At 47.5% G+C, this 129,535-nt stretch overlaps 4 protein-coding genes across 8 annotated transcripts; 1 reads left to right on the forward strand and 3 right to left on the reverse strand.

Annotated features, from left to right (window-relative positions):
- Nucleotides 1-3,941: 3,941 nt before the first annotated feature.
- On the reverse strand, nucleotides 3,942-12,783 carry LOC309444130 (DNA-directed RNA polymerases I and III subunit RPAC2-like). Its single transcript, XM_082061710.1, has 5 exons — nucleotides 12,654-12,783; nucleotides 8,062-8,159; nucleotides 6,142-6,218; nucleotides 4,488-4,570; nucleotides 3,942-4,148 (listed from the first exon to the last, which is right to left on the reverse strand). Exons 1-5 carry the CDS (start codon nucleotides 12,690-12,692, stop codon nucleotides 4,101-4,103), a joined length of 345 nt encoding a protein of 114 aa, XP_081917836.1. The 5' UTR covers nucleotides 12,693-12,783; the 3' UTR covers nucleotides 3,942-4,100.
- A 123-nt stretch (nucleotides 12,784-12,906) lies between these two features.
- VAMP7 (vesicle associated membrane protein 7) lies at nucleotides 12,907-34,747 on the forward strand. 2 transcript variants are annotated; one of them, XM_082061708.1, is made up of 8 exons: nucleotides 12,907-13,006; nucleotides 19,573-19,731; nucleotides 22,767-22,824; nucleotides 23,402-23,539; nucleotides 27,434-27,524; nucleotides 29,121-29,188; nucleotides 31,648-31,740; nucleotides 32,859-34,747. In XM_082061708.1, exons 2-8 carry the CDS (start codon nucleotides 19,586-19,588, stop codon nucleotides 32,925-32,927), a joined length of 663 nt encoding a protein of 220 aa, XP_081917834.1. In that variant the 5' UTR covers nucleotides 12,907-13,006; nucleotides 19,573-19,585; the 3' UTR covers nucleotides 32,928-34,747. The 2 variants fall into 2 exon arrangements, with proteins under 2 accessions (XP_081917834.1, XP_081917835.1); XM_082061709.1 differs by lacking the exon at nucleotides 12,907-13,006 and adding an exon at nucleotides 13,787-13,936.
- A 2,096-nt stretch (nucleotides 34,748-36,843) lies between these two features.
- Nucleotides 36,844-67,193, reverse strand: LOC309444099 (SLAIN motif-containing protein-like). Of its 4 annotated transcripts, XM_082061654.1 has the most exons (10): nucleotides 67,054-67,167; nucleotides 66,349-66,477; nucleotides 63,824-64,545; nucleotides 52,485-52,621; nucleotides 49,222-49,371; nucleotides 45,852-45,992; nucleotides 40,440-40,757; nucleotides 40,110-40,247; nucleotides 39,673-39,991; nucleotides 36,844-37,921 (listed from the first exon to the last, which is right to left on the reverse strand). In XM_082061654.1, the coding sequence occupies exons 3-10, from the start codon at nucleotides 64,522-64,524 to the stop codon at nucleotides 37,852-37,854; spliced, it is 1,974 nt and encodes a 657-aa protein (XP_081917780.1). In that variant the 5' UTR covers nucleotides 64,525-64,545; nucleotides 66,349-66,477; nucleotides 67,054-67,167; the 3' UTR covers nucleotides 36,844-37,851. The 4 variants fall into 4 exon arrangements, with proteins under 4 accessions (XP_081917780.1, XP_081917781.1, XP_081917779.1 ...); XM_082061655.1 differs by lacking the exon at nucleotides 66,349-66,477 and having other exon boundaries at nucleotides 36,844-37,918; nucleotides 67,054-67,193; XM_082061653.1 differs by lacking the exon at nucleotides 66,349-66,477 and having other exon boundaries at nucleotides 67,054-67,193.
- A 2,038-nt stretch (nucleotides 67,194-69,231) lies between these two features.
- Nucleotides 69,232-106,196, reverse strand: ZNF185 (zinc finger protein 185 with LIM domain; the record flags this gene model as incomplete). Its single annotated transcript, XM_082061695.1, has 31 exons — nucleotides 69,232-70,907; nucleotides 71,692-71,790; nucleotides 72,378-72,480; nucleotides 72,840-72,920; nucleotides 75,568-75,636; nucleotides 77,061-77,162; nucleotides 78,335-78,424; nucleotides 78,688-78,801; nucleotides 80,077-80,238; nucleotides 81,208-81,309; nucleotides 81,520-81,600; nucleotides 82,520-82,633; nucleotides 83,283-83,381; nucleotides 85,222-85,320; nucleotides 85,815-85,898; nucleotides 86,750-86,836; nucleotides 87,227-87,271; nucleotides 89,650-89,733; nucleotides 91,610-91,678; nucleotides 92,127-92,207; nucleotides 92,856-92,930; nucleotides 94,469-94,552; nucleotides 95,336-95,374; nucleotides 96,344-96,427; nucleotides 97,904-97,984; nucleotides 98,599-98,673; nucleotides 99,455-99,529; nucleotides 100,980-101,018; nucleotides 102,861-102,920; nucleotides 103,496-103,634; nucleotides 106,172-106,196. The coding sequence occupies 30 exons, from the start codon at nucleotides 106,194-106,196 to the stop codon at nucleotides 71,692-71,694; spliced, it is 2,541 nt and encodes an 846-aa protein (XP_081917821.1). The 3' UTR covers nucleotides 69,232-70,907.
- Nucleotides 106,197-129,535: the final 23,339 nt, after the last annotated feature.

Genomic DNA, 129,535 nt, shown 5'->3' on the forward strand with positions numbered 1-129,535 from the left:
CCCTGGCTTGTGGGGACCCCACTGTGGGAGTCACACAGATGACAAACACTGTGTGAGCAGGGGACCTGCTTGCTGGGGACTGATTCGGTCAGTGCCCTTATAGCCTGGACAACCTGGTGAAGCTTCTTCACCCAGAGGTGCTGGACACTGAACAGGCTCCCCAGGGAGGTGTCACGGCCCCAACCTGACAGTGTTCAAGAAGAGACTGGACAACGTGCTCAGACACACGGGGTGACCTGTGGGGTGTCCTGTGCGGGGACAGGAGTTGGACTCCAAGATCCTTGTGGTCCCCTCCAATTCAGGACATTCTATGTTTCTGTGAATTCTGTAAGACTGACAACTCCAGCAAGCAGAGGATGCTGTGGGTCAGGTCTGGAGATCTGTCAGGTGAAGCTGGTAAGTCTGGGTCACAGTAGGTAATTCAAGGCCAATAGGTGCGCTGAGCAGGACCAGCTCCAGCCCCAAATCAGCACCAGAGACAGGCTGATGAGCACACACACGTGCAAGGAACGTGGCTTCCTCTGTCCTGCCCGTCTCTGCCTCCTGGCACACACGTTGTCCCTCTGCTAGCCCAGGTGCCAGTTTTCAGGCGGCTCGTTCCAACCTGACCCTGTCACATGGTTGCCCTTAATTAAAAAGAAATAATGACAAATGAACTGGAGGTGCCAGAAGACAGGATCTCTTGGGCAGAGAGGCAGGAGAAGCAGCTTTCTTTAAAAACAAGATCGTTCCAGACTCAGGAGAAGTGTGGACACCAGCTCATTGTACCAGGACATGGGGGAAGGAGATACCATTCTCCAGAGGACTGGATTACCTTGAGGACACAGGAGCAAGCTAAAATGCACTCAGTGCCTCAAAGAAGCACAAGGGAGCATCAAGCTCTGCATGTCCTCCTGGTAGAGAAGCCACAAGTGCCCAAAAGATGAAATAGCAAAGAAAAAAAGAGAAGCTTAGGAGTTTACAGCTAGAGACCTGTCCCTGGCTGCTGCCACCCTCCTTGCTGCAAAATAAAGTCAGTCTTATCATGTTAAAACATGAGCAAAACATGCAGTCATTCAGTTTAGTGCCTACCAGCAGCCAAGCAAGGGTTGTTCTGCCTTTTCCTTGCACGGTGCGTGGGAATGAGTATATTTAAATGCACAGCACCCATTCATCTCTGTGAAGACTGAAGCATCTTGACAATCAAAGTGACCTTTGGTAATGCCATAAGGAGCAGCATCTCAAGCACCAAAGAGCCACAATCCTCTCCTAAGGACAAGCAGAACAGCCAGGACCTGCTAATATTCACAAGAGAGATACCAATTACAGGGGAATCCCTTTACCTTACTTAACCTTCTGGGCCCTAAGTGGCTAACATCTCTTTTTATGCTCCAAGAGCAGATTTAATCATATCTACATTAGCAGCTACACTTAGATCAACAATTTAGCCTTAAATGGTTCAAAACCAACCAGGCTCAGATCTGCACATTATTAATATTGCAACAAACAGACTGCCATGAATTCATCCCATTGCTATCACTTGCTGCACGCCTGTTTAACAGTGACTACAGCCTCCTTTAGTATTGCTTTCCCCTTGTGTTTTCCTCCCAGATGTTTCCTGTTAAAACCAATGTCATAAAATTTGACCAAGTGTGAGAGGGGAGGGAGATGAGAGAGCTGAGATACCAGCTAGAAACTGCACCTTTTAAAATCTCTTACATTGTGTTGGCATCCAAATAGCACTTTTCCAGCCCTAAAAGGTCGCCCTTAGGCTACAACCAAGACCAGGACCAGCTCTTATTGACCATTCCTGGGGAAGAGCCGTATAGTTATGAGCTCCCTCTTTCTTTGCTTCCTCAGGCAGAGCACATCCAGGAACAGAGTAATCCTTGCAGCCCAGCTCAGGGAACATGGAGATGACCTGCACTGAATCCTGGGGGCAGTTTTGGGCCCCTCACAGCAAGAAAGCCCTTGAGGTGCTGGAGCGAGTTGAGAGAAGGGAACGGAGCTGGTGAGGGGCTGGAGCACAAGTGTGATGGGAGCGGCTGAGGGACCTGGGGGGTTCAGCTGGAGAACAGGAGCTGAGGGGAGACCTTCTGATCTCTGAACTGCCTGAAAGGAGCTTGGAGCCGGGGGGGTCGGGCTCTGCTCCCCAGGAACAAGCGCCAGGAGCAGAGGAAACGGCCTCAAGTTGCACCAGGGGAGGTTGAGGTTGGATCTTGGGAAAAATTTCTTCCTGGAAAGGGCTGTGGGGCATTGGAACAGGCTGCCCAGGGCAGTGCTGGAGTCACCATCCCTGGAGGGGTTTAAAAGGTGTTTAGATGAGGTTCTCAGGGACATGGTTTAGTGCTAGAGTTGGGTTATGGTTGGACTTGAAGATCCTGAGGGTCTCTTCCAAGCAAAATGATCCTACCGTACCTTGGGTGTTGAAGGCAGTGACCAGCAGGTCAATGACCAGTTGGGATTCAAGACCTGATAAATATTCTCCACGACAGCTGGGCTGACCCAGCTCCTGGCTTCAACAGCCCCTGACCAGGGAAACTGCTTCCGTCCTTTTTGATGTCTCCCTCTTGCTTAGGCTGGAGGATTTTCCAACCAGAAGGTCCCGAGGCCTATGCTTGCACCCACACAGAGGGGTGAAGCAGCCACCAGGCTCAGTCCCCGCTTCCCCACGTGCCCTGTGTAAAATTGTGCTTTAAGCACTCACGGGTTCCAGCACACGGCAACCAGGCCACAGAGGATTCACCAAAAGCAAAGCCACAGAGCTGCCCACTACAGATGTGGGACCACGGGCACGATGGATCCATTGCGGCAAACTGAGAGGCAAAGAAGCCTGATGATGAAATGTAGGGTTCAGCTGCCTTCTTGGCCTAATCCCTGTGAACACAAACCCACCGCCAGCCTGTCAGAGAGACCGGATCTGTCAATTCGTATTTGAAAGAATAAATTTTATAGAGAAAACCTGACATTTTACATCCTCTCTCTTATTCCGCTGTATGTTAATAAAACATGTCAGTGCCTGAAATGAAAAGCCCTGGGTGTTTCTTATTAAGCAGCAGGGGGGCTGCAAAATCCGCTAAATACTTAATTGGGTGTCAGCAGGTTCCTTTGGTAGCTGCAGACCTCCACCAAAGAGACCAGCGGCGTCCCCCCTGCGCAGAGCAAACCAGAAAGGTTCGCAATCTGCACGGAGCAGAAAAACTCCTGCAATTTCATGCCACATTACGCTCAACAAAAGGCTTTCGCTTGGCTTTCCGCCAGCGGATCCCAGCAAGGCCAGGGCTTCAGCGTTGGGGTCTGCACTTGCCTTTGTCTGCGTTCTTCAGAGGGTTAAAAAAGGCAAGCGGTTTTTTACTCATCTCGCCCCAAATGAGCAGAGTATCATTTTATAATGTTGAAGTCAACTGTGCTGGTGCCAGTGGCACAAAGATTAAAGTCAGGAGAGGGTGCTGTCTCTCTAAAAGCTTGAAGTCACACAGCACTGAACCCCTTTGCTCCGTGTGGACTCTGGGGCAGAGCAATTCTGTGCACCAGACCACCTGCAAAAGCTGTGATCTGAAAAACCCAGGCAGGAAACAGCAACAACACAGGGGAGGAGAAGGGAGGAGAAGGGAGGAGAAGGGAGGAGAAGGGAGGAGAAGGGAGGAGAAGGGAGGAGAAGGGAGGAGAAGGGAAGGAGGGAAGGAGAGAGGAAGGAAATAAAAGAGGGAGGGAGGGAGGAAGGGAGGGAAAAGGAGGAGGGGGAGGAGAAGGGGAAGGGGGAGGGAGGGAGGGAGGGAGGGAGGGAGGGAGGGAGGAAGGAAGGAAGGAAGGAAGGAAGGAAGGAAGGAAGGAAGGAAGGAAGGAAGGAAGGAAGGAAGGAAGGAAGGAAGGAAGGAAGGAAGGAAGGAAGGGCAAAAAAGCTGCCTCTTAGATACCACTTTGCAAACCCATGTTGAGCTGGACACAGTGTCACTCACCTCTGTGGCATCAAACTTAATAAACTTTATTATCACAGAAAATAGAGGTTTGCATCAAAGCAGTTATTAAAAAACAAACCAACAAACAAATAAAAACTCTCGACACAGGGAATCCAACACACAGACGTTACACACATCCACAGGGACTGTCATCCCCAAATGCTATTGCATCTCTTCTTCCCTCTGGGCCCTGAATTCTTTCATGCTCCTCTGCAAACAAGACCAAAGGACAAATGTTAACGGCATATATATCTGAGTGACTCACATACCACAGTGCAACCACCCTGGTCTGAGCTGTGACTTCTCTGTCCAGTGCCTGGAAAGGCTGAGGGACCTGAGAAGCTCCAGGTAGTTTCAGAAGTGACTGAGCTTGATGGTCGCTCCAAGGGAAAAGAAGCCAGGCCACGCCACAGGGCACCCAGAGAATGTCTGAAAATACTACCAGGTTTTTCACGTCAAAATACCCACAACACAGGTCTCAGGCCACTCCTCTCCCCTCTGAGACCAAAAGATACAAAAGGCCCCTGAGCTCTTCAGGAACAGTCTCACCTCAAAGGTGTTGAGGACGTGTTGGCAAACACCCATCAGGTCATTCAGCCCTTTCCGGAACGGCTCAACAGCAGGAAGGGTCCCTAGGGGAAAGATGTGTTAGTGAAATGGGTTGGTAGCTGTTACCACCACGCCCAAGGGCAGTCCCTGTGATGCAGAGAGGCTCTTACACCCAATATGTGCCCACACACTTCCCTCCTCCCAACCCATCACCAGCAGCCTGTGAGCTGAGTTCAGTGTGGTGAGCCAGGCTAGAGCAGACAGCTTGAGCACTAATTCTTTTTATGGAATTAAAGAGTCAGCAAGCCAGCACTGGGCCCTTGTGGCCAGGAAGGCCAATGGGACCTGGGGTGGGTTAGAAGGGGGGTGGTCAGTAGGTCAGAGAGGTTCTCCTGCCCCTCTACTCTGCCCTGGGGAGACCACACCTGGAATCTTGTGTCCAGTTGTGGCCCCTCAGTTCCAGCAGGACAGGGAACTGCTGGAGAGAGTCCAGCGCAGCCACCAAGATGCTGAAGGGAGTGGAGCATCTCCCGTGTGAGGAAAGGCTGAGGGAGCTGGGGCTCTGGAGCTGGACAAGAGGAGACTGAGGGGGGACTCATTCCTGGGGATCAATATGGAAAGGGGGAGTGTCAGGAGGATGGAGCCAGGCTCTTCTGGGTGACAACCAGTGACAGGACAAGGGGCAATGGGTGCAAACTGGAACACAGGAGGTTCCCCTTAAATTTGAGAAGAGACTTGTTCCCAGTGAGCCTGGCCCAGGCTGCCCAGGGGGGTTGTGGAGTCTCCTTCTGTGCAGACATTCCAACCCGCCTGGACACCTTCCTGTGTAACCTCATCTGGGTGTTCCTACTCCATGGGGGGATTGCACTGGATGAGCTTTCCAGGTCCCTTCCAACCCCTGACATTCTGGGATTCTGGGATTCTGTGATAAACTAGATCCCTGCTTCCAGAAAGCAGCTTCTACATATCTGATGCTCAAGTGAACAGCCCCAGCAGGAAGGAATGTAACAACACCATCCCCCTGGGCAGCAGACAAAGCTGTGGAGCCTGGACGGAGGGCAGGGCACTGAGCTCAAGGACGGTATGCTGGGGGCAGTGAGTGACTGCAAGAGGCTCAGAGTTGTCAGCGTCTAAGATCAGGGAACAAAGTCTTCTTTGGGAGGCAAGTCAAAAGACAGCACAGACTTATGAGGCTCTTCAAAAGAACTGCTGCTCATAGGCTGATGAGCAAAGCTGCAATACAGCTGAGAAGAAGCAGAAACAAATTCTCTCATTGTAGATACATATATATGTATGCCAGTGCACTTTGGCTTTGTTTTCCTATCCCTGTGGCTGACTTAGGGGCAGACGGAGCACCCATCACCTCTGACAGCTCCATCCCAGCACTGCAGTTCAGTGCTTGCTGCCAGTCAACCCAGGCACCCAGGACCAGAAGAGGTTGTGGTCTCTTCCAGCCTCCACTGGCTCAGCCCTACTGTTGGGAAACAGATCTGTAGCATAATGGCTCAGAGCAGCCTCTCCAGCCGAGCAACAGGGCCCAGCAGCTGCAGGTGGCCAGCAGAGAAGGGGGAGAAAAGCACTTTTCTTTATTTAAATGACTCATGGTGGAAATCTGACAGGAGCAGGGGGAATCACACAAAGGAAACGTACACACCTCTGGTCTGGATGCGGAAGTTGATCTTGCTTTCAGAGGGGTGCGTGATGCAGTAGCCACAGAACTCCACATCAGGGCTGCAGAAAGGGAGAGAGAAGAAGAGAGCAGTGAAACCCAGGCCAGTCCACAGCAAATCTCAGGAAAGTCAGAGGCTCAGGCCACCCCAGACCTGCTGGGGCTCAGGATGTTCCTAAAATGACTGAGGGCCTCATGGAAGGGATATGCTGAAGGGAAACTACCTGTGTAACCTTATTCACACACCCCTGTCTGTCTCTGAGCTGCAGCTGGAGCTTCCCAGGGGAAGGACGTGGCTGGCAGGACCACAGGCACCATCCTGGCACCTGCAGAGTCTGAACAGGGGATCCTGGCTGCTTGGAAACCTCCCTGCACACAAACCTGCTGCAGTTCTGCTGGGCGAAAGATGCTGATGGGTCCAGGGAGATGGTTTGCAGGCTGCACGGCATCTGCCTTCATAAGCTGAGGCAACTGGTAGAACCTTTGTGCACCCAGCAGAAAGAACAGCGGCAGGAAGGCTGCTGTTCTTCTTGTCATGGTGATTTCTCAGTGGAATTCACACAACATTTGCAACACAACTGTCATTTGAGATGATGCATTGAACTTCCTGCTGTAATTGTTCTGAGGCTTACCAGCAGATCTTCACAAGCCCTCAGCGCTGCCCGAGCAGCCCCTGGGGGCAGCAGGATAATTCTCAGCATCAATTCCTGCTTAATACAGGCTGTTCCTACCCTCTTTTCTGACTGTGCTTGTCCCAGAAGGAGACACATGTGTGCCTGATCACATGTATTTGAAAGGAGAGGCACATCATTTTACCCAGGGCCAAATAAGACGTTCAGAAGTCTTTCACATGTCAGACATTACATTTCCTTCATAACTAACCGTCAAGGAGCAGCGAGGGCTGGCTGTTCCCTAAGGGCTGGGGAGCCGGGAGCCATGGATAGTAAGACAGTGGAGATGGCTTGAGGCCGTTTCCTCTGGTCCTGGTGCTTGTTCCTGGGGAGCAGAGCCCGACCCCCCTGGCTCCAAGCTCCTTTCAGGCAGTTCAGAGATCAGAAGGTCTCCCCTCAGCTCCTGTTCTCCAGCTGAACCCCCCAGGTCCCTCAGCCGCTCCATCACACTTGTGCTCCAGCCCCTCACCAGCTCCGTTCTCTTCTCTCAACTCGCTCCAGCACCTCAAGGTCTGTCACGTCATGAGGGGCCTAAAACTGAGCCCAGGATTTGAGGTTTGGCCTCCCCAGTGCAGGGAACGGTCACTGCCTTGGTCCTGCTGGCCACACCAGTGCTCATACAAGCCAGGATGCTGGTGGCCTTTTGGCCACCAGGGCACACGCTGGATCATGTTCAGCCGCTGTTGACCCACACCCCCAGGGCCTTTTCTGCCAGGCAGCTTTCCAGACGCTCTTCCCTGAGCCTGTAGCATTGCCTGGGGTTGGATGACGAAGAACGGCTGAGATCAGGTCAGGAAGTCAGTCTGTGCATCAGCATCAGGTAAATGGAGTCTAAAGCCCAGTACAGGCTGAGCTAGAGATCCATACTCCCTGAACATAGCTCAGGAGGGACTGCAAGCCCTGAGCTGAGCTCAAATGGGGCTCTGGGACCCATGGGCAGGGTGTGGGTGGAGGCCCCAGGTGTGGCTGGTCAGGCCCATTAAGGGCTACCAGTGCTCTCAGGGCCCCTGACGCTAACAGCAGAAGGGAAAAGATAATCCTGTGAAGAGAGGTGGTAGGTAAGGAGTCTTTGGCACCATGTCTGGTATAAAGACCCTAACAGGTGCACAGAGGTAATTGCTGATTATTTGCCTTGTTCCAGCAACAACTAAGATGCAGATGAGTAAGGAGAAGGTTAAAGTAAGGAGACAGAGGTACCCTCAGCGATGCCAGGCACCACAGAGGCTCCACTTACTTCTTCATGACCATGTATCGCAGGGAGTTGCCGAGCGTGTGGTCCTCATCGTGCAACACAAATGTGACGCAGTTTCCGTCTGTCCCGTCTGCCTGGACCTGTCACAAATGGGGAAAGAAGAAATGCTGTAAGGCTCTCTGAGGTAAGGAACACCAGCCCCAGGGTGAATACAGTGTTGTGCTCAGCTTCACAAGAGCAATGGGGAGGCTGGTAGGTCTAGCTGGGCCACCTCTGTGTCTCACATCTCAGCTGCTGCAGTGTGAGCAAAAGCACCATTGCAACGGAGGGAAAGGTGCAAAAATTACAGACCTCAGGGAAACCTCTCCCCAGTTATCAAAGCGCCTGTGCACCCCTGCTCTTCACAGGAGAGGAGGCCAAAGCAAGCTGTGCCTTCTGCACCCATGGTAGAAAGAAGCTGGGAGTGACAGTTCAGGTTGGTGTCGCCCCATGTCCCACCACCAGCCTGTGGCTAGACAGGAATGAGAGGGAAGGACGGCCAAAAAATCCCCAGGGAGAAATTCTGCCTGTCAGCAGGGAAATCTTATCCCAGCTCAAAACCAAAAGGAGCTCTAAGCCCAAATTCACATGCTCACGATGAGCCCCACATGTACTGAACCCTGCAATGCTGGCAGCCAGCCCCTCATCCTCCTGCTGCTTTAGGCTCAGGCGCCTGAAAAGAGCTTTACCAGCTAACGCTTCCTGAGAAGACTGGTTTGGGATCCCCTCCAAAGCCAACAAGCCACTTAATCACTTAGCTGTCAGAGGGCTGCTGAGCCTCTGACCTCTCCCCAGGCTCAATGTAGCCACCATGGAGCCTGTCGTGCCCAGACACCCCCAAACCGCTTCCTCTGCTGGCAGCAGAGAGAGGTTTCGAGGTGAAGTGCGGAGCCAGGCTAAGATGAGCGCTGATCTCTTCGCATCCTGCCTGTGGCCAAATCCCCAACCACTCCAGGGGTTTTATAACCCCTCACATTTCCCCTGGGGTAGCAGTTGTCCCCTAGCAGTCCCGTCCCTCTTTCTGCAGGCACGGTCGCCACGGGGAATTGACTCAGCAGTTCAGAAGGGAGATGCAGACTGATTTCTGCGGAGATTGCCCGGACCCGCAGAACGATTCAAGGGCAGGTGTGACACAGCAACATCACATCAACATGGGGGATGCTGGACTGACAGGGTCTGACTCACCTCCCAGCATCTCACAATCCACAACCAAAGTGGTGGGTCTCGCTGGTGATTAAAATAAGACAAAAAAAAAGGAAAACAAAAACAAAACACCTTCCCTTGGCTTGGAATGAAAATGTGAGATTTGATACAGGTCACTCGGGCAACCAGCAGCACAGGTGAGACGCCTTGTCTGCTCTCCTGCCTGTTTGACCCAGCACCCTCCTCCACCTTCCCAGAAGCAGCTACGGGCCTCAGTTTCTCCCATTGTGAGGCCTTGCAAGGAAATATTTAATTTATTAGCACCAGTCATACCCAAGAGCTTGTTTTGTCCAAAGACTACAGGCTCAAACAAGAGCAGACTAACTCGGGAGGCACGCGTGTGCCAGCACAGGTCACCTGGGCCCACTTTGCTCCCTGCATCCAGGCACAGGGTTGGGAGGGTGCCCAGGTGCCACAACCCCCAGTGCCCCTCTCACCCCCATGAGACAGCTCTGTTCACTGGGACAGTGACACTCGTGCAATTTGGTCACGCTAGGGGAGTGAAACTGTAGCTCTGGTGTAGCTCTGCGCACCTGGAGGCAAAAAGATGCTTTTTCAAATATTTACAGCTAAGTTACAAATATTGCATAAGAACGATTTGGAAAATAGGATAACCAGGAGTTTAACGCACGGTGCTGAGAGTTGCACCGACTTCAAACTGCTTTGCAGAGCTGAAGGAACACGTGGGCGTGGGAAGGAAGGAAGGGACAGGATGCTTCTCTCATACGGCTGGGCCAGCTCGTGGGGCTGCAGCAAGTGCCTCAGAGCAGCAACCCGCTGCATTTAAGCTGCCTCTGTCTCCTTAGGGCAGCGCAAGTACTCAGCACATTGATCCGGCAGATGAAAGCCATAAGGAATACATTGTGTTGAACCTGTTGGCTTCACAGGGACTCAATGCCTCTTTCCTGTGGAGAGTCCTCAGATAAAATTCTGGATCTCAGCAGGACCATAAGCTTTGCTGCTTCTCAGCAAGCCCCCCTGGTCAGGTATCTCACCCCTGGAGCAGGTGCTGCCCGATGCTTCCAAGGAAACCCAACACATTCCCCTGAAGGACAGATTCCTCCCCAGTCCCTGTAGCAATCAGGTCTGTGCTCTGAAGCAGGCGGCTCTCAGGGTGTTTCTGAGTCTTAGATAAGAGGTGTCCAGGTATCAAACTGTTCCTCACAAGAAAACCTGTTTTCATGTGAGCCAAAAGCCCTGATGCCCTGGAAAGAAGGCCTTCTGCTTACCTGCTGTTTTTCTTCTTTGGGTACACAATGATTTGCTTTTTACCAAATTGTCTGTGTTCTTGCATTACGATAGAGGCAGAAGGAAAAGCTGCTGAGATCTCAAGGCTACGCAAGACTAAGAGCTGCAATCTCACATCACCAAGCTCTCCTGCTCGGAGGGGCTGTGATTTACATAGGTGAACTATTTAATGTTGTATTTGGTGCTGAGGCGGATAAATTAGCACAACACTGAGACAGATGGGATCAGCCGGACATGAAGTGGGTGGGGAACAGTTCTACAACTCCCTTGTTCCTACACTCACTGCGGTTTATGCATATCTTATATTTTATGTCAGAATATACAGCCCTTTGCTGGTCTTTGTGAGCCAGTGTTGCTTTCTACGTGTCCTCCTCTTTTGTCATGTACTGCATTCCTCGTCGGGGAATCTGCTGGTTTGTTGCCAGCTGCAGCTCTTCAAAGATCCATTTCATTCATCACATCAGACTTACAGGATTAGGATTGGGCTGCCTGCTGCAATCATGACTTTCAGCCTGTGTACTGCACAACTGTGGAGAAGAATAAGGCTCTACAGAGCCTGAAAAAAGTAACCAGCAGGAGCCAGACTATTGCTAAGAGACTCTAGGGTCTGTTGTGCTGTTAGAAAAAGTTTAGGGGCTATAGATTTAAAGACTATGGAAAACCATTGTATTAAGCCTTCCCTAAAGGCAACTTGTAAAACAAGGCAACTTACAGAGCCCACTTGTTTCTCCTGTACAGCTGTCCTGGTGCTCAGCTCCCCCCACCTCCCACTGACAGACAGACAGACCAGTGCACAGAGCACCCGATGATCCTGTGTCACAGAATCCCAGAGTGTCAGGGGTTGGAAGGGCCCTGGAAAGCTCATCCAGTGCAATCCCCCCATGGAGCAGGAACACCCAGATGAGGTTACACAGGAAGGTGTCCAGGCGGGTTGGAATGTCTGCACAGAAGGAGACTCCACAACCCCCCTGGGCAGCCTGGGCCAGGCTCTGCCACCCTCACCCCAAACAAGTTTCTTCTCCTCTTTCAGTGGAACCTCCTGTGTTCCAGTTTGCACCCATTGCCCCTTGTCCTGTCACTGGTTGTCACCCAGAAGAGCCTGGCTCCATCCTCCTGACACTCCCCCTTTCCATATTGATCCCCAGGAATGAGTCCCCCCTCAGTGTCCTCTTGTCCAGCTCCAGAGCCCCAGCTCCCTCAGCCTTTCCTCACACGGGAGATGCTCCACTCCCTGCAGCATCTTGGTGGCTGCGCTGGACTCTCTCCAGCAGTTCCCTGTCCTGCTGGAACTGAGGGGCCACAACTGGACACAATATTCCAGGTGTGGTCTCAACTCCAGATGCGGTGTCAGCTCTCCCTGTGCCGGGACACGGTGTGAGTGCTGGCTGGGAGCCCGCAGCCCTGTTAGCGTGAAGCGCAGTGCCATCTACTGCCTGCAGCCGCCTGCAGCGGGTGCTGGGCAGGGAGAGCGGGTGCAGGAACTCCTGCCAGAGCCCAGCAACGTGAAACGGGTGAAGGTGGAGCCAGGACACGCTGCTGGCTGCGGCGGATGGGTAAAGCCACCCAAGGCCCCTGGTTACACAGGGCTGAGTAATCAATCTTCAAAAGGCAAGGCTTGTTTTAGAAAGCGTTAGCCCTAACTGGCTTTAAAATCAGATAGTCCTGGCCTGTGGCTGCTTCTGCTCCCTCCAGGACAACCTCAAACACCTAAACCTCAAGAAATTCGACTGAAAGGTGCCTCCCCTCTGTTCCAGGACACCGCTCGTTTGCTGAGCTCCCTCCTCCCTCTGCTGTTCGCGGACACCGAGCAGAGCGGCTGCTCGGCCAGGGAAACCCGAACGGCTCCGCGGGGCGGAACGGGCCCGGTGGCTCTGAGGGCCCAGCCCGGGACCGGCCGCTCCCCGCCGGGCTCAGCGGGCTCTTCGCCGCTTCCCGCCGCCGGGACAGAGCTCCACCGCGGGGTGCGGCGGGGGACACCCGCTGCGGCAGCCTTCCCACGCATCTGTCCTCGATGTCACGATCTATCGCGACGCCAACTCCCCCCCCCCCAACATCGCACTCGGCGGGCCCCGCCCGGGAAGGCCCCGGCTGCCGCCGCCCGGGGGGAGCAGCGACTCGCCGGCCCCTCAGCCGCCCGCACCCACCGTCTCCAGCGCCGCCTTCCTCTCTCCGTCCTCCGCCATGGCCGCCCCGCAGCTCCCGGCGGCCCCGCGCGGCGGCACTACAGCTCCCGGCGGCACTACAGCTCCCAGCGGCACTACAGCTCCCAGCGGCACTACAGCTCCCGGCGGCACTACAGCTCCCAGCGGCACTACAGCTCCCGGCGGCACTACAGCTCCCAGCGGCACTACAGCTCCCGGCGGCACTACAGCTCCCGGCGGCACTACAGCTCCCAGCGGCCCCGCCGGAAGCGTGGCGGCGGCCGGTGCGGGGCGGTACCTGCGCGGTACCGAGCGCGGCTGCGCTCAGCGGGCGCTCCCTCCTGCCGCGGCGGCCGGTGAGCGGCGGCGGGGCCCTGCGGACCGGCCGGGCCCCTCGGGGAGCCGCTTGTTGCCCTCAAGCGAGTGGCGATGTCTCCGGTTCCCCGGGGCGGGCAGAGGGCCGGGCGGGCTGAGCGGGCCGGGGGGCGGTGGGGCCGGGCCCGCAAGGCCGCTGCGGTGCGGGGAGGCCTTGGCCGGTGTCCGTGCCGGTGTGGGGCTGGGAGCGGGTTACGGGGGAAAGGCCGTGGCTGCGGAGCTGCGGTGAACCCCGGGGGGTCGCGTTGCCGGTGTAACGCGGGGTGAGGGCTTGTGTGGATTTTGGTGATGAGTAATTCCAGTTGCGCCTGTTGAGGGGGATGCTGTGGTCGCGCTGTGGGGTGTGCGTGTTACCCCTAGACAGGTGCTTATTCAGTAACTGCCGTGTTCTGTTTCTTTACACCTCTCCTAAAACATATTACACCGTCCTCCAGAAAACTGTTGGGCCTGGCGGAGAAACTGGGTTAATTTTATCTGGTTGTTTGTTTCTGTAATGATGGAGCAGGGACACCTGAATTAAACTGTGCGGGCAGAGACGCAGCTGAACTTCTGCGAAGTTGGTGCACAAATATCCTTCTCCAGCTTAAAATGAACAAATAAACCACAGGGCTGAATGTTGGAATATCCTTTAAAGCAGTAATAACTTGCAGATGCCAAGGAGAGGAAAAGGGAAGTCTGGGCGACTTTCTGTTGAAGCTTAAACGATCTTCTTATTGCACTTGGGCAGTTTGCAACTTGCAGGGTTGCAACATCTGCACTAGTTTCTTATTTAAAGCCAGTAACAGTGTGATGTCCCTTGTTTTCTGTAAAGAGAATTGCTTTAAATATAAGCAGTATCTTCTTGCATTGCTCGTTGGTGCTGAGGCTGTGAATCTTCTGGAGAAGAAGGACCGACGAGCTGCCCTTGGCTGGTAAGGGCAGTGCTGCTGACAGGATGGGTGCAGCTTTCTGGCTTCACTTCTTGCTCCAGCTGTCCCAACTGCCATCTGGCAGTTTATTCCAGATCTTCAGTGAAGTCAGAGCAACAAACAAATTGTTTTGTGTCTCGCTGGAAAATAACACATCATCCTTTCTGAAGTTTTAGATATCGCATTGGAGTTTGAATCTGTGTCTCGGTCTCTCTTTAAGATGCTGCAGGTTTTCCTGTGCCCATCTGTCAGCACAAGGCCTTGCAGACAGCAGCAGAATGCATCTTGCAGCGTGACTTGCAATGAGTAAATAGTCATTGCGACGCAAATGCAATACTCGGCTCGCCTTTGTGCTTCATCTCCATTAGCTGCCAAATGCTGCTGGCACTGCTTGAGGAGCTCTTGGGATCCACGGTGTGTTTGGGGTGGCTGGGGGATGCAGCCTTCTCCCCCCGTCCCTCCTGATCTGGAGCCTTTCCAGGCAAGGCCTGCCTGATATCTCTATGTGAGTTTTTCTTTTAGAAAGGTTTGGTCGTTGCTACTTCCAGCCATTCAATTTTGTAAGCTTAGATAGAAAACTATTGTGGTCTCTCAGTTGTACAAAGAGGTTGATTTTAACGGGTTTAGCTCCTGATTCTCTCGTAACTTCTGAGGGGGGATGTTCTCTAGCAGTTTAATAGATTTGTATTACCAACAAAAATAATACATGGATTCTGCAGGACTGCATGAAACACTGCTTAGAGAGACAAATATGCTCCTTGTTAAGCTGTTTTACTTCATTTAATCCATTCAGCTGGAGGCAAGTGTGTGGCTGTTATCTCCTAAGTTAGAGGGCTGTGAATTCAGTGAGTTGATTTCCTCCTGTCACAGGACTGTGGGGCCCTATGGTGTCACCTTCCTTGGGGCGCTATTGAACTCTCACCTCACTGACGCGAGTTCTGCAAATACCCAATATTAAAAGAACTGAGACTTTGAGAAGTTGTCTAAACCACTTTATAATCCTCAGTTTGAACCTGGAGTTCACCTGCTCTGGGCATTAAGGCGTTTCTTTGCTTGTGTGGGCTTTGTAGTTCTGAGCTTAGTCGCTCGCTGCCTCGCAGGCTCTGGTCTTTGGCAGGGAGAGGGTTTGTGGGTGGTTTTTCTTTTACAACTGTTCCTTTATACTGGTCCTGTTCACTGAGTGACTGCAATGAGGAGAGATTGGTTTCTTGATGCTGACAGTCACCTGGTTGCTCAAGAGGCTTAATTGTGTTTATTGTTGACTGCGACCTGGTGTTGTACCGCGCACCGACACTGCAGACAACTGTATGTCGGTGGATCTGAGTGGATCTTGCTTTAGTTCCTATTGTTGCAGATCAGTGTGCTGTTGTAACTGTTCGCAAACTCCTTGACTTGTGCCGCTCAGCAGTTCCTCATTGTTAGGAAAACTAGGATTGGGAGCACCTGAGGAGACCGGGAGTGAGTAGAAAGCAGAATCAAGTGCAGTTTGTGTAGTTTGCATCTTCTTGCTAAACTAGTCAAAGCTTAGGTGTAGGACAGGGGGTAAGTCTAAGCTTGTAGAGAATCACTTGTGAAGGACTGGACAGTTCAATTTTTTAATTGAAAAAGAGCTGCTGGCTCTTTGATCAGGAGAAACTGGGAACAGTTGCACGCAGTTCAGTTAACGATTTATTTTTACAAGATCAGAATCAGCCGTGTGGCTGCCGTTGGCCGTGGTGTGATAAGCAGTTAAATTGAGTTATCCGAGGTTTAGCTTTGTTTCATCTTTGTCTATAAATATGTTGGGTCTGTGTTTTTTGCTTGGCTTCTCTTCTGCTTCAGCTCCTGCAGGTGAAGGTGGTGGCTCCTGCAGGAAGGTTCCAAGGAGTTACTCATTCCTTTATGTTTTAGCTCTGAGGAATCCCCATTTCTGCTCGATCTCATGTCCAGGTACTCCTATCTTAAGTGATGCTGTGAGCATCAGGCTAAACCTTTTGGTCTCTTCAGGTCTGTGGAGGGGAGACTTACTGATTAGTAACTTACTCAGGTTGTGTTTAACGAGAGGTAGGCAAGTCTCAACTTAGAGCACTAGAGTCCCACGTTGTAACCCTCAGACTCGCACATCTGTAGCGCTGTGCTTTGAAGAGCTGCGAGTGGCTTTTTGAGGCCAGAGGCAGCGAAATATCACTTGAATCTGTGGCTACTTTTCTGCTCTAAAGCAGGAAGACATCTGGTCGATGCAACAATTTAAGGCTGGCTTTAAAACAAAATAAATATATATAAAAGCAATCTCTGCTAGTTAGCAGGCTGACCAGCCTGTGGGCTCTTCTAGATGCAGCTTTCTGGAAGGAACTTTGGGTTTTCTGTAGTGGGAGGGCTCTAAAATGCCGCGATGTGATCTGGCAGGCCAGGTCGGCGATGCTGGAAAGGAAAAGGTTGTGGTCGGGCTTCTAAGAGGCTTTGCAAATGACTTGGCTCTGTGCTCGTCATGTGATGTTCTTGGTAGTTCAAGTGTTGAAAGAGAGGATGGAAGCGTGTTTTTAAACTGCTTCATGGTCTAAACTGGCCTTTGTGTAACTGTGAATTGTTCTGTAGAGAGGCACAGTGTGGTGGGCAAGAGCAGCTCTAAAGCTGAACCCATAACCTGGGCTGGACTGTGGATCTGACTTGGGCCACCTGCTCTGCTGCTTGAAGATAATACTTGTTCTTCATAGTATGTCTCCCTGGATAACAATACAATCCTGAAGTAAGTGGTTGTCAGTGTTGTGGCTGCACTGAGGCCCAAGGAGGGTCCAGCTCCGTGGTGGCTGCTGGGCTGCCTGGGGAAGAGTGCAGGAGCAGAAGCAGCCCATGATAAATTCTTAGGCTCCAGCGAGCGGCTGCTTAGTGATATTTGTTTAATAGTAATTATTTTCCTCTGTCAACTTGCCAATTACTTTCTGAACTCATGTGAACTCTTTTCCTCCACAATAACATGTGGGAATGAGCTTCAGAGGGCGCATTGTGTGAAGAACCTGTTCTGGAACTTTACATTCATTTTTATGGTACAGTGAGTGATCATGACTTTCTTCTCTGCTTTATGTTCTTTCTCCCCAGGTATCTTTGCGCTGAGGAATTTCCCTAGAAAGTGTGTTAGGTGAAAAACTGTTACCCTTGCTTCCCGTATTCTGTAACTTTCATGATGTTCTTCAGGTGGACATGGACACTACTTTATTGAGTGTAATAAGCACCACCTGTCCTTATGTTTAAAGATCATCTCCTCTTAGGTGTAAATTTTATGTTTGTTTCTGCAATGCTGACAGATTTGATGTTAGAGGACAGTTGTGAGCCTTCAAGCCAGCACACCCGTGTCTGTTGGAGGCGACAAACCCAAACTTCGCTGCCTGTTGTCTCTTTGCACTGATATGTATAAATAAACCAGAGCTGGCTTCAGTCTGGAAGGGAGGGGGACAAACCCCAGTTCCTTCACCAGTGAAGTCCATTGCCTTCTGTTCCCTTCAGCTCTGAATCCCTCAGTGCTCCTGGGCGGTTGTGTATTCTCTGAATAAATCCACTGTTTTATTCTTTTTCTTGCTCTGGTGTTGAGCCCTTAGACCTGTGGGAGGTTTGGGATATGACCTGAGTGTTGCTGGCCAAGCCTGTTGAGCTCTGACTGACCAAGTGTCAAGGTTCTGATTGTGGGGTGACAATAAAACTGTGGCAGATGTATTGTTAACCCTCTCTCCCCCCTTCCATTCCCCCCTCTCCCCGCTTCCCACTCAGCACAGGTGATTGGGAGGGAAAGAAGGACAGAGAGAAGAGTTGGAAAAATTAAAAATGTTTTACTAATGCTACTGATAAAATAGAGAAAATAATACAAATTATACAAAACCAATCTTGAAAGTCCCAGCAACTGCAGAGCCGGCACCCGAAGTCCTGGACTGGACTCTGCAGCCAACCGGAGCTGGATTCAGTCTGTCACTGGCCTCAGTTCGCAGGGACGACTCGCAAGGTCCTCTGATAATGTCGCCATAAAGAAAAGGGACAAGATCCTCGTGATCTCCCACTTTTATATGAAGTATCACGTGAATGGGATGTTATACACAGTTGGTCAGTTTCTTGGTCACCTGTTTCTCGTTGCCCCTCTGGGGAGATGTCCATCCATCCTTATCAATAACTTCTCACTCCATTGCTGTGTTTACCAAAACATGTATCTGGTTTTCCAGGAACGTGCAGCTGATATGAAGCTTTAGCTGACAGGCAAATTCACTAAAAGTAAAACCTGTTTTTTAACAAAACCAGGATACCAAGTGAGCCCTGACGCAATGGGGCAGCGATTGTATCAGCGTGTTAACAGCTCTGCCTCTTCTGCTGCTGCGTGACCGTTTGTGCATCAGTTCAAATGGAAACAGCAGCTCTTCAGGGCAAATCTGTCTGCGTGGTATCCAGCAGGACCAACCCATGATACAAAAGAGATCAATACGTCACTTCGGTCAGTGCCAGAGGGGTGGAAAGTCTGGCTGTTCATAGCTTATGTTTAGTCTTGAGATCCTGAAGCTAAACCACTGCTTCTCTGCTCTTGTACCTGTTTCTACAGAGATCTCCAATCTACTTGGTTGCATTGACGTAGGTGTGGGATATTTCCAGCTGGAATGCAGATGTTTCTAGACACGGGCAATATTAAGGGCAGTCAAGTGCAAAGTGAAAAATAAGATTTTTTTATTTTCATGAGGTCAAAAGTCTTCGTAAGTCTTTCCCAAGCAGAAAAGAGGCTTATGGATGTACTGGATCAGCTGAGCAGATGTCACAGCTGTGGTCTCACATGCTAAATCTTGGGTCTGTCAGTAGGTTAATGTGATGATACTTGAGCTGATTAAGTACGTCCCTTTATATGACAGCAGGCACATTTTTCCAGCTCTGGAGACTTCGCAGAAGTCTGGCCCTCAAACACTTGCACACTGTAACCTGTCCGATTTGATACATAGGCAAGAAGGTTGGTTTGTAGAAAGGGTGTGTAGCTAAGGATAATCGGTTTGCAAATGCACCGTCTTGCTTTGAGAAGCACAGATTATTTGCTTTTACAGAAGTCTGGGGACAACATATGCTCAGTAAGTGTCCCTGGACTATCAAAAGGGAACATGTGTGATGTGACTGTAACAAGGGGCAGTTTTTCTGCTTCGGTTCGAGAGCAATCAAAGCCAGGGCCTCACCCCTGAGCAATCATGTGTTGGGATGGTGGGCTTGGTCTGTATAATCAGCTGCTGTTAACGAAGCTGCAAGACAGTGACTTCTATTCTGAACTGGAGCTTGCTGCCCACAGGCTGTTCTTTCAATCACAAGCAAGAAAAACCTTAAGGGTCAGTTGAAGAGCAAAATAAAAGAGTACTAATAGCTAGAAATCTAGGTGGAAACAAGGCAGGCAAAACTCTTTATGGGGTGACTTGACTGTAGGAGACCACGCAGTTGCAATAAGAAAAGCCTTCTGGAGGTTATTGTAGTCGTGGTGATGAACAGAACCTAAAAGGGGAAATGAGAGCAGCTTTCTGATAAGAGTATCCTGTCGAAGCATCAAACGAGTTTATGCCTCCCGTGCTGTTGAGGGCTGAGAGAACACAGTTTAGATGATGATACTTTATGTGCCAGAGAACGCGAGGCTAATTCGGCGGTGTGTTTATTGGCAGGTAGCGCGGAGCCATGGCTATCCTGTTCGCTGTGGTGGCGAGGGGCACAACCATCCTCGCCAAGCACGCCTGGTGTGGGGGAAACTTCCTGGAGGTGACGGAGCAGATCCTGGCGAAAATACCGTCTGAAAACAACAAGCTGACCTATTCACATGGGAAGTGAGTAATGCTTCTCTTCTGGGTATGGGAGGAGAGAGCAGTGAACATGCGCGAGGATGGGAATAAATGGTGTGTAGCCAAACTCATACTTGGATGTGTTTGTGTGCTGCTGCATACGCAGTCAGCTCAATAGCTACTTTCTTTCCCCAGAACTTTGCAGCGTAACCACGATTTGAATGTAGCTTAAGCAATAAGTACCGAGGCAGCTGCTACGAAATGAAGTTTTCTATTTTCCTGCAACTCCAAAGTGAGCTGCAGGGTGCACAGCTGTGGATATCAAACTGTTGGAGTCTTTGGTGTTTGACTTGTGGAGCCTTTTGCTGGCTTTTCTCAGGCTTGAACGTGGCTTTAGGTAAAAGTGTCACCCTTCGCAGATCACTTGTGGATCCTGGTTGCTTTAAGAGAAGTTGTGCTGGCAGATTTTGTAGAGTCATCCTGAGCTACCACAAATCCAGTCTCAGACTTGTACAGGTCTCAGAACAGCCCTTGGTCAGTATAGACAAGATAGAGGGATTAGATGTTTTATCAGTTGGAACTATGCTGATTTATTGCACGAATAAAGTAGGGAGATCAATGTGCTAGTGTGCAAACTAAAGGAAGAACTGTGGACAAAGCGAATTTAGAAGTGTTGGACCCCATATCAGCTCTGTCTTTGGACTTGGCAGCGTGGCTGGATTCTCAATATTGCCCAAGCTGTTGTGTTAAAGCTGTTTTAGCTGCATGAGGATTCAAGAGAGAAGAATTGGGGTAGTCTTCCCGCATCCTTCCCTGGCTTGTGAGTAGAACCTGCCTGCACTGTGCTCTGAAGTGCTTTGGATCCTGAACATTCTTTTTATTATTATTTTTTTTACTACTGTAATTTTAAGGGTACAGTCCCGTTCTTTTGTTTTAACTTTGCTGTGAGTGCTGTTCAACCAAGTACAAAGTTGAGTTTTAGGAGTGCCGTGGTGCATTTTTATCAATGAACACTTGAATCGTGGTAGAGATGGGTTTGCTCTTTGCTGGGGAGCCCTGATAGGTGACCAGTGCATCTGCACTTGTGAAGCAAAGTGTCGTCTTTTGCTCATTACTCACTGTTTCCTTAACGAGGATTTAACAAACATGGCAGAAGATCACTGCAGTTTGTGCTTGTTTTGCTTTGCATTGTGCTGTTAAAACACACAGGTGCCATTTTGCAGCTCTGGGCGTCGTTGCTGAATTTCGTTCCTTCTGACAAGTCTTACATTGGCTTTTTTCTGTGATTTGGACAACCAGCTCTTCAGTCAGCATCTCCCAAACCTGCCGGCCCTCTGGGAGAGGGGAAGGAAGAGTTTCCAGCCCTCTGTTTGCGCGGGGATTCAATATTTTCACACACACATGTCTGGAGCTGGCAACTTCTTCCTCCTGTCAAAAAGCAAGGCTTTTGGATTGCGGTGATACAGAATAGCCTCTTTTTTTCCTAGGCCACAATAAACGGGCAGAACATTACAGCTGTGAAGCTGAAGGAGCCCCAGGAGTTATCGTCCTTCCTGGCTGTAGGGTTTTGGGGACCCTTCTGCCTGGCAAGGGAGAATTGCCCTGGTGTCTGTCTGTCTGGGATCATTTCTCCTCTTCTGAAACAGCAAAAAAATTGAGCTGCTTTTAACTTTGAACTTCTTAAACTCACTTAATGAATTCTTTCTGTTTTTAAGAACTTGTGTGTCTTTTACACAATCTCTAAGGAAAAACAGCCCTCTAGCATCAGGAGTTCTTGGGGTTATTCTGTCTCTGCTGTTAAGATACTAGAAGCCACTGGGGAGCTTCCAGGTTAGTACCAGACAAGCTTTATCTCACAATAGGTGTAGCTATGCAGGGATTATTATTTTTTTAATGAGAACAGACCTTCAGGACAGTGAACTATAGCTCTAGCCCACCACAAAAGCTTATTTCAGTGTCATCTTATTTATATAATACAAAACCTGAGTTTGAAAGCGACTGAGCTATGCCCTTAGAGCTGTACAAGAGCTCTGTGTGCATTAACTTGCTTTTATTCTGGAGTTTGTACAAGCTTAGTGGGGAAACCTTTGGAAATACAGATATCAAAGTGATATGGAGTTTTTAATTAGAAAAGAAGAAGTATTCATGTGGCCGTTTTGCAGCTCTGTTCCTATTTTCTCCTGCTATACTCATCAGAAGAAAACGACACCTAATGGAACATCAGTTGGTGGTGTGGGGGCAATGTAATATAAAAGCAACAGCTGAAGCCAATGAGTTGGGCTAGAACACTCTGATCAGTTCTGGTTTGGGTTTAGCTGTGCACAGGCTAAGGGGCTTTTTTTCTGGTGGGCCTAAAATAACAGCTTGGTTTAATTTCAATAGGAAAATATTGCTTTGAATTGGTTTGCACTGTTTTTCAGTATGTCAAGGGTTGTATTTAACTGACATCTGTGTTTTCTTAGCACCACCGAAGGCATCTTTTCATGAATAGTTAACCTCGCCACATGATTCAAGCCTGTTTAGCCTGATTATTGTTCTATCTAATTCATTTTCTGCTGCGGTTGCTTTTGTCTCAGCCTTCACGATGAAAACCAAAGGCAGCATGACCCAATGGTCATACAAATAAGGCTAAAGAAAAGAAGCAAGTCGCTGTGTCATCACATGTGAACTAGTGCATGGATGCTTGTATGCACATTAGACATAAATCTTCCCCCTGGGTATCCTGTCAAGGTTTTGTTTTTACAAGTAACTACTTGTAGAATGTGGAACTGAAGTTGTTTTGGAACTAAATGTCCCACAAAGTTCTTGCCAGGCATGGGAGTGCTGTGAAGTGTTTGAGGCCAGGGATTCTTTAACATGTAGACGGTTTCAAATTCAACGTAGCTCATAGGAATGGAGACACACGTACCTCGACAAAGGTGTCTGGGATATGTTGGAATCTGTGCGATTTCCTGCAGAGTAACTGGAATTTGTTCTTCTGCTTCTCCAGCCCTCGGAGGCCCTGCAGGCACTACCGTCTTCTAGAAGATTAGTCCGGTGGCAGCTCCAAAATTGACCTTTTTCCTTTTTCTTCTCTGCAGTTATCTGTTCCATTACATCTGCCAAGACAGGATCATATACCTCTGCATCACAGATGATGTAAGTATTTCGGTTACGGCTATTGCCAGACAGGCTTTTTGCAGGTTTTGTCTCATTTTTTGTATCTGTATGTCAGAAAACATCAATCTGAGATGCCTTTTTTTCCCATTGGAGCTACAGCTTGTGTTCTCATCCACATCAGTTACAGCCTGGAACTCTAATGCATTTGAATAGTTAGTTTTGAGGTTAAGTTCTTGGGTTTGCCCAGTTTCCCTCTGAGCATCCCCAGTGCAGTAGAATCTAGATGTAGAATGCAGCCTTTAATTGTCAGTGAAATACGCATCATAGTCCTCAATTCTGGAAGTATTGAAGCAAAAACTTCTCTCTCACTGGGAAAAGGTACCAGGTGTAGAATTAGAACTATGGATACCCCAGTCAAGTCTGCTGCCAACCAAGAAGCCGAGACTGAAATTCGGCTGCTATTCAAAGCCCAGGATAACCAGTCAAATCCCACTGTGTTACACGCAGCCTGTTAAGAACTCATAATTAGTTTCTCTGCCACCGGCTACGTGCACCATAGACTTCATTGTTCCCACCACGCCACAGGTCTGGACATGGTCTGCTCTCTTCCTTCCAGGACTTTGAACGATCCAGAGCCTTCAGCTTCCTGAACGAAATCAAGAAGAGGTTTCAGACCACGTATGGCTCAAGAGCGCAGACAGCCCTTCCCTATGCAATGAACAGCGAGTTCTCCAGTGTCCTAGCCGCGCAGCTGGTAAGATCTGTTGCTAAATGGGCTTTCCCTACCAAGCCAAACTTCTCCCCAGAAATTCTCCTTGTGTTTTCTCCCTGGGAGCTGGAGTGCCGTGCTGAGCCGGGGTGCGAAGCCAGCGGAGCTGGTTGTTCTTCCTGCGCTTGCTCTGCAGCTGGGTTGCTTCACTGAGTGGTAAAAAGTGGGATAATAGTGATGCTTTAATTGTTTGTACCACATAGCTGCGCTGGAGATTAGATCTTAATGGTAATATTTGAAATGGCAAACCCAGTGCAAGCTGACATCACTTCCACTGAAAGCAAGACAAACACGTTACTCTGTTTCTCTTAAACTAAACTTCAGAACTTGAGTATCTGGTAATCCCTGACTGCCTCTCACTTCCCTCGTCTTCATGGTGTGTTGGTGTCACAGTGCTGGAGCGAGATGGGGCATTCGCTTATGGATTACAGTCAAGTTTTATACATAGAATCTTGCACAGAGCTCCAATGACCTCATTCCCAACACAGACAGGAGGTTCAAGAGCAGGATAAATGACTTGTCAAAGGTCCCACGTTCTCTTCAGTTGAGATTTGCCTCGGGACCTTTCCAACCCCCAAATTAAAAGTGTCAGGGTGTTACAAAAGAGAGGGGGTTATCTATTTCACCCTCAACTTGCACTTCTCGGCGGAGGCTGTAGTGATGTTCAGGGCGATGCTGGATTCCAGGTCTAGGGACTGTTTGCACTGCAGTCCTTGCAAAAGCAGTTTCTCCAACACTAAAGCCACGTTCCAGCTGTTGTTAGGGAACATAGAGAACACTGTCGGTCTCCTTTTTTTGAGGAATTTCCAGGTTTCAGAAGCTACTCTGGCTCTGTTCTTGGACTCCTGAAGGGAAATGTTGGGCTGGAATCCGCTTCCCTCTTGGAGCGCAGCTGAGTTAGATGCTCGTTTTGCTCACCCCAGGAATCTGACACAGCCTTGATGCCACCGTCCCGTTTTACAGAAGTGCTTTGTATGTTGTATTTGAGATGTCGCAAAGCCCACAGCTGCCAGGAAGAGCTGAAGTAGTTGTATTGCTTTATCTGTTTGATCCACAGCAGTATGTGGATCTAATTTCTGCAGCGTTGAAGTGCACAGCATAATGTTTGTATTTCCCTTCAGCCATCTATGGAATGAGATGCATTTCACAGGGCACTTTTTCTTAACACGGTGCTGGCTTGATGCGATTTGCAAACAACACCCTGCTGTGCTTCAGGGGGTGGTTTATGGGGGAGATGAGGAGAAAAAGGTGGAGGATTGGGCTGCTCTTAAAAATATGAGCTGTTAATGTAGTGGGAATGTTGGAGTTCCACTCCTGCCTGGTGTTTGCTCTGCACGTCCAGCATGTGCGGAGAAAATGGGCCTGGGGAAGACGCAGCCCTGTGCTAGATGGAATATCACATTAAATGAACGAAGTCAGATGGAGAATAGAGAAGGAATAAACGACTGCCCTGTGACTCGTATGATCAATAGCCCTATTAGTGCACAAAACCCCAGGCTATATGTTCTCCTGCCAGGAAAGTGTTTTAAATCTTCTGTTGAAGACTCTTAAGAGTCCTTATTTGACTACAAACAAGTTCATAACCTGAGCAATGTTGTTTTGGGGTTGGTTTTTTTTTTTTTTGAGACCTCCATCGAATTAAAGATGAGATGTGCTTGGAATATTGGCTTTCAGAGCTTGTACACAGTCTGTATCTGGGGTGACTACAACTGGTGCTGTACACGTTCTCAATTTGCTGTGGCTGGTGAGCAGTAGTGCTGCTGCTGTTCTCTATGAAGGACTTGGATTTTTCTGGCTGATCTACTGAAAATGTCAGGATTGGTGGTGTTACGGTGCAGGAGGAGAAGTGCTTTGCTGGTGACCCAGGAGCACAGCTCTTGTCTGTATGTGTAGAAACTGGGCGAGCTTTATAATGCTCTCCAGCAGTCGTGGTGGCGTGTTGAGGTGCAGGGTGAAGGTGATAATTAAATGAATGAATGAAATTTAATGAAATATAACAAGGGCAAGTGTAGAGTCCTGCATCTGGGCAGGAACAACCCCAGGTTCCAGTATAAGTTGGGGAATGACCTGTTGGAGAGCAGCGTAGGGGAAAGGGACCTGGGGGTCCTGGGGACAGCAGGATGACCATGAGCCAGCACTGGGCCCTTGTGGCCAGGAAGCCAATGGGACCTGGGGTGGGTTAGAAGGGGGTGGTCAGTAGGTCAGAGAGGTTCTCCTGCCCCTCTGCTCTGCCCTGGGGAGACCACACCTGGAATCTTGTGTCCAGTTGTGGCCCCTCAGTTCCAGCAGGACAGGGAACTGCTGGAGAGAGTCCAGCGCAGCCACCAAGATGCTGAAGGGAGTGGAGCATCTCCCGTGTGAGGAAAGGCTGAGGGAGCTGGGGCTCTGGAGCTGGACAAGAGGAGACTGAGGGGTGACTCATTCCTGGGGATCAATATGGAAAAGGGGAGTGTCAGGAGGATGGAGCCAGGCTCTTCTGGGTGACAATCAGTGACAGGACAAGGGGCAATGGGTGCAAACTGGAACACAGGAGGTTCCACTTAAGTATGAGAAGAAACTTGTTCCCGGTGAGGGTGGCAGAGCCTGGCCCAGGCTGCCCAGGGAGGTTGTGGAGTCTCCTTCTGTGCAGACATTCCAACCCGCCTGGACACCTTCCTGTGTAACCTCATCTGGGTGTTCCTGCTCCATGGGGGATTGCACTGGATGAGCTTTCCAGGTCCCTTCAACCCCTGACATTCTGTGACTCTGTGATTTGCACTTGCACTCTTGCTGCCTGACGTTTGTGTAGGAGTTAAAGGAGCTGCTTGTGCCCTTGGTGACGGGCGGAGGTGATGTGGGGCATGGAGACTGGCACAAAGTTCATTGCAGAAACTGTTCCTTGGCTTATGCAGCAGATGGGAAGCAACGGGTAATAATGCCAGTGTGGCTTCAGAAGTTCCCAGTGCGTTGTGCGTAATAAATTAGATTGACTTCCTAGACGTGGTGACACTGAGTTTTTCCTTCGGAGAATGGAACTGTATCAAGTGATGACTCGTCAAATTGTAAGCTGTTCATGGCTGGAATAAGCTTAATGAGTCGCCTTATCGGAAGAGCCAGGCTGTCTTCAGATATTCCTCTCCAAATCCCAGCCTTTCCATTTCTCTGAAGCGTGAGAGGAGCTGCCTACTGATAGAAACCCAGGCACCAACTAACAGCAGCTCGGTGTGGACGGAAAGCTCTTCCCTCACGTGGCTCTAAAACCGGCTGAGCTGAGCGCCCCATGGATCAAACCCTCCCCGTGGTGCGAGGGCAGGACTGTGCTGACCCTTCTTCTAGAACACTAAACCCTGAAAGGATGCAAAGGAGCTGTCGCATTCGGTGCTATAGCCATTAATTATCACCTGAGCGTGTGGATGCTGTTAGTGGTGGAGACTCTTGCTTCTCATGTTGTCAGAAATGGATGCAAATCGAACACTCATTCAGAAGAAAATTGGGGTTTAAGTAGCCTCATGAGTGGTCATGAAGCAGAGCAATCGTGGTCGAGTCCTGGCCTCTGCTGTCAGTCTCCTTAGATGGGCTCTATCTAAAATAGAGATTTTTTTGTGAAGGTCTCTAGATGTGAGTGAAATGGCTACAAGTTGAGAGGAAAGCAACAGTTTATCTGTGATTTTTGCTATAGAGACCTGTGTCCCTGGACAGAGGTGACTTACAGGGAGTGGGACAAGAGCCGTGGCTGACAGTTTGATTGCAGAGGACCTGTGATGAGAGCAGGGACTTCAGACTGATACAGAAACAGCAGAACTGTGCTGTCCAATGCTGACTTCACCTCAGTTTCCCTCCTTTGGTTCTGCAAGCACTGTGGGACTCCTTTAATCTGCTTTTACTATTCCTTTGTTACAGAAATACCACTCGGAGAGCAAGGGCACTGACCAGGTGGCAGAGACGCAAGCTCAAATCGACGAACTTAAAGGAATCATGGTTCGAAACATAGGTACGTACCTTCCCACGGGGCCTCGTGTGCACAGTCCCCCCGGTGGTTCTGCAGGAGCCACCGAGAGCGAAGCTGATGGTGGGGTGGCCATTTGTGACAGGACGAGCTTGATGAACAAGGGGCTGGGGAAGCGCGGAGTTTGCAGCTTGTGTTGAGCGTGGCTGAGGTGGCCCATGGGCATGAGGAGCGCTGTTGGAGATGAACTTGCCATGGGGTGAAGCTCAGGGTTTGGCCTGTTTGTCACTGTGGTATTCCTGCAGCTGCCGTGATGAAAATCCTCCTCAGTAGCTTGTATTTTGTGTGTGTGTATGTGTGTGTGTCAGACTCTGGTTTGGGTTTGGACAAGTCTGACTACTTAAAAGTAGAGGGTTAGATCTGGAATTGACCATAATTGAGCCGGGTCAGTCTGAAAACGTAGCCTGTGTGATGTGAGACTGTTTGTCATGGAGGCACCCTGAGGTTAGTTAGGGGACAACGGGGTCCAAAACAAACCTTTATTTGGTAAAAAAAAGGTACAGCAGATTGACTGGTGGAAGATGGGGTTTTAGCTCTCCAAAGTGACTTGAATACAGGTTCGGATATCAGTTGAGAAAAACTATTAAGGGGCAGCAACTAATACAACCAGAGGTCCACAGAGTGCATGCACGTGGCTTCACCAAAACAATGCCGGAGCCGTCTCTGAGTCCGGGAGGAGTCCACACTTGCCTGAACACGGTGTGGGGTTATTTTATAGGGATACACGTACTCGTATTGAGCACGGGAAGTGTACACTCGCGATTCTGCGAGGGGAAATTTATAATACACTCGCAATCCTGCGAGGAGAAATACATGTGCAAATGTGCACAGAATATTACACGTGCTTATGTGGAAGCACGGGAGGAAAATACAGTCGCGATTACGCGAGGATTAATTTATACACGTGCTCATATTGAGCACGGAAAGTATAAATACACGTGCAAATGTGCATGGAAAGTGGATACACTCGCAATCCTGTGAGGGTTAATTTACTCACACATGTGGTGGCAAGGCAAGCGGAGTCTCCATCCTGGGGAGGTGGGGGTGATGTAGCTCCTGGTGGCAGCGGCTCAGCTCATAACTCCAGGAGGATTGCACAAGGGACCGAGCCTCGACAAGAACCCCGTTTTTATAGCCTGATCAGATCTGACTGTGGGCATTCCAGAAGCTTCTCTGCACCCCCACTCTGGCTCTGGGTGCCCCTGAAGCCTCCAAACATCCCCCACACTGGCCGTGGGCGCCCAGCGGCTCCTGGCGCCTCGGCGCTCCCTTCTCCTCTCTTAACGGCCCTGGCCAGGGGCTCCAGGGCCAAACAAAAGAAGCCGTTGGCCTCAAGCAGCAGAGAGAGAGGGAGATGTGTCTGCGCCTTCCGTATCGAAGGAGGGAGGGGAGACGGGAGTTTGCATTCTGCCACACTGTTCCTTGAGTCCCATTGCATGGCAATCTCTGAAAGGCTGAGAAATACTTGATGGCTGAGAAGCCACTGCCAAGAGCTCCTGGCTTGCAGTTGGACTTGGGGATTGGAAGCAGCTTTTTGCACTGAGATTCCACCTACAGATTTGGATTTGTTTCGTTCTCCAGACCTTGTGGCACAAAGAGGAGAGAAGCTGGAGTTGCTGATCGATAAAACAGAGAATCTTGTGGATTCGGTAAGTCTGGGGAAGAACTTAGACATGGGGAAATGGTGTTACTGCATCCGGTGTGCTTGTTGGGGAGCAATGGAGGTGATGACCAGCATCTAGAGCCACTTCTAAACAGACACTGAAGCATCTAGATTTGCAGGTAGTCCTTCCCTGTGCCAGACACAAGTCCTGTCTTAGCACCCCCTTTCCCTGTAGCTGTTTCACAAGCTGCACCCCAGCCTCGCTGCTCTGTTTAAGAGAATGAATGTATCCTGTGCACCTCGGTTCTGTATCCCGCCCATACTGGTGGGGTTTGGGGGTGACTGCTAAATACCAGGTTGCACTGATGGCCAAGGGCCGCCCCATCCTGGTAAAGAACCGTCGTCAACTTGCTCCTGTTTGCCACAACCAACACTCAGGCTGACGCGCTGCCAGCACAAGCGCTGGTGTTTCTTGTCTTCATCTCTTGTGCCCAAGGCGCGGAAAACCCATTCTTTGTGTCGAGCAATAGGAAGGTTAAAGATCGTAATTAAAATTCTCTTGCAGCCGGGTCTGAAGTCAGCTTGATGCAGGTAAACTGGCAACGTGTTAATCACAGAATCCCAGAGTGTCAGGGGTTGGAAGGGCCCTGGAAAGCTCATCCAGTGCAATCCCCCCATGGAGCAGGAACACCCAGATGAGGTTACACAGGAAGGTGTCCAGGCGGGTTGGAATGTCTGCAGAGAAGGAGACTCCACAACCCCCCTGGGCAGCCTGGGCCAGGCTCTGACACCCTCACCCCCAACAAGTTTCTCCTCAAATTTAAGTGGAACCTCCCGTGTTCCAGTTTGCACCCATTGCCCCTTGTCCTGTCACTGGTTGTCACCAGAAGAGCCTGGCTCCATCCTCCTGACACTCCCCCTTTCCATATTGATCCCCAGGAATGAGTCCCCCCCTTAGTCTCCTCCAAGCTCCAGAGCCCCAGCTCCCTCAGCCTCCTTCAGCTCAGGAAGCTTTTTTGTCTTTCCTCTGGGAATCCCTAGACCTGGCTCAGCATCTCCCTCAACCCAGAGGAGCGCCAGGAGCTCCTGTACGGGGCTTGTGGAGATCCAAATGTCTCTAAAGTGACAAAAAGTATTCACGCTTTAGTGAGGTAGTGAAGATGCCTGGAGCTTACCCAGTCAGGAGTTCCGTCCTCCAGCTTAAACCTTCCTCAGGTGGTGGTGAGACGTGGCCTGACCTCAGGTAATGGTTTAGACAAACGGGCTGGGATTCCTTCAGCAGTTAGGCCAAATTCAGGTACAAGCCCTCCCAGGGAATGCTGGTTCTTTGAAACCAGGCAGAAAATGAAAGAGTGGGATACGCCTCTGGTGTGGTGAATGTTGCAGGAGATCCAGGGCTGAAGTCCTGCACCTTCAGTAATGGTCTGTGTTTTACCACTCCTGTAGGAGCCTTCACCACCAGAATATTGTAGATAAACCCGACGTGTTAGAACCCTCCTATGGGTTCTAGGGCCCTGTTTTGGGAGAGAGTCTGAGGAAGCTGGTGGTCAGTGTAGTCCTGTCCTCCAGAGAACGTGTCTGGGCTGAGGTGTGTTGGTACCCAGCAGTTCGCATCCACCCGTAGAGACTGCACAGCCCAGCAAGAGAAACACTCGCAAAGCTGAGCGTGGAAATCCACTCAGAGTCAAATGACACTTATCTGAAAAGCTTTGGGGGTGGTTTGTCAGGAAAACAACAGTAACCAGCAGAGTGTGCTGGTGAATGGGCTTGTTCTGGCTGTTCAGCCTTTGTCCGGGGAGGCGGCTCCTTGCATGAGCCGTTCAGGGAGAGCGTGAAAATAGTTGTGCTGAAACAGCTCGGTGGGTGTTCGAGGTCATGTGGTGTGTTTAGAATGGGTGGAATTGGGGTTCAGAGCGGAGACTTGGAACAGAACAACCTGGAACAGAGCTTTCCATAAAATGCAGGAAGCCCGAATACTGGAGGAACGTTCTGGCACTAAAGGCACCTGTGGAACTGCAGTCAGTAGCAGCGATGTGGCTTGTCTCGTGTTGGCAGGTGTAAGAAAGTTGCGTGTAATATGTTGGTGATGAGAACAGTAGTTCCATAAATGCTTTGGAGCATTTCAGTTCCCAAAAGGTGAGAAGTCAAGCAAGAACCCAACCAGCAGTACTCTTAGGTGAACTAATCCTTGTGGGCAGCCTAAGGCCCTAGTGATGCTCTGTGTTTAATTGCCCAAGCTGAGCCTGGGTAGGCACAACCCCGAGCTGGTACTAGACTTAACCTCGCACTTTATCTCGTCCCTGAAATAATCTGGGAGAGTTTTGCCTTCATGCCTGTTCAGTTCTGTATTGAAGTGCAGGAGTTAAATGGCTCTGGAAGAGATAACTGCAGTGGTTTGGGTTATTGGGGATGCAGCAGCTGGAAAAAGCCTCTTCATTTGGCTTCTTGGGATGCAGCGTCTTTTTGCAGCAGGGAATTAATTAGTTGTTTTAATTTCTCTTGTAGTCAGTCACATTCAAAACTACCAGCAGGAACCTTGCTAGAGCCATGTGTATGAAGAACCTCAAGCTGACCATTGTCCTCATCATTGTATCAATTGTAAGTATGGAGCACAATAACCTTTAAGTCAAGCCTAATTACTGGAAAATACCAATAGCGTGTTATTGTCTTTAGACCCACGTGTACCCAGCTCTGTGCCTGGAAGGGTCCTGGCTGCAGAACAAGTGCTCTGATGGTGGTGTGGGAGGAGAGGAGCATCGTGCCAGGCAGTTTTCTTGGCAAGGCAATAGGAAAAGCTTTCCAGGCTGTTCTGTCATTGACAGCTGCCTCGCTGCTCTGTTAGAAGCTGAGCTGTTGAGTGTACAGCTGCTCTAGGGGCTTTTTAGGCCTCAGTCCTGTTGTTATCCCGTTATTTAACTTCTACGTAGCTTTTTTCGATATGCTCATGTGACTCCAGCTGGTGGTAACTGCAGCCAGTGCTAACGTGAGGACGCTGAGGTGTAACTGCAGGGTTTGTGTTGTGCAAGAAGACAGTTCTGATCCCCATGTTGCCGCAAGGTTGTGGAGGAAGAGGCACCAACACCAAGTCCTGGAGGGCATTTGACAAGTTATTTCATAGATCACAAAATGTCCTGAGCTGGAAGGACCCACAAGGATCATGGAGTCCAGCTCCTGTCCCTGCACAGGACACCCCACAGGTCACCCCGTGTGTCTGAGCACGGTGTCCAGTCTCTTCTTGAACACTGTCAGGCTGGGGCCGTGACACCTCCCTGAGGAGCCTGTTCGGTGTCCAGCACCTCTGGGTGAAGAACCTTTTCCTCATGTCCCACTGACCCTCCCTGGCACATCTTCTGCCATTCCCTCTCCAGAAAGGGTACAGCAAAAATTGTTATCATCATTATTTGTGTTATATACCTATAGCAAGAAGATTTAATTGTCACTTCAAAAGGAAAGCTGAGAGCACTCTTGACCACAAAATTGCCATGGGTGTATGATTGTGCACAGGTGAAAGGAAGACCCAGAAGTAAGAGTGACCGGATTTCTTTCAGTCTGATATATTTGTCACCGCTCCTCCAACCTGGAGTCAGCTATGCCCAGCCCTTGGTTGACTATACATAACCACAGTCAAAGGGTTTTGTTACCCGGGGTGCCCAGGCTCGTGTTTCGGTTGCCAGGCCGAAGGCCGGCAGTACTGAAGGGCTGTTTTCTTTCCCCAGGTGATCATGTACATCGTCCTGTCGGCCGCCTGCGGTGGGCTGGCGTGGCCGAGCTGCGTGCAGAAGTAACTGGAGGCGGCTGGTGCCGGTCACTTGGAGATGAGAATCACAGGAGTCTGAAGAAGCAACCTACCGAATAACTCTTAATCTTTCACTACTGACACCTTCTCATTCTTCCATCCCTCCAGGACTTCAGACTTGTTTGCCTTACCACCCCAACCAGGCCCAGCTGGTCACTGTGCAGCTGGAACCTCAAGAACGGGCTGGTTTAAATTACTTGAAGGGATTATTTGTTTGTTTGTTCCTTCTTCTGTCCCAACTACACCCTTCTCAGCTGGGTGGGCACTGTGTCCTGCTCCGGAGGGTTCCGTGCATGCTGGCCTTGTGTCCGTGTAGCTTTGCACTTGGGTGTGAGCGTGCGAGGGCAGAGCAGCGCTGCTGGAAACTGTCCTGGCGGGGGGAGGACGAGATGGCTGTACGTGAATTTCCACTTTTTACAGCTCCCTACACCTCCAGCCTCTTGTGGTTTCAACACGTCCGGGTTGTCGGTCTAACACTGGTGGTAACAAAAAGAACGGCTTTTGAGCCGGGGCTTTACACGCTGTGAGGTGCGAGCGCTGCTTCTGTATGAAACCCCCCTGTTTCCTGGAGGGTTTTCTGCAGGTGGCAGTAAGGGTGTTGGGTCACCTCAGCATTTTGAAACGGCTGCCTCTTCATCCTCACTTCTTCCTCATCTCCTCCCCCTTAATTTGTGGCTTAAACAGTAAAGGAGATGGTTGCATATAGTTAAGGTTGCAGTAATGTATCTGCTTTCTCACGTTATTTCTCCTGTTCTTCTTTTGAGGGTGGACTAAAAGGAATTACTAATGTTATCACTTGTTAAAGTGAAACTGGGGGCCAGTGAGGTGTCAGGTGTCTGCTGCTTGTGCTTCCACTCTGAAGGTGTGTGCTAAAATCCGGACGGAGGACGGACAGAAGGTTGGAGCTGGTGGCCGGGCTGTATGGCTGGAAGAAGAAAGGCCCTTTCAGAGGATGCAGTAACAGGCAAAGAAAACAAAACCAAACCCAAGGCTAATAACCAAATGTAGGGGCAGGTTTGCTGAGGCTGTGCAGCTCAGGAGCTGCGTGTCCATCTGTCCCAGCTGGACATCCAAGCTGGCAGGCCAGGCCTGGCTTATGGAGCTAAGCTGTTGTTGCCTAGGGTGAGGGGTGGAGGGACTTTTCTTGGATCTTACAGGCTTGTTTCTAAGAGAAAAAAACAGAAACAACAGAAATTGCATAAAAGCATCAGATGATCTATAAAGATGCATCTTTTTGGCCCAGGGAAGTGGCTTCTACTGGTGGCTGGAAGCTCTTGAGGTAGAGGAAGGGGAGGCTTAACCTGGGACTAAACTCGAGCGCTTGCTTGGTGCCGTGGGCTCCCTGCAACACCGGCTGGACGTGGAACTGCTGCTCCTCCACCTGCTTCTCTTGGTGTATGTTAACTGACCACAGAGCTTTCCAGCAGATAAGAGTTCTATAAACTGTGTGCTTATTTGGATTTTCAGCTGCAATTTAACTAAGGGTAATCAGATCTGGATATCCAGGTGTCAGCGGTTCTGCTCAGCACTGCGGTCACTGGCATCTCTTTCCATTTGTGTGACTCGAATGTAAAACTGAAAGATTCCCTTCCTCTGACCTCCTGCTCTTGCAGCCGCCCACAGTTCCGTGTACAACTGTGCATGTTTTAGGGATTGTTGATGTTACTGTGTTAATTTCTATGATTTGTTGTCTTATGTACAAATACTTTTTAAAGAAAGTTACTTCCTTGCCTTTTAAAGGATGCACTGAGGCATTAGTGTAAAAACAAAGTTAACTTGATTTAAATAAAATTCCTGTACAGAAAGCAGCGTTCTTTTGTGCAAGCTGGGACCGGATGTTGGCTGGTGGTGGAAACTACTCTGGGAGATCGGTTCTGCGGTGGCTTTAAAACCTGCCAGCTTGGGCAGGGGTCTGACTTGGATTGGGCGATGACAAGGGCTCGGAAAGGCTGCGTAAACGCTCTTAGAGCAATTTTCAGCGGTCTAAAACCCCACTGTCCTGAGGGAAATCCCCAGCAGTGGCTCCTTTCCTCTTCTCGAGCCACAGCTGCAAAGAAGCCACTTTTCTCAAAGAGTTTATTGTACATCCTACCTCGGGATGTTTCAGTGCTGCTGCAGGGTTGTTTTGGAAGCAGCTCATGCATCACTATGAGGGAGTTGGATTTCCTCTTAAACTTGCAGAAACTTGGAGTTCAGTTGATTGTTATCTTGGTTTGAGGCCAAGTTACATTCTAGCGCTACCTGCCAGGCCTCAGGATGATCTGGAATATAAAAATCTGAAGGAAAACCACTTTGTGTGAGAACAGCTTAGATTAACATCTAATTAGTGTGATAGCTCTTACAGAGCTGGGGTTTGTGTTTAATGTTTGTGATATATGGACGAAGAGCAAACAACCAGTTTGCCGTCAGTATTAATTTGTATTTTAAATGCCTGTGAATTCAGGCAGAAGCTCAACTCAGAATAAGGCCCTGGTTAACAGTTTTACTGCTTTTTAGCTTCTGGTCTGCCTAGAAATGTGTATCCAAATCTGTATCTCTGTAGCCATCCATTCTGCGATTCTTCACAGAAACAATATCATATGTCTAAGCTTTAACTAGACTATAAGCTTAAACCTACTTAAAGAGGTTACTTTTCCAGAAAGGTTTTCTTTACCTAGCATTAAGTATCTGTTAAGTAACTATTAAATGGCCCAGCAGCTGCCTTTGGGATGTAGACCACTTCAACAGCAAAAGGAGAGCTCTCAAACAGAAATCAAAGTGCTGTGCTGCTGGGTTTTATCTTTCTGTGCAGTGGGAAGGTAAGTAAGTTCATTGGGACCAGGTTCCAGCTTTTCTACCAGGCACAAGTATTAGAAAAGAACGTTTGCCATCAAACCTGCTGGGGATATCAGGGGATAGCAAGAAGGCTCTTTGTAAAACCAGTTGTCTCTGACACTCACATGTGGAAGGGAGATGTTTGCATCCTGAGAATGAGCAATAGCTCTACTTCAGTCTCCTCTGCCTCTTCTCTCAGCTGTAACATTGCTCAGAACCTTTGTGCTCTCCCACCAAGGTGGAACTGGCTCTGAGCTTTACAAAGCTGCTCTCAAGTAGAAGAGGGTTATTTCAACTTCAGGAAAATAATGGTACTTGACAGTGAAACATTATTCATTTGAATGAGCAAATGGAACAGGAGAAAGAAACCCTTTTCGGTTACTTGCTTACAGATGCATCTCAAGAGGTGAGTGGGTGACACAGGAACAGCAGTTTGATACCAACATTCTTCCCTTTCTTTTTCTTTCTAAAACAAACCTGATGCACAAAGTGACCTCTGCTGTAAAGCAGCCTGCAGGGCTGCCTGTTCGCAAGGGGTTTTTTTCCCTCTATTTTGTTCTGCTTCAGCTGCTTGTGGATGGTCACCTAGAAAAGACATGAACACAGAATCCCAGAGTGTCAGGGGTTGGAAGGGCCCTGGAAAGCTCACCCAGGTCAATCCCCCCATGGAGCAGGAACACCCAGATGAGGTTACACAGGAAGGTGTCCAGGCGGGTTGGAATGTCTGCACAGAAGGAGACTCCACAACCCCCCTGGGCAGCCTGGGCCAGGCTCTGCCACCCTCACCCCAAACAAGTTTCTTCTCCTCTTTCAGTGGAACCTCCTGTGTTCGAGTTTGCACCCATTGCCCCTTATCCTGTCACTGGTTGTCACCCAGAAGAGCCTGGCTCCATCCTCCTGACACTCAGCTGGTGCGAATTAAGCTCTCCTTCGCTAACACCCACCTCACTCATGAAATCCAAGATTTAAGGTAACTATCAAGACTGGGACCATAGACTTCCCCCATTTACCTATGGAGAGCCTTAAGAGTTGAAATGCAGAAGCAGTTGGTCGTGAAAAGCCTCATTCCCAGCACAAAAACCACTCAGACATCAGGCACATCAGCTGAATAAAGCAGATCTATTTCAGCACCATAACAGTTTTATTAAACTACGCTATCAAAATCACATTGATGGCAGGGAGAACGTTGCTATCAGTGCATATTTTCTGTACTAAGACTGTATTCATAGCACCCAGCACTTGCTGAGGAAAAAGGACACTGAGAATCCTTCACAGCCAAAGAGACAGTAGAAAACTCTTCTACAAAAACGAGGGCAGTTGGAAGAGAGTGAAGGGAAACATTTCAAGTCATATCAGTCAGGGGGGTTATTGGTTAAAAGTTCACTTTTAACCGGTGGTTGTTAGTTCTGTGTCTGAGATAGGAAGATGCTGATCAACAGTTTTCAAGTAGCATCACCTGTTCACAACCCCACACAAATATTGTGTACGGCTCCTTCACCCGGGGCCTGTGCTGCACACACCTGAACACGACAGCTCAAAGTGTACTACAGATATAAAAACCTGCTTCATCTTCTAGAACAAACAATAAAAAGTAGCAGAAATACATTCTATACAGACGTAAAAAAAAACCAAAACCAAAACCAGTTGAGTTTCAGACAAAGTACAACAGGTTGAATTTAAAAAGTCTTGTTTCTAACACCTATGTAACTATTTCTAGTCTCCCCAAGCCGCTGCTGTGCAATGCGCCGCAGCAACGGCTCAAAGCTGCTTTCTGGCACAAACAGGACGAGTGGCAAGTGTCCTCAGGAGCAGGACACCTGCCAAGTTCTTGTGTGACAAACCTTCCAAAGGGCTGCAAGAAGAGGTTTATGTGAAATAAGGCTCTTTTCAGTCTTCAAAGGAAGACTCGGATTTCAGCAACGTTTTGAACGGTGGAAACACAGCTGCTCCGCCAGGAAGAGGCTGGGCTCTCGGCAGAAGGTGAGGATAGGGACTATATACACCAGCCTGCACTGTGACGGGTCTCTCGTCATTTCCCAGTGAGGTTTTCTCGCCCAGCCAGCTGGGGTCAGTGTCACAGCGCTGTGTGTTTGGCAGTGTCAGTAACACCCGTCCTTCCAGGAGTCGTCATCCGGGGCCTGCGCGGTCTGCGCTGACTGCAGAACTCTGCTTGGAGAGACAAAAACAAGTCACGAACGGCAACGAGCAGCAGCGCCCAGTAAACTGTTGATGTGCACAGGAATGCTCAATAGAGGGTTTAGTTTACACTGGGCTTCTGCAACATCTGGTTTTTGGCACAGTGAACATCTGTCTGCTGCAGCTCCATGTCCCACGCACCAGGACAGACACCGCGGTTCAGAGAGATGAAGGGACTACAGTGACTATTAATGGCTCCTTAAACACTGCCACGTTGATCCTGCTCTGCTCAGTTATTAACACTGTTGTGGGCATTTCCCCCAAGAGAAATATTTTTACTTACAAATATGTCTAAACAGGTGAAAGATACTCAGGTTGGATGTAGAGTACTACTACAAATTAAGAGTTTAAAAATTCCCTTTTGAGGGTTTGGTTTTTTAATAAGTAGATACAGTTCAATTTATTGAAGGTTACAAAGGGGGCGATTGGACTGGATGAGCTTTTGAGGTCCCTTCCAATCCCTGACATTCTGGGGTTGTGTGTGACATTAAAAATCAACAAGTGCTTATGGCTTATTAGTCTGATACTGATTCAGCTTGACTTCCCTCTGTCATAAAAGTTTATGCTACAATTGTACTACAAATAGCTATTAAAAAAAAATCTCTTTTGACAATTTGGTAGTGGATTTACCAAACACAAAAGCACAGGAGATGCCATAGGACAATGGGATAAGAACACACTTTGCTAAAATGGCATAAAGCTGTCACAAAGCACGTCGTTGTTAGAAGCATTTTAGAGGCCTTACTTTTTAAAGACACTGAATATGTTTTAACTAAACAGCTGTTGCTTTAGACTATCCACAACCTTCAGCTATCCACTGCCTAAATGTTTAGGAAGCTAATAATAAAAGCTAAAAGCTAGAAATAAATGTCGAAAAAAAGAAGTCCAAAGACCCATTGCATCTTTCTGGATTAACACGTGGCCCCTAAATCCGTTCAGCCTTGTGCAAAAAGAACCAAAATGCTAAGTTTTTGAAATTATATAGGCCCTGCTTTCACTTTGTTGTATGAAAACACTACAATGATACAGAATCGTGATTAAGACAAGCCTTATTTTGTCCTACTTTTCAATCACTTCTAAAAGCCATTATGCCTTGGACAATACCCACCTAGAGTCCTACCTAAGGACTAAGGAATTAAAAACCACACCAGACTTATTTTACCAGCAGCGAAGTTACAGAGGCACCAAAGTAGATCACCTGAGAAGATTATTATATTAGTAGTAGAGTCTTTCCCCTTCCCAAAAATAGATGTATGCACCAAATAAATATGTGCCATAATGTTTGTTTTTTTAGAGAAATAAGTTTGAGCCTATGGCTCTTCATCTTCCTGGATAATTAGCTTTGTTTAAAAAAAAAAAAGCACTTTTTTAAACAGATGGAATACTGAACCATTGAATGGTTCAGTCACAGATTATATGGTAAAACGGGGCATCTCACCCAGAAGCTGATGAGTCCCAGCCTGTCAGCTCACACGTACGTTCACATAATTTAATTTTAGCAGTACTGAAATCAACTGCAACACCTTCCTTCTTGACTGGGGACCCATGAGTCTTCCAGTTAAGTCCTGCCCTTTCTTTAAGGGCTCCGCAACCACAACCCCACATCTCAATCAGTAGCTCTGACCCAACTCTACGCCCACGTCGCACTTGACAATCTGAGATGAACGTCACTTCATAAAAAAGCTCCTAATCTGCAGTCTGTGAGGCCGAAGTCTCACACTTACCTCTTGGATGGTGGTGTTGCCTTGCTCTTGGGCACCGAGGTTCCTCCGACAGACGTGCGCGCTTTAAGGGGCGAATTTTTTGCCACGGTGACCATGTTACTGCTCCTGGTAGTGCAACTGCTGCTGGAAGAGCCCGGACTAAGCAAAGCCGCCTGTGGTTTTCGAACTCCGCTGACAGCACTTGTGTAACCACAGGCTTTTACTGGCTGCCTGGGTGTTAAGAGAGAGTTTGTGCACGCCGCTGCTTTCATCGGTTGTCGCACTGTGAGGGGAGACTGCCCTGCAGTGGAGGAATACCTGAGCTTACTGGGAGCCAGACCTAGAAATGGAATGACAGAAGGAAGACTAATGCATTAACAGTATTTTAAGAACACTTCAGGGTACCGGTTAAACAGGCCAAAGGAAACCAACTGTGTGTACAGAGACACAGCGCTGACCTGCCGACCGCTGCTGAGTTCTTGGAATTCGACTGCTCGGCACCTGCAGATCTGACTCCAGGCTCCGACTGCTCCGGACAGACTCCAGCGTTCGAAGGCTCGTCCTGGCCAGGTTGGGCATGCTGTGGCGCATCTCCTCTGAAATCAAGAGCAAATTATCTTTTTTGCTGCTTCCAGAGATGCATAACGGTTTATACTATGCCTCGATAAACATATACACTTAAAAGCAGACAAGTGTGTCACTAATTCCAATAAACAACAGCCTTTTTGAAATGTATATGTCGAAATTATTTTCACAGACTCATCTCAAAAAGCACACAACTAGCTTACCTTCGCTGCTCGCATACTTGAGCCGGTCTTGCATCGGACTTTGCACCGACCTCCGCGGGGGACGGATCCGGGAAGTCGAGGACCTGCCGTAATCTGCACTGGAAGAAGGCGACTGGCACCGGGGGGAACTGAGCGGAGACGGCGAATATCTGTGAGCGCTGCGGTACGATAGGGAACAATCGTAATCGTCCTCGTCCTCGAGGCTGTACGTGTCGAACTCCTGGTCGCTGTAGGTGCCTCTTCGCAGGGAGTGCAGGGAGGCGCTGGAGCTGCGACGCGAGACCGAAGCGGAGCTGGAGGCGCAGTCCTGCCGGAGGCCTGGAGGGGAGGGAACGTGGCTCAAACTCACCGTGCTTTAAGATAGAAATTCCTTACCCAGTTGCAACACTAATTGACGAGCAATGATTTAACCAGTGGTTCATTTCACCTTGGAAGGAGAGTCAAGTTAATAACTCTACTGAAGACACTCGCAGCTTTACAGAATCTCTAAACTGGAGCAGTGTCACCCATATAAGTACTGTTTAATTAGAGAAAGAGTTAATATTCAAGTTGACCTGAATTACTCCTTATCTCACATCCACAAGCAGCTGTGTTTGTGGACTATATATTGCCATGCAGGCTGTGTTTTGTCAGCTAGGTACAGGAGTCTAATTGACAGTATGAGTGTTTTAGTTCCATTAATTATGCACTCACCAGCATTTCACATGTTAAAACAAAGATTTGAACTTCTGCTTCCAAGTGAAAAAACACCTGCTTTTAATTGACACCTACAGCATATCTGGTTGGTTTATTCACGGGTTCTCCCCCAAATGATGCCTTTAAATCTTCCTGCATAACCAAATACAAGCAACTTCTTGCCAAGAACTGATTTACCAAACCAGGTGAAGGGAGTTTAGTTTTTTTAAGTGGTCATAAAGCATAAGGAAATATTCAAGTTTATATAAAAAAATGCCCTTATTTGCTTTATTAACTTTATTACAACGTTTCCTCAGCTGCGCTCAGGTGTAATAAAGTGAGAAGAAGATACTAACATCTTTTGCTCTCTTTGGTGTCTCATTCCAATTTATAGATCGTACTATTTTTTTGATTTATAAAGGCACAGTAAGCAAATGTTCTCCAAAAGAAAAACAGAGAGCTTCATTCTCTATTTCCTGTAAATCAAATTAATGATTCATTTGCACAGACCAACAGAGCCAACCACATTTTCTCACCTGGATCTTCAATTAGGCCCCCATCCAAATCACACTGCAGTCAATAGAAAGTTTACTGAGGGTTTAATGGGAACTGGATCAGGGCCCTGAAATCCCCACACACTGGGACACAAACGTGTTTCATGCTTAAGTTAAATTTGCAGAGCTGTCTCTGAGCACTTTACCAGAGCAAAACTGATATTGTCACTTCAGCTCTTTCTGTTTTAGTGCTCCTGGTTTTACTCAACACAGCAGTGGAATACTACTTGCACTTTCTGCAAAATAAAGAATTTGTCAAGTGGAGCCCCCTACGACAGCTTCTAATCTGATTTCAGATTTCTACTCAGAAAAGCAAAAAATTTACAAGCAAAAAATGTTGCTGGGTTATTTTTTCAGCTGGTTCGGTTCCCCAAACCAATGCACGGTGCGATCACCCAGGTGCTCATGTTTGCTCCGGTGAGGGGCAGCAACCAGATGGGGCAACTAGGAGCTGCTGCTGTTTAAACTGCTGCTATTATGAAACTTCATCTGTACTTCAGAGACAATCTGGGCCTGAAGTATTTTAGAGTGGCAAGTGTAAAGTCGAGGCAGGAACAACCCCAGGTTCCAGTATAAGTTGGGGAACAACCTGTTGGAGAGCAGTGTAGGGGAAAGGGACCTGGGGGTCCTGGGGACAGCAGGATGACCATGAGCCAGCACTGGGCCCTTGTGGCCAGGAAGGCCAATGGTACCTGGGGTGGATTAGAAGGGGGTGGTCAGTAGGTCAGAGAGGTTCTCCTGCCCCTCTGCTCTGCCCTGGGGAGACCACACCTGGAATATTGTGTCCAGTTGTGGCCCCTCAGTTCCAGCAGGACAGGGAACTGCTGGAGAGTCCAGCGCAGCCACCAAGATGCTGAAGGGAGTGGAGCATCTCCCGTGTGAGGAAAGGCTGAGGGAGCTGGGGCTCTGGAGCTGGACAAGAGGAGACTGAGGGGGGACTCATTCATGGGGATCAATATGGAAAGGGGGAGTGTCATGTATTATGTTTCTATGTATTTTTTTTTTTTTAGAAATTAGTGGGATAATTACTAAAATAGCTGATGATTTATATTGGTTTTGTTAGGGAAAGGAGTATTTTATGAATTTCTTGAAAATGAGGTGTCTGTGTGAGAACGAGTAACTGGAGCAGAAAGACGATGCATCTTGCAGGAGTGTCACAAGTTATTGCTAGAAGAGAGAGTGGGAAGCAGCTGAAGCGTGTGGAGGCATCCCTTGAAATCTTAAAACCATCGTCATGATCATTTTATGCTCAAATCCTGGATTTTGCACTGAGGAAGGTGAAATATTATCAGTGTGAGGACAGCTGTTGGGAGCAGTGTAAATGATGGAGTGTGGCTGTAGCTGGTTTGCTGGTGACCAAGAGGGTTTTGCATCAATTTGAGCAGTTCACAGGGTGAAGTGGTGCCGGGCTGGTACTTGCAAAGAAGGTGATGGTGGAAAAAAATACCAGTTGTGTGCACAGAAGAACTCCCTTGCTGGAGCTTAGGACCCGTGAAGCCTGTTGATGTTGAATTTACAGAGTTGTGCTCGCTAAAGGCCACAGGAGCAGTTTGTCAGAGCCTGGTGACACAGATGGACTTGAGTACTGGACTTCATGTCTGCAGACGACAGCGAAACTTCTCCGTCAGGTTCTGGGACATTCATAGAATCACAGAACAGTTTGGGTTGAAGAAACCTTAAAATCTCCCCTCGTGCCACCCCTGCCATGACAGGGACATCTTCACCAGCTCAGGTTGCTCAGAGCCCCGTCCAGCCTGGCCTGGGATGTCTCCAGGGATGGGGCATTTACCACCTCATTCATCCCCCAGAATTTAGTCTCAAAGCATATCCCTTCTAGAAAGATATTCAATACCTCCACTATTTCAAAGGCTTGGAAGTTTTCTTCTTCTAGCACACTTAATTCTAAGAAATTATATTGTGGACAACTTCAGTAGTTTGAAACTTAAACTGAAGAACCTCATAGTCTTGTGAACAAGACCAAAAAGAGCTGGTGCTTTCAGAAATTCTGTCTCTGCTTTTTTATTGAGAGGTGATCACTTCGCACGCTTTTCCAGAAATTGCAGAGACGCGGGTCCTTAAGTTCATCATCGCAGAGCTTAGTTTCTTACCTGTGAATTCTATTTATGGTGCTTTGAATGACTTCAGCAGAATAATGTGTTAAATATGTTTTTGTAGCAATGCATTCATAGTAAATATGCATGTTAAGATTACTTCGATGGAAGTCTAATGTTAAAGTAAGGTACATATTATATACAGGGAATTTGTTGTATCTGTGGGCAGGTTCTGTTAATGACGACACTTCTTGTTTCTATTCCTGCCTCTCTGGTGCTATTGAGTAATCGAGATCTCTATACCCTCTACCTGAGGGTGTTTTGCTCCAAGTGACATGCAAGAATTAAAAACCATTTACCTTTTATATGTACACAATACTGTGTTTCATTTTGTTTCCTCACACAGAAGTTGTAAGTGAGGTGCTAAATAGCAAAGATGTTAAAATACAGGGTGCTTTTCTTTGTTGGGATTTTTTGACTTTAAAATTGCAAATGTGAGGTATGTAAGTAAAGTACTTGACTTGCTTTTCAGTCTGGCTCCTGTACTGTTTGACATGTCTTGAGAGAAATTTTCTACTTACAAAATAATTAATAGTTAAGAAGCTACTTTACACAAGATCAGTTGTAAATAATCCAATACTATAAGTTGATTAAATCTGCCTGTACATAAGGCTAATCCTCTGTGTTTATGCAGAACAATGCTAGGTGTATTAGAACTGTCAAAAATATAGGCTTTGGGAGAACTTATTTAACATTACAATAAAAAGGAAGACACTGTGTCAAAGGCATTTGACACAGTCTCCCACAGCATCCTTACAGCTAAACTGAGGGAGTGTGGTCTGGATGAGGTGGACTGCGAACTGGCTGAAGGGAAGAAGCCAGAGAGTCGTGGTCAGTGGGGCAGAGTCCGGTTGGAGGCCTGTATCCAGTGCAGTGCCTCAGGGGTCAGTGCTGGGATGAGTACTATTCAATATATTCATCAGTGATTTGGACGAGGGAACAGAGTGACTGTCAGCAAGTTTGCTGATGACACCAAGCTGGGAGCAGTGGTGACACTGGAAGCTGTGCTGCCATCAGAGACCTGGACAGGCTGGAGAGCTGGGCGGGGAAAAATTTAATGAAACATAACAAGGGCAAGTGTAGAGTCTTGAATGTGGGCAGGAACAACCCCAGGTTCCAGTATAAGTTGGGAAGTGACCTGTTGGATAGCAGCATAGCGGAAAGGGACCTGGGGGTCCTGGGGACAGCAGGGTGACCATGAGCCAGCACTGGGCCCTTGTGGCCAGGAAGGCCAATGGTACCTGGGGTGGATTAGAAGGGGGTGGTCAGTAGGTCAGAGAGGTTCTCCTGCCCCTCTGCTCTGCCCTGGGGAGACCACACCTGGAATCTTGTGTCCAGTTGTGGCCCCTCAGTTCCAGCAGGACAGGGAACTGCTGGAGAGAGTCCAGCGCAGCCACCAAGATGCTGAAGGGAGTGGAGCATCTCCCGTGTGAGGAAAGGCTGAGGGAGCTGGGGCTCTGGAGCTGGACAAGAGGACACTGAGGGGGGACTCATTCATGGGGATCAATATGGAAAGGGGGAGTGTCAGGAGGATGGAGCCAGGCTCTTCTGGGTGACAACCAGTGACAGGACAAGGGGCAATGGGTGCAAACTGGAATACAGGAGGTTCCACTTAAATATGAGAAGAAACTTGTTCCCGGTGAGGGTGTCAGAGCCTGGCCCAGGCTGCCCAGGGGGGTTGTGGAGTCTCCTTCTGTGCAGACATTCCAACCCGCCTGGACACCTTCCTGTGTAACCTCATCTGGGTGTTCCTGCTCCATGGGGGGATTGCACTGGATGAGCTTTCCAGGTCCCTTCCAACCCCTGACATTCTGGGATTCTGTAATTAAAGGGCACTTAAGTATTTAACAAAGTGGGCTTTTGGAGAATACTTTAAGTGTAATGTTACACAACTGCTAAGTTTAAGTGGCAGTTTGGGTCTGTAGATGTTTAAAGGAAGCCCCTGCAAATTACAAACATTTCAAGTGATCTACTAAATAATTTTGTAATTGGGGAGAGAAAAACAGTTGGAATCCACCTACATTCCTCTACAATTCTAAGACCGCAACACAAGGGAGATTGCTCTCACGTACTTTCTTCCTGAAGACGCGCCATAACCTGGACGTCCGTCAGGTCCTGCAGTTTATATCCCATGGAGATGGAGTCGTCCGAGGTGCTCAGCTCACTGTCCACCGACGACTGAGAGCTCAGTGCAGAATGCATGCTCAGATAACCTGCGGCAGGGAAGGACAGACAGACAGAAAAAGCATTGGTATCCCCGCACAAAACAAGAAAGAGTATTCCGCTAATAAAATCAGTGCAGTTGTGAAGCTGAGGTAGGGGTGCTACAAAAATAATTAAGAAGTTAGAAATTACTTGAGAACGCAATGCTCAGCATTTTCACCTGTGATCTTCAGGAGGCAGAGTGTGTGGGGAAAAAATTGTGGACTTCTGTCCAAAAGGTGGCAAAGGGATGTTTGGTAATTTTGAACATAGAAACATCCTATAAAAGATCAGTATTATTCCTGCCTATTTGGAGAAGGGGGCAACTACCGATCTAGATATTAAGCAGCAAAATTATTATTATGTATTAATATACAAAGTGCTTGCTAGGGCATTGGTGAGCAGTCATAGGAATAAAAGGACCCAAATGGCTTTCAGAGTGCAGTACCTCAAAAATCCATCATGCAATCTGCTTATGCAAAGTAGAGTTTATACTAGATTTCCTCCTCCTTACTCCTGGGGTTTATCCAGTTTTTTCCTCTCATCATAAACCAAACTCTCTTAAGGGGAAGAAGGTCATGAAAAACAAACTGGAGGGATCATCCCATACATCAGGCATTAGAGAAGAGTATTGAAGAATAATAATAAAAGTATCATCATAATCATGATTAAGTGCAAACTTTTACCTGTTAGCACTTTTTCTTAGGCGAGTCAGTACTTTCCATGGCACAAGAGCACCACTACTTGCCACTGAACTAGGGAGAACGAGCCGTGGAACTGGGGGGTTACACAGGGACTTGTCCTTCAGATGTGGGAGTAGCCCAGTGCACGGAAATTTTATAACTACCATATGGCTTCATGTATATCTATATCTATATATATATACACACACATATATTTTTTAGACACGTAACACCACGTAACTCACAGAGCTATTTTAGGAGAGGGTACATCATACCGTAAAGACAAGCTTGTGATTAGTACTATATAGATTTAGACCCACCAAAAGAAAAGAATATTAAAAGCCATGATCTGACAGAAGATCAGATATGCAAGAGCCTCAGAACAATTAACGTCACTTTCAACTAGAGTGGACTTAAGAAATACAAATCCTACTCAAGCAGGGAATCAAGATCATCACTTAAATGAAAAGCAACAAGTAGGCTGTAGCACACCAGCCGACAAATCAAGAATGCGAGTCAGCCTCCCAAAGTATCTATAGGATGTCATTTACCATTGACTTTACCTCAGCTCGCGCAGTTTTGATGGCTGTGTTCTAAGAAGTCTTAAAGGCCGTGCACCTACCAGATAATTCTCAACAACGATGCTAGAAACACAACATTGTCTGTTCTCAGCCACACATCTCTAAAACATTGCTGCGCAACCCTTGCAAACAACAGTTAATTCCCTTCAGGTAGGAAAAAGCAGCAGGTACCCAACGTTATTTCCTCAACCCGTTCTGAAGAGCAGTGCCTGACGACACCCAAACCACTGTTTCGTACCAGCGAGCCTCAAATTCTCCATTTGAAAAGGCAGCAAGTTATTCCGGTTTCAAGATGCTCGCATAACAGAGCAAGAAGGGCGACTCTAGCGCAAAGGGCGCGTCTGTGCACGTGTGTTACACAGATTCACACCCCAAGTCAAGACACTCCAGTATCAAGACCGAGCAGCTGCGTAATATAATCCAGTAACAGGAACAGATATTATAAGCAGTTGAAACCACAAGAGAGCAAGGAGCACAGGTTTCCTGCTGTAACCAGCACCTTCTTTAGTACTAAAAGCTGTATTTTAACGCAGCTGTATCTTGAACGCAGCTTTTTAAAAAGCCAAGTTCCCAATTCCATTGTGTGCGTTTAGTTTGGCTGCTGCACCTCAAATTGCAGGTTTACTTAGAAACAGTCAAGAAGGGAAAGAAAAACATTCTAGATTTGAGTCAATTTAAACTCCTCTTAGCACGTACACAAGTCCCAAGGGAAAAGCCACCAACCAGCTGAAGAGAACTCTCATCATTTTACCCGGACAAAGCCTGTTCTACACTTGGCTTTTTATCTGGTACCCTTGACAACTTCAGATTTGCAGAGCAAATGAAGAAGCCTATAAGTTGCACAGAGACTTTGGTTTTACACATTGGTAACAGTTTCTGTGCAAAAAGGTGCTTAGACTGCCAACCAACCTCATATTAAAACCAATAAATGGATTTAGGGATTTTTCCCTGTTGCAAAAATAATCAGTCCTACATGCATCCTTTTGGTTGCAAAACAGAGATAAGTGTTAATTTCTACGTATAGCAGGAAAGCAGTAGATCTCAAAAGCTACCTGCAGCTTTGACAACATCCACATGCAACCCTTTTTGATCTTAAAAAAAACAAAGGTTCATTTGATATCAAGTTTCAGGGCAGAAATGGTTAAACGTGCTTTATGTTTTCAAACATGCAGATTAGGATATAGCAATTTCCACCAAAAAAAAAAATAAAAAATCAAGGAACTGTTGATAATAAAGCCAAGAGGCCAAACATTTGTCCCAGGAGAGTGAGCATGAAATGCATCAAGGATAAACAAAGCTCCTGGAAGAGCCTACACGGGCTCCTCAGGCAGCAGTTGAATGCAAAGGCAGCCTTGAGGCTGAGCCATTTAGGAGAAGCCTCATTATTGTACCCACAAATACAAGCTTCTAATAAGAATCTTCTATAAGTTGCCTCCAAGGTAGGAAATCTTACTCCAAACACAATTAAGTCTGATGGAAAGCTTTTGTTACTTTGCGTTTCGCTGCCCACTCGGCCAGTTTAAAGGCTTCTCGTGGAGAATGTGCCTTTTCCCTCGAAGCACGAGGCTCCTTTCTGTTGCCTGTGTTAATACTTTCAAAAGAAACTTCACAAACTCTCAAGCCAGAAAACTGAATCCAAGTAACTTTATGAAGTTAACGCCTACATATGATAACACGATTCAAGAGCAATATTTCCTTTGCCCCAACAGGCGTTTTCTATTTTAAGTCACTTAAAATTAGTGCAACTTACATAGAAAGTTATAAAAGCAAACCCATGAAATAACTACAAGACATTTAGAATGCAAGGATGTTTTCTCCCACGTAACAAATGAGACCTGGGGCAGTAAGTGAGCAAATTAAAAGGAGAAAACCCCATCGGGAGATTCACGTCTCTTGGCAACTTTTCCTTGTGTCAATTAGTACTACTCCTTGCATTTTAAACACCACGGGTTTGTGCTGCTCTACACATGCCATACCTGAGCTGCCACAGGTTAGTAGTGCTTTGTTAGTCGATTTGAGATGCCCGGGAGAGTTTAGTGCATTGCTACAGGAGCCTGGCTCTGTATTCAAGTTATGTGCGCTGGGTGATGCCAATGGACTGCAATACAGGTTTTTCCATCTACTGGCTAGAAGGAAAAAAATACAAAGAAAAAGCCATAAAGGTTATTAAATTATTTTTAAAAGCGAAGAGCATAAGATAAAGGAACAGATCAAACAAGATTAACTATTGTGACAGATGTACTTCAAATCAGACATTGATGGTGGCAATTACAAGACGTAGGAAGCAAAGCAGCGCCCGTTCCCTTGCGCACTCTCCCCTTTAACTTGTTTTGTCACTTCTGAAGAATTCCAAGAATAACTACGGACAAACTTGGCTTTAAAGAAGCCATACATTTCTGAAAGGTTTCGGTGCTTGTCTTCTGTCCTGGTTTTGTTATAAACAAGTTTCTCTTTTAGTGAATTTGCCTGTCAGCTGAAGCTTCATATCAGCTGCATTTTCCTGGAGAACCAGATAGATGTTTTGGTAAACAGAGCAATGGAATGTGAGGTTATTGATAAGCATGGATGGACTTCTCGTGAGAGGGGCAACGAGAAACAGGTGACCAAGAAACTGACCAACGGAGTATAACATCCCATTCACGTGATACTTCATATAAAAGTGGGAGATCACGAGGATCTGGTCCCTTTTTCCCTTTTCCTTATGGCGACATTAGAAGAGGACCTTGCGAGTCGTCCCTGCGAACTGAGGCCAGTGACAGACTGAATCCAGCTCCGGTTGGCTGTAGAGTCCAGTCCAGGACCTCGGGTGCCGGCTCTGCAGTTGCTGGGACTTTCAAGATTGGTTTTGTATATTTTGTATTATTTTCTCTATTTTATCAGTAGCATTAGTAAAACATTTTTAATTTTTTCCAACTCTCTTCTCTCTGTCCTTCTTTCCCTCCCGATCGCCTGTGCTGAGTGGGAAGGGGGGAGAGGGAGGTGCTAAAAAGGGGGAAGGGGGAAGAGGAGGTTAACAATACATCTGCCAGGGTTTTATTGTCACCCCGCAATCATAAACCCTCGACATCTTCAACGATGACTGTTGTCCTAAATATCTGTCACGTCAACACCCCGTCTTCATTTGAAACAACTCCATTGAACTTCATGTTTACACGTTATTTTGAATACTCATAAAATGAGAGCAAATTAATATGAAAACCAACATTCTGAAATACTTATTCTGCACACAGACTCACATATGAGTTGGTGAAATGATCCAAAATAAGCCAGGCAGCAAAACTTATTGCATCCATGCTTAGTGATTTACTGAAAATAAGCAACTACTATGCTAAGGAAATGACTTGGTCTATGGTCTGTAGATATTCAGGGGGCTGCAGAATTGCCCACCAAACCCTAAACGTTGCAGGGAAAGGAGCTAAGAAAATAATGAAGATTCATTATATGAAGAGTTTTACTTTTTGTTTCTCCCACAAATATAAATCCGGACTATTTTTCATTAAAAAGGAGCGACAGAGTACAAATAAAGCCTGATACATTCCAGACACAAAGCAAAGAGTTAATCAAATGAATCTTCATTCAAATTTTTAAGTGCAGATGGTTTATAAAAATAAATGAAGTTTGTTCTCAAACTCATTCAGTTCTCTCGAATCAGGAATTTCAAGGCTAAATTCAAAATAAGCCTGATTACAAGTAGTGCAAGACATTGTAATTTACATTGTATACATTATATTGTATACATCTACATTGTATGTAAATTTAAAAATCACTGAGGTCAAACTACTGGTCAAACTGAAATCGAAATTATTGCATTCACATGGAAGACAAAACCAGCCAGACAACAACTTTTGTATCAAACTGGGGGTTATATTTTAGCAGTTGAGACCATCACTGAACTTCAAAACATTAATTCTCTCAGAAACTTCCCTTTTTCCAACCCTGCTGACCCCAACTTTTGTGTCTACGTGTCCATCAGTCAAACCAGACAGCTGAGGTTGCAACGTGTCCTGCTCGGCCATGCTTTTCAATTACAAGTTATTAGAAGAAAATAATGTTAATAAAACTAATCATCCTCCAGCTGCAACGTAAAGTTATGTGGTGTAGAAAGCTATAAAATATAGAAAATTATTATTTACTCACTTCAAACCCCTCAGTGTCTTGGTTATGAGAAGTTTAGCCTGGAACTCACATATTTTACATACAAACCCAGAGTACATTTGAAAACACAAAGGCAGGAGATCAACCAGATGGGCTCAGATGATGTACTACAGGTATGGCGAAATAGAGTAACCTCCTGGTTTTGTAAAGAAGTCAACTCTGCACCTATTCTAACGGCTCTTGGTCAGTGAAAAGCTAATATGGGATTGGTCCTTCTGCGCTCTGAAAAGAGAGAAGAAAAAACAACCCTACGGCCCCAGAATATTGACTATGCGACTAGTGAACAGAACCCTCTGGAGCATTTTTGTTTCAGGCAGATTAATTATGGGGTTTTCTCTCAGTGGTTCAATAACACAGCTGAACGTCACCATGAAATGCTTTGAGGGAATGATAAAGGTGGAAGAAAAACTAGGTTTCCAAAAGTGACAGCATTTCCTCAAGTTACAGGTTTTAATGTTTTGGTATTGTAAGTGTTTAGTATCAGAAAACTATTTTGCTGAGGTAATAATACTAATGGTAAGATTGGTACGAATAAGAAACAATCAGCAACACTAAGAGTTCTTACAGAGCAAAAAGCTGCCATAATAGTTTCATATGATTCTCTCCCCACAAGCACATTTTTTCCTCTACATATTTTTACCTTAAAATGTTTACACATCAAAATAGAGTCTGAAAACATTAAATGTATTTTAGCTTTTAGGCTCTGAACATATTAAAAAAAACCCAAAATAAGGTAGTCAATTTGGCAATTCATTTGAAATGACTGTATTTATGTCTTAAAAAAGAGTCAAAACATTGTAGTTCGGTTTGTTTCGTCTATTACTTATAATCAGCAGTTTTCTTAACATTTACAGAATGATCTCTTATCTTCAGCAGTTGAGGCATTACCAATGTAAACCAAAAGCAGGGAGGTTTTTACATAATGACAAAGACATTTACACAAACATTTGTTATCTCTGCAGATATTCTCCACTTCAGCAACCACAAACTTCATGTCTCCTTTGCTTTACTGTTTCTCAGCAACATAAAGTACCCAAGTGGTAATAAAAGACACATGAAGCAGCAATTATTATAGTGTACATACCTTGGTCGAGTCTGGTGATAAGAGTTCGGCAGGCTGCTTCTGTTTCAGGACTGGGATTGTCCAACACCTGTCGGCACCATTTTAAAGGCGAGTCTGTTTTCTGATCTGTCGTAGATTTTCGTGGCGACACATAGAGCCTTTGCAAGGATTGAAAGGAGAGTAAAAAATGCTCATTAACTCAAAGCTTACAGCCAAAGTAGCATTTACTAAGGTACACATAACAGTAAGCAATAGAAAAGTTATCCAAAGATCTACTTTCTCAAGTCTGACTGTTGTATTTTTCATTAAACCCCCCCAGCTCTAGATATTCCACCTGTATTGCACTGCAGGCCACAGTTGTCTCTGATCTTCTCGCAGCAGCTCTGAGACACTGAATGAACAGCACATGGTCTCCTCATGGATTTCAGGGATAAATAATTTAATTGGAAGATTTAGAAATTTTCAGTCATTTAGGAAGTATGGCCACATGCAAGCTTTCCTTTTTCACAGAATGACAGAATCCCAGAATGTGAGGGGTTGGAAGGGACCTGGAAAGCTCATCCAGTGCAATCCCCCCATGGAGCAGGAACACCCAGATGAGGTTACACAGGAAGGTGTCCAGGCGGGTTGGAATGTCTGCACAGAAGGAGACTCCACAACCTCCCTGGGCAGCCTGGGCCAGGCTCTGCCACCCTCACCCCCAACAAGTTTCTTCTCAAATTTAAGGGGAACCTCCTGTGTTCCAGTTTGCACCCATTGCCCCTTGTCCTGTCACTGGTTGTCACCCAGAAGAGCCTGGCTCCATCCTCCTGACACTCCCCCTTTCCATGTTGATCTCCAGGAATGAGTCCCCCCTCAGTCTCCTCCAGCTCCAGAGCCCCAGCTCCCTCAGCCTTTCCTCACACGGGAGATGCTCCACTCCCTCCAGCATCTTGGTGGCTGCGCTGGACTCTCTCCAGCAGTTCCCTGTCCTGCTGGAACTGAGGGGCCACAACTGCACACAATATTCCAGGTGTGGTCTCCCCAGGGCAGAGCAGAGGGGCAGGAGAACCTCTCTGACCTACTGACCACCCCCTTCTAACCCACCCCAGGCACCATTGGCCTTCCTGGCCACAAGGGCCCAGTGCTGGCTCATGGTCATCCTGCTGTCCCCAGGACCCCCAGGTCCCTTTCCCCTATGCTGCTCTCCAACAGGTCACTTCCCAACTTATACTGGAACCTGGGGTTGTTCCTGCCCAGATTCAAGACTCTACACTTGCCCTTGTTATGTTTCATTAAATTTTTGCCCGCCCAGCTCTCCAGCCTGTCCAGGTCTCTGATGGCAGCACAGCTTCCAGTGTCACCACTCCTCCCAGCTTGGTGTCATCAGCAAACTTGCTGACAGTCACTCTGTTCCCTCGTCCAAATCACTGATGAATATATTGAATAGTACTCATCCCAGCACTGCCCCCTGAGGCACTGCACTGGATACAGGCCTCCAACCGGACTCTGCCCCACTGACCACGACTCTCTGGCTTCTTCCCTTCAGCCAGTTCGCAGTCCACCTCATCCAGACCACACTCCCTCAGTTTAGCTGTAAGGATGCTGTGGGAGACTGTGTCAAATGCCTTTGACACAGTGTCTTCCTTTTTATTGTAATGTTAAATAAGTTCTCCCAAAGCCTATATTTTTGACAGTTCTAATACACCTAGCATTGTTCTGCATATACACAGAGGATTAGCCTTATGTACAGGCAGATTTAATCAACTTATAGTATTGGATTATTTACAACTGATCTTGTGTAAAGTAGCTTCTTAACTATTAATTATTTTGTAAGTAGAAAATTTCTCTCAAGACATGTCAAACGGTACAGGAGCCAGACTGAAAAGCAAGTCAAGTACTTTACTTACATACCTCACATTTGCAATTTTAAAGTCAAAAAATCCCAACAAAGAAAAGCACCCTGTATTTTAACATCTTTGCTATTTAGCACCTCACTTACAACTTCTGTGTGAGGAAACAAAATGAAACACAGTATTGTGTACATATAAAAGGTAAATGGTTTTTAATTCTTGCATGTCACTTGGAGCAGAACACCCTCAGGTAGAGGGTATAGAGATCTCGATTACTCAATAGCACCAGAGAGGCAGGAATAGAAACAAGAAGTGTCGTCATTAACAGAATCTGCCCACAGATACAACAAATTCCCTGTATATAATAATATGTACCTTACTTTAACATTAGACTTCCATCGAAGTAATCTTAACATGCATATTTACTATGAATGCATTGCTACAAAAGCATATTTAATACATTATTCTGCTGAAGTCATTCAAAGCACCATAAATAGAATTCACAGGTAAGAAACTAAGCTCTGTGATGATGAACTTAAGGACCCGCGTCTCTGCACTTTCTGGAAAAGCGTGCGAAGTGATCACCTCTCAATAAAAAAGCAGAGACAGAATTTCTGAAAGCACCAGCTCTTTTTGGTCTTGTTCACAAGACTATGAGGTTCTTCAGTTTAAGTTTCAAACTACTGAAGTTGTCCACAATATAATTTCTTAGAATTAAGTGTGCTAGAAGAAGAAAACTTCCAAGCCTTTGAAATAGTGGAGGTATTGAATATCTTTCTAGAAGGGATATGCTTTGAGACTAAATTCTGGGGGATGAATGAGGTGGTAAATGCCCCATCCCTGGAGACATTCCAGGCCAGGCTGGACGGGGCTCTGAGCAACCTGAGCTGGTGAAGATGTCCCTGTCATGGCAGGGGTGGCACGAGGGGAGATTTTAAGGTTTCTTCAACCCAAACTGTTCTGTGATTCTATGAATGTCCCAGAACCTGACGGAGAAGTTTCGCTGTCGTCTGCAGACATGAAGTCCAGTACTCAAGTCCATCTGTGTCACCAGGCTCTGACAAACTGCTCCTGTGGCCTTTAGCGAGCACAACTCTGTAAATTCAACATCAACAGGCTTCACGGGTCCTAAGCTCCAGCAAGGGAGTTCTTCTGTGCACACAACTGGTATTTTTTTCCACCATCACCTTCTTTGCAAGTACCAGCCCGGCACCACTTCACCCTGTGAACCGCTCAAATTGATGCAAAACCCTCTTGGTCACCAGCAAACCAGCTACAGCCACACTCCATCATTTACACTGCTCCCAACAGCTGTCCTCACACTGATAATATTTCACCTTCCTCAGTGCAAAAGCCAGGATTTGAGCATAAAATGATCATGATGATGGTTTTAAGATTTCAAGGGATGCCTGCACACGCTTCAGCTGCTTCCCACTCTCTCTTCTAGCAATAACTTGTGACACTCCTGCAAGATGCATCGTCTTTCTGCTCCAGTTACTCGTTCTCACACAGACACCTCATTTTCAAGAAATTCATAAAATACTCCTTTCCCTAACAAAACCAATATAAATCATCAGCTATTTTAGTAATTATCCCATTAATTTCTAAAAAAAAAAAAATACAGAAACATAATACATGACTCTCAGTTGTTAAGTGTCCTACCTGGGAAAGCAAAGTTTGGCTAAAATAAAACATATGGAGAACTGGGATATTTAAAATATTGTACTGGAATCAAAATGTCCCTCTAACCTATTACCGTGTCTACTTACCCATATCCAGGTAAGGATAAGCACAGAAATAATTAATCCAAAAGCTGTCCCCAATTCACATATCTTAATAATATCCCTGGCCAGACCCATCTTTTTCAGGAGAGAATTCAGTCTCTTTAGTCGTGTCTCATACAGAAACTTTTTCATACCAAGCTTTACACACGCAAATAAAAAAGATCCAAAAGGTAATTTGCTATTGACAAAATAACGCTGAGAAATGTGAATACAAATATGTGAATGTGCAATGTTATCTTTTATGAAAGAGCCCACAAGCATCTCCTGCTGCTTTTCTGCACGGGTAAATGAGCATTACAACTGCTCCGATCCAATAAAACAGAGAAAGCAAAGCGCTCGCTCACTCTGGATTTATTTTACAGCTCAGACCAAAAAAGAAGCAATAAAACCATCAAACAAAAAAGAGGCCAACAGCCTCCTAAGGGCAGGTCACGCTGTTCTTCACATATTTTAGGTTAACAGAGAAAATCCTGCTCTACTTCAGCTAGTAGCTGTTCTACCCAGCACCTTCCACGCTTTTAACTGTGCTTCTCCTCAGGACCGTATCAGCTGAAAAGACGAACACTTGTTTGATTGCTGTCTTCTCCAAATGTGCTGGCATAGCTTGTTCTTCTGCAGCACTGCACATCAGCAGCTGAGAAACCAAAACCACCAGGTTAACACAGTGTCACATTTCCAGCGGAACTAAACCAGGCTTTCTTCCGAAAGAGCTTTATGTGATAAGCTAAACTCACTCTGCTCTGTTTAAAAAGATGCAGAATGTTATTTCTGGTAGTTTTATCCTCTAAGGCTGTTTGATTTGTCAGGTTAACTTAATCCAATAAGCGCTGGAAAAAATGTACTCGGGCATGTCATTAACTATGCACACGGCTGCCAATTTATGAGTCAGCCAAAGTCTTTTGGGTTTAACAAACACCCGATTACTGAATAAGCTTTACCTCACATTCTGTTCCTACAGCTCAGCAGTTTGGATGTGAAGAGTGTTCTGTTTCAACGGCAAACGGTTATGCTTTGAATATTTTCTTTTGTCAAATTGCAAATGACAATTAAGGAGTTATTTAGATAGTTACAAGGCCTAATGCAAAATATAGAAAGCAAACATTTGGGCATATATTCTCAATTTTCTGTATAGGGTTTTGATGCGTAACTTATTAAACATGAATGAGATTTTCTTCAGCTTCTGTGGGGAAACCCTTACATAAAGCATCTGTAGTTTCTGCTTACTCTGTGTTTCCCTTTCCCCTACAAAATACTTTATAAAATACGCCTCTGTTAACAGACAAGTGGTTTTAGTCATGCAGCAAGCAAGAGATTTTTTTCTTCCATTAACAAGATATGCACTCAAAAATAAATTTGTGGAATTCTTTGCACTTTATTCTGACATGTTCCAATCTATTAAAAACACAGCATCTTCTAAAGATACTATTTTTCTTTTGGGGCCAACGTCACAGAAGGATTAATGGGAGTTAACGGCCACTATTGTTTGATTTTGAAAATGCTGCTTTAAATAAAAAGCCCAAGAATCTGGAAAACATATGACAACTTTCTCAACTTGCAAACTGTACCAAAAACCAGCATCTTCGCAATTTAGCAACACATCAAATCAGTCGTAGCAGTACAAGTCAGTATTGCCTGAGAATTTAAGATCCTACCCATGAAGAATATTTGCTCTAGTAGATATATAGATCATAAGAAGGTAATTCAGGCTGCAGAAAGATGTATAACTAGGCACATTAGTAAACTGAACTGATATAAGACACGTGCTGGGTTTATTATACATCTTCCACGGCTCTGAGCACCAATAGCTACAGCAGTACCAAAAAGGGCAGATGTTACACCCATTTTCAAACCTTTGAGTTGTATACATCAGTGAAAGGACAGAGAGACCCGAGGTAGCTAAATACGTTTAGAACAAATTAGGTTTCTAAAATACAACCCCAGAAAATACTAAGAAGGCAGCTAAATTATGCTATAAAGTGTGTATTTTGAACAGATTTTTCATTTTATATATCAGATTCAGAGAGTTGATTTTTTAGATTTATTACTGTGCTTATGCTGTTCTAGTGTCAAATTTAAACACTACTGTTGAACAGAAATACCAACACCAACTACACAGTGTTGTGGAGTGGAAAGAGGTCTTGAAATTATAGAAACATAAAAGGAAACAAGGAGAAAAATCCTGTGGAAAACACTCCACACAAAAACATTATAGTATTAGCTCAAGTAGAGGTTTGAGCCTTTATTCCCAAGAGACAAAAATTAGAAAGAGAGAAAAGAAACCTACACTGCAAAACCCAGAAGAGGCAGCACACTTTTTCATGTCTATCTAGTGACTAATCCTGCTGAACAACATACCAAAAATCTCATCACAAAGTCACAGAAGCTCTAAATATCTCATTAGCTTAAGCTCATGACACAGCCAAGCATCTATAAAATTATCAAAAGGAACCTTATGGGACAACTTAGGAGTTGTATTATATTATCCGTAGCCTGCAGAGGGGTGTTGAGCAGCTCTGGCAGCAATCCTGCTGCAGCAAGGGCAGAGGCACTCAGCACGCAGGCTACCATCCCTGCTCCTCGTTTTACACAAAGAACCCTGAGCCAACACCTCCAACATTTCAACAAGAACTTGGACATTTTAAGCCTCAGCCGTCAAAAGCAATTAAACCTGAAAGGTTGTATTTTGCACACAAGCAGGTCGATTTTTCCTTTCAGATGATTCAGCTCTGACACTGGCAATTACTGGAACAAGGAGTCCTGATGGTCACACAGAATCCCAGAATGTCAGGGGTTGGAAGGGACCTGGAAAGCTCATCCAGTGCAATCCCCCCATGGAGCAGGAACACCCAGATGAGGTTACACAGGAAGGTGTCCAGGCGGGTTGGAATGTCTGCACAGAAGGAGACTCCACAACCTCCCTGGGCAGCCTGGGCCAGGCTCTGCCACCCTCACCCCAAACAAGTTTCTTCTCAGATTTAAGCAGAACCTCCTGTGTTCCAGTTTGTACCCATTGCCCCTTGTCCTGTCACTGGTTGTCACCCAGAAGAGCCTGGCTCCATCCTCCTGACACTCCCCCTTTCCATATTGATCCCCAGGGATGAGTCCCCCCTCAGTCTCCTCTTGTCCAGCTCCAGAGCCCCAGCTCCCTCAGCCTTTCCTCACACGGGAGATGCTCCACTCCCTGCAGCATCTTGGTGGCTGCGCTGGACTCTCTCCAGCAGTTCCCTGTGCTGCTGGAACTGAGGGGCCACAACTGGACACAATACTCCAGGTGTGGTCTCAACGGACACATCATCCTAGAGGTGCACAGAGGGTTTGGAAGGAGCTCATTGACCCAGACACCACACAGAGCATCATACCTGCAGCTGGGACAGGTGGGTAACACGCTATGCAAACAAGCTACTCAGGAAATGGTTTTGATAAGTCATCTGTACGTTAAATAATGCAACAGAGCTAACTGACCTATTGTTAAAAATACCTCTGGAAGGTTTTCATAAGACAATCAGTCTGGGAAAGCAATTTGCAAATTACTGGTTTTAAGTCATGTAGAGTTTTGCTGGCAAGGAAACATCACAGGCAAACTACTGCATGGCTGTGGAAATGTACAAATTGATTATATAGAGAGCAGGGAATTAAAAGTTCCCCCCGAAATGAGAAGCACAAGATGGCATATTTTTGTGCAGAATCACATCCTCATTTAACAAAACTTCTCCAGAATTTTTTGTCCTATCTCTGATAGTACAACAAGCTAATGATGTTGATAACCTGCAGCATGTTGAATTCAAAGCCTTGAGACATTAATATAGAGGGCCAGGGGATGTGGGTGAAAACACACACACCCAGGAAACTCCTAAATAGTAACTAATTTGAGCAAACAATGCTCCTTCTTCCTACAAAGACTATTCCAAGGGTGTGCTACTTGCTGAGTTGAACTCTTGGATTCAAGCAGGAGACAACACAACACTCAGGTGAAGGCAGTGCAACCTGTTTTCAGCTGAAAGACAAGCAGAACATCATACATAAAAGCTTATCTAAAGCCCTGTGTTAAACCACTAGCAGTTTTGCCACTTGGCTCAAGATCTTAATCAACAGCAGTAGCAACTCCGGAGAGCCACGTTCAAGGGCCTCTTTCCTTCCAACAAGAAGGAAACCTAAAGTTGTGCAAGGTAAGGCATGAACAGAGAGTTTGGTGCTCCTTCCATCAATGGAGATGGAGGCAAAACCAGCCTAATCCAGTAAAAAGGATAAAGAGCATTACAAAGTGTAAGGCTTTTCACCTCCGCCATTTATTTCTCTCTCTTTCATCCAATGACGCATTAATAAGAACAGTTTAGACAGGGTTGGAATTTGAATAATTTAATCATAATTCCAAGTCAAAATTCTCTCTCTGAAGTCTTACCAGGAAAAAATCTGACAAAACACCAAATGAGTAGCATGAGAATGCACAACAAAATGCTGACCACAAATCACTGCACAAAGAACAATGAACTAAACATACAAAAGACCACAACTTAACTCTTATGTACGGGGAGTACCTAAGAAAACAAACAGGAAGCCAAACAAGGGACCGCTATTGAAGGCATATCTTGTTTTTTCCCTTCTGTAGAGGTAACAGCCTTTCCACAAACAGCTCAGGCGCTGCCCTGTAACATAAGGGAATGAACCAGTGACCAGGAACGGGCAAACGGCCATGAAGTCTGAGTGAAGCTTCATGCTGAGCTCACCAGCACGGGAAGCCGACTTTCCCCTGCCTGGGTCTCCAGGATATTTACAATTTTGAACAGCTATTTGAGAAAGTGACCCAAGAAAGCAAGTCAAGGGACAGACACCAAAGAAGTAGAGTTACAGGTACCTCATGTTTCACAGGAGTTCAGTCGTTGCAAGGTTGTTTTTCAAAACAAAACCTTTGACCACATCAATATTGCTGAAGCCGAGGGAAGCTGCACAGAAATGTTTGCAAGTTTCATCTGAATAAAACCGATAATTCAAAAACAGTGCAGAAACGGAGACTCTGCACCTGCAGAGGAATGTACCAATTCATCTGACCCACTCCCTCATGCTTCAGGGCAATAGTTTTTTGCTGTAAACACCTCAGTTCAAATAGCAAAATCCACCCAGCAGAATTAACTACAGGTTTCAAGCCTACTAAGTCATGGGCACAAGCACAATACCACTATAGGAATTACCATGAAGTTTGGGCCTCTTCTGAAAACAAGAATGACATGAAGGAACAAGAACTAAAGCCTCTCTTTTTGAAAGCTTCCTACTCTCCACTCCCTATTTTAAACTCTTTCATACTTTAAAATACAAAATGAGTTCTTTGTTTTCTTTAAGGTATAAACCATCATCCCCTCTACTAGATAACATTAAAGAAAAGGTCAGTGAACCAAAAAGACCAGGCTGTTAAAATGTATCAATTCAGCAGTGACAGGAAAAAACAAAGCCACTGCCAATTTCTCAGAAATTACCAAAAATCATAAGTATCAAAGTACACGTAATATGTTCCAAAATTAGCTGTGGTTTTACCCCCCCCAACGTATAATATTAAAAAAAAGGATTGCAAATATAACAATATAGTAAGCTATTCACTTTGACTAACACACTGCTTGACACATTTAGATATTACTTCCATCCAGGCAATACAAAATTCCTCCAGTCAGCAAAGCCACCTTATTAAAGTTGATCGTAACTCCATACAGCACTAACGGGGGGTTTTGTTGGGTTATTTTGTTTGTTTTTTAAAAAAGCCCAATGAATGCAAGAATATCTGCACAGACAGGATGTGAGATATGCTTACAAAGAGAATTTAGGATATTTGGCAATAAGCACAGCCATGCACTATTGACTGTATTGATCATTATTTGTTCCCCACTTGAGGTTTAGCTGGAGAAGTCTAGAACAAGAAGTCATTGTAAAAACAGCTTTTTTACCAGGTTTGTTCGACAAAAGGCAAACAAACCAGACAGAAGCAATGCAACACGATCAAAGGGAATTTATGATAACACAACTTGCACAAGACCTCCATAATACCACCGTTATCTAATCTCCTTGAGGTGCCTCTTTTTAACGTTAGCCTGTATTAACCAAATTTGCCAAGAAGAGAGAGGTATTGAAAGCATGAAGATCCTACAAGGCCTAGTGAGAAGGGCACCTGGTAAAGAGGAACAACCTTATCAGCCACCAGCTCGAGGGGAGGTTAATAAACCGAGCCTCTGTGTGCAGAATCTCTCCTGACTGCACTGAACACTATTCACCGCCCATGGAAATCTCAGCCTCCAACTGGTTTCTTTATGAAGATAGTTTCAATATAGTTTGAAGAATCTCTCATGGCACAGGCTATATAAACATGAAGATAAACCAAGCTGTTTTCATTAACATGGAAATAATGGAGCATGTCTTTCAAATTCAACCTGTTAAAATATGCTCTTATCTGGTTTGAGGCTTTTTTTTTAAAAATAAATCTGATCAAAATGCTGTTTAGGTATGCTAAAGAGTTTCAGTGATCAAGTTAGAGACAGTATTTGGGTTTTACATGAAAGCTTGCAAATAAAAAAAATCACGACTGGCAGCAGAAGTTAAAAACAAACGAGAAGCCACTTGTGCCATGTGCAGCCAGCAGAGGTGTGCAAATGAACCTTGTGAATGCCCAGAAAAAAGAACACATAAGAAGAAACTCAAATTGGAAGAACACTTTATACATTCCTTTCCAAAACGAACACTGCAAAGTCAGTCTTCTCTCAACTGTAATCTCAAAAATACTTTACCCTGTTTTTAATATAACCTTGATTTCGCCTTGAGCTGATGTCACCACATCGCTGAACTCCATTGCATTAGCAAACATTTACCTTCACTTATAACGGCTAATGAATTTTTAGAGTTTAAGATTTGTTTTGTATTCAGCAACCATTCTGCAATGCTATTTTCGCCGCCAGATTAATCTCTAGCTACACAATTTCAAACCGCAATGTACAGATCCCCAAGGCTATCCTACAATGTCTCGTAATTGAGAACTCCAGGTAAAAATCTCAAGTCACAGCCATTGCAGGAGCTGGAAGTAGCTTCGAACTTTAACCACCTCTGGAAGGGCAAGGGAAATTAATCTGCTGATTTATAAAACAAGTTCTGAACAAGGCTGCTGGTAGAGAGTCCTACAGTCAGGTCAGTTAAGGACGACATCACTGAACTGTTTCAGTTCATGTCTCTGAACAAAAGAAACAGGCTAACTGCAGAGAAACAGGTTTCAGGAAATTGAAATGGTGTGCCTTCTTAGATAGGAGTGAAAGCCACAAATTCTAAACAGTCTAAGGTTTCAGTTTGCATTTTACAAAACTCTTCTCCAAATATAGTACTTGACAGTTATGTACAAAGTTTAAAAACTGCATTATTCACTCATTACACATAAATCATAGAATTGTTTTTCTTTGAAAAGACCTTCAAGATCATCAAGTCCAAATAAAGTAACACAGATGGAAAGTTTTCCATGCTTGCTACAGCAGTGTCAGGAAGAAAAGAGGAAAGACAAGCCTTATAGTTGAGATGATTTTTTAAAAAATCCATAATACTCTGGCTAAATGGTCTTAAAATAAGAACAGACGATAATGAGAACTGCATTCTTGCTGCTAAAAGTCAAAACACTATAAAGAAATCACCTTATACCCTTACAAATTAATGCACACCTAAACATAGAAACTCCCAACGGCAGCAGCCTAAGTTCCAGGTATTACTGAAGTTTTGAGATACATACCAGCAATCTTCTTCTTCAGTGCAATTTTCAAGTTCTAACACTGTCACTTCATCCAGATCTGTGTTATTTGAAAGACTTTCTAGATCTCCACATTTCTCTTTGGGATTTTGTTCATTTATTTTAACTGAGGAATCAACACCCGCAATGACCAGGTTTCCCATAAGCTCTGAGCTGTCGCTTGTATCCACAAGTGAGGAACATCTGATTTTATCATCACTCTTCATTTCCACCTTACACACGTTGGAAGACAATTCCTCAGTGGCACTGTTGCAACCGTATCGCATTTGAGCATCTATGTCTTTTTTTAAGCAGTTGTTCTCTCCTTCCTCTTTCCTTATTTTGCTTAATTGGTTGTGCAGATCTGCCATGATTTGCAATTCTTGCTTCTCGGTTATGGCGTTGATGCTGTTATTGATTTCCATCCCGTTGAGCCCAGGGTTATCCACAGCAGCGTGGATGTCACTCTGCGGGTTTGTCCCAAGCGTGCTCCTGCTGCTCTTCATTCTCGGGTGCTGATTCTCCATCTCCAGCCTCCTCACCAGCTCCCGCAGCTTCCGCACCTCCTCCAGCTCCGCTCCAACCTCCTCGGCCGCCGGCTCCGCGTCAGGGCCCATGGCAGAGTTCGCTGTCGAGTCTCGTCCTAAGTCAGGCTCCAGAGCACGATCCTGATGGATAACTGGGGCATTTCCAGGAACTACCATCACCCGATACACACGGCTTCACTGCAAGACACGAAAAACACATGAAAGCTCCACAAAGATACACGATTTTTTTAAGCAAACGCGAATTAAACACCAAAAATTCTGATTTTTGTGAGCATTAACAAGGTGGCTGAATATAATCAAAATCTATTGAAAAAGAACAACTGAAATTAGTATGAAGCATTTCAAGCACAAATTACTCATTTTAAATAGCTAGGATGTGCAACTATTATGCTATAAATGAGACCGTATAAAAGGAAGCTGATTTAATCATGCACAATAGTTTAGTTTCCATCTGTTTACAAACAAAATGCGTGAGAAAATGACTGACTGAGCAAAGTCAGGAAACATAATTAGCAAGGTGCTGACGTCAGACAATGACAGCATTAAGAAAATGGTAAAAACATCCTTTGTTCCTTACCAGGTTTATCCTGCAAAACCAGAAAAAACTTGAAAACATTTCTGTATCAATTTATATCAAAGATTAATGACAGGAACTGCAGTTACCGTGTACACGAAAATGCACATAACTGGTGTCTTTACTGGTATATTTTGCTGTTACAACTAAAAAAAAGGCAAGCTCTCTGATGCAAATACAGTGAAAAACAGAGAGAAAATAGATAAATACATCACACCATAGATTACATCTTCCAATAAGCTTCATAAAATGAAGCCATCTCTGCTTTTCCTGTCTTAAGTGCAACCTGTGGTTGTGTTGACCAAGGGAGAGCCCACAGAGCATCGTCAGGCAGATTTAAAGTGCCCGGGTGTTCAGGCTTCCCCAAAGCCACAAAATAATGCTGGTGCATTTAACACACACTTTTACAGCACTTACAGATAATTAAGCAAACACTGATTTCTCCCTGCACTAGTGATTTACCCGAGTTGTCAGTTTCAGTGTGTACATTCATTTCTGAATTGACTCTTCACTGAAAAGCCCCTAAGATGAGACTGATGTTCTACAGAGTAAGTAAAACAGATTTCCCTTAAAAGAAATCCTTCCTATTTTGCAGAAGGAGGGCAAACAGACTGACAGACAGAAGTGGGAGACAGACAACACAGCCAATTCAAAATTTAAAAGATCTGATGCAGGCTTTGCAACTGCATTTGAACCCTGATTTTTCACAGCTCTACATGTTCTTCCTTCCTCCCTTTGCTGTCTGAAAATTTCTCCTGTTTTTAAGGCCTAACTGGCAGCAGATAGAGGAAACCACAAAAATTAAATGTCACATAAAGCACACAAAGCAAGGAAGGTTAATAATACAGACACCCCCGCATACACACCTCAGCATCTCCCTATTATAACAGCATTGAGTAAATTTCCTAAAAAAAATACAGTTTTGTTTGCCTGGTTTTGTTGTTTGTTTGGATGTACTTGACAGCTTTTTTAATTTTGGTTCTCTACACACAAGATGAAAATTTTAAGACATATTTGAATTAATAATGAACACGGACAGAACTTAAGAAGAGCTACAGGTGAGCAGAGCTGACCGCATCACACTTTAAACACAGATTTCAAAATCGTGCCTGTAAAAAGCATTGCTGAAGTCATTCTGACTTGGGGAAAATAAGATGAATTTGTAATTACCAAGCAACCCGATTCCTACTCATAAGCCCACTTGGAAAAATCTCCTTGCATGCATTCTTGCTCTTATTAAATCATCCGATCTCTGGATAAGCAACCAAACTAGCATGATTTCCAAAGATATTTCAAAACGAATGCTCAGTAACTCGCTGAGGATGCACCGCTGGAGTGTTTAAGAGTTCTCCTGGTAAAGCAAAAGACAATGACCCAAGGAAGGGGGAAATAATGAGATCGCTCACCCGAAAAATCCATTCCCCTCCAAGGCTGAGGAGCAGCAAAAACTGCATTTTCCTTCCCACCACTGGTAAGTCTTAAAAAATCTAAATAAAGCTCCAAGGATACAGAAGGGAAAAAAAAAATATACAAATCTGCAAGAGTTAGTTTCATTGTATAATGGGCTGGGAAAAAAAAAAAAAAAAAGGAAAAAAAAGAAGGAAGCCGCATTTCAAGCCATTCCTGTGTCGGAGACAATAATTTGGACTTTTTCAGAAAGACATCCGGGTTTCTAACGGCCGGTGAACGGGCTCCCCGCAGCACGGCGGAGATGCGGCTGGGGGGCGAACACCCGCGCGGCCACTGCCCGCCCTTCCGCCGCGGGCGGGCGGCGAACCCGCGGCCCCGCGGCGCCGTGGAGGTTCCCGCCTGGACAGCTCCCGGTGCGCGGGCACGGCCGCGTGAGGGAGGACCCGGGGGAGGAGGAGGAGGCTGAGGGCGGGGAGAGGGTCGCAGCGGGTGCTGTGTGGAGAGCGGGGCCGCCGGGAGGACGCTGCGGCCCGGTGGCGGGGGTGCGCTGCGTGAGGAGCGGGGCGGCGGGGCTGTGAGGGGCCGGAGAGGGTCGGTCGCGACCCTCACAGGGGGGCTCGGGCGCGGCCGGTGTCCGCCGAGCCGAGGGCTCCAGTCACCTGGAACCTCTCCCTTCCCTTCCCCTCCCCGTCTCACGGTACCTGCGGCGGCCGCCGATGGCCGCGGGCGCCCGCTCCGGCGCCGCCGCCACCGCCTCCTTTCTCCGGCGCCGCTGCCGCCCCGCTCAGTAACGGCGGGAGGGAACCGCCGCCGCGCGCGCACTCGGGCCCCGCCTCCTCGCTCGCGCGCGACGCTGCCGCGCGCGCGCCCGTGGCCGGGTAAAGGAAAGTGTGAGGGGAGGCTCGCGCTCCTGCGCATGCGCGCGGAGACGCGGAGCGGCGGCGGGTCCCGCGGGGGCGAGCGCGGCCCGGGCCGGTCACAGCGGGGGGTTCAGGGCACCCGCGCTGCCTCTGCCCTCAGCGGCCCGGCCCTCCCTCCGTGCACCGCGAGGGGCTGCGGGCGTTTGCTGGGGCTTCCTAAGGCTTTACTGAGAGCGCTGGCCCAGGCTGCCCAGGGAGGTTGTGGAGTCTCCTTCTGTGCAGACATTCCAACCCGCCTGGACACCTTCCTGTGTAACCTCATCTGGGTGTTCCTGCTCCATGGGGGGATTGCACTGGATGAGCTTTCCAGGTCCCTTCCAATCCCTGACACTCTGGGATTCTGTGATTTTACTCTGGGAATGAGCCCAGGCAGGCAGGGTTGGTGAGTGAGGGGAAAAGGCATCTTTCCTTGTGCAAACGGTCCTGAAATTAAATGTGCAGAATACAAATAAGCAGGGATATCCCAAAGCTCTGGTAAGCACAAAATATCTCTTCAGGCCGTGGTTTCAGCAGGTGACAATAAATCACAGAATCCCAGAATGTCAGGGGTTGAAGGGCCCTGGAAAGCTCATCCAGTGCAATCCCCCCATGGAGCAGGAACACCCAGATGAGGTTACACAGGAAGGTGTCCAGGCGGGTTGGAATGTCTGCACAGAAGGAGACTCCACAACCTCCCTGGGCAGCCTGGGCCAGGCTCTGCCACCCTCACCCCCAACAAGTTTCTTCTCATATTTCAGTGGAACCTCCTGTGTTCCAGTTTGCACCCATTGCCCCTTGTCCTGTCACTGGTTGTCACCCAGAAGAGCCTGGCTCCATCCTCCTGACACTCCCCCTTTCCATATTGATCCCCATGAATGAGTCCCCCCTCAGTCTCCTCTTGTCCAGCTCCAGAGCCCCAGCTCCCTCAGCCTTTCCTCACATGGGAGATGCTCCACTCCCTTCAGCATCTTGGTGGCTGCGCTGGACTCTCTCCAGCAGTTCCCTGTCCTGCTGGAACTGAGGGGCCCAGAACTGGACACAATATTGCAGATAAAGATGTCATCATTCTTTTCACATGCTCCTCCAAAATGTGTATGCTGGACCCAAATACACCCGCTGGCGCCTTGTGATGTGTGAGCTGTTTTCTTGCCGTCATCAAGGACAAGTGCTGTAAACAATGTTTTTTGTTATGAGTCGGCTGGAACATCCAGTCTGGCGCTGACCCTCCTGAGAGTTGTTCCGGGAAGGTTTGGTCTGTGCAGAGATGCTGGGTTTGCCTCCACCTCTGCTCCCTCACCAGCACCCACCACGTAGCCTTTGTACATTTGGGTGATTTCATGTGAAATAACCTGGTCGAGGTCTGTCCCCAGAAATAAGATCTTTCGTGTCTGTAGAAAATAGCATGACCTCATCCATGATACAGGAGAAATCTGCATGCGGATGACCCTTCCTCCACAAATACGTGGGGATACCAGGAATCAGGAAGATTTATATTTTTAATTACTTTTTTTGTTCAGGAGGGTGGAGCAGGGAGGGGTAGCTCAGCAATTCTTAAGAGTTCAGGCCAAAACAAAGCACATTGTTTTTAGAATAGCTACAGGTTCCTTTTGGGTGACACATGTGTATGTGGGGGAAAAAAATGCTGTTGAACCTTTTGTGATGATGCTACACCCTGGTGCCAACAGGACAGCAGTTCTCAGCCTGCTCCTAGGAAACGTGTGAGGAAGGGATAGGCAGGATCTCAGAGCAGCAGTCCAGACCTCTGCATGATTTTTGAAGTTCCTTTGAGAACACCCTTGTTGGTACCGTTTCTCCTCTCTCATTGCCGCACCTTCCAACAAAGCATTTGGTGACTTTTACTGACAGTCGTGCCCACAGGCCACTGAGAAGCAAAAAACCGACACTAACCGTCAGATCAAAGGGCACGCAACAGGAACGCGTGAAACAGTGAGGAAGCTTCACGTGAGCAAAGACGGTTTATTAGAGCTGTATGCTGAGGTTAAACATTTGCTACAGGGAAACGCGATGCTGAGGAGAGACAGTGCAAAATGTGTGACGGACAAATCCTGTTCCCTGCAAGGCCACACACCCATCAGGAACTCTGGACTCTGCGAGTTATTTCTGCAGATCATCTTCTCAAAGTGCACCTGTAGTTACAGTCCCATCTGTTTTGGTGTTTTAAACAATCGCCCTTCAACTGTGGCATAATGAAACGTGTAACAACCGCTGTACCAGTTGTTCTCCACCATAGACACAGGTACCAGAAAGAAACCACTGGCTGTGGTTTACCAGAAATGAGCAATTAGGGGGGAAGAGACGCTTTGTGACGCTCTTTAACATCTTGGTCACTTAGAAATGTAGGTATGGTACAGCGGCCTAAAAAAAGCAAAGTAGCACTCGTACTGTAAAACACTTGCTAAGCTTTTGCGTGTGTGCCAGCTTCCATGACTAAGTGCAGGAAGAATTATCTAGCTAACAATAGTCTGCATTAGCGCTTTTGCCATCACCTATTTCCATGTAAGAGCTGCTATAGAACTGACCTGGGTGCTTTGTGGACATTCCTGGGGCTTTCAAAGCAGTAACTCTCTGGCCGCGTTCAGAGCTGTTCTGTTAAGGCATAGAGCCTGACTTTCAGGTTTCAGTATTGAGCTTTCTCAGCATCTGAATTAAGGGCTAAAATTATGTGATTCTGACTTTTAGTAAGTACAGCATCTGCTAGAAGTTTGATTTTGTGAGTGAGGTTTTGCGATATACATGATTTCCAGTGAGAAGAGAGGCACTACAGCAAGCCTCGGCGAGGTGGGGGGAAACTCAGATTTCAGTCCAGCAGTGCTCCTTGTCAGGAGAGGCAATTGAGATACCCATTCTCTGGCACGTTTTGTATGGCCGTGAGATGTCAACCGTCAGAGGCCACATTAAAATATCAGGTGAAGGAGAGTGTTATCTGCCCGAACAGCCAGCAGACACACGTGCTGCCGCAGCAGCCCACTGGGGAGCAGGCAGGAAGGGGAAATTGAAGCTGACACACAATTAGAGTAAAGTGAGTCTGCAAGTGCTCCTGAAAGCCCATGGAAAGCAATTGGAAATCAGGCAGACGCTATTTCCAGGCAGAATTTGGGGGTGAGAGGAGCAGAAATAGGCTTTTGCTAAGAACTAAATTCAAACCCTCCCAAGAATCCAGATTTAGTGTTTAACACTCCTCATATCTACTTGTTTTGTGCCAGCTCACACACACTAAGCTGCAGTCCAATTGCAGAAATGAAAGGAAAAAAAACCCCAAAAATGAACAACCACCAAAAAAACCCCAACAAAACAGAAAAGGTTTCTCGTAATAGCTTAAATAGACCTAAGGAGTTCTGCCTGACTTCCAACACAGGGAGCACTCTGGAATCAGCACCTTTGGAAAATCAGCCCCCTTATCTTTGTAGATGCCACTGCCTGCTCCTGTTAACATTGGCACTTGTACCCAGCTGGCAGCACAAACCAGCGGATGATAAACTCATTCATTGTGATGAGGCAACATGAGGGAAAATAACTTGAGGAAAAGAGGAATAGCAGGAATTCTGCTTTCTTAGCCAGTCGGGAACCCCCAGATACATTCTGACACGTGCTGCTGAGGACGTTCCCCTGGCTGCCTTCTCCAGCTTTGCAAAACCCTGCAAGCAAACACAGAGAAGGTGAAGGCAGGAGCTGGGTATCGCACAAAACGCAGTGTTACACAGGTCAGTGGAGCAGGTGAACGTGCAGGAATGAGACGAAAAAGGCTGAGCAGTCCCATTGCATTAAGAGGCAAAGAAAGCAGCCACGCACGCAGTGGGGCAGGTGCCCCCTTTCCCTCCTTCTCTCTGTCGTGATCCCTGACCCCAGTGCAGCAAGAGGGTTTCTGGTTGCTTCTGTGGTGACTCATGCCCCATCCAGATAACCAGACAAAACCATATGCAACCTACTTCCTTGTTGATTTGCTAACAGGACATACGACTCTTTAGTTTGCCCAGTGGTTTTCACTTCAAAGGATCTTTATGCAGAGCAGTAACCACACCTGCCACTGACATGCTGCCCCTGCAGCAGCTGAGCCCAGACACAGGAAGAACTATTAATTACCTGCTAGGAGGAACTCTTAATTACCTTCAGAGAGGACTCCCAAGCTCTAAGGGACATTCCTCTCACCGCTCAAGCCAGGCCTTTGCTTGTCTCCCCCACGTGAAGCTAACGCAGCCTCTTTATCACATTATGGGAAGAGATTCTGGTTCTAACCGAGACCCCTGGGACCAGCTCTAGCTAATTCTGCAACAAGGGTCACTGCTTCCCACTGAAAAGCCACAGGAAAATCCCTGTACGCATCACTCAGTAAATGTGCGGGTTAAATGCTCTTCATTCAGTAAACTCCATGAGCGTTCTCTCATCCAGCCATTTATGCTGACACCGTGAAGGGGCACTCACCTAGAAGAGTTTCTCATAGCACTTGTCACAGTGGACAATGTCCCGGTGGATGAATATTTTATCCAGAAGGTCTCCCATTGCTTTGTGGCAAATTCCACACTGTCAAAGGGAAAACAGGGTGGTTGGACAGTGACCAAAGCACCACACAATAATGACAGCACGGAGGGGGCTGAGAAATGAACAGTCTCTATTATTTTATAAAGATGTGAGGATGCCAAAGTGTGACCAAGTTTGAGGCTAAACTTTTCTACAGCAGACAAATGCCCCTGCAGGCTTCCTCCTCCCACACTCACCATTTCCACAGACTTTACTTGTAAACGTTGCAAAGGTTGAGAGATTCAGCAAGACCTGCAGCAGGGCATAAAGGCCAAATAGCAGCAAGTCTGCCACAAGGACAGGGACATGAGGAAAGAGGGTGGGTGCTATTCTCCCTGCTGACAATAAAGAATTCTTCTTGTTCTAATACACATTTATTTGAGGAGCTGAAAAAACTTTTGGGTACACAACCAACACCCATGGCTGCATGACTTTTTGTTTCGTCCCAATGTGGATGCAAGGATTTGGCACACACTATATACGTTACTCTGAAAGTCTGAGGATGGAATTCGCACCAGGATTCCTCCTCCCACCACTCCATTTCACAGCAGCACACAGAGGGCAGTCAGTAGTTAAGAGTTTTTTTTTACCCTGAAACAGTATTCGTGGCAGCAGATGTTCAGATGCTCTATTATGATCTTGGGGCAGTCTCGGATCTCGCGGCTGCAGTAACTGCAAACAGGTTCACTGCACCTGTGAAGGAACAGGAGAGTGAATTCCTCTTAACACAAACTGGTTCCAGTCCCAGTGCTGGTACCAGAGGTTTCTTACCTAACACCAGCACTGCTCTCTATGAGCAACCTGCTTCTGCATGTGTTTGACTGTGTCCACTGGCAGCACAGAGGGACACATGTTATCCCAGGGATGCAGAGACCACAACAGTGGGGCAGTACAGATCTTTAAGTCCATATCACTGTATTTTCCAAAGACCATTTACAGTTCATGCTGTTATTTCGCCAAACACACACCAATATTGTAAAAAAGCAAAACCTTAAAGTCATTTCTGCTTAACAGTTTGCTGAAACCCCCAAGGCAACCCCAAACTGTCCTACCTCTGCAGGGGAGCGCCAGACAGGTAGCTGTGGTGGCTATAGGGTGCTCTCTCCGAATCGGTGAAATCTACAAGGCTGCCACTGGAGACAGAAGGAAATATCAGCACTTGGCAGTGATATATGGGAAAAGCATCTCAGATGGAATCACTAAGCACCAACCTAAAGTCCTAACTGCAACGTCCCAGTTGCCTGTTCCTTGGAGAGAAGGTTGGTCCTTCCTAACCAGCTCTGAAAAGGCATTTCCCTAATGGAGAGGGCTGCCCTGACGGACAGAGCAGGGCTGTCAGCAGCACTATCTACATCTTTGCTGTATTTATGTATAACATCATCTAGGTGTTCCTGCTTTGGCGGGGGGATTGGACTAGATGATCTTTTGAGGTCCCTTCCCATCTCTAACATTCTGTGACTGTGATTCTGTATTCACACTGCATGTTCTCCACAGGGGCAGTAATATCCTGCTCCCTGCCCCACACCACAGTCTTCTGTACCTCAGGTCAGCCCTAGAGCCTGCTCTGGGCTCAGCCTGGCAGAGAACGTTTGCAAGGAGCAAGCAAAGAGCTGGTGGCCCCAGCACCTGACTTCAGAGCACTGAAGAACGTCTCTGGCTGCTGCTGTCCCCATGGGGAGAAGTGGGATGTGGGCAGCATGGCTGGGAAATGGGGACACGCACCCTGAAATGGGCTGGCACAGGCACACAGCAGCTCTGCCACCCTGGCACCCTCTGTGCCAGGAGGAGCAGGGGATGTCAGTCCCACAGAAGGGTCTGTGAGCTGCAGCTCAGGAGGGGGATGAGAAGACCTAACAACTTTGTCAAAGCAAAGGGAAAGACACTGCTGCCTCCTGGTCTCTCCCTCCTCCGGTATGTTCCCGACAACATGCTCCCACCACCTTACTCCTTGCCGGCCATCAGACCCCTCTGTGAGCCAGGTTGTCTCATCAAAACAGCAGAAAAAGCAAGACTGAGTCGGCTGGGAGCAGGGATAAAAAGCGGGGAAGCAGGAGAGGAGAAGGGGGAGCAAGGGCTCCTCTGTCAGCGAGAGCCACGGCTGCCTCGGCTGTGCTGCCCAGGGGTTCACTGCGTCCCATCAGCAGATCTGGAGCTGGGAGAGGCACAGGCTGTGGCCCAGACCATGGGGACCAATGTATTTTCCACTGGCTGCGAGACATGACTGGCAAACCTGCACTGGCTGCTGGACTGGGAACCTCTACTCTGCCCTGGTGAGACCACACCTGGAATATCGTGTCCAGTTGTGGCCCCTCAGTTCCAGCAGGACAGGGAACTGCTGGAGAGAGTCCAGCGCAGCCACCAAGATGCTGACGGGAGTGGAGCATCTCCCGTGTGAGGAAAGGCTGAGGGAGCTGGGGCTCTGGAGCTGGACAAGAGGACACTGAGGGGGGACTCATTCCTGGGGATCAATATGGAAAGGGGGAGTGTCAGGAGGATGGAGCCAGGCTCTTCTGGGTGACAAACAGTGACAGGACAAGGGGCTATGGGTGCAAACTGGAACACAGGAGGTTCCACTTAAACCTGAGAAGAAACCTGTTCGGGGTGAGGGTGGCAGAGCCTGGCCCAAGCTGCCCAGGGAGGTTGTGGAGTCTCCTTCTGTGCAGACATTCCAACCCGCCTGGACACCTTCCTGTGTAACCTCATCTGGGTGTTCCTGCTCCATGGGGGGATTGCACTGGATGAGCTTTCCAGGTCCCTTCCAACCCCTGATATTCTGGGATTCTGTGAACCTGTGAAATCCTGCCCCCAATACACCCATCAGTAAAACTTCTCTGGCCTCACTGGGGTCCTGATGCTTACATATGTACCCTATAAATAGCAGCTATTTTCATGCCTTACTAACCTCCCAAATCCTGAACTATTATGCAGGAAAAGGCACAGAGCACATCCTTGGTCTCACCCAGCTGAGTGTTCCCTCTCTACCTTCTGTTTGCTTGTGGTTTTTTAGACGCTGCAGCACTACACTTATCTTTGGTTGCTGACATCTGCTTTGCTGACCTACAGAAAAGGCTGGAGATTTATGGGGTGTGTAATCAGCTACCCCTGTCATGCCAACACAGCACTGAGGGAGGACAAATGCCAGCAGGGAGGCATCAAACTGGGTGTTAACTGGCTGCCCCATCAATGTAAATACAAGGCACATCGGGCCAAATTCTGCTTGCAGTCACATTGGTGTCAACCTGGAGTAGCTTTACTTAGTTTACATAGCAGAATGCAAAAGACCGAAGATTTAAGCTTGAAAAGGACATCTTTTAGCTTTTTCTAACACACAAGTAACTTTTTTTGAGTGAGAACCTTCAACCTCCACATTTTTCTCACCAATTCCAATAACCTCTCTGTGCAAATGCACAGTGAAGCCTGACAGTACCAAATATGCAGCCTAAAAACTTGCAGCTTAGTGTTTTCATCCTGCCAGCCCACTCAGAGGGGAAGTTCACCCCTCCACCAAGGTCTGTGGGACAGAAATCCTCCCGTTGCCGCAATGGGACTGCAGTGATATCCGTCCAGGTCCCCAAAGCAGCGCTGCTGCCTTAGCAAAACTCTCTGCCCAGCCAATGTAATAATCCCTCCAGGGCTAATTAGCTCAGGCACAACAGCATGCTGACACAGTGCTAACGGCTCCAGCTCCGAGCTTGCTCGGTGCATGTTTGCTGGCAAGGCCACAGTTGTTGCTTTGCACACATATGTAGACACACGACTGCGTCTGGACACTCCTCGTACCTGCCGTAGCGTGGGGAGGCTGATAACTCGCTGCTGTTCACGTACTCCTTCACAAAGAGGACCCCTTTTCTAGGAAGGGATGGAAACAGAACGAGAAGCATTTGCATTAGAAAAGGCTGGAGCTCATGAGAGACAGCGTGAGGGACCACATGTGTGCGCTTGGATTTGTAACGTATGCGTGAAAAGACAGAGTGAGATGCTGTTGTTCTTGAATAAATACTAAATATCAAGCATTGTTGCTAATAAGACCTAATGTACCCCTCTAATTAACCCACCAAAACAAATCAAGTTAATTAAAAAGAACGGGATGGATAATATAACTCTTTCATCTAGTTATCCCCTGTTTTGCAAGGATAAGTCTTTTTCAAAATCATGTCAGGATTATGCACACAATAAGTATTTAGAGAGCTTGTGGTTCTGCCCATTAACATCAAAACCCTATTGGCACAGCACACAGCGCCTGTTTTGTCACTGGAATATCTCCAGCGTTTTCACCCATTATAAACTCCTGCTGTTTTGTTTTCAGGATGTTTTTGCCTACGGAGCCGACCTTTCTTGCCTATTCCTCCCTCTTTACAATGTTGATTTCAAAATGACATGCCCCCATCTGTCCGTCTGTCTCCAGCTCTGTCACAGACCGAGGGGAGATGCTGTGCCCACCGGCTCTCTTCCCACAGCCATGACATGAACTAATCAGGCTGTTTCTCCATGGTGCATTTTCATTGCTGCCTGTAAGCTATAGTTAATCCTCCCTTGTACATGAACAAACTAAGCCATGTCACAGCAAAGGAAAGAAAAGAAAAGCTTTTTTTTTAACTTAGCATAGCCACTTCCCATGCCAGGCATTGCAGATGAGTCTCCTACTTGGGCACGTGGTGTGATAACCAGGATGTAGCAAGGCCAGGAGGACACAAATATTGACCATGCTGACTTTGAATCCCCTCCCTAAATTGCATAAAAGCCTGCAGTAGTTTTCACCTTTCAGGTGGAGCCTGTGGAAACCAGAAATCCCGGAATACAGCTCTGACCTGATAGCTGCACTGTGGTGGGACACTGTCTTCCGTAGTACATAAGAGATCAGGGTCCTGTGCCAGGCCCACCGAAATTGGATACGCTTGCTGGAAACTGCTCACATGCTATGACTGACAACAAGGCAAAGAGTCTGCGATGAGTGTGTACGGCATGAGGAGCTCTTTGTGTCCCTCCAGTTACAGGGTGTTATGGAATATTCAGGATTTTGCCACACTAAAGAGAAATAACACAACTCACACAGTAAGCTACATCCCAATCTCTAAAAATGGGCACCTGGAGAAAAGTACCCAGCCCAGCTCTCATTTGGGTGTCTCTGGCCACCATGGCAACGTCTGTGGCTGAGAAATGTCCCGTGGCCCAGACGCCAAGCAGCAAAGCCTGGCTTATCTTCACCCAACAGGATGGCTGCATGCAAAACCTGTATTGCGGTGGGAGGATCATGACCACCCTTCGCTCTTTACCCGGCAGTGCTGGAATCAGGCTGGTACCCAGAGGCGGCTGGGATGCTGTGCGGTAAGGTGGCAATTGGGCTGCAGATCCTCTCACTCGACCCTGAGAGAAGCCTGTTGAGAGAGAGGAGTCCATGGGCACAAGAAACGTGAGCCATGAGATGATCCAAGCTGGTAGCCAAGACCTGCCGCTACTGCTAGGAGAGTAGTTTGGGAGGGTGCAATATTAAGGCCCTTAAACATAGAGATTAATTCATCTTTATCATGGACCAGAAATGCTCCTCTCTCTTTTTACATCTGCCACATAACTGCACTACTTCCCTGGAGAAATAATTTGGAAAAATCTCATTTATAGGGCCATGGGAGAAAAGATCAAGCAAGATCTTCAAGTAAGTACAGACTTTAAGTGAATCACACAGCCTGAACGAGAGCAGCTACAGAGAGAAACGGCACACAACATACTGCAGGGGAGGAAGAGATGTGGGACACATTGGCCAAAGTCCAACATAACTATCCCCAGCATCACCATCCCCAACTAAATAATTTCAAAAGCTGCGGAAGGAAGAAGACAGCAGATCTATGGCTACTAAAATGTCATCGGAAAACAGCTCTGCCCACCCACTCAGCAGTGAGACCTGTCAAGTTCACCTTGCAAGGATGAAGCTGATCTTGCCTGGAGCCAGTCCTAGGTTTACCCAAGGATCTTGTGCCTCCTGTTCACACCCACAACATATTCCCCTTTACAGAGCCAACACTCAGACCTGCACTGGTGTCTCCATACAGTGCCAGGCCACACGTGGATGGACTGACCCTGCCGTGAAGGGCTGCAGAACACCCAGGGTAATGGTATTCCTTATTGGATACCTCCCACCCATTCCAACAGCCTTGTTCTGGGACCAGTTCAGTCATTTAACCATTGACATTCTGGAGATAATGATCATCTCTCTCGACACCTCTCTTCGCTTTTAGCGCTCTGGTTTTCTGTAACCTCTGCAAAGGCTGATTTCTTGTCAAGTCAGGGCAGCCAGGAACCAGCCCTTCATTCTTCTGTCACTCTGTTCTGGCACCCACATGATGAAAAATCCCCAGAGATGGATGTATCGCAGACCCTGTGCTGGGCAGCTTTTGCTAGGAATGGTTTAAGAGTAGCTCTGTGCCTCTAGATCACACACCCACTCCCTGCAAACATTTCGTCTCTCCTTCAGCTCTTGGCTTTGCTTCCTAGCTTCTCTTCCTTGGCAGTTTTGTGGAGGTTTCCCTCACAACCATCAAGACTACTCATTTACCTGGTGCTGTTATAGTTTAAGCTGTCCATGTAGAACGGCACCCTGTGGCTTCTCTGGGGAGTGGTGGTGTCTCTGGGAAGGGAGTCGTAGCTATGAAAGGAAGTGACACAATCTCAAGCACTGAACTTGTGCACGTGAGGGATTCTCACTAGCGGTGAGAATCTCGCCTGTTTCCCTGCTTAGCATCAAAACCACCCACGCACCACAGCCATCCGTGCAAACCACACCTCACTGCACACACTTAGACTCATGGAATTATTAAGAAGTGGGTCGGGACACTCCAGATATGGAATAAATGTAGCAGTAGGGTTGTTCTTTGGGTTAACAGGCCTGGATTCCCTTTGACTCCTTACCGTCCAGCTATGGAGCTAAATTCACAGTGCCCCCTGGCACTAGTGCTGTCATATCTGCTATTCCTAGGGCTGCTTCTCCCATCATAAACTCTCCCTTTGTAATCTGGGGTAGGTCTGGCAAGGAAGTACAAAGCCCTGATTACGTTGTACCAGGAGTCGCTGGAGTCCTCATGTTGCCTAAGGAACGTTTTTTCTCAGCGATCACTATCGCGGTGCAGTGTCCTGCTCTGACCCTTTCACCTGTGCTGGTTCTGCAGCCGCACGATGCACACAAAGCTCTGACTCGAAATTCAACACTCGAGAGTAACACCAAAGCAGTTCAGAAATGGATATAGCTTCAATATTGTTTCCATCGCCTCTCACCAAAACCACCACTGCGCCATCTGCACGGGTGAACTGCTGACCCGCTGGCCCATCGGGGTGTCAGACCTGCAGGTTTTTACTTTTCTAAGACAGATTCATTATTGGAATGGCTTTAACCTGTGGGCAGAGCTCAGGCTCTTTCAATAGGGAAAATGAGCTTATAGTTTATGGTCATTCTTTTCTTGCAAGTGCCCTGGGGCACAGATTATGTTTATATTGTATATCAGCGCTTTGATCCTGATTAAAGCTTCAGGCAACTTTATGTTAAACAATGCTGAAAAACACTGCAAATCAATGCTGCATTAAAGAGAGAAAGAGGGACAGACTAAGCTCATCTTAAGATGAGAAAAGCCCTGCTCTGGGCAAGAACTGCATTCAGTCTATGACATAAACCCAAGGGCAGGAATGGAGTGTGAGTTTCTCGCACTGCAGAGAGACGTGTCAGCACCACGCAGTGCTGGGCGGGTGATAACAGGCTATGAAGTACAATAAATGTCTGTCCCATCTTTTCTAGTCCTAGTCTGCAAATGCCTCCAAAAGCAAATTAGAGCTTTGTGACACCAACTTTCTGAAAAAAAGCTAAAAGGGTGAAGGCTACATTCAGATCACATGAACGGAGATATGTATATCATACATATAATAATACAACTTGTCTCTTATGTCATTCGGGGTCATGAGAAATAAAGAACAGACTGCTCCTGAATCATCGTTTCAACAGCTACAGAAGAGAAGCAGATGTGGTCTCTACACATCTGTCAGGTTTCTGGGCAGCATGCAGGCGGTTTGACTACAACCTACCAAGAAGTCTGCAGTGTTACGGAGCAATAATGAGCTTCAGCCCTTCATGTCCAAAAAATTATCTTGTTCCATGCATTGTGAGACCTGGCAATACTGTTGCTCCCTCCGGGAACAAAATCCTGTTCTGACTTCTTGACGCAGTGATTGTACAACCTGGACCAGAGTTTCTGTCAAATACTTTGATGCCAGCAGCTTTCCCTGTTTCTACCTCCCATCCCAAGCCATTACCTTCTGCTGCTGCTGAATACTTGGCTGTCTACATAGGACGGTATCCTGTGACTGGGTGCTGACACGCCGGTGTGAAAGGACTGGTGCTCCATGCGCAGTGGCGTGGGATGCTGGGTCTCATATGCACTGAGTGCGCTCTCTTTTGAGCTGTAGTTAGACCTGCTAAAGAATTAGAGCCAATTTGACCATAAGACAAATGACTGTATTTGCTATGACCAGCTCACATGTGTGTTCAGAATTTGCAGAGGCTGAATTGTGCCTCTTTCTACTGGCAAGAAGAAAAATGTGGGACACCATGGTGTTAATATGTTCTTAGGGTCAGAGGGAATGGCAGAGGACTGCACTCCTTCCCCTCACCTGCATGAGCTGAACTCCCAGCACAATGAAACACTGCAAGATTCAGCAGTTCTCTGAGTTAATTTGCTAACTGAAATGAAATATGAACAACCATAGAGAGTCATAGAATAGTTTGGGTTGGCAGGGCCCTTCCCAGCTCCCCCAGTGCCACCCCTGCCATGAGCAGGGACATCTTCACCAGCTCAGGTTGCTCAGAGCCCCGTCCAGCCTGGCCTGGGATGTCTCCAGGGATGGTTCATCCACCACCTCTCTGCCCAACCTGGGCCAGGCTCTCACCACCCTCAGGGGCAACAATTTCATCCTCACATCTCGCCTGAATCTCCCCTCCTTCAGTTTAAAACCATCACCCCTTGTCGTGTCACAACACGCCCTGCTACAAAGTCTGTCCCCATCTTTCTTTTTGGCTCTTTTAAGTATGGAAAAGCTGCAACAAGGTCTCCCTGGAGCTTCTTTTCTCCAGCTGAACACCCCAACTCTCTCAGCCTGTCCTCCCAGCAGAGCTGTTCCAGCCTCGGATCATTTCTGTTGCTCCTCTGGCCCCTCTGCAACAGGCCCATGTCTGTCCTGTGCTGAGGACCCAGAGCTGGACACAGTAGGGTGGGATCCTAAACCTAATATTCCTTTTGTCAATATAATTTTATTAGCATACCCTGGGTGGGCAAACTTACACAGGTCCAGGACTTCAGCCAGGGTTGTATCAAGAAGCAGGAATGGCAAAGGATGAGGATTTGGGAGCCAATGATGGGGAGGAACAAAGAGACAGTCCCACTGTACCTGGCTACCACTGGGTTGGGCTCGTTGTGTCTCCAGTCTCCTGGGCTGTCACGGTAGCTCTCTGTGGTGGGGTGGGTTTGTTCTTCATAACCTGGAGTGATCCTGGCCAGGGAGGAAAAACCCTGTTAGCAGCTTTAGTGCTTGTGTCTAAACCTGCCCACTGCGGTGAGTAAATGCAGTAATATCATGATGATGTTGGTTTCTGAGTTCAGTAGCCAAGAAATGAGCAGCTGTTGCCAGAACAGGGCAACAGGGAGAACACAAGATGTTTGAGACTACAGTAAAGACATGCCTGGTCCTCTGGCTCCATACCTTTCCCAGGAGGGGTCAGATTCACTTGCACATCTGGTCTCTGGAGGAGCAATGCTGCTTTCTCTAGGCAGAGAATTGGACCTGCCAAGACAGAGACCATTATAGTCTGCGGAAGTGCCACTGCACATAGAATTACTGTAGGATCATAAAATCATAGAATCATTCCAGTTGGAAGAGACCCTCAGGATCATCGAGTCCATCCTTAACTTCACTCTGGCACTAAACCATGTCCCTAAGAACCCCATCTGTGTGCCTTTTAAACCCCCTCAGGGGTGGTGACTCCACCACTGCCCTGGGCAGCCTGTTCTAATGCCCCACAGCCCTTTCTGGGAAGAAATTGTTCCAATTTCCAATCTAAACCTCCCTTGATGCAACTTGAGGCCGTTTCCTCTCATCCTGGCGCTTGTTCCTGGGGAGCAGAGTCTGATGCCCCCTGGCTCCAAGCTCCTTTCAGGCAGTTCAGAGATCAGAAGGTCTCCCCTCAGCTCCTGTTCTCCAGCTGAACCCCCCAGGTCCCTCAGCCGCTCCCATCACACTTGTGCTCCAGCTCCTCACCAGCTCCGTTCCCTTCTCTCAACTCACTCCAGCACCTCAAGGGCTTTCTTGTTGTGAGGGGCCCAAAACTGACCCAAGGATTTGAGGTATGGCCTCACTAGTGCCCACTGCAGGGGACAGTCACTGCCTTGGTCCTGCTGGCCACACTATTCTTGATGCATTTATTATATACTTATTGCAACATGTCTCTGCTTCCAAATGTAAGGTCTAGACAGCAACTCCTGGCAGTCCAGCTGGAGTGATGCTTCCAGCTAATTAGGTTGTTTTCTCCCAGGCTTTCATATAAAACCATGGTAAGGGGTTCACTCAGTAGCACTAGAATCAGGCACAAAAGGGGAGCCTGGGATAAAATTTGATCGATGTATATGTGTGGGGGAAGAAACACAAGAAATTAACCCTCATCCTACAGGAAAAGGCAGGGGGGGGTCATTATCTGATTCCTTACTGAGTCATGCTGGGCTCATGTTCAGTATGTTCCTTGGACCTGTGAGGCTCTGGGCGGACATCATGGTCAGGAGGTTCTTGTCCCTTCTCAGTACGGTCATTTGAGTCTCTAAACCTAAAATAAAGATCTTTGCTTAAGGCTTTGAAGAAAACAACATTCTAGGGTGGGTAGACATCCATTCCCTGGACAAGAGCCCGCAGGCAGGGAGCAGGAGACACTGTTTGGCCAGAGCTATTCTAAACTGCCCGGGTACCAGTCTGATGGGTATCATGCATACAAATCCCACTCTAGCTTGCAGGGTCACAACTAGAGGCCTTTCATCTGAGATTGTCGCAGAAGGAAAACATTAGGCATAGGAGAAAGCACTCAGAATTTCTCAGGCTGACAGATGCTTCTAACACCTCAGGACACACTCACGCATGATTTTGCAGCATTCCTAAATGCTTGGGTAGTACTTGCTGAGATCTCCAGGCAGCAGAAGCTACTGCAGTACCAAGAGAACCACGCTGATGCCCAAGGACCCACGTCACGTGCTGTCAGTGCAGAAACTGTCTCTTCACACACTGTGTGATTCTGTCTCATCCCACTGGCTTTTCCCACCAGCGCGGGTGGGAGTCCCCATGTAACCTGTGACCATAAAGTGCTCACTCCTGGGTGCAAAGCAGAGGAGCTGTTCTCTGGTCTCAGTTACATTGGGAATGAATAAGACATGAAGAATTATGAAGTGAATAGAGACTGTTGGTAAGTCCTACTGACCACTTACCCTCCCTGGATCAGCTCTGGTTTATAGCCATCTGAGGCCCGTGTGCTCTCGTGCCCCCTTTCTCTAGGGGTGTTCCCCTCTTTCAAATCTTGGGAAGACCTGGCAAAGGAAAAGAAACCCCACTCATGGCTGTCAAGCACGAACACCTGAAAGCTCAGTTCAATGCACACTGAGAAGAAAGAAAGTCAAAAGGCTTTGGAGGAGGATATTCCAAGGGTTAAGCTGTAACCAGCACAATGAAGCACTGACCTCAGCACGGCATGAAGCGCCGATTAGCTGCTTGGAATTCAATGGACGGGTCAAGCAGCAGCATTTTCACATGCTGAAATTAGCTCTTTAAAATACCGGTCCAAACCATGTTTTGTCTATACAAATACGCTACTTTTTAGCATGAAAGCAGACCTGCAGGATATTGTGTTATTTATTGAGGCTATAGAGTACATCAGAATGTGTGTGCCAGGACAGACATCACATCTTATCCAGCGTCTGATAACACCTGAGCCTGAATTTGAAATGTTCCTCTCTGTCCAATATTCCGCAGTTTCTCTGTAGCCAGACTTGCTCATTCAGCGTATCCAATACCACTCAGCACAGCTGCAACTCCCCATGCCTTTCTAGCTCAAACTCCCTTTTCTCAGGATGCTTTTTGACTTTGCGCTGGCTCTTTGGAGCAGCAACGCTGCTGTTGCTCAGAGAAGAGCTGGATCTGCTGGAGAAGGAGTTATTCTAGCATGTTAAGTACAAAGGTGGATCTGAGGGAATCACTTGGGAAATGGCTGTGTTGGACCTGTGATTCGTGAGACTCAGCAGCTCCGTTGAGCTCTGCCTTTTCCCCCGGGACAGGAGGGGCCATTCTGTCTGACAATACTGTTCCAGGAGAGGAGTATTAGCCAAGGAAACCTAAGTCATGCCTGCAAGGAAGAACGGTGAAGACATGGATGTCCAAAGAATGTTGGACTGAGGAGAAATGTGGCCTATTCCTAGTCCTGCTGCTAATTCAGGATGAGATTCAGCCATCCATGTACAGTTGGCATCTGAAACAGGCCTTCAACAGAAGTGTCCAAAAGGGGTGGGGTGAAGTTTTCACCATTTCTAGAAAGATCCTTTTCTTTTCTCACCCGTAGCAACAGAGGGAGTCTGAACAACCACTGCAGAGTGAAACACCGCTTTCCTCAGCTGACTCCTGATGGGGGAGTCAAGTGACTCCTCCCTCACTGCAAGTCTTTTGGCAAAACATTTTTTTAGCTCTTTGGGTTTCTGTTTGCTGATGTAATGGGATAGGAACCCTTTCGGGAGAGCACTGTGGCTGCCTCCGCTAAGGTTTTAGGACACACAGTGCTGTAGAAGTGATGATGATGACGATGACAGTTGTTTGGCTGGTTTTCCTGTGAGTTTTTAGAGATGTTTGCCATCTCTGCACTAGGGTGCAAAACCCAAAGTACTCAAAAGCTGTACCAGTCCACACAAAGGGACTCCCAGGAGTGCACCCTGATTGTCCTACTGCCCCAGCTCCTATCCCGCTCCACACCTTGGGCTTCTCCCTGCGGGGGGCAAAGGAGGAGAAGCAGGTGATGCTCATATCCCACCCCAGGACTGGGACAGGATGTGGCAAACATCTTTGTCCAGGCTCATAAGCACAGCACAGGTGGTGCTGAAAGGAGATCAGAGCTGAACGGTGCCACCTGCAGCCAGGCCAAGGGAAAAAACGGGGAAATGTTAAATGCATTTGCTGTGTGGTTACAGCCTTCAGCGAACGCAGTAGGCAATTTACTATTCCACTGGCTGTTGGAGAGAGGAGCAGGCTAGGCTTTGGACAAATGGCCCTTATTATGCTCTTCTTCTTGTGGTTGGTATTTCCTGAGCAACTGGTATTTCCAAGGCTTTCAACAATGAGAAAGAGCATATTAGCAGGCATGGGGTTAGCAGCCCAGGTCCTTACGTTGCTTCATTCCAGTAAGGCTTGCTGTATGCTGGGACATCGGGACTGGTGTACCTGCTCTCTCGGGGGCTGCTTCTCTCCTCGTAGCCCAGGACAGATCTGATAATCAAAGAAAGGCCTGTTACGTCTTTAACTGGCACATGAATCATTGCACTAGCAAGTACTATCTACGCACCAGGCAAGGCTTGTGTCAATCTGTACCACTTATTGTCCCACACCAGGTTTTTTCTCTAGGGACCATATTTAGATGACAGTTGTATTTCATTGTAGTTCATCTGCCATTCCGGTATTGCTGTAGCGTTTCACTGGATTGTCAGTGGATGAGAAGGCAGTGACTGAACCCCACCAAGCACACAAGCACCAAGAGGACAAAAAAAAAACTGGGGTGCTTGGCTCATGTCAAAGAAGAGCGAGGAGGGATGCAATGCAAACCCCTTGGTTTATTTTGCAAGCTGCACTTTAAACCTCAGCACAGTTGCCTTTGTCCTTGGAACAAAAGCTGTGAAACGAAGCCTCTTTCTGTGCCTGCCCATTCAGATTTTCCTTAATCCTCAGTATTACTCATACGCCCACTAAATTTATCCCACTCTTACCTCTTAAAGGAATATTCTGTGTCCTCTAGGTGCACAGGGGCTCTCTCAGTAGGAGGAAAAGGGGCTTCAGATTGAAGGCTAGACCTGTGAAAAGAAGGAAGGAACCTACAGCTTGGTAGCTTGCCAAAAGGCTTCATGGGAGACCTGTATGAAATAACAACACTGCACTTTATATGAGACCAGGAAACAGAAAGTAATTTTCTCAGATAACTGATTTTCCTTCAGAAAAAGCATTTTCACTATCTCTAATCAAGAAGAACAGAGGCTGTTAGTGGAACTAACACAGTTACTTGGCCTGAATTCACATGTCTTGGCTGGATACAAGACTTTTCTAGCCTGTCACAGGATCATGCAAAAAGTACAATATGAATAACTTTGGGGAAGACCTTCCTACATTACTAGCAGCAGCTCTAGGTCTTGGAATTTACACCATCCTACTGGGAGCCTTGTGATCCTCCTCACCTCAGCTAGCAGGTCTGAAGACTTCATTTGCTCACCTCAAGTAAGCCAATACATGGAGTCAGGTCCCAAAATAATGGACTAAAGTAAGCGAAGCAAGCAGCTTCAGGAAGCCTAGTGTGTTTGGTGTCAACAGCAGCAACTTTTGCCTGATTCTGCGCTTCCAACATTGTTAGGGAAGCAAGCATGCTTTAAAAAGCATGTGGAATGGAGGTGCTTTTGATATCAATGCTAAAAGCAACGATAAAGCTGCTGAATCCACTCCCAGGCTGCTTCTGTAGAAAGATGTCGACATGTAACAGTGAATATACAGAACACTATTCCCACTGTTTAGCACCCTAGGGTTTTCTGGCTCCCTTTGCTCTGTTGCCCAGTTTGGATTCTGCTTCCAGCTCTACTCTGGACAAGTTACTTATTCTCCACCTCACATGTGCCCTCTGTGAGCAGCACCGTGAGCACCAGCATCAAGCCCTGACCTTGCATGTTCAGACTTTGCATCATCCAGGCAGTGAGAGGTCTCGTACTGATGGTGCAGCTCATCTGTAGCATCTGCAGTTCTGTCCCTGCAACCAGAGTTGGACTTGGTAAGAGAGAACATTTTGTGGGTCTTGGAAGGTAGCTTAGCAAGTTAGAGAACACAGCAAGAAGCAAAAATATCAAACATGAGATTTTCCTGTCCTAAACATGACATTTTTTCCTCCTTCCTGCTTAGCTCAGTAAATTTTCTGCAGCAGACCTGAAGGGCAGAGACATAAGTTCAACCAGCTCACACCAGCACAAGGGAAGGAACTGTAAGATCTCAGTCCATTTGGAGCTGGTGGATCAGGTCTACCCCCTCTTTGCAAGTGCACTCCCAGAACACATTTGTGAGGGCAGTATTAGCTCAGGAAAAGACTCACTCTAAAATCAAGAAGGAAAAGTAAATCTTTCACTGTTAATAGGTTTACACTTACTTTGGTGGGTGAAATCCATTGTTGGCTTCTGTGGGTTCAGGATAGCTGAAAAGGAGAGACAGCAGCTTTAGAAAGCATCTTTGGTTTGTGTAATATTCTACAATTATTTTCTAACGCATTTAATAAAAAAGAGGAGGAAATCCCTAAAATTTCTCACAGCTGTTCCTCAGTATTTTTCTACATGAAAAATGGCGAGAAACTTTGAGGCAATTCAGTGTGCCTGAAGTATGATACAAAGGAGAATTTAGTAACTCTGAACATCATCGACATATGACAGGTGCCGACAGTACGGAGTCATCTGGAAATTCAAGCCAGGACTCTTCCAAACCCAGCGGGATGTCCTACAGCCCACAGCTGCAACACCAGCACCTCCATCTGCACACACAGAAGGGAAGAAGCAGCCCTGATGTCCCCCGGGAGCTGACAAAATGGGGAACTTCAGGTGTTTGATCCATAACCATATGTTTCTGTTCTTTCCAGGCTGCGGGTGGCGAACAGCACGCAGGTAAATAGCTCTCACTGACCTTCTGCCTTTCCTCCCTCACTTCCACTTTCTCAGGCTGGACAGGAGTACAGCCACCACGCTTTGCAGTTTGCAACCTTTCTTGATTTGTGAAACTCAAAATTTTTTCCAGTGAGGGTGCGACACCCTAGAAAACTATTTGGACGAGGGAACAGAGTGCACTATCAGCAAGTTTGATGAAGACACCAAGCTGGGAGGAGTGGCTGACACTGGAAGCTGTGCTGCCATCAGAGACCTGGACAGGCCAGAGTTGGGCAGGGAGAAATGTAATGAAATAGAACAAGGGCAAGTGTAGAGTCTTGTATCTGGGCAGGAACAACCCCAGGTTCCAGTATAAGTTGGGGAATGACCTATTAGAGAGCAGCATAGGGGAAAGGGACCTGGGGGTCCTGGGGACAGCAGGGTGACCATGAGCCAGCACTGGGCCCCTGTGGCCAGGAAGCCAGTGGTACCTGGGGTGGGTTAGAAGGGGGTGGTCAGTAGGTCAGAGAGGTTCTCCTGCCCCTCTGCTCTGCCCTGGGGAGACCACACCTGCAATATTGTGTCCAGTTGTGGCCCCTCAGTTCCAGCAGGACAGGGAACTGCTGGAGAGAGTCCAGCGCAGCCACCAAGATGCTGAAGGGAGTGGAGCATCTCCCGTGTGAGGAAAGGCTGAGGGAGCTGGGGCTCTGGAGCTGGACAAGAGGAGACTGAGGGGGGACTCATTCCTGGGGATCAAGATGGAAAGGGGGAGTGTCAGGAGGATGGAGCCAGGCTCTTCTGGGTGACAACCAGTGACAGGACAAGGGGCAGTGGGTGCAAACTGGAACACAGGAGGTTCCACTGAAATATGAGAAGAAATTTCTTCATGGTGAGGGTGGCAGAGCCTGGCCCAGGCTGCCCAGGGAGGTTGTGGAGTCTCCTTCTGTGCAGACATTCCAACCCGCCTGGACACCTTCCTGTGTAACCTCATCTGGGTGTTCCTGCTCCATGGGGGGATTGCACTGGATGAGCTTTCCAGGTCCCTTCCAATCCCTGACATTCTGTAAACCTGTGAAATCCTGTGAAAAGCTGTGAAATGGACTGTAGGGACTGCCACGTGTTGCCGTGGAACAGGCAGGAGCTGGTTTAGTCACCTTCAGTGGATCGCTGAGAAGTCCCTTCAGATTCACAGAGGTTGAAATGAAACCAGGTTTTTCTAGAGAGGGAGATGTGCCTGACAGCAGTGAGAGCAGCACAGCGTGGAGCCCAAGCGAAGGAGATCCACTGTGATCTGGGGATCTTCCTCTGCTTTCCTCAATATCTTAGAGTTAGGACAAAACTGTTTCTTGTCACTGAAAATTTAGTTTGCCACACAAGATGCACAATTTCCTTTTGTGTTTTGGTTTTTGGTTGATTTTCTTTTTTAGGGGGGTCTCTTGTTGCAAAAGTAAATAGCTAGGTGGAGGTTGGAGGCCTAGAGAGACATTGAGTGTGAACCTCTCTATACTGTAAGAAAAACCTAAATAATTAACAATTACATTCCAGAATTGGTTTACATTTGGGAATAACCCTGGAAAATGCAGAAATGAACCATAAAAGTTGCTTTGGTTGCTTGGTTGGGGGTTTTTGCTGTTGGTTTTGGTTGTAGGTTTGTTTTTCTTGTTTTGTTGTGGGGTTTTTTGTATCATAGAAACTAAAAAAAAAAAACCAAAACAAACAAAACTGGAACAAAATATCAACCAATTGTCTGGAAGAGGGTAGCATTTTCTTTTTGTCCCCTTCCTTAAATAAAATTTTAGAGAATGAGCTGCAGTTCTGCAAAGCACAGATTGAACCACATTTTGCCAGCAGTAAATATCCAGTCAGAGTTTTCCAGAGGGCAGCAGTTTATGATTTGCACACTGCTCAGATCAATAAAGGAATTTCACACTAACTCTACCTTCCGTTCATGGAAACCGCAGTTTCTCTGGGCCCCGGTTCATCCCATGGGAACGACTCAGACTTTTCCTTCTGAGGTTTGTCACTAGAAAAAGGAAAATGCTAGTGAGATATGACCTGATGGTGTTTATATTGTATCATCCTAGACCAGCCTACAAACATTTAGTTAGGAGAAGCACCAGCCGGACCCTACACCCAGCTCTCCCTCCTACGGAGCTGTTAACGGTGTGTCCAGCTCCTGCCTTCCCTGCCAATTAATCTCTCTCCAGTTCTAGGTGGTTTAAGTAATGAGGCATCCTCTAATAACTCTGGGAGACTGACTCACAATTAGGAGCAGCTACGTGACCCAAGTGACCCCAAGCACGAGTGCATTGTAACCAGGCCAGCTCTGCAATGACATATAGGATATATTTATGTGCCTCAGTTGAATGACCATGACAGAGGTCCAGCCTTTACCTTTTCTCAAGCGCCCTAGACTTTGCTTCAGCCTGAGATATTGGTTTGGGAACATTTCTAGCTGTATCTTCATTGATGGAGTTGGAGGTTGAGTTGCAATTAACTATATGTGCCACAGAAACCCCTTTGGTGAATCTGAGCCTTCTACAGCTGCTTAAGCACAACAGAGCAAAAGGTGAGGCCATATGTATGACTCTGCCTACTTCAGTCTAGACACAGCCCAAAATTCAGAGTGGTAACACTGAGAACAAAAAGAGCCCGGCTAATATGTGGTATATCTGAAAAATCTGAAGTGCTCCTGTGTGCAGTCCAGAGGATAAAGGCTACTGGAGGGTACAAGGAGGGAGTGATCTCTCAAGAGGGCCAGAAGTTTCCCTCAACTGCAAGTTCCCTGTCTGACCTGTGTCAGATCTCTGTCCCTTAATGTGCCCAGCACCTCTACCCATGCCTTTAGGTTCCAAATTGGTTCCTTCCTTCTTAGGTTCTCCTCCATGCAACAGAGATTTCTACACCTTCCCATTGTTCAGCCAGCCCTTCAGACTTTCTACAGGGTGCAGAGGACAGAACCAACGTTCATAGGAGCCACCAGTGCCTGAGGTTCAACACATTCCTTGTAGGTGAAAGGGGTTCTGCAGGGAATGGCAGTGGGAGGGCAATTGGAGAGGTAAAAAAAGTAAATCACAGAATCCCAGAATGTCAGAGGTTGGAAGGGACCTGGAAAGCTCATCCAGTGCAATCCCCCCATGGAGCAGGAACACCCAGATGAGGTTACACAGGAAGGTGTCCAGGCGGGTTGGAATGTCTGCACAGAAGGAGACTCCACAACCTCCCTGGGCAGCCTGGGCCAGGCTCTGCCACCCTCAACAGGATGAAATTTCTTCTCAAATTTAAGTGGAACCTCCTGTGTTCCAGTTTGCACCCATTGCCCCTTGTCCTATTGCTGGTTGTCACCCAGAAGAGCCTGGCTCCATCCTCCTGACACTCCCCCTTTCCATATTGATCCCCAGGAATGAGTCCCCCCTCAGTCTCCTCTTGTCCAGCTCCAGAGCCCCAGCTCCCTCAGCCTTTCCTCACACGGGAGATGCTCCACTCCCTTCAGCATCTTGGTGGCTGCGCTGGACTCTCTCCAGCAGTTCCCTGTCCTGCTGGAACTGAGGGGCCACAACTGGACACAATATTCCAGGTGTCGTCTCCCCAGGGCAGAGTAGAGGGGTAGGAGAACCTCTCTGACCTACTGACCACCCCCCTTCTAATCCACCCCAGGATGCATGAAGTAGACTCTTTATGGACTGAGCCAGAGAGGAGAATCCTTGAGGGATGCGAAAGAAGAGTCCAGAAAAGTGACAATTTGCAGCTCAGCCAGCAGATAATGCTCTTGGAGAGCAGCCCAGGACCACGACTGGAGAGATCCCATCTGTCTGAGACCACTAGCAGGTATACGCTATCGCTGAGCACAGTTACGCCTTAGGTTCAGCAGCACAGATCAGCCTTTCTCAATTTCTTACCCATCCCCACGCTGTGACACAGTTTCAGATGAGGATTTCCCATTAGGGGCCTGTCTGTTTTCAACATTTCTGCAAGCAAAACAGCAAGAACAATTAGGTAGGGAGATGAGGTTACACAATGTGAGGCATAAGAACTGTGGGGCAAGCTATTTGTTGGAAGTGTTCTATGTACAGTGTAGGGATTGGATTAAAATGAAAGCCTGATGAGTTTAGGAGACAGAAAGGTCTGCAGTTTTTTGGCTCATATTCTTATCACAAAGAACTGGGTAATGTTCAGTCTGTGGGAGGCCCACAGCTTCCATCTGGATAATTTCCTCCCAGATTGCTAATGCTTTTGTATAGTGTTGCTTTTTTTAGATTCTCTGTGCTATAGTATTTATTGTTCCATGACCGCACCATGTCCAGAATTATCATATATCTGGAAAGATACCACCCAGCAGAGCCAAACTCACCAGTGCATCCTGCCCCTCACTGTCCTTAGTGGAGCTTTAGGATGACACAGGGCTGACAAACCTACCTGATTTCAGTAGAAGTGGAGATTCTCTCTGAAGTTTCACTCAAGGACGTGGTTGTTTGGCTCTTACTGACTGTTTCAGGGCTGCAAGAGAAGACAAAGAAAAAAGCTGTCACTCCTGAACAAACCAGCTCCCCACTGCAGCCGGCCATAATTTGCCTGCGTTGAAGTGTTCCTTTCTGTGAATAAATAAAATGGAAAACAAATATCACCGTTTTCAATACATTCACTTACAAAGTCATCTTTGAGAAGCAATTTTTAAATTAAAAACACTGCTATTACCTTCTGCCAATGATACACAAAGAATAAGAATAACAGAACAAGGTTAGTAACCAAAGCACTGTTTGCAGTGCTGTGGAAAACCATTCCAACATTTTTTATACTATACGCATGAATTCAATCAATCAAAGTTGAAAGCAACTGAAAATTATTCCACTACACATATTTGGTGAGAAAGAGTTCAGCATGTTTGGGTTTTTATCTTCCAGGTTTTGAGCACTTCTATCAGGATGTTGTCAGATCCTTGCAGGACATAACACGGATTTCAGACGTAAAACCTTTCTAAAACAGCTGCCTGCATCTAAGAAAAGTCTCCCATGGTCAAGGCTGACAAATTTGCTTCATTTCACCTCCCAGAGAAGTGCCAAGAGAAGCCTCTGACCTACAGCTACATGTGGGCTGGTACAGCTGCAAAAGACATCCATGAAATCCTGGCTGTGCTGTGCCACTTACCTGGAGGGAGACACTGCTGTTGCCTTTGGCTCGTTCCAGGAAGACCCAACACTGGGTTTTCTTAGCCCATTAGTACTGGGGAGAAAACAAAGGAAAAAGAAAGTAACAAAGCATTAAACACAGAAGTTTTTTTAGGTGCCTGCTCCTGGGGGGGACCCATCCTACTTTTTGGCCCACAGCTCTTGTATCTGCTCCCTGGCCAAACCCCACTGTGCAGGGACTCACACACACAGATGTTCCTGTGCGCTGTTGCACTGATGAGTATCTGCCTTTCTGCTGAAATACTTGGTCTTTAGAAACTGCCTTTTCCTTTTTAACACAGCTGGAGCTATTTCTATCCCCAGTGTTTAAGTTTGCACTAAAAATCAGCTTCCCCAGATGTATAGATTAAAGCTCAGCACATTCAGAAAACTGATTTCACTATGTGAGGAAAGGAGGGTAAATGCTTCCCAGCCCCACCTCAAACATGCACCACAATGCTACCAAAATTCATGAGGCAGCTCCTTCATCCTGAAGAGAAAACATCTGGGGCTGAAAGGCCTCATGTGTTGGACTTTCTTCTGGGCTCGCTAAGGACCAGGGTGGCAGAGAAGCTAATAACACTGCTGCCTGCCCTCAAGCAACCCCTTTGAGAAGGAACAGCAAGTTGAATCCCAAATTAATCAGCCTGAAAAAAGAGAAGGATTCTTCCTCCTAAGGCAAACATTTCCATTTCAGCCAAACGTTTCTGGTCCCACTCAGCCCCACACCACGCGCCAGCTGTTCCTGACTAGTGCAGAGAGTGTCAGTGCTGCCCCTTCCCACCAGAGATGGCCTGTCCCAAGGTGTCACATACCACAGCCAGAACGCTCCAGCCCGTCTGTCGGGGCTCCGTAGGCTGTGAAAGCGGCTGAGGGCTCGAAACGAGACTGACATTTCCCAAAGATCAATTTAAAGATAATGAACCTCTCAAACCTCTCCGGTCACACCTATCTGTTGCTATCACGGTAGAATAATTAAATCTAAAGTGTAACAAAAGCAGAGAGCTGGCTCAGGGGACTGGAAATAATGAGATATTGAGTATTTTGTGTCTAGGTGATGGGGTCAGTTCACACAGCTAGTAAAAGAAAATCATGACAATTTGATGGCTGCCTGAGGTGAGCTCATCAAAACCTGCGCTGACACCTCCCGCGAGCTGCCTTTCCAGAAGTGCCGCCAGGCTCCTTCCTGTGGCACAGGAGCATCTCGTGGAAACAGGACCGGTTGGGCTGTGGAGTGCAATCAGTGGCAGGTTTACACCACACAACTCGCATTAGAGTTGGCGCATAGTTAAATGCAGTTTGTCACCCTCCAGGACTGTCCGTTGGGTACTTTATGACACTCTGGCCCTGTCCCCGTGCCTGCCCATTTGTCTCACTAAGTTAGCTGACCTCATTTTTCGTTTTGGATCTTTCCCTTCTTGCAAGAAAGGGGCAATTGGGATTTTCTGCGAAGTCTCTTTTGAAAAACCTTCATCTCTAGTTGTGTTCAGACAGCTGCTAGCTGGCAGATAAATGCTGTTATCTGTAAAGATGGCAAATCAGTGTTCCCTGAAATCAGACAGTCAACACACTACTCAAGGATGAGGTAAATACCTGTTGTCATCTGGTGTAAACCTGTACGATCCAGACACAGTTGGACTCCTCCTCTGCTGTCCTTCCTCTTCTTCTATCTCAATTCTTTCAAAAGGCAAAAACAGAAACAAATATCATACTGTTTCCTATTCCCCACTAATTCAGGCAGTGTACTCTTGTTTTCCCTTAAGCTATGTTTTCTCTGTTTCCCCTTGAGGCAGATTTTTCCCTCTCCTCACACTCCCTGTGCTGTGCTGCTGGTGAGCACCTCAACTGGCTGAGTGAAGTGAGACCTTCAGCCCAAACCAGGGGTGTTTTGCTGTCACAATCAGTTTACGAACAACCTCAGCTGAATGCCTGCATTCCAGAGAGCACCCTAGGCATCATTTCCCCATCATATTGACTGCTTTAGAAGTTAATGCCTGAAGAGTATTCACCCTATTGGCCGGAACCAGCCTTCCCTGGAAGAAGAAAGACAGTGAATGAGTCTCTCCTTGTTTCAGGTTGCCCATAATCCAAAGCATCATCAATACCATATTCATAGACTCATAGAATCATTTTGGTTGGAAGAGACCCTTAAGATCATCGAGTCCAACGATAACCTAAATCTAACACTAAACCATGTCCCTAAGAGCCTCATCTATGCCTGTTTTAAACTCCTTTAGGGATGGTGACTCCACCACTGCCTTGGGCAGGAAGTTCTTGGTGTTTACAACACTGCAGGCTCTCAAAAGCCAGCATGATTCAACCCAGAGCATCCCTTTAAGGGAAGTGTTCCTGCTCTGCTTTGAAACACCTGGGGATCTCCTGTCCCAGCATTTAACAGCAGCCTGGGTGCAGTACACAATGCACAACCGCAGCGGTGCTTCCAGAGGGTCAGTGACCTACCTCTTGGCGAACAAGGGTGGAAATTCTTGTGTTGGGCTGCTGTAAAGGAAGCATAAAGGCAACAGTTGGAAGGTTGGAGGTAAAGACACACCTTGGGCTGGGGCAGCTCCCAAGCCTCTGACCCATACTTGACCCATATGGTGCAACACATTAAGGGTCACATAACACCGCTTGGGCAGAGCTGACAGTGCCCAGCCATGTTAAACCTCTGCAAATTACAGAGCAGAGGAAATAAAAATAGGAAGAGCAACTACTTATAACATGTGAAGAAGCTTCCCCAAAGGGTGTTTTTCTTCCTGCCTGCAGACCTGCCTTCCTCCAGCCCACATGACGCTCAGAGCTCTGGAAGAACTACCAGCCAGTGCAAACACCCTTAACACCCTCACAAATCCTGTCCGAGAGCTTCTCTCATTCTGGGCACAGCTGAGTGCTGCTGGCGCATCCTCTCCCTGCATCCTCCCGCACCAGCAACCTCCCGGTGCCTCATTGTGTCACCCTGAGTTATGTCAAGAGGAAAGGGATTTATAGTGAAAGGGAACTGCAAAAGATCAGGATCTTGTAAATCTAGCTATTCTTCAACCACAACATAAAGGCAAACTCTGTTGCAAAAGAATGATCCATACTGGATTAAGTTTATGTTGTTTTTTTCTGATTTTCCCCTTACATGCAACAAAACTGGAGAGAGCAGTATTAAGAACCGAGTCTGAAGACTGAAGTCTGGATTTTGGGCCCCAGGGAATTAGGGATTATCATGTTTTTTCTGTTCCTGAAATTTCATCCCTCCCAGTAACAAAGACTTCCTGAGACTCCTGGAGGATTTCCCCAAATTGGCAGAAACCTGCAGATATCTTGGGCACTTCTGGAGAGATAGCAGCTAAGCCTTCTCCACTCACTGGACAGGAACCCATCACCTTCAGAGAGCCTTGGGTCAGGCCACCAGCCCCGTGGGACCACCTTCAACAGCCTTTTCCCCGTCTCCTGCCTCACACTTGCATGCTGAAGACTCACCCGTTGCTTTTTTTGGCCGCTGAGAGGACGTAAGCACGTTCCCTGCTGGCAGTGCGCCTCAGGACACTGTTGGCCGCCTCTGTCCTGGAAGGGAGAGAAAGGGTCACATTCTGCTCGTGCTGTTGGTTGCTGCCGGCTGTAGCCTTGAAGAGGGGGAGGCGTGTGCGTGTGCTAACCCTGACAGAGCTCCCAGGCTCTGGGTAGCAGAAAGCCAGAGGAGAAATGATGTCTGATCTTTTTGTTTAGTATCATTCATGCTGGGACATGGCACTTTCACATGGATGTAAAGCACGAGGCAAAAAGAAAAATCCTTCCTCTTCCAGGAAAGTTAAGACCTGGACTTTTGCAACATTTCATAACATGGGACAAAAAAAATGGGACACAGGCTTTGTGGCTGACACCGTACATGGACTGCTTGTGTCTATACAGACATCAGTACCACCAGATGCACCACGGGAGAAGGGCAGATCTCTGAAAGAACTTTTATTGGTCGTCCCCAGGGTGCAAATTACCAAGTGCTCATTTGTAAAAGTCTTGTATCTTGTATCTTGCCCTTCAGTTCAAGGACAAGGAACTGCTGGAGAGAGTCCAGCGCAGCCACCAAGATGCTGAAGGGAGTGGAGCATCTCCCGTGGGAGGAAAGGCTGAGGGAGCTGGGGCTCTGGAGCTGGACAAGAGGAGACTGAGGGGTGACTCATTCATGGGGACCAATATGGAAAGGGGGAGTGTCAGGAGGATGGAGCCAGGCTCTTCTGGGTGACAACCAGTGACAGGACAAGGGGCAGTGGGTACAAACTGGAACACTGGAGGTTCCACTTAAATTTGAGAAAAAACTTGTTCCCAGTGAGGGTGGCAGAGCCTGGCCCAGGCTGCCCAGGGGGTTGTGGAGTCTCCTTCTCTGCAGACATTCCAACCCGCCTGGACACCTTCCTGTGTAACCTCATCTAGGTGTTCCTGCTCCATGGGGGGATTGCACTAGATGAGCTTTCCGGGTCCCTTCCAAGCCCTAACATTCTGGGATTCTGTGAAAATTATCTTCAGAAACTCGAGTGAAAGCAACAAGAACAGTGGCTGCATCAGATGCAGATGTACCGCATGGACAAAATACATTCTGCTCCTGGTATGAGAATGAGAGACCCATCTGGATCTGAACACAGATGTAGTCCCCAAGTGGTCCAGACTCAGAGATGCACTCGTAGGCTCTGGGAGGTGGCTCCTCCCTTCACTGCCAGCACGTCAGTGCGTCTCTTTCCTTTCACATAGACACTACGCAGCGGATGGATTCCACAACCCATTTTCAGCTGCCAAATTAATTGGGGTATGCTGTCAGGTTGAATCATGTCAGGCTTTCAATTATATTTTGTTGGGAGCATAGTCGCCTGTGGGCATAGATGCGCTCTGTGTAGAAATATCTGCTTATTATTATTTTATTGCAATCTGCCCTAATGGCTCAGCTGTAATCACCATTGAACTGACCCTCCCAGTAAGGAACAGTTAAACTAAAGTACGTCCACTTGTCACTGTCCCTGCAAGAAAAAGGTGGTTACCTGGAGGGCATACCTCTTTTTGTGTTCATCTGGAGAAAAAGGCACATCCTCCTCATCCAAGTCCACTGATTTTTGCTTGACATTATATGGAGCTCTGAAACAGAAAGGGAAGGGTAGAGCCAGGGTAGACTGTCGCAGAGGCAGAATCATAAAAACTGAAGGTAAATGCAAGGGAAACAGGTTCAGACCCTTGAAGTGTTGCACACAAGTGTGGAAAACACTTGTGTTTTTCATGCACAGTGGGGTACACGTGTCCCCATAGGATTTTGTTTTCTTAATAGAGGGGTTAAGCCCAGAGGCTATTTCATGATAAATGCTCAGCTTTTCAGAATAAAGCCATGGACTTTGACGTGAAAAGCAAAGTAGGAAATGTCAGCAGTGCTGTTCTGCCACAAGGACCCTCCTTTGTCGTGGCTTCAGAAAGGCCAGAGATGCTGCAGACCACATCCCCAGGCTGCATCCTCCACTTTCTGCCTTCATTGCTACCAAGGGATAAAATTCATTCCATACAGAGGCTGTTAACACTTGAGGGAATACTTTATGGCTCACACCAGCCTGGAGGTAGCACTGGGAAGTGCCTCAGTTTCCAGGGAAAGCTCCGCAGTGCTCAGCCGAGTAAGTCCTGCCTGGCCAGGCATCCAGCTCTGGGGCTCAGGCGCTGCTGAGCCTGCGCACGGACAGAAAGTGCTGCTCCCTTGGCACACTCACAGTTTCTTGTAATCCTCAGTGGTCATCCTGTAGCCAGAGAGGGGACGGCTCGGGCTGTGGCCCTTCACGGCAGAGCTGCAGACAGCACAAATCACAGCTGTTATCGTGACCCTCACCCTTTGCCACCCTCTTCCCCAGGTGAGCTCATGCTCTGCATGATGGCGGAAAGCAGGGTGATCCCAAAGATCCGCTCTCTGAATTTAGGGAATGCTGTTATATTTAATGGAAGGGCAGCACTTCCCTTATTTTCACAGCCCTGGACTGGGATTTGAGGTCTGCTTGGCTTCCCCAGGGCCACTGTGAGTTGTCAGAGCAGATATGGGCACAGCCCTCCATGGGACAGTGCTACCCCATCCCAGGATCAGATAGCGAGGAGGAAGAAGACACCTTGTGGCATCATCTTTCTCCAAAGATCAATCAAAACAGGGGGAAAAATGGGGTTTCAACGGGTTTCACTTGAGGCACAACAAGGCATCTGCGTAGATCAGAGCCATGCTTAGGTCTTATTTACTAAGTGCTTCTCACAAGGCAGGTTTCAAAAAACATAAAAATGAACCATTACAGCATTGTGATTTGTCCCCTTGTGATTTGGCCCCTGCTCAAAATTATTTGCCAAATTAACCCCAAATCCTTCAGTGCTTTCACAGCCAACTGCCATCCCATGGTGAAGAAAATACGGAGTTTGATGCCTTTTTCGCACATCTGCTGAGTGGAGCTGTTAGATGAACAGCCGTGTCTTACAGCATTCAGTAGGGATTTAGTGGAGCTCAGCAGAAGCAATGGCCAAAGTAAAAGGATGATTACATATACATACAATGTTTAAAATCTTGTTTTCATGAAGAAGACACACACATACCTTTTTTGTGCTGCATTAGAAGATGAAGAATCTGGCACAGAAGAGGTCTTATCAATGGTTCTTGTGAACACCCCTCTGGGGAAAAAAGAGATGTTAAATCTTTTGCAGGACAGAGTTTGGAATTCATATTAAGAGACCTGCAGCTACTCTTTGGCCTAACAGTGTCTGTGTGTCCTGTGAGGAGGAAGGTGATGGCTCAGGACTGCTAGTTGGAGGTCTGTATCCAGTGCAGTGCCTCAGGGGTCAGTACTGGGGCCTGTATTATTCAATATATTCATCAATGATTTGGACGAGGGAATAGAGTGACTGTCAGCAAGTTTGCTGATGACACCAAGCTGGGAGGAGTGGTGACACTGGAAGCTGTGCTGCCATCAGAGACCTGGACAGGCTGGAGAGTTGGGCGGGCAAAAATGTAATGAAATAGAACAAGGGCAAGTGTAGAGTCTTGAATCTGGGCAGGAACAACCCCAGGTTCCAGCATAAGTTGGGGAACGACCTGTTGGAGAGCAGTGTAGGGGAAAGGGACCTGGGGGTCCTGGGGACAGCAGGATGACCATGAGCCAGCACTGGGCCCTTGTGGCCAGGAAGCCAATGGTACCTGGGGTGGATTAGAAAGGGGGTGGTCAGTAGGTCAGAGAGGTTCTCCTGCCCCTCTGCTCTGCCCTGGGGAGACCACACCTGCAATATTGTGTCCAGTTGTGGCCCCTCAGTTCCAGCAGGACAGGGAACTGCTGGAGAGAGTCCAGTGCAGCCACCAAGATGCTGAAGGGAGTGGAGCATCTCCCGTGTGAGGAAAGGCTGAGGGAGCTGGGGCTCTGGAGCTGGACAAGAGGAGACTGAGGGGGGACTCATTCCTGGGGATCAATATGGAAAGGGGGAGTGTCAGGAGGATGGAGCCAGGCTCTTCTGGGTGACAACCAGTGACAGGACAAGGGGCAATGGGTGCAAACTGGAACACAGGAGGTTCCACTTAAATCTGAGAAGACACTTGTTCCCGGTGAGGGTGGCAGAGCCTGGCCCAGGCTGCCCAGGGGGGTTGTGGAGTCTCCTTCTCTGCAGACATTCCAACCCGCCTGGACACCTTCCTGTGTAACCTCATCTGGGTGTTCCTGCTCCATGGGGGGATTGCACTGGATGAGCTTTCCAGGGCCCTTCCAACCCCTGACATTCTGGGATTCTGTGACACCAAGATCAGAAGGTCCTTCCTTGAAAGAGTCATCCTGAGAAAAGTCCCATAACTGGTGTTGATGACAAGGACAGTGGAATATTTTTATAGCATGATAATCTTCCCATGTGTGATCACTGTATCATACAGGGATCAGATTTGCTGTTAACATCACCATCAAACTACCTGTTAAACAAAATATTCAGGACTCTCTCTTTACCAAGGTACTCCCTCAGCATTGTCATGTTCCTAACTAATCAGAGAACCTAAGAGATAGCCATGTTTTTCATGCTTGTTGCTTCTGATCTAGTTCTCCTTCCCCTAAAGCCCAAATATTAATATATGCCACTCTATACTAACCTGATGAGGTAACCAGATGGAGGCTTGGAGGCAGAAGACCTGTGCAAAGAACAGACATTAGTAAATTAAGAAACATGTGGAAAAGCAACAGCAGCAGCACCAGTATTAAAGGGCAATGTCCACATGGCTGTCAAGCCAAAATCTGGCTAAATGGGCCTTGGGTGATACCTCAGCTGCTGCACCAAAATTAACCTTGGGAGGGTTCTTTAAAAATCAGTAATCATCAAAACAAGCTTTATAAAAGACTTTGATAAGAAAAGTGAATTTTAGAGTTAGCAAGCTAAAATTAGCCAGGCTAACGGTGTTTTCTGGCTCAAAATTATGTCCGTCAATTGATAGCACATAGAGGGGAAATTTGTTATAGTAGAGATCCTGGTTGGCTTATCACAGGAAAACATCATCATCACACTAACTTGTCTGAGGATCCATTCTCAGGAAGGGAGTGCTCATAGCTCCCAGGAGGGAAAGCAAAGGGACACCAGCAGGTGGGGATCTGGCCCCTTGCACCAGGGCAGGAGGAAGCATCCCTGGAACCTGCTTAGAGCTGTCTTGGAGATGTCTTCCTGAGAGCACAGTGGGGACCACGATGGGCCTCAAGGACCTGGGTCCCATTAAATGAGCTCAGACTGGCTGCCTTCACCCCTGCTCATATACCAACCCCTCTTTTCCTGCCTGTCCAGGTGCCCTTAGGATCAGAAGATAATTCAGGAAGAAAGCTCAGCAGGTCTGTGGTCTAACCTCCTGCTCCAAGCAGGGTTTGCCAGCAGGTCTGAGCTTAGCAGGAAGGCAGATTTATGCTGCCCATCACTACATGCTTGAGGTGGCTGCCAAGCTCAGATTTACCCAGTTGCCTTTACAGACACAGAAATGCAAACTCACTGCAGGCTTAGCCTGGCTCTGGAGCCCTCTGGATGGGACGAGACGGAGGACAAGGAGCGATGAGCACAGCCCTAGGCTCTTGTTTCTGCAGCGTCCTTGGAGCAGGGACCAGCAGGCTGGAGCCCATCTCAGCCCCATTGCCCAGCTCTTCCCTGAGAACTCAGCTTTCAACAAGAGCTGCAGGGAAGCTGAGAAGATGTCCAGCTTGGCATTCAGAATGCCTGTCGTCACTTGAAAGCATAAGCAGATCCTGAATGTCCTGGACTCCCTGTCACTGAACTTCTGTCAACTGGAGGCCCTCACATATTTGTGTGAAGATGCCCCTTCTGATGCCACATTTCCAATGTCACAAATGTCCCTGGTTGCACTTATCCTGTACCTGATAAAGCGCTGTGCTGCAGAGGGAGGCAGCAAGAGGCAGGTACAGCAAGGAACCATCCTTTTTAATCGCAACAAGAAGTGATAAGAGCTGACACAGAAAAAGGGACAGGGAAATGCTCTCTCAGCAATGGCACGGCAGCTAGCAAAGAGCTCTCACATACGAGTAAGGCCTTTCTAACAGTTGTATATTTTAGGACACCAGTCCTACAGGCTCCTGAAAAGCCCTCATGCTCTGGGCCTGAAGCAAATGCAGCTCCCACACAGGGCTTTGCTTGCTCTGAGGAGCCCCCAGGCTTAGAGCAAACACCTACTGCACCAGCAGAGGAGCTGGTGTGCACCAGTAATCTTGGGCTTGAAGGCATGAAAGGTATCAATCCATCCATTCATGCATCTGGACTTTGCAGGAAATAAGCCACGCGGTCTACAAGGTGACACTATGTAGGACATTATGCTGGACAATGCCGGCTCTCCTCAAGGACTCAGTTTTTCAGCACAAGCACAGCAGTGAGTGGTTATGAGGAGGTGAAGAAAGAGCAGATGTTTTTAAGAACCAGTGAAAGCAAGCACTGACCCCATCAGATAACAGAGAAAGGAAGCAACAGGATGTGTCCCCACAATTACCTGTCACTCTGGGGAGCAATAGGTGTTGAGGCTGGGGATCCTCCACCCACCCGTCCAGACCTGAGTAAAGAAAAAACACAATGACATAATTAACTTCTGTTCTTGCTGAACTGCCTTGCAGAACATGGCAGTGATGTTTTCAGAGAGAGTTGCTAAGAGAGGACTGATTTAGGCTTGGTTTTGTTACTAATTAAAGAGAAGCTGGTGCAGATTGTGGTGTTCCCTGGCTCAGGGGTGGGTGTGTGACACAGCCCTGTGAGCTGCAGGGGGAGATGCAGACCTGGATGTTTTACCCCTTAAACTTCCTCCCACCAAGATCTGCCCCTTCGTTTGTCACTCCAGAGATGGAGAAACACAATCTGGCTTCAAAATATCTTTGTAGCTTTCCTGAGGCTTCAGATCTGCCTGTGCAGCTGGATTCACAGCCCCCAGGAAGGGCCACTTCTCAGAGCTTGTCCCCAGCCTGCTTTTATATAATAAAGAAACAGGAGCACTGCTTTCCTTTGGCAGTATCTTTTCCTGGCACCGTACAGACCCCAGAACATCCTAGCACCACATGTGCTTGTTTTGCAGCCTGGAGAACAGTGTACACAGGGAAGGGGGGAAGAAGAGCGTTCCTTGGTGGCCACACTTACAGCGGGCTGCTCTTCTTCTCGTCCTCAGAGTCTGAGTTATGGTGGTGGATCCAGCTCTTATCTCCTTTCAGGGTGGTGCGAACCTTCATCTGCTTAATGATCCTCCTGCGGTCTTCATCCGTGGGTGGAATGACACCTCCTAGGAGAGGGAAAGGAAGGAGAGAGGAGACGATGGGCTGCTGAGAAAGGGTGAGAATTCGCAGTGTCAGCGGGTGGATCTCAGAGAGCAGGGGGCACCTGGTCTCCTTTCCATCAGAGATTCAAACACGGAATGAGCCTTCTGATGAAAGATGGGAAGAAGCTGTCATCCAAACTTCAGGATCAATTTACTCTGATAACCCCTCTACAGAGATTTGTACATTTTTTTCTTTCCTGTCAGAATGCTGTTTAATGAGTATTTTTCTCTCAGGAAGACCAAAGACATTCAGTGGGTGGCCTGATCTCATATTTACAGAGCCATGAGTTTCCTCTGGTATTTCCCATCACATCAGCTCTAGCGTAAGGCTTTTCTGGTTTGTGGGAGAGGATGATTCATCTGGAGCATGAAGCTGAGCCCAGAGTTGGGGGTTAGAAGTAAGGCATGCCAGCTTTCTCTGGTGGCTTGTCAGAGTTGGAGGAGACACATCCTTTGGTTCCTTATTTCTATTCCAAAGTTCTGTTTCAAAACCATATTCTCAAACCATGTCTCCCTAACGAGGCGGTTCTGGCTCAAATCTGGAAAAGTCCTGTCCTGTATGGTCTCTCTTTTGCTGTCCTATGGCAGCTCTGCCACCATCCTCGTTCTGCTCCTTATCTCTGGTTGAGGTGATGAAACACAACTGCATTCTCTGGTTGAGAAGCCAGGAATGGCCACTTAAAACATCAAATTAAAATGTGGGAAATTGCAGAGGGTCACGGATTAATGGGGAAGAGTATTAAAGCTGAAAATATTGGGAGTGGGCAGGGGTGGGGATGGGAGGCTGGGGAAAGGGGAACAGTCTCTCACAATGGAAGAAAATGTGCTGGTGACTGATGTGAAGGGTTCTGGTCATCCTTGAGTATCAAAATCTTACTGGATCAAATTGATTGTAGCTGGATATTATTTAAAAATTTTTTTAAAAAGGCATTTTTACTGGGAAATTCTCCATTCAGCATTTTTCTAGGTGTTCCTGCTCCGGCAGGGGGATTGGACTGGATGATCTTTCGAGGTCCCTTCCAATCATTCTAACGTTCTGTGATGCTGTGTGAAATAGCTCTTCTCCCATGGGGAAATTTTAAGATGAAGACCAGATAAGGAAATCTTTTCTATGTACTTCTGACTATTTTCCATCTTTTGCCATTTTGGAAATGACTGGTAAAGACTGAAAACATCAAGACCGCTCTCCTCATCACACTTGGACCAACACAGCTCCTGGGTTTAGCAACATCAACAAGTTATTGCAGCTTTACAACATCTTATCATCCGAGCCAAGAGAACTGCCTGCTCACACATTCAGAGCCTGTGGCAAACATGAAATAATCCAATTTAGCTACCAGGAAAGGAGGGTCAGCTAAGTCTCTATATCTTGTGCTTGTGATGGACTAGAAGGCAGCCCAGAAATAGTTGTCACCGAGTAGCTGACCTGCAGTAAATTCATTGATCTCTGAAACGCAGTCACGTGTTTCAAATATATGTTATGTAGCAGAGGTAGGATTTTAAATTTTTTTAAACAACTGGTCATATTGGATCGTCTCTAAGGAAAACACAGCTATAGCAATGAAGAGCATGTCCTTCCTCACATGGAATTAGCAGTTAAAAGGCACAGTTAATGCAGGGCCATGTGTATGTCAGGGAGCAAGTTTAGGGACTAGCAGTAACGCTCTTCATGGGGAGCACCTGGAAAGAGAAGGGCTGCTTCTCTTAGTACTGAAATAAAGAATTAAATCCACTGCCTAATGGATGAATAAGGCATTTCCACTCTTCTCCGCATCACTCTTTCAGGTTACCTATGGATTTGGAAGCACCATCCTATCTGTTCACATCTGAAGTTCCTGTGAGCATCCACTGCTTAAAAACTAAACCTTAGAATCCGCCACAGATTTCTACAGCTTGGGCTTGTTCCTGGGACAACTCAGAGCAACTTGTAGCTCCAGTATGATGTTTTCCACACTTCTTTGATAATAAGACATGATTAGGAGTTTATTAATAAAAAAGGCAGACTTCTTTTTACTGTATGGACATTGCACACTGCACAGGGGTGGTCTCCAGCCCACAGATTTTTGGGGTTTATCTCTAGAAGAGAAAACAAGAGGGTGTGGGTAAGACAGAGGTACAGGGAAGCCACCCTGGTCAGCTGCTACGCTGGCTGCTGGTTGCTGTTGTACTTTCAGTAGACGTTTCAAAGACAGAGAATTTTAAGGAGGGTCTCGAAAAGATAATAATATGGGAGTTTATTAGGCTTGAGCTCATCTCAAAACCTCAGACAGGCTACACGCTCTCCATACCTTCATGGATACTGAAATTACAGCCAAATGCACCTAATTTTGGAGCTGCAGGTTGGAGAGGGTGCCAGAGAAGGAAGAGGTGTCCTCTACCCTTGGACACACTGCACTAGGGGAGTTGAGCAGACGTTAGAGCAGATACAACTGAGCAAGGAGGGCAAAGGAAAGCCACGACAGCAGACAGATCCCCAGCAGCTTGGGATGGAAAGGAATTACCTTTACTGACACCCAGGGACAACATGGTTCTCAGAAGCACCTTCCCCTTCAGTTATTGTTCGGAGACAACAAACCCCTGGAAGAAACGAAAAAGCAAAAAAGCAGATTAGTACTTCTGATATAAAGAACTTTGAAGTTATGTGGAAGCGAGACCATCACAACAGTGTCACAGCCACAGAGCCTGGAGGGTGGGGAGACTGCAGCATGTACACCAGAGCTGTGATTTCTCCCCTCGCCGTGTACCTTCTGTGTCAAGGAGAGGAAAACTCAAAAGGGTGTGTTCCCCATACTACCGAGTCTTCAGATTGGCTGTGACAGATCCATCCTTCCAGGTCTGGGAGGAAATGGTGGAAACCTTAGCAAAAGTGCCCAGAGCCACTCAGGTGGGACAGACCTGGGATCTGTGTAAATCAGAGCAGCTGAGGCTGCTTGGGTGAACCTCAGTGGTTTTGTTAAGCGGGAGTAGAACATAAAGACTCTTGAGAAATTTCAGTTGGCAGAGACATTGGTTATTCCCCCAAGACACAGCAGAGAATGTCTACTGCCTGTCTCAGAAGAATAAGTTAGTTCTTGCTTCTCAAGGCAGACGGGCCCCTTCTTCAAATGACCACGGTAAAGCAGCAAGGAGAAACTCCTGGGTGTGCAACTTTGGAGATGATCTGAGATGAGGGATTTGCAGAGTGTTGGTTGTTTGGTGATGTAGTTGAATCAAAACCAACCACAAACTAAAAGTCAGGAAAAGAAATCCATTGTTTCAGATTCTGCCAAGACTTTTTTATATATACATAATTTGTAAACAAACGAACAAACAAAAGAAAGCAAAACCCCTCAAAATGGATCCAGCACCTGATGGATTCAGCATCTGATGACATTTTTATCAGAAGTGTTTATTTTTTCACTACAGTTTTTCAGGTATGTGGGATGAGAAAATCAAGGCTGGCTTTTACAACCCTCCGTTCTTTCCTTGCCAAAACTATCTGCTGAACCTGGATTCTTCAGTGACTATGCTGTTCATTAATAAAACCACCCAACCCTATTTGGGAGTCTGTGAATCTAAAATTAGGTTGTTATTATCTGCTGGTGGGCTTGTCCCTGCAATACTGCTGTGAAGCCACACGCCCATTGGGAATGCCGAGCACTGATCTCACAGCGTCGCTTCTTGGCAAAGCCCTTGGCTTGTCTCAGCTGAAGATCCACCTATTGTGTATCCGCTCCTCCGGTTTGCACCGAGGTTGTGAGCAAGCTCTCTGCTATTACCCCAAGTCTCCCTCTTCCTTTTGCAAACGCTCACAAACATTAATTCAGCTTTCACCATCAGCAGACAGCCCACCTCTTTCCTCCTCCTTCCCAGATCCCCCTTCCCATGCGAATTCACTGCTATTTAGAGAGAAATGAAAAGGGTAGTGTTGTCCCAGATCCCCAAGTATTTACAAGCTCTTTGTGGGTATCTTTATACTAAAGGTGGGAGCCGCGGCTGTAGCCTGCAGGAGCACAGCTGACAGACCTGGAATCTGGCAACTTTGGGTTGAAAAGAAATCACAGCACCTTGGACCTGCACGCAGAGAAGCCATGCGGCTTCATTACCTACAGAATCTGAGCGAGGCGGGTTCGGACCACAGCCACCTTGCTAACTGCAATTCAGAGGGGCACATGATGCCCCCCAACTTCTTAAATTCTTTCCTATTCCAGGACAAAATAAAGCTGAAGCAAGCAGAGGATGAGAAGAGGTGGAAAGGAACTACCCCAAGAGTTTGGTACAGCCCTGATCCAGGGCAAATGGGACATGGGACACGGTTTAGTGCTAGATTTAGGGTACGGTTGGACTTGATGATCTTGATGGTCTCTTCCAACCAAAATGCTTCTATGATTCTACAAAATCAGGAGCAGAAGTAGGTACAGGCTACACACTGTCATATAACAGAGATATTTAGAAGCTGGAGAGCTGTTACCTATCTAGCAGCGTAACTGAGAGGTGATTAACCTCCCAGCACAGACCTTTTAGAGGCATAAGCAGAGGTTTAGGAATGCGTAGGAAAGATTCTCGGGCAGGTCTGGAGCTCATGGAGGTGCAGGACTGAACTCTGCTCCCGGTCACGCACCACAGATCTGCCTGGCACATACCGCGGGCACCTGCAAGAGCCAGTCCATCACCGCAGGGACCGTGACAGCACCGCACGCCAGCCCTGCAAGAAACTACATCACTGTGTATTGCTGATGCAGAAACTGCACTTCTTACTCGTGCAGTTCCCCTAACAAATGCACCCAAAAGGAAGGGAAGCCATGAAGGGTGGCACTCAGCATGTGTATAAAAATGTGGCAGAACCTACATGTTGGCCAAGTCTTTTCCTCTGGCGCTGCCTTCTCTCTAACCGGCCCACATCGCCCTGGGAGGGACCGCAGCAAACACCGGCGAACTCCACTGATATTTCTGGCTTGACAAACAGGCACTGGAACACGCTGGTGCTGCTCGCTGGGCTTGGCTTTAGGGGACTGGGAAATGTTTTCCGCCAGCTGTTTTTTCTAGTGATGAATCATGCTCCGGGCCTGGCTGCTGCAGCTCTGGATGTTGTACCTATCTAGTGGGAACAAGAAGGACGTCTCGACTGGCAGAAACTTCTGGGGTTGGAGCTGCTGTTCTCTGCCCCACACCAGAACAAAGGAGTCCACAGAATCACACAGAGGCACCCAGCACCCAGGTCACCATCCCTGCTCCTCGTTTTACACAAAGAACCCTGAGACAACAACTCCAACATTTCAACAAGAACTGAGACATTTTAAGCGTCAGCCGTCAAAAGCAATTAAACATGAAAGGTCGTATTTTGCACACAAGCAGGTCGCTTTTTCCTTTCAGATGATTCAGCTCTGGCACTGGCAATTACTGGAACAAGGAGTCCTGATGGTCACACAGAATCCCAGAATGTCAGGGGTTGGAAGGGACCTGGAAAGCTCATCCAGTGCAATCCCCCCATGGAGCAGGAACACCCAGATGAGGTTACACAGGAAGGTGTCCAGGCGGGTTGGAATGTCTGCACAGAAGGAGACTCCACAACCTCCCTGGGCAGCCTGGGCCAGGCTCTGCCACCCTCACTGGGAACAAGTTTCTTCTCATATTTAAATGGAACCTCTTGTGTTCCAGTTTGTACCCTTGTCCTGTCCCTGGTTGTCACCCAGAAGAGCCTGGCTCCATCCTCCTGACACTCCCCCTTTCCATATTGATCCCCAGGAATGAGTCCCCCCTCAGTCTCCTCTTGTCCAGCTCCAGAGCCCCAGCTCCCTCAGCCTTTCCTCACACGGGAGATGCTCCACTCCCTTCAGCATCTTGGTGGCTGCGCTGGACTCTCTCCAGCAGTTCCCTGTCCTGCTGGAACTGAGGGGCCACAACTGGACACAATATTCCAGGTGTGGTCTCCCCAGGGCAGAGTAGAGGGGCAGGAGAACCTCTCTGACCTACTGACCACCCCCTTCTAACCCACCCCAGGTACCATTGGCCTTCCTGGCCACAAGGGCACAGTGCTGGCTCATGGTCATCCTGCTGTCCCCAGGGCCCCCAGGCTTCATCAGAGTGGGTAATATTTCTGGAGGTTTTAGGATCCAAAAGTAGCGTTCCACCTTGTGAGGGTCATTTAGTAACTGGGAGCATGGCCCATGAGTTTGGGAGCACCAAGGGATATCTGTGAATCTCTGGAGCTGCCTGTGGGCAAATTCTCCAGCTACACGCCACTGCAGCTATCCTTTCAGGACAAATTCTCAAAAAACCTCCAGGCCTGTAGCACCACAGAAATGCACACAACACTGAGATAAGCACGACAGCAAACCTTCCTCTTTTACTTGTAAAAGGTGGCCACCCCCCCAAAACCCCGGGGATCCTTATATCTCCAGTCACCAACAGGCAGGTCTCAGATTTTGAGGCACTGGATGAAAGACAAGCAGGTACAGCTGAATAATTTGTGACCTTTCGCGCTCCTGCCCTCCACACAGCCCCAAACCATTTCTGTCCCTCATTGTCCCACAGTCCTCTCTCCATCTCTCCACCACTGCAGAATCCCCTTTTCTCTTTTTTTTTAACCCTATCCACCCTGACTTCCCCAACTCTGTAATCACTTGTTTCCAAACACACAGGCACCTTGCTTACAAAATGAGGAGATCTCTGCTTCTCATGGAGACCAAAACCTCTTCTGCCTCAAACCACATCCATCCCTTCCCTCTTGTAGTTAGAAAATAAGCTCTTCTAGGCTGGACACACCTTTTTGTCCTCTATTTATTCATCACTTAATACAAAGTGCTTTTATTGTGTGACTAGGAACATCTCTGTTAGAAGGACATACAGTCAGCCACCAAGTCACTCTGCTTTAGATACCAAACAGAGCTGTTCAGGAATATGTATTTTCTTTCAAATACTCACTATAAAGATAAAATCCAAGACAAAAAAATCCATTTAAAAAAAATCCCTATTCCCTCCCTATTTATACAGAAGATTTTCCTTCAGAAGCCCAGTGGGAGCCCTTTGGAGCCAACTACCTCCTATTACGTGTCTGCACACCACCAATGCAACAGGCCCTTGATCCTAATTGGCACCATTGGAAGCCATCGTTATGTAAATGAGCAATAATCCTTCTTCACTTCCTGATCCGAACAGTTATCACGGGCTCTGTCGCACCATTAAGCATTGCTGGGTTTACTCCGAAACGGCAGCGCTTTGAAGGACCATTCCCTTAACACACTTTCCCTGGACAACCCTACAGAGCTGCCTCAGGCCTGATGTTTACAAAGTGTGATCTTGAAATTAATACAAGATTGGCTCACAAAACACCAGCTCAGAGAGGTGATCCCCCTCTGAGAAGTCCCAGCAAGTCAGGAGTTGCACCAGGCAGATACCCATTTATCTCTTGAGCTGCTGAGCAGCGTGAGGCTGCGCGTGCACCACGGGGCTTCACAGAATCCCAGAATGTCAGGGGTTGGGAGGGACCAGGAAAGCTCATCCAGTGCAATCCCCCCATGGAGCAGGAACACCCAGATGAGGTTACACAGGAAGGTGTCCAGGCGGGTTGGAATGTCTGCACAGAAGGAGACTCCACAACCTCCATGGGCAGCCTGGGCCAGGCTCTGCCACTCTCACCATGAACAAGTTTCTCCTCGTATTTAAGTGCAACCTCCTGTGTTCCAGTTTGCACCCGTTGCCCCTTGTCCTGTCACTGGTTGTCACCCAGAAGAGCCTGGCTCCATCCTCCTGACACTCCCCCTTTCCATATTGATCCCCATGAATGAGTCCCCCCTCAGTCTCCTCTTGTCCAGCTCCAGAGCCCCAGCTCCCTCAGCCTTTCCTCACACGGGAGATGCTCCACGCCCTTCAGCATCTTTGTTGCCCTGTGCTGGACTTCCCAGGTCTGCTCCTGCCGTGCCCTGACTCTGTACTGGGGCAAAATCAGCACAAGCACTATACTCTTTCGCAGTTATATTCCTTCCCAGTTATACACCGATTTCCACATGGACAGAGCCCTGGCACTTGGGCAGACAGGCAGCTGTGGTGTACAGCGGTTGGGATCTTACCTGGGCAGTGAGAGAGACATGACCGACATGAACTTGTGAGCGTGACATGCTAAAAAGACATCAAAAAATGAATTAAAAAAAACACCTAGAGTGACCACAGTGCCAAAACCTGCCTATCAGACTGACTTCTTCCTCAGGAGGGTCCGCTGGGCATTGCTATAGGCAGTACTGAAGACACAGGTACATCCACCCATGATCTGCCTGTCAAATGCAAAGTCTATGGAAAATATCTAGGTAGCACGAAGGACAGAATTCACTTCCTCCTGCACCTTCTCACAGGCTTCTCCTGAGCCACAATAATTTAGTTTTCATCTGTTTTAAAAGGTCTGTGACTCATAGAGCCACGTGTGCTGTCCATGCAGGGCACAACAAGGTGCAAATTCAAATATAACCTCTAATACCTTCACAACAGTTCACAGTAACCTCTGTGGGGCACAAATACCCCAGCACAGGCAGAGCACAGACACCTAGACCAAGAATGTATATGCTGGATCCTTTCTGTGGCTTAATCCATAGTTAGGCATAAATACATTATACTTTTTCTATTCTACATACTTCCTTTTCCTTTGGACTCATCAGAGTCACTGCAGGTTGGGATTTCTGCACACACAGCTCTGAATGGATGTTTCAAATGGTACACAACACTGGCACTTGTGTTTTTCCAGCAAGCCTTAAGAATAATATTTGGAGAGAGTTTTGGTTTTGTTGATTTTTCTCCAAAAATGAAAGAAAAAAATTAGACTGGCAAATATGTGCCAATTTCACCACACTTTTTACCTTGAAACAAAATGAAGATGTGCTTTTCTTGCAGGAGTTTCTCTGTGAGAAACCTGTTGCTGGGAACACTAAGGGAATGAGGGGAACCTCTAAGAGCTGTCCCAGAAAGCCACAAGCCCAGTGGCGTGGGACCCAGGGGTTATTAACACCCACAGCCACAAGGAACAAACCCCAAACCTGGAGAGCAAACGCACCTCACTGCAAAAGATGCCTCATAGGCTGAATCAAGCCAGCTACTGAATTTCTGAATAAATAACTTCACAAAAGCTCATCTGTGTAACAAGGTTTAATGGGTGGTAATAGAATCAAATTTCTTCTGTTTCCCAGGATCAATGCCTGCAGGAGTTTCCATCTTCTCATCCTTAAAACCCGCAGGGTCCTGCGCACAGCCTGCAAGAACAAGCCCTTACTGAAAATAAGTCTGGAAAGGCGACAGCCAGGATGTTTAGTCCCCAAGAAGTGAAGGTGTATCCATAAGAAATCATAGAATCACAGAATCATTTTGGTTGGAAGAGACCCTCAGGATCATCGAGTCCAACCATAACCTCACTCTGGCACTAAACCATGTCCCTAAGAACCTCATCTAAATGCCTTTTAAACCCCCCCAGGGATGGTGACTCCACCACTGCCCTGGGCAGCCTGTTCCAATGCCCGACAGACCTTTCTGGGAAGAATTTTTTCCAAATATCCAATCTAACCCCGCCCCGGCACAACTTGAGGCCATTTCCTCTCATCCTATCACTTGCAACTTGGGAGAAGAGACCAAGACCGTCCATGCTACAACATCCTTTCAGGTAACTGCAGACAGCTATAAGGTCTCCCCTCAGCCTCCTTTGGTCCATGGTCCTACATGGGGGAGAAGTGACATGTGGGCCACTGGACAAAGCGATTTTTAAATTCATCTCCTCTCCCCAGGTTCTCATGAGCCCTTTATGAGTCAGGATCTGACCAGCTTCCAGGCAATTAAACCCGAATTGCCTCTCCCTCCCTGCGATAGCTGGTCTCAGGTATGTAGCACAGGTGGAGCTACGTGCCGGCTGTGCTAGAGAAGGTGAGGTTGATCATCTGAGTGATATTACTGGGAGAACCTCTGTTGATAAGTTGGGTTTTCCTTCTCTATCAGCTATGCAGGGCTGATTTCACGGAGTAGCAAGGATGAATTTGGCCTGGTTATGACAGCTTATAATTTCTTAATTCTGTAGAGCATTTTACAAGCCAGAGGGATCTCTGTGCCAGTCCCTCTCAGCCCCTCCTGCTTTGCTCTCCAGCCCTTCCCTATAAGTAGCATCAAGATATAGGAAACTGGCTGGCCGTCCCTAGGCAATATGAATACATGACAGCTATAGGTAGATATTTGAAATCATCTGTGATTTACAGTCCAACTCAGCCTCGTGTTTCTAGTACAACACAACCAGAACACTCTCACCGCAAGTTCCTCAGCCTATACACTGGCTGGTTGCAACTAGTGCTCTGCTTTCAAACAGCAGCCGCTGGGATGTCCCAGGCAACCAGAGACACATAAAAATGGGTGTCACGATGGCTAAATTCCTGCTGACAAAGCACCCAACATGAGCATCCAGCATAACAAATAAAAGTTCTGTCTGTGCAGGACTGAAATCCTATTAGATTGTGTTCATTTGCATGCTTCATATGGAGCTGCCAGCTGAATCTGTGCTAACTACTGATCCAAAAGCCCTGATTTTGAAAGGCACCACCAAGACCCTTGACCAAACATGGTCCTCAAAATCACATGCAGGTCCATGTCTGGGAATGCCTGGGGTGCATGAGCAGCTTTGCTACAGAGCTAGACAGACAGAGCCCGCACTTTGGGGTCAATCTGCAGAGTGCAGGCAGGATGGGCACAGCGTCTGCCACTAACTACACTGAAGGCACTAACTCCAAAGAGCCTCATCACGTGAATGAAAGCAATTACAAGCTATTTAATAAGGAAAGGGGAGCTGAAACCTTTTCTAGATTCCAATCTTCAGGGTGCGCCTGTCTGCAGGCAGGCAGCCAGCTCAGCTGGGCGCTGCAGTGTCCCCTGCCCCGCCTCGGGCATTTCAATCCCCTTTGAATTGTTAAGGCAGCTCCCAGGTTTGGCACTGCTGCCCATGGCTAGAGACTCTGCGTCTCAGCAGCGCTTCAGAGAGCAGCTCCGGGTGAAAACCCTCACCCCGCCAGGCGAGCCAGCGGCTGTGCTACCTGAAACGAGCTGACAAGCCCAGTTTGGCTGCCTGGGAGCAGGTGACATCCCCACACAACCACAACGGTGGGCACCATCCTCGGTGGTGCCAGCAAAGGAGCCGAGAGGTGACTCAGGCACCACAAACTCCATCACCCTTCGTAGGGAGCGATCCCTATGGATTACAGCCCGTGGGCTGAAGCGGGGAGTCACTACAGCCATCTCCGTGTCTGTCCCCATGGTCACTGCTGTCCCCACGGCCATGGAAGATGCAGCTGGTAGAGGGATCGGATTATATGTCCTTGCCCACTCATACAGCCCTCTGTGAAGGAGCTGATGTAGAGCCAGACCAGCACTCTGCTAATGAATTCTCCAAGTGCTTGCAATCAGCAGCCCATCACTTCATTGGGAATGATTCTGCTTTCCATGTAAGCCACTTAAAAAGATGTAATTATACCCCAGGAGATGAAACACTTACTATTCTTTAAAAGCTGACTGCAGCTCCTATTACCTGCAAACGCACAGAAAAGAAAAAAACTTGCCAGCCATCCTCCTTTTTGATGGCTCAACTGGAACTTTAAAATGTTAATAACAATTTTTTAGCCTGCTGTTGTCAGGAGTTTGTAGGGCACTTGCGGTAATAGCCTCTTTGCGCCTAATAGCCACCCTGCCCTCCGTTCATTTTGGTGATGAGCTGGACCTGACGTTGGACCTAGTTCTGAGGACTAAATGAATGCCCTGGGAAAGGAAGCAGAGCTGCTTTGATCCCATAAATACTGTTTTCCTGGGGAGCGCCAAAGGGCACCTTTAGGCTCCTGTCCACACAGCCCAGGCCAGCCACTGAGTTCATGTTACAGCCACTCTGTTCCCGGTGCCTCCTTCCCCGCACTCAGGACGGGATCTCCCTTCGATGTCCGGGGCACCGGGCTCACCCTACAGTGCACGGGGAGATGCTCTGTGCCAGGAAACCCTGCATCAGACCCTTTCTGGACGGGCACCGCACAGCTGACCCAGGCACTGCTGCCTTTCCCGCTCTGTGCAGCAGGGACTTAAACTCTTGGCGCTTCAACAAAAAGGGCATTAACAGACAACAAACTGTGTCCTGAACTTTCCTTCAGCCCAAAGTCCTGTGCACAGTGACGCAGCTCTGGGCTCCGCCGCCTGCTATTGTAGCAGCGACCACCCGTGCTATCACACTGCTCCTCCTGTTCTTGGTAAAAGCACAAAACTCATTTGACCGGGTGGGAACTTGTGTCCTAATGAAGGCCTTGGCCAGTGACCTGAGTGCTGGCCCTCAGTCACAAACACAGCTGAGGTCAGTCATGAGGAAGAATATCCTGGTCTAACAATAATTGGTGCCTGTTCTGACCTTCACAGTCCTCAAATTAAAATGTATTTGAATGCCTGCAAATGGTTTCAACCTTCTTCATCTGAGCCTCCTAAACTCTGCTGAGAATTTTGTCATCTAGACTCAAATCAGGGTCCAAGTCCCTACTCTCCAGACCTTATGGTGAAAGGTGAGACCTTGGTTTAACACTCAGCAGATCAAGCCCAACTTTTACAAACCCACAGGAAGGAAAGCCAGGGAGGAGAAGCTTCTCCACGTAGGTTACATGCAGCACAAGATAGCCTGCCCCAAAAAGGCCATATTCAGGTTGTAGGAATGCTAATCCAGATCTGTGCGCTGTCAGACTGCCCTCCAGTGATCTGGATTAGGCGTGGGTGCATCCTTGCATTTCTCTTGCATTAGCCAGAGCACACAATGCAGACGTTGTGCCCATGTTGTGCTTTTATGTCAGCTGTTACCTGATCTGCTGTGAAGCGAGAGCAGCATGGATAGACTGTACCTGATCTAGCATAAACCCTGCCAGGACAAAGTTAACCCTTGAAATCCATTTCAGTAAGGAAAGGAAATTTATGCTGGATCAGCGCTTTGTGCCCAGTCGCTGTGACAATTTTGAGCCAGCGTTCTTAAAACTAGATTTATTTCACCTTTGAACTCCGACTTGAACGATGTCCTGCGCCTGGGAAGGATGGACACTTCCGTCCCACTGCCTGCACATGGGGAAGTGAGCAGCACCAGGGAATACACTTGAGGCTTCTCTCTGTGAACTCACAACCTGCAATTTAGGGTCTCATCCCACCTTGTGCACGCAGGTGGCTGAATGCGTTTGAAGCGGGAGGTTGTCAGACTCTGAAAGGCCAGACTCACAGCCTGGGGCACACTCTGGGACATGGGCTGAGCCTCAATGGAAAATAACAGGTATTGTCCTCATCTTGGCTCATAGTGTCCCGATATTGGCTCAGTGTTAGGAGCGACTGAATGGCTGGGAGCTTTCAAATGGAGATTAACTCACACGTAACCACCCCTGAGCAGCGGAAAGGTTTATAATGCTAAACCCCAACGGAATGGGCATCCAAACAGGCAGGGTGATGAGTCCTCATGTTTTAGACAACACTTATCTTCTCGGAAGGACCAGCTTTTTACTCTTGCCTTCCCCCTTTTCCATGCAGTAGCTATTTAACACTGACACAGTTACACATTTGGTGATGTTTTAGAAGCACCGGGAGATTTCGAAAGTCAAGCTCGCGAACGATCAGGAATGCAATAGTTGAAGCAGACCAGGCAAACTTAACTCAACCCTTCCAGCCTCGTGCAACACCATAGCTCATCACTGCCCTGTTCGGTGCGTGCAGAGATGCTCTAAGGAGAAGCCAGGCTACAAGAGGCTCTTTTCACCACAAACCCCTGCTAGAGGTGTTTGAGGAGTCAGCTGGAGAGGACGGGCGGTTACTCCGCTTCAGGTGACATTTTGTGCCTTTGCCATGATGCTAGTCAAGTAATTTAAACTGCATCACTGTCACCAAACTGTGCATCCATTTTTTTCAGGGTGTGCAACACAATATGAATACGAACAACAGAAGCATCAAGCCCTTGCAGCTGCAGCAAAGCTGTGCAGGATCTCTGGGAAGAGCCTCAGCCCAGCACCACGGCTCCTCAGGATCCTGGTCCCCACTGCCTGGGGACACTGAACGCCTCTTCTTCCCCGAGCAGGGGGAAAAGAGAGTTGAAAACCAGCGACTGCCATGGGGAAACCTGCACAGAACTCACTAACATCAGCAACACGTTTCAGCCGTGTCCTAGACAACATCTATGAAGCTAAAAATGCACAATTGTAATTTCTTTTCATTCACTTGCAACCACATACCCCACAAAAGCGAAATTTCAGTCCAACCAGATGAAGCTGGCAAAGACGTGGGCTATTAAAGTCAGGAAAATGTGGCATAAACTTAATTAGAGTAGCACGCAAACCGGCCTATCCCGAGATCATCTTGAGGCTCTGTTGTGCTGGGAGCTACACAGCTTGACCACCCCCAAACACAAAAACTGTTACTGCCAAAAATTACTACATCATTTTTCACTATACTGGGTATACAGTTCATTACTCTAATTACAAGGCATTAATTCCTAATTGCTCAACTAATTTCTGTATTTGAAAAGGAAGGATGTAAAGGATGTTTACCGCACTCACATGCCATTGACCTTAAGCCTTGATGTCTAAAGATGAAAGCAAGAAGGAAGGACAAAAATTGTTTTGCTTTCAAAGGCCAAGCTTAGCATTTGCATCACAGACCCACAAACAGAGCAGGACAGAAAATCTCACTGAAGCTTCATGACGTCGTAAAGTTTTGCCGAGAAAAGCCAATGGTTTTACAAAAGAAAACTAAAATCTGTCATTTGTGGAAATTTGGACTTCCGATCGAAACATGATAAATTTGGGGGAACAAATTTAATGCTTTTTCTTTGGCTGGATGGCTCAAATAAATAAGCCTAAGAACAGTGTCCTGATCAGTCTGATGAGGGAGGAAAGCTCTGCTCCCCAGCTTGTGGTGGAACAACCTGTCCAGCTGAACCCAGCTCGTCCTCCTGTTTGGGACCTGTCCTGGAGCAGCCAAGGGCTGAGCAGAGGGGTGGGGACGGGGAAATGGAAAAGACATTCACCGAGCTTGGAGGCAGGATGAAGCAAGGACTGAGGGAGGTGCTCGTCACCTCTGTACCAGCTTTACCACTCCCATCCCTTCATTTCCAGGGTCCTGATTTCATACAAATTCAGAGAGAAACAAAACAAGGCAGAGCAGGAGAGAGAGGAAAATCTCTGTCTCCAGCCCTGGCCATCCCACACAGGTCCTGGGTTGGAGAGGCAGAACGTGGTGCAGCTTATCCCAAGCCTCCAAGGGTCAGAGGCTCCAATTTTACCCCTGTTGTCCAGACTCTGTTCACTCCTGCCCACACAGACTTTTCCCCAGTTACCTTGCTGCCCTGCCCCCTGCTTTACCCAGTAAATTAAGAGGGGGACAGATTTTAGAAAGATGGGGCGATGGGCAGGGAGGGAACTCAGTCATCAGCCAGGGGCAAGCAAAGACCCGTACCTAAACCTCCCTTCTCCTGCCTCATTTGTGCACTGGTACTAACACCATCCCTGCGGTACTCAAGTACCATTTCAGATCCACGCTTTGGTCCAACACCCTTCAGAAAAGAGCTTCATTTCCACATGCAGGAGGAGGATTTAAGGTATCAAGTCTCCCTCATCCCCACCAGAGCCCCACACCAGCAGGTTAGGGAAGGACAGCTCTCCTCTTCCTCCTCCCCCCAAGACAGAGGGAGCAGGTGAAGCAGGGGGGACGCAGTCCCCCAGCTACCCTCCCCAAGGCACAGAGCACCAAACCCCTGCCCAGCCCTACCTGTGGAGGCTCCTCAGCTGTGGCTTCCCCAAAAAATACCAACGTGGAGCAGCCTGCCAGCTATCTCCCAGCGCTTCTGCCCTCCAAGGGCTCACAGCGGTACCTCCGCTTCTCCCTGGCAGCAAAGGTGGCTGTGGGCGAGGCTGAGCGCTTACCTGAGAGGGCTGGCTCCTGGAAGCCAAGCCTTGTTTTGAGGAGGAGACTTGGGTGTGTTCTGCCCTTCAGGGGAATCAAACAGGTTTCTCCATTTGGACTGCACGGCCTCCCCTCCCTGTAAGCTCTCCTCTGCATTCCTCGCATTCTCCAGCACATACGGTGTTCCCCAGCCCCTGCTGCAGCGGGACAGCAAAGAGCAGCCCCCCAGCTCTCACCCCACAGAATTTCTTCTCAGACAGGCTTGTCCCACAGGAATGGGCATAGGCAACCCCTGCTACGCAGGTAGCAGCGCGCCCTTGAGTCCAAGAGAGCCGCTTGCAGTGGTGGTACCCAGGGTAGCATCAGGAACTCGCACTGCAAGTAGCACTCAACAGTGATTGTCTAGTCCTAACTAATTAAATGAGGTACACAGCTGTGATTATCGCTATTCACTGCAGAGGAAATTGCTGGGTACTCTCATCTGCTTCAGTTTATTTCACCTTCTAATTGCTCTGGTCACCCCGAGATCCCCGAGGCACAGCTTTGTTGAGTGGACAGAGCAAACACTCTTGGATCCACTTTTTGCCAGTTCCTAAAGATGGGTGGTTGGGTAGGTGAGTTTAGAGCAGTTCTGAGAGGACAGAGCCTCAGCCTGGCACTGCCCCAGGTTGGTAAGAAGGTGATGAAACCCCAACCAGGTATCCATCCCCACCTCTGCACCCACCAGCACACACTTTCCCTGCCCAGTCTGTAGTTGAGATGCTGGAGAGAAGGGCTCCCGCACTCTCCTCGCAGCTCTGCGATGGATCTGCTGTAGGACGGTGAGCAAACCACCAGCGGGCTGGGCTGTGCTCTAACAGGGCCAATAACCCATCCCTGGCTCCCAGCAGCACAGCAAAGATAACGTCTGAAAAGCCCTGATGCCAACGTTGTTATTCCGATCCCAGATCGTTCTCTCTGATCTACTCACGCTGCAACACCAGCAGCAGCGCAGGCTCAGCTGAGCTTCATTCCCCAGAGGCTGAGATAAAGCACAGAAGATGTAACAGTCACAAATCCGCACCCTGAGCTCGGAGTGGGCACAGAGGGGTGTCCAACTCAGGAAAACTGAAAATGTTTGAAGCGGGCTGTTCAAAATGCAGTCTGGTCTCCACCTCAGTAAAGCATCCTCTGTTTCAGGGCTCCAGCTGACAGCGCAGCTTTATTTTCAGTAACCCCTGAGTCATCCTATCGTTTGCTGAAGGTTCGTTCAGGTTCCTTCCTGAAATAATAGTGACTAATAGCCTGGCCAGCCTTTCGGGTACAATAGGTCCTCTGCCAAGCAAGCAGATGGGACACCCCAGGGTCTAAGGACTACGCTTTTTTTCCAGTGTGAACACAATGTTCCACTATGAATGTTCAAACAAAAAGAAAAAAGCACCTATTATAAGCACCTTAATATTAAAAATCAAAATAAATGGATTAGGACATCCTAAAACAATACACAGAGAAGCTGAGTGTTGTTTTACTAGATGCAGACAACCTTTTTGTTGAACAGGCACATATGCAGGCTAAAACATTAGTTGTCCATCAGCATCGCTCCCTTCCTCAGAGAAGAGGAACACAGTGAAGAATCCCTTTTCTAATTAACCAAGAGGAGATACACGCAGTATTAAGTAACGTTTTGTTATTAGCTTGAAAGTACAGGTCTGAGCAAACGTATAAAACTTTCAAAGACAAGTCTTAAAGTCAGGGGTGTGGTGGCAGGGTAGAACAGCAGAGAATGTATTTCCGAGCTGGCACCTTCATCACAACAACTTGGGTGCACAAGTTATTAGTGAAAGACATCACATAGCACGTAGCCTGGTGAGACAGGAAGAAATGCCACGCAGGACACTTCTCCACATGAACTACCATTCCATCCCCGTCGAACTTGACTCTCCAAAGTCTGCTCAACCTCCAGCCTCTGTGCTCAGCCGCTTGCTGCCATGTCACCCAAAGCCCCACTGATTCAGCACTGACCTTTCGCAGCCTTCCTCGTTTCAGGAGTCAGTTCCCTCACTGCTCCAGTCTGAAATCCGTTCCAGTCCCACCCAGGGTTTTCCACGCTCCACTACTCCTGCCGCAACACTCCTGAGAGAAGGGACAGAAGGAGACATTTGATTTCATTTAATTTAGCCACGGTTTTCTGGTGCAAACACTACCTACATAGTTTCAGCTGCTGACTAATGCAGTTGAGAGGAAAAAAGCTGCTGCACAGCAGCACTTGTTGAGGGAAGGAGAGTGTTTGCCTCCTTGCTGCTTTACATCACACCGGCCACATGCAGCTTCTTGGGAGTAAAGCAAGAGGAGAGTTAAGGCTTGTCTGGGAAAGCCAAGGGAGAACTATGATAGTGTTACAACTGCCACGCAGGGACAGCCTGCACCAGAATAAAATGGACTGTATTCTGCTATACCTACTTCTACCCAAGAGCATTGCTCCATCGTGGCAACACCTGTGCTTCCGCTGGTGCCTTATATGAAATGTAATTAATTGCTTATCATTGCAATTAAACCCAAGCCCTTTCCAGCAGCTCCAGTTGTCTCTTTCCCAGCTGTTTTGAAGCCCTTCACTTCAGGGAAGTCACTTTCATTTCCACTGATGTAATTGCAAGGAGAATCAAGCTCATGCATTTCAGAGACTCATGGTCTGCACGGGAGGGTCACCAAGGGCAACGTCACGTCCCTAAAACACTGCACCCCCGTCACAGTTTAGCACATGGCTGCTAAACACCATCACTTTTCCTGCAGAAAGAGTAAAGCAGGGAAATTCTTCTAGCCACAGTTTTTGCTGAAGAGGAGCAAAGAAGTGGATGCTCCAAGGCCCCCTCAGGGAGCGGGCTCCCCAGTTAACAGTGAGAGAGAGAGAGAGCGCACTTGAAAAAGTCTGGAAAGAAGGAAATGTCAAGAACAGTTGTCTTCCAGGACTGGCAAAACATGGAAAAGAACCTTCTGTCTTTCTCACGTGGACTAGGACAACACCAGAGACATTAGATACCATGGGAAATGTACTATATATGTATCAATGCGTTAATATACAGGTATTCTACTCTAAAACACAACTTTGTCTTTTATTTCCCATTGAGGAGAGCAGGATAGGAACACACTTCCTTTTTTTCATTTTTCTTTTTCTTCCCTCTCTAGAAAAGGCTTTTCATACTCCTGGTTCAGTCGAGCAGTGTAGGGGAAAGGGACCTGGGGTTCCTGGGGACAGCAGGGTGACCATGAGCCAGCACTGGGCCCTTGTGGCCAGAAAGCCAATGGTACCTGGGGTGGGTTAGAAGGGGGTGGTCAGTAGGTCAGAGAGGTTCTCCTGCCCCTCTGCTCTGCCCTGGGGAGACCACACCTGGAATATTGTGTCCAGTTGTGGCCCCTCAGTTCCAGCAGGACAGGGAACTGCTGGAGAGAGTCCAGCGCAGCCACCAAGATGCTGCAGGGAGTGGAGCATCTCCCGTGTGAGGAAAGGCTGAGGGAGCTGGGGCTCTGGAGCTGGACAAGAGGAGACTGAGGGGGGACTCATTCCTGGGGATCAATATGGAAAGGGGGAGTGTCAGGAGGATGGAGCCAGGCTCTTCTGGTGACAACCAGTGACAGGACAAGGGGCAATGGGTGCAAACTGGAACACAAGAGGTTTCACTATAATATAACAAGAAACTTCTTCATGGTGAGGGTGGCAGAGCCTGGCCCAGGCTGCCCAGGGACGTTGTGGAGTCTCCTTCTGTGCAGACATTCCAACCCGCCTGGACACCTTCCTGTGTAACCTCATCTGGGTGTTCCTGCTCCATGGGGGGATTGCACTGGATGAGCTTTCCAGGTCCCTTCCAACCCCTGACATTCTGGGATTCTGTGAAAATAACCATGGCCAACCACACAGACAACTCACGTTGAACAGGACATTTCCAGGGCTGCCGCGTCACCCCAGTTCACAGGACTCCCACACAACAAACAAAGCTCAGTAAGTACATCTGTGGTGCTCAGCAGCTCCAACAGTTATGGACAATCAGTCCCTAACAAGTCCTTGTGGTTTTATCCCAATTAAGCTCTTAGATAAACCACTTTTTCCAAAATATAGCTGGTTGTCAGTCACACCAGCAGGCACAGAAACCCTGATGGGTGTTTTTCTTCTTCATAATTAGAGGAGCATATTCAGTTTTTAATGACATGGTATGATTTCAAAATCACAGCGGTGGCCAGAGGCAGGAGTATTTTTGCCAGCAAGCGGCAGGGCTGTGTGACATCTGAAGAGCAACATGTCACAGGGCCACTGAAATGCAGCACCACCGGCTCACTCCAGACCAGAGGCTAAAAGAATATCCGGTAAGTCTGCAGGGAAAGTCAATTTACTGCACTGTAGGAACTTAACCGAGTCAATCAGATCAGGAGCATCATCTCTCTAGCTTCTAGGAGAGGCTTAGGGATAAAGACTACAGATTTGTGTTAGGAATCCACTCAATATGAGTGTGTGTGCACATAGGGAGAGTGAAACTGGATATTTTCTTAATACATATAGCAACAACTACAGTCCAATACTACTTTGAGGCTAACAAAATTATAACTTTTAGCACTGCAAGAAGCAGCAGCTTTTCCAAGCTAGCAGCTACAGGTTAAATACTGACAAACTTATGATGCTTCAAGGAGAAAGCTGCCAAACTCAGTGCTGCTGGCAAGCCCAGCCCCATCTGGAAGGAGTGCAGCTAACCTGCATACCTCTGGAGCAAACCCTGCATGTACGAAAATCAACAACAAAACATCCCTTATCTTCATCAGTCCACAAGCAGAATCCAAAAGGGGCATTTTTTCCTCTGTCCCGGCTTAAAACCAAGAGGGTCTGGTTTGAAATGCCCCCAACCCCACTGCAGATCTGGACCCTTCCTGGGGCTACAAGCCAAAGGTGCCATTACAGCTGCCACCCAGGAGTGCTGGAGAAACCAGCCCAGCCCAAGGCAGGAGGAACGTCCTGTTTGCTCCATTTCAACACCACAACCTGCCCAGGGACACACACTCGTTCCTGCAGCAGGGCCGGAGGGAGAAGCAGGTCAGAAGAGCCTTTTTTCCCCCACCTCCAGTTAGGAAATGATATTATTTTGTAAAATCTATAGGTAAATTTCAGCCTGGAGTGTCTGATTTTACCAGGAAATGGATTGTCCTGAATCTCTTTTCCACCTCTGATAAAGATGTTTCACAGTTAGCGCTGGTTGACGCTTGTTTCACTGCTGTTTATCTGTCTCCCTTGTATTCTTAGCGCACTGCAGAGCAGATCATTGGGATCAGCGAGCCATGAGAATTACATCACACAAGGAAGCTGCAGGCACAGAAATCACTCACAGGCTGGAGAGAATGCCTGACAACAGAAGATTTAAAGGACTCTGACTGTTTAGGTTAAAAAACAAAATTAAAAAAAAAAAAATCAAGAAGTGATTTTAAAAAAGAAACATAAATGGTTTGACCATAGTGTAGGAGAACCATCCAGGAGAGTATGTACGAGGTGCATTCACATCCAAGAAATAAAAGCAGAAAAACTGAGGACTGAGCTGCAAACTGGGAACTTTCCAATGAGAGTTTTTGTGTTTGGGGGGGGCTGGTTTGGGTTTTCTTAGAAGGGCAATGAACATTTAACATTGCCAGCACTCTATAACATCAGCAGATGAGCTCTCCAGTTCTTCAAGTCCAGAAGCTGTCGCAGAGGGGATCCCTCAGCCAAACCCCAGCAGATCACAGAATCCCAGAATGTCAGGGGTTGAAGGGACCTGGAAAGCTCATCCAGTGCAATCCCCCCATGGAGCAGGAACACCCAGATGAGGTTACACAGGAAGGTGTCCAGGCGGGTTGGAATGTCTGCAGAGAAGGAGACTCCACAACCTCCCTGGGCAGCCTGGGCCAGGCTCTGCCACCCTCACCATCAAGAAGTTTCTTCTCAAATTTAAGTGGAACCTCTGTGTTCCAGTTTGCACCCATTGCCCCTTGTCCTGTCACTGGTTGTCACCGAGAAGAGCCTGGCTCCATCCTCCTGACACTCACCTTTTACATATTTATAACCATTAATGAGGTCACCCCTCAGTCTCCTCTTCTCCAGGCTCAAGAGTCCCAGCTCCTGCAGCAGATGAGCTGTACAGAGGCAAGTGCAGGAAAGCTCATGGCTAGTGACGCTGAAGGTTGGGCTACCAGGTCAGGCTAGCAGGTTTGGCCAGCTGTGAACTGCAGTTATGCTTGTACCGTAGTCTCTTCCTGCCAGGGTAAATCAGCTTGCCCCAACCTCTCTTCTGCCATGGCCAGACTGCCACCATTTCCAGAAACAACCATGTTAAAACCAGTTTACATAACTCTACAGGACATTCCTTTCCAGAGGGACAGTACATACACTTTTAGAAACAGTGATGTCTGCTAAGTAGGAACCTGCTTGATTCTCAAAATCCAGGCAGCCAAGTTAACGGGAAGGCGGTTGTACTGAGTAGTGCAGCAATCCCTGTCATTCCCATGCCAGCGGTGGACTTCTGCCCAAAGGCACGTGGCCCTGACCGGTCCAGCTGGTATTCGAGCATTTAATACAATATATTCTTTAAAATTTTGGAGTATTTTCTGATCATGAAAAATCAGTCAATGCCACTCCAGAGCACTGAGCTCCATCGGAACATTTCGTGGTTTTTCAGCACCACATTCTCCAGGGTAACCCTCTGGCCCCCAACCTTGCAGGTGACTACCCGTCAATCCTTTGGGCCTTTGCCAAGGTGACAGAAAACCAAAGCCTCAGTAGAGACTGAGCTCTGATGAGTAGAAGGGCGTAAAACCACTACACCCATTTGTTACAAGGGAATCAAACTGGTTTTTCACGAGGTGTCATTACAGAGCACTGCCAAAATGCCAGACCTCACCTTCCTAATAGCAAGTGGCAGAACAAAACTGTATATCCTTATATATCCTTGATCATTTAGTGCTAGAATACAATAATCTCACTTGTGGTCGTGAAGACACACCTGCAGAAGCTCTCAGTGATGAGACAAAATGATCTTGTCAGCAAATGCAGGGCAAAAGAGGCTGTTGCTAATGCCAACCTGATGGCATTGCTAAGACAGTAAAACATGTGCAATCCAGTAGCAGAGGCTCCTCAAACATGCCCTGTTGCAAGTAGGGAGATGCCTATTTATTTCTCATCACCAGCTCAGCAAGCTTCCTCTGGGCTCCGAGGCAAACAAGTTGCTTTCCTTCTCCCATAATAAGGAGCAAGTTGCACCATCACTTACATCTGTGGAGCTGGCACTTTCCAAAGTCTTGCACAAGCGCTAGCGAAACTTGGTAAACAATTCTCTCAAGGAGCAGAGTCCAGCCCACTCATGCTGTGTTTGGTTCTGCGGTGCTAAAAGGTGTGGAGACTCATACTAGTTAGTGCTTGGTGACCAGCAGCATCAGCAGATCTGAACACCACCTACTGAGTCAAAAGGTGCCCCTTCCACAGTTTCACAAAAGGCCGCGTTTGAGCGTTGTGATGCATCACAGTGTTTAAAAGTCACTGAAGCTACTGAGCTCCCACAGCGGTAACCACATGCTTGCGTGATGCAAACGTTATCTTCCTTCCACCTGAAACCTCCCACACATCCACCTCGGGCTTGACTTCAGTTTGCTTCAGTGCCTTTTTGCTCACCGGATGCGCCACGTAATTTCTGATCTGCTTTTCCATCCATTGCTCTTCTTACCCGTTTCAAGTAACTACAACCATGCCGCCCTTTTTGTTTTTGGCACTGTGTCTGGACAAGAGCTTCCCCCACACTCTAAAGGTATTTCTTAGACTGTAACACTTGTCTTGTTGTGATGTGTCTGCAAGAGGGGAAATGGTGTTCTTGGTTACCTTAATTCCACCTAGAAAAGCACTTTTATTCCTCTCTCTCCTTCCCTCCCTCTCCTTTCTCTAGAGTAAGCAACAGAAGATATCTCCTTTATCTCTCCCACTGCTTGTCAAACCAAAACCAGTCTCAGGTCAGCAAAATTAGGAGCTGCAGCATGAAAAAGCCAGGAAAGCAAAGTGAGAGAGATAAGAAGTTTAACAAGAGTGCCCTAGGAAAGTCTTTGAGGTCTTTAGCAGCTCATGTCAAGCATCATTAAGAACGACAGATTGCAACTGCAGTTGATCCTAGATATTTGGAAGGAAATTTTGACAATGGCAATTTTTCTGCTGACACACACACAAGATGCAAGTTGCAAAGAGGTAGTGTGACAAACAAATCACAGGCAGGAAAGCACAGAAGGATCTTGCCCGCTTGCCCCAAAAAACACAAGATGGGACTTATGCAGGTGCTTATTAGGATGAAAAAATGAGTGGAGAAGAAGAAGCTCGATCAGAGTTAGAAGAGGCTATGGATGAAGCAAGTTTCCTCCTCTGTTGTGGCCAGGGTTGTAGGCACCGCAGGGTCAGCCAACAGCACAACAACAATCCCTGGTTACATGTTTTGGAAAACAGAAGCTGGCTGGCCTGCCAGAAGAAACACTGGGAACTGACCTAATTATATAGAGTAGCAAGACAACCCAACTTCAGCGTGACGCAACGCTTCTTCCCATGCCCAGGTCTGGGAAACCGCTCGCCCCCGAACAAGCAAACCTCCACTTTACCCTTCTTGTATTAACCAAACACGCAAGGGAAACCTTATTGCCTGCTGCTTTTTACCCAGCAGACTTGAACTTCCAGTGCCTCTTGTTTCTGTAGCACCTTCTGGTTATTCCCTTCACCTCTTACCTTGAGAATCCTCCAAAGCCACAGGGAGATTATCACTCCCCTGGAACTGTGTCGTAGGATTGAGGGACAGCATTTTGGGGACAGATTAAAGCTGCAAAGCAGATCTAGCTGGGAAATGCCACCTAGAGGCCAAAATGTGCTCTTACTTGTGGGGTTTTTTTTGACTGCAAGTAATCCTAGTGCTTGCTCCTTTCATATCAATACAATCCTACTCTCCCATCACCTCTCTGTGCAAGGGCAGCATTACCCCTGCCTCGCAGATGAGGAGCTCAAGTTCTCTGCTGTGCTGCAGCATGAGGCCCAAAAGCAGAACCATCCTTTCTGTGCAGCACTAGACTAGAACACACCGCTCCTCACGGCTTTTTGCACCCACCAGCTCACGTTTAGCAGCTACACGTCCACTGCACACAGCAGAGGCATCTCCGAATTGTCCATTTTCACAAAAGGCCGTTTTTTTAGTAGCTACGTGTTTAGCGTCAGTTGGCTACATTACAAAACCTAGAAGAGGGCCCAGCTTTACGGAAAGGAGCAACGAATAAACACACTCCAGTCAATCCTCACCCCTTTAGGCGGGTGAGATGCCTTTTACAAAACCTTGGCATAAAGCCACGGCCTCTGCCAGGCATGGTTTCACCCTAAGTGTTCTTCTTATATGTCAGTTTGTTTTTTTAAATATAGATGGGTCATGGGTACCCACTTAGAGAACAAGGGAAGAAAGTATCTTTCTATTAACACCAAAATTGTGCAGGCATGTAGCAGAACATTAAGCTCCCAGGTGAGGTTGAGGCTCACTGAGTGAGGCACTTCCCATACTTCTGAAATTGGATACACCTAAACTCCTGGGGAGCCAAGAACCGGCACAGAGGGAAGTTCAACTCTAACCTAAGCTCTTCTTTGAAAAACAAACCAGAACTGAAGCACATAGAAAGATTACAGTGTAAACTACACTTAATATAAATGTCAAACAAATCTTGGTGAACAGAGTATCATGATACCCATTGTCTTGTGGAAAAGAGTTCTTTCCAGGTACTAAGTGGCCAAAGCAACAAAAATCACCATTATCAGCAATAACATGTCAGGAAAGTGGACAGCTTTGTGCAGTAGGATATTCCGACCAAGGTAGTAAATGAGCTGCAGTAAAATAACAGGTGCTGACAGACAACAGCCACAGCAAAGGTTTCTCCCTCCCCACAAAGGGAAAGATTAAAATCCTGTTTAGGCTGAGATGTTCAGAATGGGA

This window comes from Streptopelia decaocto (assembly GCF_964273445.1).
Source record: "Streptopelia decaocto genome assembly, chromosome: 10".
Taxonomy (NCBI): domain Eukaryota; kingdom Metazoa; phylum Chordata; class Aves; order Columbiformes; family Columbidae; genus Streptopelia; species Streptopelia decaocto.

Coding starts and splice junctions, on each gene's coding strand:
- LOC309444130 (XM_082061710.1), bottom strand. CDS start 12,692: ATGGCGGAGGACGGAGAGAGGAAGGCGGCGCTGGAGACG. Junction 4,571..6,141: donor CTTCCGCATCCAGACCAGAG/GTGTGTACGTTT, acceptor TCTTTCCCCTAG/GGACCCTTCCTGCTGTTGAG. Junction 4,149..4,487: donor ACGTCCTCAACACCTTTGAG/GTGAGACTGTTC, acceptor TCTTGTTTGCAG/AGGAGCATGAAAGAATTCAG.
- LOC309444099 (XM_082061653.1), bottom strand. CDS start 64,524: ATGGTAGTTCCTGGAAATGCCCCAGTTATCCATCAGGATCGTGCTCTG. Junction 49,372..52,484: donor TATCACCAGACTCGACCAAG/GTATGTACACTA, acceptor TTTTCCTTCTAG/CCAGTAGATGGAAAAACCTG. Junction 39,992..40,109: donor AACTCAGCAGCGGTCGGCAG/GTCAGCGCTGTG, acceptor TTCCATTTCTAG/GTCTGGCTCCCAGTAAGCTC.
- VAMP7 (XM_082061708.1), top strand. CDS start 19,586: ATGGCTATCCTGTTCGCTGTGGTGGCGAGGGGCACAACCATCCTCGCC. Junction 22,825..23,401: donor ACCTCTGCATCACAGATGAT/GTAAGTATTTCG, acceptor TCTTCCTTCCAG/GACTTTGAACGATCCAGAGC. Junction 23,540..27,433: donor GTGTCCTAGCCGCGCAGCTG/GTAAGATCTGTT, acceptor CCTTTGTTACAG/AAATACCACTCGGAGAGCAA.